The sequence below is a fragment of the Hirundo rustica genome, chromosome 2 (genome assembly GCF_015227805.2).
Source record: "Hirundo rustica isolate bHirRus1 chromosome 2, bHirRus1.pri.v3, whole genome shotgun sequence".
Classification (NCBI taxonomy): domain Eukaryota; kingdom Metazoa; phylum Chordata; class Aves; order Passeriformes; family Hirundinidae; genus Hirundo; species Hirundo rustica.
The window spans coordinates 102,273,822-102,394,528 of record NC_053451.1 but is presented as its reverse complement, the minus strand read 5'-3'; the positions used below and the strand labels follow the sequence as shown (position 1 = coordinate 102,394,528).

General features: G+C 39.3%; 2 protein-coding genes across 2 annotated transcripts; one reads left to right on the top strand and one right to left on the bottom strand.

Annotated features, from left to right (window-relative positions):
* Positions 1–6,259: 6,259 nt before the first annotated feature.
* SYAP1 (synapse associated protein 1) lies at positions 6,260–23,228 on the bottom strand. Its single transcript, XM_040056304.2, has 9 exons — positions 22,995–23,228; positions 19,643–19,761; positions 17,311–17,377; positions 15,904–15,977; positions 15,460–15,599; positions 13,752–13,897; positions 9,868–9,926; positions 8,752–8,899; positions 6,260–7,258 (listed from the first exon to the last, which is right to left on the bottom strand). The coding sequence occupies exons 1-9, from the start codon at positions 23,194–23,196 to the stop codon at positions 7,131–7,133; spliced, it is 1,083 nt and encodes a 360-aa protein (XP_039912238.1). The 5' UTR covers positions 23,197–23,228; the 3' UTR covers positions 6,260–7,130.
* A 123-nt stretch (positions 23,229–23,351) lies between these two features.
* CTPS2 (CTP synthase 2) lies at positions 23,352–85,288 on the top strand. Its single transcript, XM_040056030.2, has 19 exons — positions 23,352–23,607; positions 25,034–25,239; positions 27,368–27,538; positions 27,821–27,921; positions 30,112–30,228; positions 30,918–31,001; positions 33,530–33,610; positions 34,959–35,110; positions 35,369–35,501; positions 37,542–37,630; positions 38,403–38,497; positions 39,335–39,397; positions 40,018–40,061; positions 69,279–69,375; positions 71,151–71,206; positions 71,936–72,032; positions 73,354–73,498; positions 81,814–81,924; positions 83,659–85,288. Exons 2-18 carry the CDS (start codon positions 25,056–25,058, stop codon positions 81,881–81,883), a joined length of 1,779 nt encoding a protein of 592 aa, XP_039911964.1. The 5' UTR covers positions 23,352–23,607; positions 25,034–25,055; the 3' UTR covers positions 81,884–81,924; positions 83,659–85,288.
* The last annotated feature ends 35,419 nt before the right edge of the window (positions 85,289–120,707 follow it).

The window sequence follows — 120,707 nt, the reverse complement described above, 5'->3', positions numbered from 1 at the left end:
AAAATAATTACTTTGAATCTTTAAAATTACATTTAACATTCTTTCCGTGTGTCTCTTCTTGTGCTCCTGTGAACATGCTTTCCCGCAAAAATGCACTTACCAATAAAGTGCATGTCAACAGTATGGGAAATATATGTTCCATTCCTGCAAGTAAATGCACGTACTGCGTACATATTTTCAGCTGTGCCCTGCAAATGACCTTGCAGGAGATTGCTCGTGCAATCCTACGCACCAGGAGCAGCCAAGTAGCTGTTCCACCCAACTGGCGGTTGCCAAGAAGGTGTAGTGGTCTCAAATGTTGACAGGCAAGAAGCTGAAATTCTAGTAAAATTAGTTATTTTAAATTATTATTTAGGATACAACTACGTATCAATTGGTAGAGATCTTCAGTCATCAGCTTTTTTACAAATCTTTGGAGTACTCTGTTTTTATGAACTACAGCCAAGTTAGGTGGTTATCGCCCTGTTTAAGAGTAGTCTGACATCATGAACCTTCTACACTTACCAGCCAGGTTGACACATCTCTCAGGTAGTTCACTGCCCTCATTGCAGAGGCACTCCCAGACAACTGGCTGAAAAATTAGTTCCTTCATTATGTTTGAGACATCAGCCATATGACAACTAGAACAAGACGTTCAAATCCTTAACCAAAGACAATTGAGAAACTGAAATAAAGATACTATTTCTTTCCTTACAGCATTGTTACAACATACACTTTATGGAAACTATTTAATTTTTTCCTTTCCTCATGATGATTATGATAATTGCTTCCACTGGAACTTTGAAGGAGGTCAGGACTATCAGAATTTTTATTGGAACATTCCCCTCTCTGACACTGAGTAGGAGCAGTAATTCTTCCAATGTAACTTTTCACAGATTAACTAATCAGAAATTAAAATAAAGGAAAGTGGGAAACAGAAAAATACAAACAAACCAAAAATCCAACCCAAACCACCACACTTCACGGGATCCTAAAATTCAATGATGGCTAGGGAAGGTGCCTGGGGTCCACTGTGGACAACACCACAAACATGTACTGGCTGGACATACTATACAGCTATAGATAAAAAACAAGATGCTGGGGTACATGTGGAATGAGATGCGGAGAAATACAAAAAATAAAACCCAGGATGTGTCAGCTGGGTGGTGCTTTCTCACATGTGCTTGTTGCATGTCACACCTCCCTCCCAGAAAATGACCTCCAAGGTGAGTATTAAAGAAAGCCACTACACACTATTTGGTATATGGAAAACTGAAAATTTGAAAAGATTGAAGTTTGAAACGTCTTGCTTGGCTCAAGAAAGTAACTTGTGGAACAAGCCAAGAAGGCAAAGTCAAGTTCTTCTGTTCCCCTATGTCACACATTGCTCAGGTAAATTAAAAACCAATTAAAAGATTTTCCCCCTTCACACATCAATAAATTCTTATCCCACAATACTAGGAAAGTAATACATTAGTTTAAAAAAGCTGCTGTACTTTTTTATGACTAAGAACAATAGCCAGTTGCATGTTTGTGCAAAATACTTTGCAATAGACTTCAGATGTCAGCCACTGGGGTAGGAAGGGGAGCCGTGGCAGGCAGGTGGTTGGTGTGGGGCTTGGCTGAGCCTGGCACTGCTCTCTAACACTGCTCCTCTCCTGGGTGCCAGGACTGGGGGCCTGACACCCAAGCCAGAAGCTACTCTTGCACTTGTGACTTAAATACACTGGTTATTTTCTTCTTTCTTCCTTGCTTCTCCAGACCAAGGGGATGCAGACCATTCCCTAGGGTACCCCTTGGCACCTGGCCTCCAAAGCTGGGTGGGTTGCCATCTCCAGTGGGAGTAGCGTGGTGGCCAGGATGGAGAGACTGCTAGCTGACTCAGGGCAAACATTATTAGTGGGCTTTCTAATTGCTTATAACCATTCTGTTTTCAACATGTGCTCAGACATGTCAGCTGACTAATAAGTACATCCACAGCTGGGGAAACCCAGAGTGGGTTGGATAACAACACTTCTCCACCTGAAAGATCCTGTGCACCAGTATTTTCACCTGCTTAGGCAATGGTTCCTGCTCTTTCATGTACATGCCCACTAATTTTTTGACACTACATCCCACCAAGAGATTGTTTCCACATCCACAGCATATATCTGTGGAAGCTCCTCTCCACCCCAGTAACATCCTTACACCAGGACCTTTCATCCACCCAACACACGATGGGCTTGAAAATCTTGTTACACATGATACAGGATGAAAGGTGGTGATGATACAGCACAACCAAAACTGTTTGATGTTGAAATTGCTGGCATTGCAGGGCACAAGGCCGACATTAAAACATTTCTAAGTAAGTGGGACAAGAAGCTGGGTGTATCAATCCATTCTCTGGACATTATTTGACTGTGAGGTAAATGGGTTTAATTGGGAAAGAGAGGAAATGCAGAAAAGCAGCAGTTTTATCTGGCTCTTAAACCTTCACATTTGTGTATGGAAACCATAGCCACGAGAAGAAATAAATAAAAGCAACTGCAGAATTAAGGTTTTATGCAGACACAGATGTAAAAAAAACACCACTAAGCATGGTTTTCTTTAGAGCATCATATATCAAAGAAGATATCAAATATTTATTCTTCTAATTTTAGATAAAGCCCTTAAATAAAGGCATTTTTCTTGTCTTTCCCTACTTTGCCAGAATCACACTGAGACAAAGTAACCTCTCTGCCTATGTAGTTTTGGGTTAATTATACCTCCCAGGTTTATCTGGAGAGGTTTGTCATAGATTTGTGAATTCCTGAATTAGCAAAGGAAAATATCCCCAACCTGTCCATAATGAAAACCAGTCTTTTAGGAAACAAAGCAAGTGATTTCATTCTTAATTTCTACAGAGAGCCATCTCATTACAAATGATAGTGTAACAAGCAAATGCTAATTATCTTGGTTGCCCCTTTTCTCTCAATGGTATCTAGTTAAAAGTAACACCTGAAAAGTACATTATAATTTCTTTAATATATTTAGACGCTTTGATACATGTGGCTTTGCATTTATATGTATGCATGGTCTTGATCTATCTATCTATAGCAAATGCTGGGCTATACTGAAAATAAAGCCACACATGTCTTCTGATATTTTTGTAGGAATTGCTGTTTCCTCCAATAGTTAACAGCAATACATACAAAGAAAATATAGCAAGAAATTAGTTGACTTGCCATTTTGTTAAAAAAAGTTAGTACAATGATCTAACACAAACAAACACTTAAAAGAGAAAAACACTGAAAATTAGTATTTTGGAAGGAAAATCTACTAATGGGTTATTTATTTAAGGCTAGGCTACTGTACTGCTGTTACAGATCTATCAGTCAGCACTTACTGAGACATAAGTGTGTCAGGCCAGAGAATACATCTTGTAGACTTCTGCTGAATTGAAAGCCACACCATTATCACGGTGGTAAACGGTTTTGGTTTTTACCTTTTTTTCCTTTTATATATTGTCTGCAATATTTGTAGCTTTGTAGGTTATAATTGTAGCTTAGCTTCAGCATTTTCCTAGGCAGGAAGACAAAACACATTCCAGGACCCTTATTCTATCTTGGTTCTCCTTAGAAACCAAGGTTGAAACCAACTTTTTGAGACATATTTTTGTAGACAGAACCTGGCCCCCACTGAAGGGGGGGAGATTTTAGAAGTTACTAGAAGTGGGGGGGACTACTTCACCAGGCATGTTGCTACCTGTGGGGCTCCTGTAAGATATGCCAATTTGCAAAATCTGTAAGTTGTACATGCATCACACGAGGCGTGCATCTGGTGTTTTCCACCTAATGAGCTGTGCACCTGATGATCCTTATATAAAGGCACCCCTTTTTATCACCTTAACTGTGTCTGGCTCATATTTTTAGGACCAGAGAAAAAAGCACCAATGGTACAACCATATTCTTGACACAGCCCTGGGACTGAGGGCCCGATGGAGCTGCTACTGCTTGGCAGAGCACAGAGAAGTAAGCAGACACACTTTGCTCCTTTCTATGTAATAGATATTGCAAAGTAAAAGTCAATAATATGTGAGTGGCCAACAGTTCAAGGATGCATCTCTCAGTCTAGCAGTAGACTCCTGCACATGGGGTTATTCTTTAAATGCACAAGGTTAAAATTGATATCCTCCACTTCAGTACTACATACATCAATCACCCCACTGACCACCAAAATCGCCAAACAGCAAGGACAAAAAAATACTGAGGCAAAAAACTAAAAACAACTAAAACGTTACTAGAACAATTCAGGAAAATGAAAGCTTTGATTAACTTTGATAACAGATCACCTGTAAGCGATCAAATAAAAATGCAGGGGAACTTTTCACTACACTTTTCTTATTCCCAGATTTTACAATCTTTCTTTTTCCTCCAGACAGATGGAATTTTAAAAATTCCATATAGGTATTAACTAATACCAACTGGAATTATAAACTAATAGTTGAAGATGATTGCTCAGCGCACAGAGTAAGTGGAGATGTTGGTATCACAGAGCTATTCTAAGCTAACCTACATGATTCCTAGGTGATCTTTGCCCCATTTTCCAAAAGTTAATTAAAAAATCTGCAAGTTTATCTTATAAGAAAATTTGTTAACTATCTTTTGATTTGTTGCCAAACTGTACTTTCAGTCACACTATATCCACAGGATTATGTTATTTACATTAATTTCTGGTTTTGTCACTGATTTAGTTGCAGTTTTGCTGGATTTTAGCATCTCCACCATCCCAGTGCTTGGAACAATGTTAAGAAAATACCAGCACACTTGCTTATGTAATATACTATCATGACACATTTGGGTACAAAGGCATGCAAAATTCACCATGAACATGGAAAGGTCTACCTGTGCTCCTCTCACGAAGCAACTGGAATGCAGAAATTTTCACTCTTCCTATGCACAGTAAGAACCGCTAGGCACTTGTAGCACTTACCTAAATGAAAGGCATAGGCCAGGCCTGAAAATATTAATATGACTTTTGATAAGAGACTTTAAATATCATAGCTCAAGTCAGATTCAGCCTTACTCCATTATTGTCTTTTTAAAATGCAAATTTAAGCAGTGGGTTGGTTTCTTTTATTTTATAGATATACTTGATTTTCACAAAAAGGGAAAAATGAAAATTTTATATGAAGGAACCACTTTTTATGAGAAATGGAATTTAATATCTATGACCACTATATAGGTTAGGCTTACATAAAAAAAAAAAAAAAGAGGCTTAATGTACAAGCCCCATGCAAATAAGGCCATCATACACTTGAAAACATTAGGAGTGATCAGGCTTGTTTTTAAGAAAGCAGACTTTTGGAGCAGCTCTCAGTCATCCAGGGAATATTTGCCACTATCAGAACAGAACTACTCATCTTTTAAAAAGGCGTCATATCAACCTGTACAGTAGACAAATCCTGGTATCTCCAGCTTAAATCTACATCAGTTGTATTTATCAAGAGTAACCACTGAGTTGTGAATAGTCTTATTTTTATAAGCGTAACAGATTTAACTTTTTAATTAATCTTTAATTAATCCCAGATATAAAAAGCTCCTTAAGTACCTCTTATTAACCATGACTTACCTCGCATCTATTAACTGAAAAACACTACAAAAACACAAATTGTGCTTAAAATGGCTTGCAGTTAAGAAAGTGTATGGCAATAAACTAATTTGAGAAGCCAAATGTATGCAGGTTTAAAACAACTCCTTTTCCATAAAGAGAAATAAGAGGAGAACTTTCTGTCCAAGCTGCTAATGGAGACAATGTTAAATAGTCCTTTCTTACAGTAACAGCAGTGGAAACTACTTAGCTCTTTTCATTTCCCAGGAGATGAATATTGACTGAGTAATTACAGCTATAATCTCTTCAGTCTCTTTACAAAAGTTTTCTGCAGAATTATGTCATTAAGACAGAGCTTACTGTATGTAACATGCCTACAATTCAATTGTGCTTAATGGCTCCGACCTACTTAATTTTACCCATTTTCCTTTGTATTTGGAATTTCATGAATGCTTTGTCATTGAAGTTTATGAAATAGATGACAAACAGAACATTAAATTATCATTTATCTATATACAAAGGTACTGACTTCATGGTATAACCACAGGAAACATCCAGATGCCTATAAAGAATCAAAAACCTTGTAGAGAAAAATCCCCTATTTTTAAATTTAAATTCTGTCTTAAACACTGTGAAAAAGTGTATTTTAAAAATGTGTCTGAAGCATATTTGCTCCTCACTGCCCTCCCTCCAAATAAATGAGCCAATTTTATACATATTTACAGTATTTAATAAAGATGTCCAAACCAGTGAAATTTTTTACATACATGTTTCAGCACTTAAAATAAGGAGAAGCATTTAATTTGCTCTCAGCTCAGACAGTAAAATTAAATGGAAACTTAGAAGCCTTCCACAGAAAGAACGCATTAAACCATTTACCTCAGTATCTCAATATGATTAACAAAACCCAAATTTAATTCAAGCAGTTACTAACTCTATCCTAATTTAAATGCTTAGATGTTTGCTGCCTGACTGATAAATAATCAGCTTTTTTTGAAGTCTTCATTAGTGTGTTTTAACAAATCCTTGAAAGTTAATCCATAGGGTTTTCTATAAATTCTTTGGCTACATACAGTAAGGAAGTTAAATATATGTGAAATCTACCAACTACTAGTACCTTAAAAATAGTACACATTTACAGATTATACAGGGATCAGAGTGCAAATGTCAAGAGAGAATTGTTGTCAAGGACTGAGTTACTTACAACATCCGTTTTTACATCCCAAACAGAAGGCTGTAGACAAAAAAAATGGCGGTTCTTAGATTTAGAAATCTCTTTGAAGAGCTTCTTGATCACCTAAAAATGCCTCAGACTGAACCACTGCTTCATGTATTAATGTTATCACTTTTAATTATAACCTGAAGTATCTGTCTCCTCTTTTTTTTTTCTTTTGAAGAATATAGAAGTTCAGGAACTGCTCATATAAAGAACAGAAATACTGGTTGTATTCCCATATGGAATTATAATGACTTTAGATTCCTTTATGTCTTCTGAAGATATTTTTTTTAAGCAAAATATGAAAGCAGAAATCTACGTCAGTCCTCCGAAAGAGCTTTGGGCTATAGTGATTTTGTGAAAATGTTCAATTTTCTTCTTGCAGCATTTCTTCTATTTCTTTATCCCAGTTTTCATCACGCTTTTCTGATTCTGTCACCACCTCATACTCTTGAAGCTCTTGTTGTAATTCCTTTTCCCAATCAGCAGTTTCTTCTAAAAGAGACAAATGATGTGTAAGAATTAATGGATAATACTGAATGTTGCTTATTTATATAAAACTAGGTGAATTTGCACTGAACCTCTCTTATATCCCCTAAATTTTATGGACCATTCTCCTTAGAAAGAAAACAAACTTCCGAAATTTCACCTCCCTATTGATCACAAGTAGAAATTAATTAATATACAAGGCTATAATCCTAGATGCATACTATAATAAAGATATAAAGAGCAAATACACAGCAAAGTCATTATGAGTGTCCCTTTACAATATCATTTTCTACAGTCTTTCACTCTACTATCAACTGAATCTCCCTTTGCAATTTTAAATCTCTGTAAAAAAAATGAGGCTTGTAAAAAAGAAATCAAGACCAAATACTGTGGCTAGTTTAAAACAAAGAAGGTACTCTCCTCACTTGACATTCGTAGCTAGGCAAGCTCATTTAATCAGGGTTAAAGGTAATCATATTTCATACTTCAGGGCAAAAAATGAGTCAGAAGGCATTCCTGTGTTGTTAATCTCTGTTTTAATTAGCTCTACCTATCATAGGCAGGAGTGTGGGGGAGGAGATGGGCGTTTGATGTGTTACACGTTGGCTGGTACCTTCAGATAGGAAGGTACGCAATTCCAGAGTCCAAGTCAGTGCGGCCAGCTGAGATTACTCTGAACAAGTAACACATTAATGACCACTTTTCATCAAAGAACTAGATGCAAGAAACTGGCATTACTCATTACAATTCCTCAAGCTTGGCTATGTATTGGACAGGAAAAAATCAGAAAACAATGATTCAGCAAAATCCAATGCATATTGTAAGAAAATTTGGCAAATTTTGTGATAAACATCTATATATGCAAGTGCTGTCATAGCGAATTATGTATGGCCAGAGTCACATCATCACATACTGTTTTTATGCTCTTTAGACTGATACTAGTTCTGAATGATTTTACTTAATAAGCTCCACTTAATTTCTTATCATCATTCTCAGAGCTATTTGTTAAATTTTAACTGTTCCAAATGCCTGTAAATCTTTATAGGCAGAGGCCTATTCAAGCTCACAGTCTGTTGCAAATGTTGCCTTTTTAGCTGCTGCCACAAGAAGAAAACAGAGCCTGACTTTCAAATACTGTACTTTATCTACAAGGATGTCAATTAAAGAAAACAAATATTATGCAGAAGACCCTATGAAGAGAAAGGAGGAGATAAAAAGAAAAAAAAATATCCCACACTCACTATCATAAAAGAGCGACCTAAACCTCTTAGGTTCTTTGGATTTAAACCACTCACAGTTAACATTCTGTATAAGAGTTGTTTGACCATGGCAAAAATTATCATTACTTTCTGCAATATCTCATTGAAGCTTGTTTCATACACTTTGGAAAAAATGGTCACAGATCTTCTTTTCTAAATTGAATTACAACTTTTTTTATTTTTTAATCAATCTGTCTTAGAATTGCTCTATGTAAGAAACAGAGGTAATAGTAGCTTTACCTTCTACTACTGAAGTCTCTTCTTTCTTTTTGTCTAGCACTAGTTGTTCCATTTCTTTTCTTAGATCTTCCTGATTCAGATTACAGGTATCAAAAGCATCACTCACAAATTCTGATACACCCGGACTTGTGGAAATCTCTTCCTCATCCTGCAACAAGACACTTTAGTGTAAACTTATCCAGAAAAGGTAAAACAAGTCACCAATACATACTTCCACTCATGTGACTGCTTTTAAACAGAGTTGACAAAACCCAAATGCATTACTCTCAGAATTATTTTTCTTTATTGGCTACTTTTCCTTAAAAGTATTTTTGTACAAACAAAAGTGTTACATAGCTGCACTGAAAATTATCTGCTTTACATTCAAGGCTGTCTTTTTTGCTCTTTTAACAACTTTAATTCTTAGTTTGCAATCTTCAGAAACAACAATAAGCTTCTGAGTAGTTTAGAACAGGACCTAAATATTAAAAATTTGACCACACTTCAGTAATAGTTTTCTACACCCAAGTAAGATTACGAGAGGACTATTCTTTGGAAATCTTTGCCTGCTGCATATTATTGGCAAGTGAATGCACAGCTCTGCTTCTGCCAAGAATGCTCTCTGGCACCAATTTTACAATCCAGAAATGAACAAGGGTCATTATGTGTCTAAGGTAAAGGTTTTTGCAGTACCAAGCAAAAGTGAAATAAAACAGTGTTGCTATTGAAATGCGTAATTTAGATTTTTCTATGCTTCAGCCTGACCACAGCTTGAAGAGTTGGACAGAACATGGCACACAAATCTATTTTTATGAAGGTACTGCTAGTGTCTCAATGCAATGCTAACCTTCTTTCCAAACATTTTGGAAATTTCACTCTTGACAGTAAAATCACGTCATAATGTGCAGGATACTAAGGAAAACATTCTTCAGATAAACTACTGTTTCTGCTACTGAAAATGAGTTTCAAGATTATCTGCAAAAAATTAATATCATAGCAAAACAGCAGCAGGTTAGGACTGTCAGATATTCTAATATTATGGTTTCATAGCAGAACTTACTCAAAAAGATGCATAATTACTAATTAAGGAACAGCTTCATATATTAAATCCCAGACAAAATATAACAGCGTTCTTACCTCTTGTGATTTCATTTGAGGCTTTATTGTAACAGGTGGTGTTTTTGGCCGTACTGTTTCTATCAAGGGAAGGAAAAAAAAAAGGTAGATAGCATTTAAATATATAAAAATCTCATTTAATTTGCATACCTATTAAATATACAAGGAAATACTGTATTTTAAGGAATCCTTGCGATTAAAGGCTGAATTTAGCCACAGGTGAACCATTTTCAAAAACAAAGAGAAACAATTCTCTATTCTTAATTAAGACAAATTTAGCAAACCATTTCCTCATTATGGCTCCAAACTTAATAGATAGGACTCCTCCGACCCTCAGAATGACATCCCAAGATCTTTAAAGTTACAAACACATAGACTTGGTCATGAAATCCAGTCAGTGTTTATCACAGAAGTTCTCAGACTCCCCTGGCTGGGGACACGGCTGCCATGGGTGCCAGTTAGCTCTCGGGCAGACCAGACTGCACACGTACTATGCACACCCCTAAGGGCAAATGACAGCAGTGTTCTGCAGCCTCACCTTTCACACAGGCAAAGAAAGTCACTGAGAAATAAACCCTAGAAGCTGGTCTCAATTTCCTAAGAAAACTCACTGTGCATTCTGTATTTAAGAATGGTGCTAGGACGACAATGATAGTTTACAAGCAAGGCTAGATCTTTTCCCTGACAGGTAAAGGAACATCCCAGTTTTCTTCCTCATGCAGCTCTCAGGGGAGAGGACTTAAAATGAAGAGCCAGGTGGATGCAAAAACAATTAACATACAGGGGCTGTGGTAGTGGTGGAGTGCTTGCTTAGCAGTTCTCTTTGCTTAAACATGCAAAGCAGTTCTGAGCTTGCAGCTCTGATTCCTACAGGGTGCCCAGGTGGACTCTCCCTGCCAACTCAGCAATTTCTGGGGTTTTTTGTGCTTGATTTTTAAAATTAAGACCAGTTTTAATTAAAATCATTCTCTAAGTGGTAGCTGTCACTGCTTTTATAGCTCATCTACTCAATGCCCCCTGCTCTGTCCCATCTCTCTTCCTTCCACTTTCCTATCTCTAGAGGCTCTGTCACTGAACCCAGCACTGCAGCCAAAGAGGCCCCAGCCTTCCCTGCTTGGGGAAGCTGCAGGACACAGCAGTACCTCTTTGTTGCTCAAGAGAGGCTCCTCAGGCCCCAGCTGCAGCTCTCCTGCAGATGGGACACAGCTGCTCTGCACTGGGCCATGCCCCAGTCAGGTGTGACTGATGTACCATTAGCATCGTTCTTGACCTCCTGGCCTGGCATCATCTCCTTCACTGTGGTGTGCTCTCATCCCAAGGGGACTTAGTTCCCAACTACAGAGTTACTGATAGCTTGAGAAGGGCTAGAACTTGGTCTTTTGTTATAGATCTTGTATAGCCTTACACTAGAATGTGGAATGTCTTCCATTTGTCTCTTCTCTTTTCCTTTCACATCAGCCACACTCATTTAACTTTCTAAAAAGAGCAGCTAAGGAGGAGACGAGAAATGGAAGGCTAACAATTCAGAATAAACCCTAAACATTATGAAGAACTACCAACAGGCAATTACTTCTAGTTTTAGCTTCCAATTAGGGAATCCATCTTTCAAATAGGTTACTTAAACCAAAAATACATATGATTCAGAGCTTCCCAATTCTATGCAATTTCTGAGTCAAACAAAACACGCATTTACTACAGTCTGGTACATGTATCTTTGCCACTACAGAACATGCAGTCATTAGTAAATCTATGTGCATGTCCCACACTGGTGGTTTGAACTGTAGAAGAGCTGCAACAGGCCAAAAGGCAGTGAAGATGTGGGTTTTTTTTTTTTTTGGTGTGTGTGTGTGTGTGTGTGCGCATGTGTTTTCTTTGGTGTGTTTTTTTTTTTTTTATGAAGATACGTTTTGCTTTAGTCACAATGAGAATTTTGCTAGAATCCAGCAATTTCACTTTGACTGAATGGTACTTTCCAAGGGTTTGGATGACTCAAACATAACACTTTTGTTGGTCAATAGGATCAGATGCCACCTCCCCTGTAAAGTTGAGACACTTCCCAAAACAGCCGTAGTTTTGGGACAGCAAACAACTATCCTGAATAAAAGTAGCGAGAATTGGTGCCTCTTGGTCTACAGTATATTCTGGAGTAGCCTGTCCTGTCAGCATTGCTTGGATGGCAATGCTGAGAGGACAGGCTACTACAGAATCTACTGAGAGAAAACTACTTTTTCCACTCTGGATGGGGATCTTGCTTAGGCTGACACAAGCACACTCCAAACAAAACCTATGAGAAGCACGAGACAGTGACAACAAAGGCACATATGCAACATGGAAGCCTGGCTTTGGAATTCCATCTGTAGCCCCTCCTTCACCCCGAAGTTCAGCTGCCCATCCAAGGAGCAAAAGCCCAGCTGAGTAACCTTAGCTCAGACTGTGCAGAAGACTACTAAGCTGTGCAAAACACCTGTGATAAAGTCTGTAAAAAGAATAAAAGAAAGGTGTCTCAAGAGGACAAATACCTACAGGGAAAGATATTATATTCAAAAAGGAGGAAAAAGAATTTGGCAGTCGTCAGCTGACTGTCAGTCAGGTCAGCAGTGTCAACAGGACATAAGTATTAGTGGATTTCACAGATGGCAATTCATTGATTTGGGGATATGAGAACCATTCCAAGATGCAGGAAAGGCTTTCTCCTTCTGCCCAATGCCTAGCCAGCCTGCCAAGGTCCTTCAGGTGTCTTACCAGGGGTGGGGAGTGTACCAAGGTTAAGCTAAGATCTAATGGGCCACTGGTTATCTTTTGTGTTTCTGCCAGTAATTAACTGCTTTATACTCTTTAAGCCACAGATATTCCTGCTTGCAGAATCTGTTAACATGCAAAGAGGTGCAGTGGTTCATAAGAGGGTCAGCAAGAATCACCTGTAGAAAACAATCAATGTAATTGCAGACAACTTTGTTAAAGCAGCTTTTTCATCTCAAGGCTGAATCCCAGGTAGCCTCCTGCTGCCCAATTTTTCTGTTTCCACAATACATTATGGGCTTTTCCACACCCTGCACTCCACCACCACAGTAGTTCTACTACCATTCACTAATTTCTGTTTGGCATGAGAGCTGAGCAAAAGCCAAGAGCAAACCATATGCCAGCTGGCTGGGTTGGCTAGTACCTGTTGTCTGATCAAGTGCAACAAAGGTACCTCCTATTCTTTCTGACAAGTCAAAAATCACACCTAAGACCACTAATGGTAATGAGCTGTTAGAAGCCAAGTACAACACTTCTCCTCTTTAGATGTCCACCAAGTATGGTGAGAGAAGCCCTGATTTAATAGGCAATCCAGGATAAATATGTAATGGCACCTGATGCCTAAAGATTTTTAGCTTTTTTATTTATTTGTACCTTTGTAGATTTTTAATATATAGCTGTTTATATATATAGTTTCTAACACTTTCTCACACTTTAAAACAGTAATTACCCTTTCTCACATATTATCACACATTCTTGAAATTCTGTTTGGTCTTATTTTCAAGAAAAAGAGCTTCTAACAAGGACATCCTGTTTTGCACAAGCATCTGGGCTGAAATAATAGAATACTTCATAGATATAATAAGATATCGGGCTAAGAACCCTTGGAAGGGCTCCTTGGCAGATCCAAGGGTAGGTTACCAGGGCAACCGTTCCTCCACTGGATGTACTTGCTAGACATGCTAATTAATTAAACCTATAAAAGTTGTGAAAATGTGACACTGCACATGCATATAGATATTATATGTGCAACTGAAAGCTTTCATTAAAAGACTGCTCTTTATGGTATCAATTTTAATATTGTTTGGAAAGTTTTTTCTTCCAATTTTAGGCAACAGTGTGACACTAAGTTAATGAACTGTGCTCAAACAAATGTTTCCCCATACCTTTCAGTTCACTATCCTCTTCTCTGCCTTTGCTCTCTTCCTTTTCTGCTGCTTGCTGTTGAGCTGCAAGTGCAGTGAGTTGTGCAGACTGTTTAATTAGGGACACCCTGTAGAAATAATTTCTCCAGAACACCTCCTCCTTTACACTAGAGAAAACAAACAGATTTTGATTATGACATTTGGAATTTGGTTCCTTTTACCATCTAGCAGTGAAATAAAATTAAATATGCGGAGAAAAGGAGTAGACATAACTGCTATTTAAGTAAAAACTTAGAAATTTGTGACATTAACACATTCTAAAAAGTCCATTATTTTAGAAGTTCCTGATCTCCCACAAGACATTTGCAATTGACTTGAACTTACAATAGTAATGTTATAACACTAGAAAAAGATTAACAGATTGCAGCAACACATGGTATGGAAAAATATGATGCTTTCCATCTCTCCTGACAAACTATGTAAACAAACCCAACAAGCTAAATGAGCATATTCTCTTCCCCTCTAAGCCAAACACTCTATTATTGTCAAACTATAATTGTCTACATCTTCCCTAGACATCAGGTGAACCTGGAACATCTGTGGTGGCAGAAGCCATTCCTAGATTGCAGCAGTATTTTTCCACTATCTGTACATCTTTCAGCACATCCACAGAATCTTTAGTAACCAGAAACTGCCATCTTGGAAATGAGCAGCTCTGGTAGGTGGGAGACTATCCCCTACCTCAAGTAACATTTCCCTGTGAAATTCCTCCAGCGAGAAAGATAAGACCCAACTTTGACCTACAGGCAACAGAAGGCAGAAATGGCAAGATCTGTGGGGAGGAACTTGTGTAGGTTAAGAAAGAATGAATCTTCACATCTATTCAGGCCAACAGTGACCACTCAGACTAAGAACAGGTGAAAAATTAATAAGCAATGTGGCAGAAAAGGCAAGGATAGCATGACCAGAGGCTGAAGACAGAGCATCAGAGAATATGGGCAGATCTTCAGAACTGACAACAGAGAGAAGAAGGTAAATGGAATGAGGAGCTGGGAAGGTTTTTAAGAGGAGGAGATTTAAGACAGAAAATGTCACAAGGAAAGATTTATTTTCTGTTTTCATCCTTAGACAAGGAGACTAATGTTGGGAACTCCCACTTAAATATAAAGTTAAGTTGTGAAACAAGCATTAGGAACAGAGTCTGGGACTGGACAAGGAGTTAACAGCTCTGGAACAAAGCCTTGCAACACAGAGCTTTTCCCATTTCCTATCCAAATCCAGATTTTCTTGCTTGCATTGCTGCTTTTTTTGTGACACATTCCATCACCAGTTCTCCAGGGGTGGTCTCTGACTATCTGTAATCACCGTTTTGGGATGTCAGTTACACCAACAAATCCAAACGTTTTTACTGTTGCCTTTACCTTTCTTTGGAGAAAAAAAAAACCATTTAATTTAGCATACTGGAGATGGAAATACTGAGGGCCTCTCCCATACTTGAATCAGCAGGTCCTTATTAGTTCTGTCACAGAGATACACTTCTTTTCTTACCTCAAATTGCTAAACTGCAATGGACATGCAATACTCCAGGTGTTACACTAGCATAAAAATACACTTACACATCGGAAGAACATAAAGAACTGAAGGAAATGAAAGGAACAAGGAGTAATTTATGAGTATTTACAGACACATTAAAAGCATGATGATACAGTTACCAGCAGAAATTACTTACTGTTTGGGAACAAGGTCAAACCTCATCCTATTGAGAAGCTCATCTTCTTGTAACATGACCAGTGCAACAGGGTACATTTGGTCAAAGTCAAAATGAAACTGCACACCTGCTGGAGGGTCCCGCAGAAAATTCCGTTTATCCTGTGAAGAACATATTTGTGGCCATTAAATGATGTCAGAAAAAGGACAGCATTTTTCACACACAAAAGCAGCAAAGCAATCTGTAAAGCCTTTATAAAACTAAAAACTATATTGAGGATCTGCTTTAGTTCAAGCTGAAACTGACAGAACTACCTACTCTTGGATATGATTGGGGTGGTGACAGACATATTAAAAGTATCTTAAAACACATAATTTAATAAACTTACTTTAAAAAATAAAAAAGCCAGTAGTTTTAATCTCTCCAGGAGAAAATTTCAAATCTCACAGGAAGTGAAATACTTACTGCTGATAAGGCCAGTATTTGTTGCTGAATTGTCTCTTCTTCATTGCTGTCTACCCAGGGAGGCACTGCTGCTTCTAGTATTGAATGGAGGAAGATAATTGCATGTATATTACTTGAAAAAAACCCACTCCAAATAACAGACCTTACATAAGGTAACAAAGTGTCATAAAAGTTAAGCAGAGTTACCAGTAGGCCAAGTCGTGTCTTCTTCCCAAACAGTCCATGGCATAAGAGAAAAACCCTAGGAATGGATCTTTGCTTATCAGAGGTAAAAAAATAATAACTAAATAGTTGCTGATCTCTGTTATTATAAAAAGAAAACTGTGGGGATTTCTTTGCAGCATGCACCAGTCAGAATTTAGTTTAGCTACTGAAGTAATGCTGTATAACTGGTTAAGTTGCCTGCAAATAGTATTCCCAGATCCACTTTAAATGTGTAAATTTTGTCAAAATTAAGTTTGCAAAGTAGCTTACACCCAAAAGACACCAATTCTTTAACAATGGAGAAAAATTTTATACATTTGTTATGACTTACAACCCGTTACACACTGAGTAAGCTTGCTCCAGTTCAGCTGGTTTGTATCATTATGAAACCTTGAAAATAGTTCTTTGGGTCATACAGAGAGGAAAATGAACTAATGTAGATGTAAAGATATTTATCAATCTCTTCATTGTCAGTGCAAATTCAGCCTCCAGAGACAATATGAGGCATCTGTAGCAGATAAATAGTCCTTGTGCCCTTAAACTAACAGCACTTATTTGTGTGTGCAAGTGGTATCAGCAAGATCTTTCACCCACACGGATCCACATCAGATGCTGATGCTCCTTTCAGTCAGGCCATCTGTTACTCCTCATTTGGCCAATCTAGCTACCTATTTTCATGAAGCTTTTAGAAATATATTCAGAGAATTCCAAGATTACTAACAGACTAAGACAACACAATCCCATAAGCAATCTTGCAAGAAGAAACCAGACTAACATACCAACTACATACACCATGAAAATTTTTATCACAATCCATTTGAAACCAGCTCATTTTAAAGATTGTAACAGAGTCACTACATACCCAAACTGTCAGAAATTATTGCATTCAGGTAACACATTAAAAAAGATACAAGTCAATGATGAAACACAATGCGAGAAAACAACTTTGCTAGCATGGTGATCTTTGAGTTTATTTCACAAAGCAGAAATTGGTTAAAAAGCAAATCTAAACCAAGTACATAACACTAACCTCACTTAAAAATATAATCTTCCTATTCCACCATTGGCATTAAGTTCTGTCGTAACATATTTTATTAAACAGTATTTTGATAGATTAGTTTTAGATATAGCTCAATTATCCAGCTGTCAGCAAGGTTTAACTTATGTGATGTTAGGCATCATTAAAAAAAAAACATACGTTACCTGATTTTTTGGTTTGCTGCTCTTGGACAAATTTCTTCTGTTCCTTCTGGAAGTCTCCAATAATTGTCTAAAATAAAAATTAGGGAACCACAATTAAAAAAAAATTAAAATCTACTCTTCTTGCTTTATGTTCAGTCAGAAAGAGCTTTCAAATACAGTGCAAATTGTTATATCCATGGTGGCCCTTCCTGTAAGTTAAAGGTATTTCATGTCAATCATACACTTCCCTTTTACTGAAACATCTGATTTTGCATTTAAAACCATTGTGTATGTTTTCAAAATTATATTTATAGTTTTATCAAGTTCAGGGGACAAGGAAAAAAGATGGAAAATCTTAGCTGGTAATTTGAACGTTGGCATACTCTGCATATCCACCTACTGTCTCATTGTAATGAATACAGACAGTGCAGACTGTTTAGACCTATTTAGATATGTTTTTAAAGCACTAACACTGAGAGATACCCTTGGCCTTACAGAAGTTTCAAGAGTTGCCTAAGAAATATATCCATTGCAAGAAACTGGACTTTCAAAATCGTAAAGTTGGATTCCAGAACACCTGCTTAGCTGAAACAAAATCATTTCTCCACTTATGTCGTTGACAAATTTTCATGAAAAAAAATATTTAGTAATATTCTATATTGAATTTAGAATTTAAAAAATGGAGAATGGTCCCAGAATTTGGAATGCGATAATCTAGAAGTAAGAATGCAAATGTTCTGTGGTTGAAAGCAGAGGCAAAGAGATACTAGAAATGAACACTTAAGCCACTCACAAAATACAGCTTTTATGCGATGGGTTCTATGAATCAACAAGTTGCCAAAATACACAGAAGTCTTCAAGCTAAATGCTGATAAATTCCTATACTTTTTTTTCCCTTCAGTGACCTAGTATTTCAGTTTAAGATTACTGTCAGTGAGAGAACTACAGTTATAAAAAAAGATTATTGTGGTTCCTCTTCTGGTTTAAAGTTATGTTAATTTTTTTCTACTTATGGAATAAAACAATTTATGTGGTATAAGAAGAAAGCTTTAAGATGATAAAGTACAATCTTGTTTCTCCTTTATGTAATACTGATTAATCGGAACAGGGAATTCATATTACTGTAAGACATTTACAGAAAAAAGAAAATGGTATTTTAGGCATAAAATACGCCCTAGGCACTTAGCTACAGTTGCTTAGGAGCATTATTGTTAGTGTATTAAATTAACAAATAACCTTGTTACTTAATTTTTCCTCTCTGATGTAGATCAAAATTGTATTAGACTCTGATATTACTGTAGAAGGAAATAGATCTCAGCTATCATTATACAGACAACTGTCAATGAAATCTGAAGACAAAATGTAAAATGTGATCATAACAGAAATTAATTTGATGTCATTTGATGGTTCGTTTGGAAGACAACATGAATACTAATTATATCAAGAAGTAGAAGTCTATTGTATTAAAGAAATAAACAGGCAATGCTGGAGTTCCCCAGAAGGGCTGTCTGAGAGACAGGAGCAGGAAAAGGGGTTTGCTGTGTCTGACACTCCTGACAGTCCTACTACAGCTGGGTTGGCTTGGACCAGTTCCCTTTCCATTCCCTTCCAAGATACTCTCAATAGCAAACACAAAACACTTCATGGCACTTATTGCTGCCTTTTTCTTTTTTTCTTTTCCTTCTGCCAAGTTTGTGGCTTAAAGCACTGGAAGAACAACACTTGCTGGCTCAAGTGAAGCAACTGGAGCTGGCAGACAGGAACAGAGAGAGCAAGAAGTACGTGGCAGGGTCAGGGTGGGGAAAAGAACAGGACAGTAACAAGGTGTTTCATTATTCCACTGGTTCTTCTGAAACTGTACCTGCATACCCCTAGGGTCCTAGGATACAATACGTACAATGGCAAGCTAATTCTGACTTTTGCACAGAGATGCCTTTAAGATGCAAGCTACCTTTTGCCAACTAAATAAGCTGTGGGGAAAAAAGAAACCAGTCCACAAATCTCAGGACAGACATTCCCCAACTGCCTGTCTCAAATTCTTTGAGCCCCTCAACCCACATCAGCATTTTTCATATTTTCTTCTGGTCTTTCTCCAGCATATCAACATCCTGAGGGAACTGAACAAACACAGGTGCAGCACTGAGAAAAGCAGAGTGACCATTTTTTGGCAACTGTACCGTGAATAAACATTTCAGTAACATCATTCATCATGACAAGAGATGCACAGTATCTCTTGAAAGACAAAATATCTAATGACAGCTTAAAGAAATGTTATCAAATGCCAGATTTGCCACATGTTGTAACAATGGTAAGCAAACAGAACTTTCAGATCGAGTGTCCAGAAATAAATTACCTTATCGATGATACTGTCAATTTTTCCTTCTTCTACAGACTTCTTTATTGTCTGTGCTGTTTCAGCAACAGACTCAGATATCTTTTTTGTAGCAGCAGAGGCAAAATTGAAGAGGTAACCTTTCACAGACAAAAAAAGCAAGACCTAAGAATAGATTTCTTTACATCCAGTTCTGTTTATACATTTATTTTTCATTCTCTTTAGACATTTGGATACCTACTTAAAAGTTTCTTTCAAAATAACTTAACCTGGCTACTAGCCTACCAAAAACTCCTAACATTCTATTTATCCTTTTCTAGTTTATATCCTTTAATGATGATCACAACTTTCTGTAAATCAAACATTTATACATGAACCTTGTTTACTAAATCAACCTTGCTAACGGTCCTTGAAATACTCCTTTCCAATGAGTTTTCTGAAGCAAAGTGTCTTTCCTGATTTCATGTAAGTGTTCTGGAGACATTAAGCCATAAAATAACTTCACCACAGCATTAAAACAGACTTACTTTTTTTAATGAAAATCAACATGCACAATAAAGTCTCATAAACTAAGGCAACAAATCCATGAAAAATATCAGGCAGGTAACATCTCCTTCAAAAGTCTTAGCCTAGAAGCTTGTTCTTGATGTTTGCCCTTATCTATTTTGTATTATCTTCCTTCCTTTAGCTCCATGAAAAGCACCGTGGCCCTGTTGGCTCATTTTTCTGAGCTATACTTTCTGAAAATATTCAGTCAGAACAGCAATGAAGAATGTTCTCAAAGACTCACACTCTTTGTATTAGCATTGCTGAAGTGAAGAGAGGCAGCAGGGAAAGAACTACGTACACACAGCATGGCCACCTGCACTCTATTATTCTATTTTAATTAAGGAGAACAGACTTGCAAGAAGCAAGATGCATATCATAAACCTTCAGAAACATCAAGTATCAGCTTATAGACAAGTGATTTTAAAACATTGGTACTATTTCTCAGATGGCATGATGTCACAAGCACTTTATTATATCTGAACGGTTGCATTAGGACTGCAGTAGCTCAGTTCCAGAACATACATTGTGTCAGTGCCACAGCAAATAAAATAATCGGAGAGGGATCTAGATAGATTGGAACATTTGGGCAAACATCAATGGCATGAAGTGTAACAAACATAAATGCCAGATTCTGCACATGGGATGAATATAAATTGGGAGAGGGGTGTCTGGAGAGCAGCCCTGCAGAAAGGGATCTGGAAATGCTGCTTGGTAGTCAGTTCAACAGGAGTCAGGTATTTCAGTTATTACAGAAAATCACCTTTGACTTTCATACAGGGGGCTGTCAAAAAAACCAACCAATCAACCAACAAAAAAAACAACCCCAGACAAACCCAAAGAAACAAACAAACAAAAAAACCCCCCACCAAACCCCAGCACTTCTGTTTCAAACAAAAGACCACCTTCCTTCTCAAGGACTCTCAAAAAAAAAAAAAAATCCACTTTTCCTATGGGTTAGAAATGTAAAATATAGTCTTATAATAATAATAATAATAATAATAATAATAATAATAAAACAAGTTCCTTTAACACATGGCTGTCAGCCACTGGTAGAATGAGTTACTTTGGAACACTGATGTCACCTTTTGCAAAGCTAACTACTCTCTGTGGTGAATAAAATGTTCTCTTGTTATGATATCACCAAATCAATGCCAAAATATGCAGAGGCCTAGCCAAGCCTTAAATCAATTTTTCATATATAACTTTTGCTTACAAGTCACAGAATGGTGGTAACCAAATATCCTTCAAGTACTTACTAGCATCTTTTATATCCGTTATCAGGCTTTATAACCCATCACATGTTTCAGGTAAAAAAAAAAGGTTAAGTTCTACATTTTAGATATAGACACATACATTATTCTCCTTATGAGAGTAGAGGAACCAGCAACCAGCTGCTTACTCCCTACCAGCTTTTATTGGCTGTTTCATGTATCCCTGGAAACTCTCTCATACGCAATTGTTTTAGGCGCAAAATGTGCAAAGACATTTACTGTCTGGTGACATTCTGGCAATATTGCACAAAGTGGTTTTGCCTAGTCCTGGAACCAGGAAGAGCAAAATGTGTTTTATTTCCAATAAGGGCAAATACTGTTTTGAACTAAGGTACTTATAAAACTGCAGAAGGGCTGGTATTTATCCTTAGAAAAATAGGATTAGTGGTAGAAAATAACACTTTCAAATGACTAAGAAACTTATCTTCCAAGTGTATGCTTGTATTAAGAATATGTATCTAGCAATATTTCTATTATAAGTTCACACTGGCAAAATGCTCATAATTTCTGTAATGGCATGAAAATGAGCAAAAAGTAATGTCTATAAGGCTTTGGTTTTACCAGCAAAATTCTTTATCTGCCAGGGGATCCTTTTTTTACAGCTACCCAGGTTGCTGGCCATGCAGAGGTTTCTAGGATGATGTGTTATAATAGCAAGAAAGCCTTTTCACCTCAACCTACTCTGGTGTCACAGACAATGGACTCATTGACCACTTAACCAAATTTTCACTTACAAAGCAAGTTATGGGATGGATCTTTATATAGCTAATAGTCAATACTTATTCTTCCCCTGAAACTCAAAGTCCTTTTTCCTTCCTGAACAATCAGAGCAATTTGCCAATTAGAACAATCAGAGCGAGCAGCAGAGAAGAATCAATTTACCACAACTAGACAGGTATTTGACCAAACTACAGACTGAACCGCTGCAGCTCAGATTGCCCAAGACAACGCACATTAAAAAACCAGAGCAGATTAACCTCTCAGATGATACTGAGCCAGAATGTTAGAGCATCAATTTAAAAAAATCCAAAACCCCACTCTTGAAAAAACCTTTAGTAATGAGTTTAGGTCTCTACTTTAGATTACTTTTACCCAAGAATGCACAACAGTCAAACAGGAATTTTACTTATAGCAAATTACAGCTTTGCCGCATCCCTGGCAGCGTTCAAGGCCAGGCTGAAGGGGGCTTTAAGCCTGGTCTAGCAAAAGGTGCCCCTGCCCATGGCAGAGGGGTCGGAATGAGATTATCTGAACGTCCTTTCCAACCCAAACCATTCTGTCATTGTAAGACAGCGGACATGTTCAACAAAATCATCAAACCCCGTTATTATTTTCCCATGAAAAAACCACAACACATAGCAATCCATGAAGTACATTATTCCACGTAGACAGATCCATTCTCTCCACACACAGACCTCCTCCCACAGCGCCAACAGAACAGATACTTGAGAAACGCCGCTCCTCTAAAAACAGCTCTGAAAGAGGAGATAACCGAAAGGGACACTTGCAGCCTTGTTTCCTTAGCTCCCATCTGAAAGCCCCGGGACACTCACTGCCGAATCCCTTGGCCTGGCTGAGCAGCGCCTCCGAGTCCCCCTGCAGCTCGCCCTGCTCCTGCTCCTGCCCGGCCGGCCCTGCCTCCTCCTCCTCCTGGTCCTGCTCCCGCTCCGCGGGGCCGCTCCTCTTGCCGGCGGGCAGCAGCTGCTCCTCGCCCGCCCGCTCCAGCCCCAGCCAGCTGCCCAGGCCGCGCAACATGGCTCAGGGGCGGCGGCCGCGCTGGGGCCGTGCGGGCGCCGCTGCGCAAACCCGGGCGGCCGCTGCGCGCCGCTTCCGCCTGCGCCACTTCCGCCGGGGCCGCGGCGAGGGGGGGCGGCCGCGGGCGGGGCGGCGCGGCACCTGTCGCGCCGGGGGTGTGCTCAGCGGGGCTCTGTGTCACCTGCGGGCTGTGTGTCACCTGCGGGGGTGCGTCCGTCCCCAGCGGGGCTGTCCTCGGTCCCCGCAGCGCTCGGAGGCGCGTTACCTGCCGGGGCTGTGCTTCCCCCGTCCCGCCCGGGCAGGTGCAGCCCCAGCCCCGCCGGCGGTGCGCCCGGGCTCGGCTCTCCCGCGGCCGGCTCTCCTCGTCTGCGCTGCCGGGCTCTGGTCGGAGCAGCCGCCTTTAGCACCTGCGTAAGTCAGAGGCCTCTCCCTGCTCGGCCGCAGCGCCCCGAGCGCTCCCGCCCCGCGGCACGTTTGGGGTGCAGCGCCCACAAATCCCTGCCGGAGGCGGCGGCTCCTGGAGATAAGGCTGGGCAGAGTAATTCGTGTGCCACTTCCCAGCAAAATGATTTCTTCTAGTATTCGCTTTCAGCTCTCGCTTCCCTAACTCTGTTTCCTTCGTCCTTTACAAGCGACTTCCCAGACCACCTTCTCTGTACCTGTTTTCACGTAAAAGCGTTTCCTGAAGCTGTTGGGATATCGCAGTTTTTGCTACAATCACAGCAAACTTTTCGTTTTGGTTTCTGTAACCAAGATTTAAGGGTTCTAAAGTGGCATGTACTGAAGATTTATACCGTTGTTGAAATTGTCCTCCCTGTTTTCCTGAAAAGAGTTTTGAGAATGGCTTAGATGTTTATGATGTTAATGTCGTCATGTAAGTCAGATGAGTTCAGAAGGAATAGTCTGAAACAGAGGTAGTAGGGTACCAGTCTTAAAATCTTCGCTATTAAAAAGTAACATATTAAAATTAAATGGCAGGGAAAAGTTAATCCCTGACATTCCTTTTTCTCCTGAGTTAAATATGTTAAATGGTTATGGTTGTCCTTTCGATCATATTGGTAAGCAAATAGTTTATTAATTCCTATTACCAGAAGTGTAAGAGCATTGATAACAAGCATTTTTACGTTCCTGAAAACAGTTTCCTGAAGATCTAGGCCTTGTTTATGTTACTTTAGTATAATAAAAAGAAGAATTAAAATGTGCATTGACTATCTACTGCTTCACACCAGCAGCTGAAGAATCTCACAGCTTTGATTTATACTGGGGGCCATTAGATCATGTGCTGTTGCTTGTTGCTTTGGGTGAACTGGGTGTTTAAGTAAAGAAAGATTTTCTTGGCTCCAGAGTTCTTGCTCTATGGTGAGCCATGCTGTCACTGTTCAGAAATTGTTCAGTGATTAGCTTCCACAGCCACCTGAATGGAATGTGAATTTGTTTACAGATGAGATCCAAGTCATCCTGTCTCAGATGGGTGGAAAAATGAGCTTGTAGCTGATGAACACTGGTGCCTTTGCTTGGTAAAATGTATAAATAGTAAAAAGTTTTTGTAGTCCTTTTGTGGATTTGCCACCCAGCACCACTTTCTATGTAGAACTGTAAATTAATACCTTGGCTCTGTGTGTCAATCAGCCTCATCAGAACCTGTTTAGGGACAAGAGGGGTATTGTCTTACATATTGGTGTATAACCTGGGAGAGGTGACTCCTACTCCCAGATTCCAGAATGGTCATTTTTATTGTATGTTGCTGAAGGTAATTTCAATTTAGATTCTTTGCAGATTGAGTCTGTTATCTTCCCAGACAGTGATGTTCACTAGATGTGCATCTTTGGTTTTTTAGATTTCCATCTCAAGGTCTGTGCATGTGTGCTGATTTTCCAATGAAGTACATCCTGGTAACTGGTGGTGTCATCTCGGGCATTGGCAAAGGGATCATTGCAAGCAGCATTGGCACCATTCTGAAATCATGTGGTCTACGTGTCACTGCAATCAAAATTGATCCTTACATAAACATAGATGCTGGAACCTTTTCACCATATGAACATGGTATGAAGATTAGTGCTGTTCCCTTTCGCATAAACATTTGTATTTACAATAATGTGTTCTGGTTTTATTTTTAAAAAAACAATAGTATGGTGTTTACAAGTTGCTTTATCATTATTTTGGAAGTTCATTGCTTACTCTGTGTTCTCAAGGACACTGTCTGCTCTAAGTTAAGAAACAGAAGCTTGTTTTTTTTGAAGATACTGTTAGGAGCAGATGCTTCCTTTCTCTAAAGTACCACTATACTGGGAAAATCCTAGCTGTAAGCCTTGTTCACTTAATGCTGTCTTCAGTTCATCTTGATTAGAACCCCCTTTTTAATAGTGCTGTGGAACTTACTTGAAACTTAAATCCTTAACAGTTACTTAAGAATGCTGTTCTCTGGGTATCAGTGCCTTCTAATGTAAGTGCCTTCATGAGAATTAGCTGGAGTTCTCATTTTAGTAAAAAAAATCTGATCAAAAACATTAGTGAAGCTTAGAGAACCTGCTAATGATATGATTTTAAAGTAGATGCATAATTTGATTGGTTGCTTCTCTAAGCCACATTGGTTGTATTGACTGTTGCTGATGAGTTATGAGACATTTTATTCATAATGTTGCGTGTTCCTTGATCTGTGTGGCTGATTACTTGTACATTTATTAAAAACAATGGTTTTCAAAATTCCTTCAGCCAGTAGACATTTCTAATTATTTCTAATTATTTTTGTGTTTTGGATTTTATTTGCTTACTTTTAGTCCACACCAAAATTTTTGGAACTGAAGATAAATACGTGTATCTCCTTAACTGAAAAAACACTACTTTGTTTTTTAAGTAGTGGGAGAGCAGAGCACATCAGACCTGTCTTAAAAAGCAAAATTTACTGCACTTTAAGGAGCACATGTGCTGCTGCTTAAGCAGTTGAGTGGGTCATACAACTCCTGTGATGACTTGAGATTGTGAGGATATATTCTTTGCCTGGACCAGGTACAGGGGAGGGGGAACAACATGGCATGTAATTCTTTTTTTCACTGAAAATTTTCTTACTGCTTGTGAAGAAACACTGGCTTGCTGCATAGTAGGTGTAAGTTACATGAACTGGAATGGTGGGCCTCCTTTATTAACGTTTTGACAGAAATATGATTGATATGATTAATTTAGTGATTTCAAGTAAACTGTAGAGGTTTTTTAATAATTTTTTTTATTCTTATCTTCTAAGGCTTGCTTAAGAGAAATGTTGATTCTACTGTGGTTCTTGTCAGAAATGATGACTTAGTATAGAGGATGTATTAAGTGGCTCACAGAATCAGGCATAATTCTTCCACTCTGTTGTACACACTGGGGTGATTTGTTAGTTACTTGTTTTGCCATTGATTTATTGGGTCATGGCAAAATATTTACAGATTTTCTGAGGAGCTTTCCAGCCTTACCTCAAGATGTAGTCACTTGAGTTCTCTCAGAAGTTGACTAGATTCAGAATTTAGAGACTCCTTAGAGGGCTAAGAAAAGTGTGAACCTGAAGGGTATTTTAAGTGGATTTTTCAGGGTCAGATAAAACCTTTGCAGTGGACACAGTGAACCAAATATACTGGATGAAACAACTGACTCAGAAATGGTGATCACATTTGAAGCAGCAATTTTGTTCATCATAATTTTACTCCTGATCTAAGCCTCAGTCATTAAAATAGATCCAAACAACAAGAGTTTATAGTGAAACACTTAGAACATGCATAATAATTCATGTTTATAAAAGCATAGTTTTCTCTCCTGCAAGTAAATGAGTATTTTATTTGTTGCTGATTTATGATTCCTAGAGATTGTTTTCTTCCCGTGAAGGATTATTCTGTAGTTGAAATGCTGGTTGAATATTTATGTTGCTTAAATATTTTGGTGATATAGCTTACATTTTATTTGCAAAATTGTATGTGTCTGAGGAATGGACATTTGATATAAATCTAATAACTTGATTATTAAGTCATACAGAATGACAGTGCAGATTGAGTTGCAGTATGGGCTTTATTGATATGTTGTTGTCATATATGATTTGATTTTTTTTTCTTCTGTTTTAAGATGTCTGTGGTATTCTTGCTGTGTATTTAATAATTTCTGATTATTTTATTGTTTTTCTGTCTGTTTTCACTTTCCCTTTCAGGCGAAGTTTTTGTACTGAATGATGGTGGAGAAGTTGACTTAGATTTGGGAAATTATGAAAGATTTTTGGACATCAATCTCTATAAAGATAACAATATCACCACTGGAAAGATATATCAGCATGTCATTAATAAAGAAAGACATGGTGATTATCTGGGAAAAACCGTTCAAGGTAATATTTTTAATATGGATACTAGTCCATTCAGTCTTCACAAAAGAAGGGATCAGCTAGAACAGGCTGCTTCTTGTTCCACCACCTTACTCCTTTCTCCCTTCCAAAAGATATGGGCATATTCCTGTAATGTTTGGCTTCTGGGTTCAAGGAAAGGAGAACTAGAGAAAGGACCTAGTAGTTTCTTCTTGGCTTTCTGTTCACTTTACCCCTTTCTCATGCAAAAATTAGTATATAGGCCTAAAGTAAACTGTGCTTGCCTTCTTTGGTTTTGTTTTATAGTTGTTCCACACATTACCGATGCAGTTCAGGAATGGGTAATGAATCAGGCAAAAGTTCCAGTGGATGATGATAAAAAAGAACCACAAATCTGTGTTATTGAGGTAAGTATGGAAGTTTTTAGGTTGTATATCTACAGTGAACACAATGAGCTCGTTTGTTTTTGCTTTGCTTCTTGCTGTAAAAAGGTCAGACTGAGGTTTTATGGAGAGCAGAAATTCAAAGACACATTCTGTATTCTTTGGTTTGCTGTGAAAGGGATAGACATGATCTTATCTGTGCAGCTTCCATTTACTTGACTAAATCCACTCTAGAATATGGCTGAAATTGAGCTTCTTGAGAGTTTATTAACATAGACGTTAATTAATTAAAGCAGTTACTGTAATGTGAACTGTCTGTTCCAATATCCAGATGTTTGACTGAAACTTTATACTGTTAATAGTATTGAGAGAATTTGTGTAATACCTGAAATCTATGGTCAGTAGGAGAGCCTTTAAAATTCTAGCTTTCCATAGAACTTTGGATGTTCATCTTGTTGCTCATGGTCATGTGTAAAGGAATATATTTTTCGAACACATATAAATAATATATGCTCCTTTTCCGGGTTAAGTAAAGGTGGCCCGTCCACCTTGGACAAATCCGGTAAATTGGTCCAATTCGGGTGGTAATTGACGCGTTATGAAATAATAAATTCTATCCCTACCTACTATCAGCTACCTAACTGGCTTGTGGCTGCCCTACGCCCCAGCTACCGTCTATTTTATTGATAAATACATAAAAAAATAAGAACAATTAAAACATACAAAAATTACATAGAAAAATACTAACAAAAACTCGCCTACAATGCAATAAAGAAAATACAAAAAAATTAAAATGTTACATACAATGCAAACTAACATACATACTAATCTGAATTTCGTAACTGTCTAGCCCTACTGGCAAACATATGTACAATGTCCACAGATGATAAGAGCGCAGCTGTGGTTAAAGTCCTTGCTTTAAACAATGTGCAAGTTAGTTTCCCCACTTTCCGATGTTAAGATCTTTGAAGGCAACTTTGTAATTACTTAACCTGCTGATGTTCTGCACCATGGCTACAATGAGTTTTTACCCACCCTTAGGAGGGCATTGAGACAGCTGGATGAAAGCCAGTAATTGCCAGTAGTACTATTACAGCAGAAAAGAATGAAAAAAGATGGTACTTGAGAATTTGACAGAAGATGTAACAGATTTAATGCCAGAAGTGACCACTGCAATCAATAGTGCCATAAGCTTTGTGACCCATCAGCAGAATTACTGAGTGTTTCTTATGCAGAAGAATCTGCCTTGATTGAAATACTTAACAATATAGCTGTAGATCTTTTTATGATGTACACAGTGAGAGTCAAATAAATATGAATAAGTATATACAAAAGTTGCAAAAAAAAAAAAATAAGTAATGGTCATATCAGTCCTTTAACTACAGGTTGGGTTTTTTTGTTGTTGTTTGTTTTGTTTACTTGTAACTTATACCTCTAGCTTGATAAAATTATTTTTCTTCATTACTCTAAAAATAATTGTAACATTTTTTCTGTCATAAAATCCTGATGGAGTTAGACTAAACGTGTGTGATGTACAAATGTAGTTGGCAATTTTTCTGGTACTGGATGAACAGAAATATGTAATTCTGTCCAGAACCACGTGGTGGCACAAAAAGTTCATTCTGAAATACAACTGTTTAATCAGACTTGTGTGCAAAGCTGCTTTATTCAGTGCTTAGTCTGTTATAACTCACCGTGTCTTTGAAAGGCATCTGATTCCTATCTTCATAAATAAATTTCAGCATGGACTTAGTCTTGCATTTTGATTTGGTAATAAACAATTACTGATGTTGGAAAGCCGTGATAATACTGAGAAATGTCTCTTTCTAGTTAATCTCAAATATTTGTTAATCTGACAGGAAATAGAGTTTTTCTATACAAAAGTCTTCACATTAGCTTACCTATTGATTACTGGCTCACCACTTTGAAGGCAGCATGAAGCATGTATTATTCAGCAGCACCACACATCTTCCCGTGGGAAGCTTACGTATTTGGTGGAAAGTGAACATAACAAAACTGGAGAATTGTTTAATGTTTTCCACAAGAAACAATCTGCGCAGAGTAAATGAAAGCACTTTGTAGAGTTTCATTGCAAATTTCAATTACCAGGGTTTCTTTTGAGATAAACGTTTCAGAAAACATCTTGAAATGTATGAGACTTTTTTTCTTTTGTTTTTGCTTTCTGCCACTCTGACATATCCATTTCCTTTTCAGCTGGGTGGAACCATTGGAGATATTGAAGGAATGCCATTTATTGAAGCATTTAGACAGTTTCAGTTCAAAGCAAAAAGAGAGAACTTCTGTAATATCCATGTTAGCCTAGTACCACAGGTAAGTTATTAGAATTAATAAATTAAATTTTATTTGATATTGGCTTTATATTTGTTTACTTGTCTCATTAACCCTTTCATGGTGGAGTGAGATCAAGACCACTATAACCCCCTGTGCAGGACTAAAAGTATTTTTTCATTTGAGCTCTAAATTTTGCTTCACAACTCACTGGCGAGATTTTGGTAAGCAAAGGTTTGTGATTATGATAGATTTCACCTTTTACAGACAAAAAAGATAATTACCAGCTACACCTGTGAATTAGAGGATTGAACAGCAATTGCTAGGATTAATTCTGTGTATTTGAGAACAGAATTACTTACTACATCTGAATATTACAAGAACAGTCATTGAAGGTTTTGTGCTGTGTTGGACATTCTTCATTTTCTAGCCAAATCCAACTTTTGGAGTATTCTTCTTCTGTGTGAGCCAATTATTTGGAAATTTTCTCTGAAAACAAAAACAACTAAATAAACTTGACCTTGAATTGGAACCCTGTGGTTTCTTCACAGTATTTCATATACAAGTAATCACAGTGGTTCTATTTCTGTTTGTGGCATATTATGACTCTCTTTGGATATGTTTATTTCCTGCAAATATTATTACTTGCAGTAAATTTTCTCTTTTAATCAGCTACTGCTTTGTTAATAGATGTTAGTTGCTATTTGAGCTTTCAAAATGTGCCTTTCCAGCCTAATGCTACTGGTGAACAGAAGACAAAACCAACACAGAACAGTGTTCGAGCACTGAGGGGTCTAGGCTTGTCTCCAGATTTGGTGAGTCAATAAATACAGATTTTTATTTATAGGTATCTAGAAATATCCTTGCATAACCTGTGTTCAAAGAATGAGCCATAGTCTCTCAGGAGAGATGAGAATTTTAGAAGAAATGCAAAATATGTGCTGTATACCTCCATTAAAGCCACAGGAAATCAAATTACTCAAAACCACTCTAAGCTAGCTTAATTCAACTAACTTCTTGCAATATCTTGGGTCTGTAACTATGTTCTTCTAAATGCATCTTTTTACAAAAATAATTCTTCACTGCTAAAAATAATTGAAATCTCAATTCACTTTGTAGGAAGACCTAGAATGTTTCTTTTGTGTAACATTTGGAATTTTTTTATGTGTTATTAAGATGAAGCAATGTGTATATCCTCAAAAAAGGAAAATTATTCTTAAGAAGATAGTCACACAACCAAATTTTGTGTTGTGCTTCTTTCTGTTTTTTTTTTGAGCTCTTTCATTTTAAATTTATGAATGAGTGTGTTTTTAACTACAAACCCAATTGGTGTCAAATGGTTGTGACATGGTAATTGTAACCAGCTTGTGGAAGGAAAGACTTCTATTAATGTAATGCTGTACTGTGTTCCAAGTTTCAGAGCCTAATCTCCAAAATCCCTCTTGAGGTGCTGATAGCATAGGGAAACTTCCCTGTGCTTTTTGAAGGCCTTTAAGGCAATTGCCAGGGCCTGACTTCTCCTCCACCTCCTCCAAAAAAGAATTTTCTTTAAAAAGCCTGCTAAAAGTGGGTGTGTGTAATAAAAGGAGAACAGACAAACACAGTCACTGTCTTGCATCTTGGGTTCTTGCCGGGGGCAGTTCTGGGACTGCCAGGAGCACAGTACCATTTTTGGTTTTGACTGCTGCAGTTGACACCTGCAGCAGGGACAGATCTCACTCAGGGCCTCTTGGTGCCTTTAGAAAGTTCCTTGAGCGCTGCTTCAGGACGGTATTTAAATGGTGGCTGCCTTGGCCAGGGCAGCACATGGGGCAGCTCCTACAGCAGCAGCCAGGAAAGCTTCCTCCATGAGCTGTGCTGCCACGCTGCCCGAGCTGAGCCCGGCTCGTCCTGTTCTGAATCCCTGCTGCCTCCCTGCCTGCTCCTGGCCATCCCTGGGGCAGCTGCCCAGCTCTGTGTGCCCGAACCTCTCCTCTCCCCTGGGCGTTCTGAGTGCCAAATCACCAGGCTGTGGCTGCAGAGATCCTGTACTCTGATGCAGCACTTTGAGTGTGCACTTGTCAGAGCTGCCCTGTTGGATTGTGTGTGTTTGTCATCTTGTGTGTGTTACGTTCCTTTGCGGTGCATCTCTGCCGTTTTTATTGTAGTTTTGTTATTTTCGTGCTGATTCTGGTGTTTTTGATTTCTATGTCTGCATTAACTTTGAATTTGTTTCCACAAGACAGGCAGTAGATTTCAAAGTGGGTTTACTCATGTGCTGATACTATCAAGGTTTATGAATGTGCCTTCAGCTCCAAACCGTACCAAATTACACACATGAACTGTGCTTAAGTGAATAGACCGTACAAATTGTTTCCTGATTACATTTTGATTTAAAAGTGCACTAATTTTCCTTTATACTTGGCATTTTTTAATGTTTTTAGAATTACTTCGAAGGGTAGGTGTAAGTAAAGAAACCACTACAGTAGGGTAAGTTAATTAGACTCCATCAGTATCAGTGTAGCTAAGCTGCATTAGCAAGGTGATCAAAGGGCAGCTACAAGTTTCTGAGCAAAAAATCTTGATAAATAAAGTAGCTGCATTTGCTAGGAAGATGGGCGAAGTAGGTTTCAGGTTTCAAAGTAATTTAAGGGAGTAGATGGAGTAATCAGTAGGCACTTTACTAGAGCCATTCTGCATTTCGATCTAGTTGCCTGGAGTTACATAATGTGAAAAAAGACCTCTTCCAACAAACACCAAAGCATATAATTATTTTCTTTGTTGGTTAAAAATTATCAATATTTTCTAAAATTACTGGGGTTTAAATGTATCAGCAAAATACTATCACCAGTAAAAATTCCATACAATTATGAATTAGCTTTCTCTTCTTTGGCCTCCTTTTTGTCATGATGTGTAAATTAAAAAGATGCCAAAATACTGAAATACTCATGCATGTGAGCCAAGTATTATTGCTTTTAATTTAAATCTGACCTTACTGATAAGATTCCAATATTCTTTTTGATTAATCATATTCATAGTCATAGAGCTGCTAGACTTGAGGCAAAGAGTATTACAACAATAGCTACAAGAAAGAAGACTATGAGGCAGCAATATTAGAGAGAATGCCAATGAAAGATGAATGAAAATTGGTCAGTATGGGCAGGTGATTGATTTACTTCTTCCTTGCTAATACGTATTTGTGAGCTATGATATTTAGTAGAACTCCAAAAGAGGGGAAAGAGTTAAAAAAGGTACATTTGTTTGTGCTCTGCTTCCAAAGGAGATGAATTACTCTATGGAATATTGAGGATCTTCTATTGGTTTGTGTAGTAAATATTTGAAGTTTTTCCCTCTGTTATGACAGATTGTCTGCAGAAGCGCAAAACCTATAGAAATGGCTGTGAAGGAGAAGATTTCCATGTTTTGTCACGTGGAGCCTGAGCAGGTCTGTACTTCAATATTACATGTGGGAAAGTATACAAATATTTCTGTTTTCAGCTTCTGACTACTTCATTCATATGTAATTGTTTTTATAATTTTTTATCTTGCTGTTATACATGCTATAGCATTTTCAAAATATCGGGAGTATGTATGTTAAGTTTTATGTCAAACAGTTAATAATTTAAATGTATGTTATGTAAAAGCTAATAAAAATAGATTTTGAGTGCATGGTTAGTTGTTATACATAGCATGAAGCTACAATTTTCACAACTATGGCTGGTTTTATTCGTTATTCATTATTATGTATTTGTTGCCCATACATCATCTCAGGTGATTATAATAATGGATTAACAAAGTGTGGTTAAAGGTAGATAATTTGCTTATATCCACAGATAGTCAGCCACATGAACACTCTTACTGTGATAAAATGTAATAGGCTATTTATGTCCTTAAACATGCATCTACTGTGTAGTTATATATTCTATAATTCATGTGTTTTTTTCCCTTAATAGTTTGCAATTAATTGCTATTCAAATATTATTTTGATTAGTCGTCTGCTCTTTAATATTTTTGCAAGTGAGAGCATTTTACTTTTCAATGTACGGGGTAATGCTGAAGGTACAAGGGATGCAAGTGGTTGTGTGGCATTTCAGATTGAATGGGCACATAGGGAGGCATGGGGCAGCATGTACATGTCCAAAGTTTGTGATGAACAGACACAGCTCAAGGATATCAAAGAGAGTGTCCTTTACAGTTCATGTCTTCAGTGGAGAGATCACTTGGGCTCAGGATTCTGAGCTCTGTAATCTCAGGTAAACCAAGCACAATCAGCTTCATTGCTGGCAGCTTGGATGCAGTTTATAAATGTATTCTTAACAAAAAGGTCCTTAAATGGACTGTACTCAATAATTACATAGCCTAGTTCATTAACAAAATACTTCTAGGAGACTTTGTCATAATCAAATTGGGTCTGTTTTGTTACGGTTAAAATTGTTTTCTTGCTTTCATGGTTAGTAGTCTTCAAGTTTGTGAAAGGGGAGGAAGGAAGTGCTAGCAAGCAAGAGGCTTGTGAGGCTGGATGTTTGCATTAAAATTGATGCAATGATAAGCTTGACAAGCCTGTATGATGATGTTTAGGAGAAGTAAAACACATTTTTACTTTTTGAGTAACTTTTTTCTTGTAGATTTAATGGAACCTTAAATATTAGCTGTGCTGTCCTGCTCATTCAAAAGGAAGGTATTTAAAACCAGAATGTTTGAGAATAAGAAATGCATGTAGTATCCAAAAGCAGAATGAATGTTTCCTAGGAAAAAATTACATAAGTTTTGTATGTTCTACCTTTTTTTGTTAGGTAATATTTATTCATGATGTTTCTTCTACTTACCGAGTACCAATCCTATTGGAGGAGCAAGGCATCATTAAGTATTTTAAACAGAGGCTAAATTTACCTATTGATGACCAGCCAAGTGATCTTCTAATGAAGTGGAAGAAAATGGCTTGCAGGTATTCTATGTCCTGCTGCTTTCTCTAGAAGTGCTGTAATTCAAGTTAGGTTTTAACTGCTGTGAAGTCACCAAACTGGACTGACTGGGTGTGGTGTTGATTGATACCTGTGAATGATCTGGGTTTAAAACCATTGGCAGTTTGGAAATTTTAGGAGATATTTGGTGTAGTTAAAGAAAAAGCAAACACTGTTAAAATGTTTTGTTTTTTTCTTTTCGTGAAATTTGGTGTAGTAACTGAAGAACTTGTTTTTGTCAGATACGAAAGGTTGCTGAAGGTGTGTTCCATAGCTCTCGTCGGCAAGTACACAAAACTAAGTGACTGCTATGCGTCTGTTTTCAAAGCTCTGGAACACTCTGCCCTGGCAATTAATTACAAACTGGATTTAATGGTGAGGATATTTCTGGCTTTTGCTTTCAGGAATACTTTGATTCTGCTATTGTATCATTCTGTGGTAACCTGCTAGTTCCCATCATGAGACAGTTTTAATTCATGTGAAAATTAGACAATGAATCATGCAGATAAATACAGACTGGCCAAACATCTCATTTTTAAAAATAATTGTTTACAGATTTAATTATTTTATTTGGAACTAAACTTACCTGAAAGGAGCACTAGAGTTACCCAAAACTGGATCTGATGAAAAAGCAGACTTTATCTGCAAATTTATATTTACTATCATAGTTAGTTTTTCACTTGTTTTCATGACACATAGTTTTATGGTGAACTTGGGAGTCCTGGGTTAACAGTTGGATTCTATGATCTTAGAGATCCTTTCCAACCTAATTATTATATGACTAGAAAAAGACAAATGTACCAGTCTTAAAAAACAAAAGAAAAGGCAAAAATTAGGGTTTGGGGAAATGGCAGGTGGTCAGCCTTTTTTTGTTCCCTGGGAAGATTATTAGCTAATACTCTAAGAAATTGTTTCTGTGTGCATGAAGAAACAAGAAAGTGGGAACAGCCAGAACCGATCCCTGGAGATATTTGGATCCTCTCTGGTAATGATCTGAAGCAGCCTGCTCTATTTTGACTTGCTTTGAGCAGGGACTGAGGCTTGAGGCTTCCCCATGTCCTTTCTGACCTATGTGATTGTGTCACTGTAGTGTTTCCCACTAACAGCTGCAGAGTGGGAAATTTTTATGATATGAAAAATACCTTTGCTTTTAGCAAAAAAAGTGAAAGGTGCCCTGTCTGCAAATGCACAGCAAGCTTCATGTGCAGCTGGTCTTAATTTTGGTGGGGCTTCTGCATTAACAAGCATGAAAACTGATGGTTCCTGAGTTCAAGTGCAGTGTTGAAATGTTAACAGACACAGCTCCCACTGTATCCACTTCATGTCCAAACCTCCTTTTAGTGTTTATGCCCAAAGGCTCTCAGTAGAATCCCATGCTCTGAAGGAACTGCTTAATCTGAATGATGAAATGTTGGTGCTTCTTTAACTGATAAATGTTCCTTCTCAATATGTTTTGCAAGGAAAATACAATTAACTCCAACTGTCAATAGTTTCTCTTTCCAACCTTGCAGTATCATAGTGTCTTTGTAGTTGATTGTGTAGTATTCTTCTAGTATGGAGTAGCAGCATTCAAAAGTAGTAATTTTTCTGTTGTATTTTTGATGCCTTCTGGAATGTGGAAAAAGTAGAAAACATTTTTCTAGAAAGCAGTCTTGTCCTTGTCAGTTGCCTTTCTCTGTACAAAGGTGAGTTCTGCCATTTCAGATGATCTTATTTTTATGGAGGATGAACTCTACATCAGAATGTGGTTAATTATGTTAATCTGAGAAAAAGACTGACAAAACCCAGAATCAAACTCAGATCTTTTGTGTCCCCAGTGCAGTATGTTGTCCCCTCACTTCACTCTAGTGATGCATCAGCAGTTGTGCTTTTTAATGACACTAGAGATTCTAATGCAGTATTTCTAGTAGGTCATAGATAATGAGTTTTTCTCCCTTTCTACCTGAGTCCCAAGGAGCACCTTTCTCACAGACCATGCAGATTTTTCCAGACTTATAATAAGATTGGACAAGCTGTGGCACCCAAAACCCAGGAAGATAGAGATCCTGGCCACATCCTATTGGGGTGACAGGATAAGGTCAGCACCACTCCTTGGCTGGCCCTGGTTGCCATAGGAAGGCAACCTGGATTCAGAGTTACAATGCATTCTAGTTAGTCTGCTTACCTGGAGGGTGCCAAACAGGGCTGTAGGCAGCTCCTGAGCTATGTGCAAAGAAAAGGCCACAGATTTCTGCAACTGGAGCAAACACTCGGTCTTAAAAGCAAATACTGGGAGTTCTTCACTGAAGTTGTTACAGGTTTATTGGCAAATTCACTTGAAACTCTTAATATTTTCTCTTAATGCTTGATTATATACTGTCTGTTGCTCTTTCTGTGGAAGAAGAGACTATTTCATTGCATATTTTTCTTTATTAGTACATAGATTCAACAGAACTTGAACGTTCTACAGAAGCAGAGAACTCAGTGAAATATCACCAGGCATGGCACAAACTGTGCAAAGCAGAGTAAGTGACATTGGGCATTCTGTGTCCCAAATGCAGACCATGATATTTATTTCATGCGATGAAAAATGCTTCAATAAATCAAATAATTTCTCTATGCATTCATATTTCTGTTATGTGAAAGGATAAATTGCATGGGTGGGGAAAAGCTTCAGCAAATTGAAGTATCAGTGTATATTCTCAAAGTCTGCTTAATCTCTTTAGACAAATTGCAGGTTTTTGGTTGTTGGTTTAGGGTTTTGATTTTTTTTTTTTTTTGTTGCTGTTTTGCTTTTTTGGATATCTGGACTTTCTTTACAGTGCAGATCAGTTGTCAAAGTTTTTTTTTTGTCAACATGGAGCATAGTGATAGGTGCTCATAAATGCACACTGCAAATGTCTCTGTTAAGAATGATTGCTAGGATTTCAATTTGTATTTTTAAAGGGATGTTGTCTCTTGTGTAGATGCATTTAGTTTTTTCGGTATTAGAAGATCTAAACTTAGGTTGTTAGGATTTTAAGTAGTGAATATATAGTTAGTTTATGTGAACAAGATACTGTCTAAGCAGTGGGAATTTCACTGTGAAGTGTGATATTGGTCAGCCGAGAATTGGGGTGGGTAGATGAAACAGATCTCCAAATTTAGAGTTTCTTTGTATTCTGAATGGTCATATAAAACATGCCTTTCATGAGTTGTACTAGCTTAGTTGTAACCTCAAGAGTCTTCAAGTTGTGTGAATTCCTCTGCTGGCTTGATTCTACATGTTAATTCTTTTATATATGGTTGTCATTACAGTGGCATTCTGGTCCCAGGAGGTTTTGGAATTAGGGGAACAGAAGGCAAACTCCAAGCCATCTCCTGGGCAAGAACAAAGAAAAAACCTTTTCTTGGTAAGATTATTAAAGTGAGAAATTACCGTGTTTAGGAGATGTATAGAAAGATAATTTATTTGATTAAAAAAAAAAACCCAAAACCCCAAACCCCCACATTAGGAAAGGATCTTGTCTTAGGGAAGTATGTGTGATATTGTGACAATCTGCCATGTAAAGAATACCCAGGAGCATAGTCCTGTACCACATATGATGTATGAGGAAGGAAAAAAACACAATCCCTTCTGCAATGGTTTGATTTGCTTGTAAAAAATGGAGAGTCTTTTCTTCTCATTGTAATTATATCAGTATAATTCTCTTTCTTAAACAGTGTACAGAAAACATAGGTGTCTTTGGACCACTTCTGCTATATTAAATTTATTTTTTTTTTTTATTTACTGGTATATGTTATTACGGTAAAGTGCAAAGACATCATCTGGCCTATAAGCTAAGTGCTGTTTTTGTAAGTGCCTCTGAGGCTTTGCTTCCTACTCCGCATTTCTTACTTTTTTTTTTTTTAAAGTGTCTGAGTAGTTGCCAAAGCAAAGTTTGAATCTGGATATACCCAGGCTTTCAGCTTCTGTTTGTCTTTGCAGTAATCATTGGTAAAAGAGATGAGAGGAATAAAATATCTTTAAAAGGGCTTAAAGCACATAATTGTGTCACATGTATTTATAGTGTGCCAAGTTTGAAGTGTGAGTTTCACACTGAGCAGCCGCTTTTGGTTTAGCTTTTTGTAAGTCTGTGTATATGCAATGAATACCAAGATTTCAAAGCAGTCACGTGTAAGACAGAACAGCAAGTACTTAGTCCTACTCTTTGTCCTGGAAATTCTGGAGTTTTTGTTTTCTGTTCTAGGAGTTTGCCTGGGAATGCAGTTAGCAGTTGTGGAATTTGCAAGGAACTGTTTGAATTGGGAAGGTGAGCAGTCTGCTGGTGTGAATATGATTTGTTTAGAGGCATTTTTATTCTGTATGTGAAATGTATGTCTATTATTAGAACTGTTTACAGATCCTGTGATTGTTAGATGCTCAGCTCTTGCAGCAAGATCATTTTCAGCTAAGTACCTTGTGCTACCTCTCTGTGCAAGGGCATAAAAACTCTCTGTTATGCAGATTGTTTGAAACCTGGTTTTTGATCTGAAGAGTGTAGAAGAAATTGTGCTTAGAGTTCATCTCTGTAGTCTCTTTCTGAAGTTTGCTGGTGGTGAAAAGTAAAAACAGAGAATTGCTTCTCACTTGACTTCATTAGCCAGTGTCCAAACAAGAGCCACTGGAGTAGTAGTATGAAGAGATTTAATTTATCAATGAATTTCTAATGCTAAGAACTGAGAGGAAAGTGTTTTGGAAAGCAGGAAAGGGAACTTACGTGTCTGAGGTCACATGCTTCCTTATGATTGCTTCAAAAGCGGTGCGAGATGCGTTTCAACACGTGAGATTGTAAGATAAATGTAGACAAACCCTGAAATGCCACAGAGCTGTTATGAGTTTGTAGTGCATGTAGAGCAAATGTACGGTGTTTACTTTGAACTTCTGTTGCAGATGCAAATTCTACAGAATTTGACCCAGACACAAAAAACCCAGTTGTAAGTACTGTTTTTTTCCCTGCATGTGTTTTGTGAACATACATCTTTGTTAAAAAGGGAGTTAGCTCTGTGTTAGTTAAAATCTATGTTTTTATGTGGTAGGACATGAGGTGGTATCTGCTGTTCTTGCTCAGTATTGTTTAAAAAGGTATTTTCTCTTGATAGTTTTTTTGCCGTTGCCTGTTTGCTTCTGTGAATTGCCTTATCTTTATTTTTGTAATTTTTCTAATAGTTTCCTTGTGTGTAAACTCATGCTGGGAGTAGACAATAATGAAGTTGGCTTTACAAGGGAATAAAATATAAAAGGGAGCTGAAAGGTGTAGCACAAACTATTGCCAAAATAAAAATTTATATGACAAGATAAGGTTTAACTGGAAATGTGTTGAAAAATTCTTATATTTCCTATTTATATATAGTATAAATAACCACCACACTCCTTCTCCCCATGCGTCTTATGGTCCTCCTTTTGACAAAAATGTCAATGATCCAGATATGGCAGGGCTCTCTGCATCATAGCTGATGACAGGATTTTAGAGTGGATTTCATCACATTATTAATGTAGTAAAACTTAAAATGGTCAGGGAAAGGGTTTTTAAGAAAATGAAAAAGAACAGAAATAAGTATGAGAAATAAAGCAGTGTCTTGGTGTGTGATGTAAACATTTGCTCTAGTGATAAATCGGGTGGGGTGCTCACACTGACCTAGTGTTTCTGTGTGAATTTCCTTCAAAAGAATTTTGTTGAGATTTACAAGTAAGACATACTTCTTTCATGTCTACTTTGTCTGAAATGTGCAAATAAGAGGGGTTTTAGAGCATTTGCTCAGTTTGTCAAAGTTGCTTGTTTGCATAGGAAGGATAATCTAGTCTGAGCTTTTAGAGGTAAATTAAAGACCTTCAGAGTTTCAGGGTGAGACTTGCTGCTAGAACTTGGTGGTGTTTGGAGAAGTCCTTGGGTGAGTGAAGGTAAACTTTGCTGTTGGCATCAAATTTGTGGCCTTGCCATAGTTAGAGGTCTCTTCCTTTCTCCTTGACTGTGTGCAAAGATGTACTCTTTCACTGCAGGGGTCAATTTCATAGTAGCAATATGTCGTAAAATGTGGAAGATGTTGTAAGAAGGTAGAGCACAGAGGACTGATTCTGGGGCATCCTTATTTCTAGAGCTTTTTGAGTGCCAGTTTTTTTAATGGTATTTAGCCAGGTGATTTGTAGTTTAGATTCAAGGGCAAGTAAGATGGATATCTTGAAGAGAAAATTATGTGGACATAAAGTTAAGAAAATAATGGAGTGAATGTATGTGTCATAGAAGATTAATACATTGTTTACAATGGAAGTGTTATCATTGCAGTATGTGTAATAGATATTCTGTTTTTCTGAGCTGCATTAAGGTTCTGAAATTGGTTACTGACAGTCATATTTCAGCATCTTAATCTGATTTTTGACACCTGAGTTCTGGATAAGAAACAGGTGTAAATCATTCCAAGTGGGAGATTTGCACTACCAATAATTACAGCTGCTAAATAATCTGCCTTAGCAAAGTCCCTCTTGTGCTGAAAGCTGTTTAGATATTCTATATAATCAATAAAAACAATTGGAAGAGAAGCAGAGCTTTTGAACTATTGAACTGATGTAGATGTTTTATTATCTAAGAAAGTTAATTGGAGTGTATCAGCACTGATGATATCTTGTGATGCCACTCTGTGCTAACTTAGGACTGAAGCAGTGTACTTCTCTTTTGGTTTCCCTTCCTTCGAAAAATGAAGACTGAGAATAAAGGTACTAGTGAGGCAGTAGTTACATTTCCTTTTATTTTTTAAAAAGAGACAAAACTTGACACGTATTTTGGCAGGGGAACTGGGGGGCATCATAAAATATACAGTGACTTATATCACTTCTTCAGTTGCTAAGCATTCAGGTACTCAGAACTGTGCTACTGCAGTTTGATAGTTTCATCTAAAGAACTTTAAAAATATTTTGGTCTTTCGTGTTCCTCTTTGTTCTCTGCATCTATGGAAATTTGAACCTTTTTGCTGCAAATAAAAGTTACAATTATCAAGTACTCATGTGTCTTGGTTTAGAAAGACAGGTGTCCGCCAGGGAAAGCTGGAGCTTCCTTTGGAATGGAGAATGTAAACCCCCTCCCTCCAAATTATTATAATTTTGCAATTAGGGGCTTTGGCAAAGATATGGGAATAGGAATAACAGTTCTTTACTAAAATGTATAACAAAGCAAAACAAACAACTACAGCATTAATAACAAAACAGAACCAGGAACCTCGAGGGCTTTGCTTCACCAAACCCGGGCCAGTTGGGTCTCGGTGCCCCTGCAGGACTCTGGGAGCACCAAGCTGGAGCAGTGGAAAATCCCAGGCTGGTGGATGAGATCAATCTGAAGCTCCTGTCAGGGGGATGTTCCGGCAGGCAGGCAGGGCAGTGCGGGGCCACAGCGCAGCAAGAAGGGCAGTGCCGGAGAAGCCACCGCGGCAGGGCAGGCGGAGGAGCTCAGAATTCCCGGCACACGAGCAGATGATGGTAGGTTTCCCAGGACCGGACTTGGTGACAGTGAACTCTGCTCGCAGCAAGCAGCAGCCTGGCTGTCCTCTCCCCGATGCCGAGAGCAAGAGAACGAAGCTGCCTCCTGCCCCGTCCTTTACCTGCCCTAAAAACTCTTGTGATCTTCCCCCTCCCGACTTTTGGCCACCTCTTTGTTTTGGTCAAGCACCCATACGTACCCAGTAGTTAATCTCTTGGCAACTTACAGGGAAAAAAATACTATAAGTAAAAAACCAGACAAATCTAATCCCCAACATCATGTAACTCAGTATTACACAAAATCACAGAATCACTTAGTACTGTGTTCCTTTGCAAGACCAGACGACTGCTGATGGCAAAAGGAAAGAGCCTGCTCTTTGTCCGGGAGGGAAAATATTGCTTTATTCTTGAGTCCTGCCTTGCTTGGCTGGAGCTCTTTCCCGGTGGCTCACCGGTGCCAGAGAGCCCTAGGCCCTGCCCGTGCTGGGGCTTTTTTCCCAGGGGGCAGGGCCCAGAGGCAGGGACAAGCCACTGCCCAATCAGGGATAAAGTGGGAGTGGAACAGAGTTGGGTTACAGCTGAGCAAGGACAAACCGCGTGATACAGATTACAAATCCAATGAAACACAATATAAACCCAATTAATGCATGACAACAACTTAGGTTGGAAAATGCCTCCAAAATCATCAAGTCCAACCTTAAACCAAGTACCACCTTGTCAACTGGACCATGGCCCTAAGTACCATATACATTTGTTGAACATCTCCAGAGATGATGACCTTACCACGTCCCTGGGCAGCCCATTCCAATGCTTAAGAACCTTTCCAAAGAAGAAATTAGTCCTGGTTTCCAACCTGAACCTCTCATGGCACTCATGAGGCCATTTCCTCTCATCCTGTCGCTGGCTGCCTGGGAGAATAGCCTGATCCCCATCTGGCTACAGCCTCCTCTTAGGCAGCTGTAGAGATTGACAGGGTGACCCCTGGGCCGCCTTTTCTCCATGCTAAACCCCAGCTTCCTCAGCTGCTCCACGTCAGACTTGTGCTCCAGACCCTTCATCCTGTCTGTTGCTGTTTTCTGGACAAACTCCAGCACCTCAATGCCCTTTTCCAGGGCAGCTTTCCAACCCCTCTCCCCCAAGCTTGGAGCACTGCCCTAGTTCAGTAGGGAAGATGAGGGAGGTGCATGAGCTCTGAGCACAGCCCAAATTCTCAGTCTCATCTTGGTTGATTATTTGCAGGTGATGCCCCCATTATATACTTTTAAGCTTTCTGCTTTACTTCCTAGCCTTTTTGAAAAATAATGACAGGTAACTTTTTTGATATTTGCAGGAGGATGACTGTTCAGAAAGGTAGCACATTTGCTTGAGTGTAGAGCTTGGTATGACTTTTCTCATGCAAATGGTAATTTTAAAAATAACTCCTTTAAAGGGAAACTATGGTCTCAACAAACTGGATTCACTGGATGGATGAAGAGTTATTTGTTTTTTTCCATTCTCCTCATCTTCTTCTACTATTAGATTTTTTTTTTTTTTTATGATCCTTTTAATTATGTTATTTGTCAGTTTTATTGCAACTGCATCTAATACTGTTCCGGAAAAAGAAAAAGACTTTCTGGACATAATTTTCCTTTTTTTCCCTTTGATTTAAAAAAGTTAATTTTAATTGTGATCATTGTTCTTCATGAACAATTACGCCTTCTATAGGATCATAAGCCTGAACTTACTGTACTGGGTAAAATAACTGCATTTTCTATATACTCAAGAAATTGTGCAGAAGTGCGTTTTGCCAGTAGGTGACACTCTTAAAACATGTTGGTTCCTGGTGCCCATGTTTCCTATTTAGGATGTCAGTAACCTGATTGAATTCCAAAATTTTAAAGTTGTCTAAGAGATGAAAAGTAATATATGTCTCACACATGCAAAAACTTGTCCTAAAAATCTGTGACTGTACTTAGGTGTGTGTGTAAAGTTGCTAGTGCAGCTTAGTTAGCATAATTTGCGTGTAGTGTATTTACTTTCTAAATCAAAGCATATTGTTAATTGAGAATGTTTTTGTAAACCGGGAGAAAAAGTAATACTTATGATTTTCTTTTTTTCTAAGAAATAACACATTTCAACAACTAAAGGGGTTTTGTGAAAGAATGGCCTGGGAGCATGTTAGGAAAGTCATATAATGTTTAAACGTCATATTTTTTAAAGGCTTCTATTCCTGCATCACTGGTGTGGAGTACTTTATTCTTCATTTCATAGAGGGGAAATTGAGGGATAGGAACCGCAGTAGTATGGGATCTTGAATGCACTTCACAGGCTTTGCATTTAAGCTGAGTCTTTAAGTCCTTCAGTAACTCTGCAATCTAAGTGATTTATCAAGATAATGGATGATGCTGGTGTTAAAATTCAGTCCAAAATTCCAAGTTCTCTAGTAGGATTAGTGCCTAATCCACTGATTACTTGTCTTCAAAATACTTCCGTAAATATAATTTAAAATGAGCATGTCATGTTGCAGTTACCATACTTGGCATTGTTACATTGTTATTGAAAATAAGTACTTCATTTTCTAAAAATTGGAACTGCTTGTTTTATGTAGTGTCATCTTTTTTGAATGATGAAACTGAACTGTGAGGAGTATTGGATAGTATACTCTAGGAAACACTCCTCAAATGGAATGCTACACCTTTCTTTTTGTATGTTTTAAAAGCACACAAAATGTGGGATTTGAATTTCTCAAGAGGTCCATATAATAGCCCAGGTAAAGCAGGATTTGTTAAATAACACCTCAAATGTAGCATGAAATAGAAACAGTAGTTCTGAACTAAATGGAAGGCATTTTAGCTGGAATGTGTGGCTGGTGACTGTGGATGAAACACAACACAAACATACTTTCTTTTCTGTTAAATCTTTATTCCATATGCTTTAAAATAATAACAAATCAGTGGGTTTAAATGTACCCGTAATGTAAACAAATGCCAGGCTCTTCTTCAAAGTAGTGATAGTCATTCTTGCAGATGCCTCACTGTCCTGTACTAGTTAACTTTTTTACAATCATCATAAACTCATCAAAGCTGACAGATCCATCCTTATTTTTGTCCAACGATTTAATTATGTTATCAAGTGAGAATTGATCCTGTTTTTATAGGACAAGAATAAAAAAAAAAAAAAAAAAAAGAGAGAGAGAGAGAATGAAATAATGAAATCATTAGATCACTGTGAGCATTTTTCTATGAAGAATGTTGCCAAGAAATGATGCAGTCAATAACAGTCACTGTTACTTGAACGTGTTACTGGTGGTGTTGTATTTACTGCTTTGACTGGTTAAACTAGTAGGACAGTGTCTGCTGTTGCTTGCCAAAAATGTTAACAAAGATATATATATAACCATTTGAGAAATATGAAGTATTACTCAGATGGCTTACTTCAGTCTTCTGGGTAAATTTGGAATCTGGGAAATGGAGCAGGTGAAATAGCTGCAGCAAGTGCATAAACACCAGTAAAAATGAATATACATACGACCTACTCCTTTATTAGATACTAAATTGGGCCCTGCATGCATGTTTTGAAAACTTGTTGCTACTTTCTCTATGCTTTGGGCCAGCATCTGAGGGTCTCTCTCCCTCCCTTTTCTCCCTCTAGTAGAAATACTGTATTCACTGTTAAAAACATCTTGCTAATGTATTAAATTTAGTTTAGATTATTAGCGTCTTTTATTTGTCATGTCTGGTAAGAGTGCATGTAGCATCCTGATGCAGTGAATATTCTGATAACAACCCTAATCAGGCTAATTAAATAATATAAACTAAATTTGGAGTTCTAATTTAAATTCATAAAATGTTTTCTTTTGTTCGTACCATGTATCTCTGCATGTTTTGTAACAACCTGTTACACTTTGATATTGATTTATTATTGTGCCATAAATGTCTGTGAACAGACTTGTTGCTTGAAAATGTCTGAGGCCCAGAGAGAAAACATCAGTATTGCTTTTTCTGAACAGTTCCATTTCCACATATCTGGGAAAATGGGTATGATGCTGAATTGTCTTCAGTGTTACAAAAAGCATTATATTTCTGATTTTGCCACCACATTTCTATTAATTTTTGGCAATCAATTTCTAAGCTTTTAAGGAAAAGAAAAATTCCTTCGTGTTTTATTAGGATTTTTTGGCGAGTCTGTTGTTAATAAGCCATTTCTTGTTAATTGAAATGACTAAATTGGATTACTGTAGTTCTGAAAATACTGTGTTTTTCTACGGGAGTGCCACTTATTTCAGAGCTTTAGCAAAAATTGCTTCTGTGGAATATCCAAAACACAGTATTTTAAGATTTGTTTAGCAGAAGAATCTAAATCAAGTCCTAATGCAGTTCAGGAAAGATTTGTCAGAGAATTTATATAAAATCAGAACATAGATTTTTTTTTTTTTTTCATAGCTACAGGAAATGGGTATTTCTCTCTCTAGCTTGGTGGCCTCTCTTTTTTTTACTTGGCATCATTCTGGAATGGCAAAACACCTTTTATTTTGCGATGGTGATAATTTAACCTAGATAGAATTTGGTTGTTTCTTGCTTTTCGATGTGTTATACTGTTTTACTTGGTTTATATATTCTTTTCTGTATATTTTATAGATTCAAGATTAATTATTTAGATGGAAATGAAAAATATTTTATAAGATCCAGGTACAATATTTCAGGTGAAATTTGGCTTGCCTTAAAAAAAAAAACCGAACAGAACAGCCCTTACACTTTTTTTTTGCATTTGATTTCATCCGACTTTGTTGTTAACTCTCTGCTCAAATGTCTGCAATGTAAATGAAGTTTTATAAACCAAACCTTATTTAAGAATTATGGATTTAGTAAAACCTTTTGGGCACAGTAATCTGCCCTGAACATCATTGCCTGTATTTCCTTTTTCTTGTTCATTCCATGGAAGCACAGTGAATACAATGAGAGTGAAACTTACCTTCAGGTACTGTGCAAATTGATTCTGAAGGAGATTCTTCAGCCCATCAATGGACAGTGCACTGGTGCTGCCCTCCTGTAAAGCATACTGGGTAAAATACTTCAGAAGGTTTTCGTTGAGTAAATGTTCCATGTTTCTCAGATGTTTTATTGAAGAATAACTGCAAACAAACCAGACAATAACACTCACAATTTGAAATACATCTGACACTCTCTTCATTGTTTAATTAACCATTTAATGAGTAATACTTAACCTAGTTGAAAAAAGTTGGTTTTTTTTTTTTTTTTTTTTTTTTTTTTTTTTTTTTTGTTTTGTTTTTTTTTTTTTTCTTCTATAAAATTGATCAACTTTCCCAAGAAAGGAAATTATCTAAGTTTGGTTTAAGGATTTGAAAGACCCAGTATATTTAGGTTATGCTTACCTCACTCAGAACCTGGAACTTTCAGATGTATCCAGCTGTGAGAGTCTCAGGTGGGGCAACCTTTATAGTTGCTTGCATGCTCCACCCTACTTATGAAACTAGCATGTGTCGTTGAGTCAGTGCACTAGTTATAGTGTTTTCAGTAGTCCAAGGAATAGGCTACTTTAGCAGTAGAAATGTGTACTGTTTTTTTATCTCTGAAATGTGTCATCATCCTCCACTGCACTTGATGTATATTTACTTGGTCTTTATAGGTGATACTGGAGAGGTTTTCTTGCTTGAATTTGTGTATTCTTCACTTTAATGAACTATTCTCAGAGAGGCGTGAAAAAGACTCCTATGGTGATATGTACAGCATTTGTTATTATAGTGGCTTTTTGGAAAATGGCAAATACAAGAGTTTTTAAAAAATGTCCAAATAGGTAAATAATGTATTAAGAAGCTACTCGCTCTTTGTGTGAGTAGTTAATCACACTTCTCCACATTTTGTGCTATTTCTTAGCACAGGAAAGGGATGAAGCTCCTCTGGAATAAAATTTTGGTTGCTAGTGTTAAGAATCAAAACATTCCATGATGTGAATGGAAAAGAACTGAAATGTTCTAAATGAGAAAGTTGAATGTGAGGTTCTGAAAAACAGTTCCTGCTCAGGAACACCTTTATAACTGAGTATTGTGTTCTGCATGTTCCATTCTGATTGTTCAGTGGTTTTATTCATGTTCCATTGATGGTCTGTGGGACATCCTGGAGTTGATAATCAGCCTGTGGTTGATGCTTCATGACCCAACACTGTTAATTTTGCAAATGCTGAGTTGCTTGCTTTAGCTGTGGTTTCTGCTTGTGGTTTCTAATCTGCCTGCTGTCATTTTTTCTGTGCTTGGCTCCAGTCCCACTCACTAGATTTTTCACCCTGTCCATCACTTCTTCAGAAACAGTTGTCATTTCATCATTTATAACTCTAAACCAAGAGCTCTGTGGGTCTGTAGGAGATGGATGGGGCAGAAGGGATGTTTTTGGAACTGCAGATGTCTGGGTGTAGGATTCCATAACAGGTAAGTAGGAGGTTTCCTGAGATAACCAGGCAGACTTTGGTAGATGAATTATTTAGATACACACCTTGCATTGGCAGCCCATTTGAATGTGCTTGCACTCACTTTCAAGTGTCAGAAGAGTATTAGAAGAGTCCCTAGAGATCATATAATTAATTATTTCCTTTTCCCTGGAGTGGGGTCATCAATATTTATGCTGGATGCCTGCTGAACTTTTTCTTAAGTGCCTTAAATAATGTGGCATCCACAGCCTCCTTATCTGGTCTAGTCTTTGTGGCTTTTGTTAAAGGTGTGCTACTGTGTGTCTACAAGCCTTGCTGCACTTAAGCACTTTGTTTCTCCTGTCTCTGCAGATAGGCTTTTTTTTTTTTTTTTTTTTTTAATTCAGAAATCCTTGCTAGTTTAGTCTTCCTTTTTGAGTCCTGCTACTTAGAGCTAGTAATTTCTACTTGACTTTCTTCAGTTGTTTCCCATTCTTCTTCAGATGCCATGTCTAAAGTTATGCCATTTCATCTCTCTGGGTGCTCATGGTGTTGCAGATTTAAATAGTTCCAGAGGCACTTGGTTGATGAGGACAATCTCTGTTTTATTTTACAGGGAGGTGTCCAGCTACAGGTTTTTAACAGTGGAGGACTTTGTCAAGTTTCTTGACTCTTAATTTCTAGACTGTGGAGAGGACAAATACACTGATTTAAAATTCAGTGCAAAAGCTTGGCATTGGCTTAGAATTCACAGAACTGGGGCAAGGCATACCCCGGTATCTGTCCAGTCCAGCTGAGAAGTGCACTTTCTCCTGTGTTTGATTTTTGACTCTACAAACATTCAGGAGCTGCTGCTGTCTATGCTAACAGAACCTCTTCTGCTGCTGTGGGACATGGGAGTAGCAGTGCTAGTAGCAGGCTCATGGCCTGGAATGCATTGTATGGGTTAGGGTGAGTCCCACACACCAAACTGGGACATGAACTCTGTCGTTCATGGCAATAAGATAATCATAATTCCTTTTGTCTTCTTTTTCTTTCTGCCAACAAAATGAAAAATAAATATTTGTCTCTTTCTCCTTCCATCCCCTTTTCCACCTTTGCTAGGTGGTCAAATTTTAGTAGTATTGCATGGCTGGGTCATCTGCTAAGGCTCCTGTTCCCCACCTGCTAATTCCTCCCTGCAGCTCCTGCCTGGTAGCCTCACCTTCCTTACTGCTTTATCCCTTTTGGAAGCAGTGCCAGGAAGCTGGTGTGCCTGATCTGTATTGTTGACATTACAGTATTTGCAAGATTTGTTTTAAGTATTCAAATGACTTCTCTTTGTACCTAAGGCACCACCCTGAGTATAAAATGTAGTAGTAAGATGCTTAGTGGTATGGAAAAGCTGGATTTTGAGGGATCACAATTCAGAATGCAGCACATTAGCCTTGTTAATTTGCTAAGGGTTCATTAAAGAACAACTCCTAATTGCAAAATAGCATAACCAGTTTTACTGAAACATCTTCCCAGGAAAGTGAGAGACCAACATCGGGAAATCTGGGTGATTTCCTCAGGAGCTGTCTGCCATATCTGGGGATGAATCCAGGTCTTCAGATCAGCTCTGTTCACAAGGCACTGTAGTCTGTGAGGGTACTTGAATGAGAGACTGGCAGAACTGGGATTTGGAGTTTGATCTCCTGACTCTTTGTCCTCTTCATTCTCATTTAGCTTGCAGTGCCCTCCTCCAATAGTTTGTGTGGCATCTCTGAACTCTGTGTTGGAATCAGCCACAGAATTCAGTTTGACAGGCCTCGGTACATTGTCTTTTTCAGAAGATCTCTTTGTAGGACTTAAGTGCTATTCTGAAATACATCCATCTTATCCAGCACAGCCCAGAAATGGCAGAATGATAGCCAGGTGTAAGGAGTTCTGGTCGCTCACATAGAATTTGAATAAAAGTAGGGGAAGATATTACTGTTGCTGCCCTTAGATGATGTGTGACTAGCAGAAAGCAGGATTTATCTATGGTAAAGAACAGCACTTGGAGCTTTGATGTTTGTGCAAACTGACTTCCAGTGTAGAAACAGCAATCCAGCTTTAGTTCCAGTGTCTTGCTGCTCTTTCTTGCATGTATGAAAAGATATAATTCCTGCAGTTTATGATATAATTCAGTTAGGTTTGCCCTGCTCTAGAGAAATCATAGTAAGCACATTATCCCTTTGGAACTGACATTTTTATTTTAGCTTAGATACAAAGCCATTAGCAAAAAGAGGACTAAGTTGGTGATATCTTGTAAATTTTTTTAGGGATGCACATCACATGTCCCTGTGATGGTTCTCTGTAGTTTTCTTTCAGTGCTGGTGTGCAGATTCAGTATTCACTCCAAGCTGGCTATTGGTGAATATTTCCCTTGTAAAGTGATTTGTTGTCGTATTTGGAGCAAGCAGTTCCAGTCAAACTGGGGAGTAAGGGAACACAAGCTGCAGGGATGACTCAAGTTTGGGCACCACCACTAGTGGTAGGAGGGGTGAAGTTTATGGCATCACAGTCATGTGCATTTAATGATGAATTAAATGGGATGATAACCCAGGTGCTGTCTCTTTTGTCCTTGTCACATCCTTCCTGCCACCATTGATGGCTGAATGTTATGTGTATCTGTGCTCCTTGTTTACCTTAACATGCTGGACTATAAACTGGGTTGGTCTGGAACTGGATTTCTATGCCATTCATTGACATTGTTGGAAGGGACAGGGCACCCTCCACAGGGGTGGGGCTGTCAACTGAGGGCAGTGACTATCTCAAATCATCCTGTTTAATCCCATGGTGATGGGTTAACGCCTTAACCCTCCAGTATTTTTCCACCTTCTTTGGTATATTTTATTGTAGCAGCACTAGGCTCACATGTATGTAAACCCAGCTACTTTAAAGCAATTTCAGGAATCTCACTGAGGTTTATTTTACAGCCTAGCCACAGCATTGAAATGTCTGCTGTCAAAGTGAAATTTGCTGTAATGGAGAACATACCTTTGTGGATGCTGAGCACTCAAGAAGAAAGAGCAGGAAGCGGCTTTGTGTTTACTGTTCACTTATTCCTACTTATATAGTGCTTGTGCATCATCTCAAGCTTACAGACATCCACTGCTAGATCAAAGCCCTTTGTTAACTTTGCTTATTTTTTTGTAGCAGTGAAAGGTGGGAGATGTGGGAGAAAGATAATTGGACAATTAAAGTAAATTGGGCTGGACTGGGGACTCTGTGGAACATATGATTCCTGTCTGATTTGAAAAGAAATCTTGCACAGGTGACAATTTGGATTTCTTATCGAGTAAAAAAGCAGAGCAGAATTTCTATAGAACTAATGCTAGCATAAAGAATGTGCATATGTCTGTGCCTGTGTAAATTAGAATCCCCGTGCTGCATCTGAAGTTAAATATGGGATATATTGTACTGTAAATAATTTGCAAATAATGAAAGCCATGGAGATGCAGATGTCTGCTGCTACCACAATGTGTGTTCATTTCAGCTCTAAGGGCTTGGGGGAGTTTTGCAGAGAATCAGTTCCGCAACTGCAGGCTGTTGTCTTCAGTCATTCTTGACCTGTCTACAAAAAGGAACAGGTTTTAAAGGTGGGATACTGAGAGCCAGTCTAACCCATGGGTAACTTTTCCAAGATGTGTGGTGACTGGCAGTTGTGGGAACTAGCTCTGTCATGCAAATAGGGGAGTTGTGACAGAACATTTCAGCGTTGTCAGTTGGTCCTTACTGTTAGGCTAGGAGGAGACAAAGGACTGACGGAGAGAAAAGTGAAGAAACATTCTGAAAAAGATCGCATAATTATATGTGAGAAGTTCAGCAAACTGCACTAAAGCCATTGTAGAGAACATGACATTACTTTGAAGAATGGAACTGTTAGATGGAAGTCAGGGATGAGTTGTAAAATCCTTTATGTGTCACAGGTGATGCATTCCCTATGTTGAAATTGTCATTGTTTGTAAAACCTGTAGTGGTGACATGTCTCATCTCACAAATTAAACTTGAGCTATATGGGTTATCCTGACAAGAGTCTCTTGCAGGCCCTGCCTTATGACAGACATAATGAGATGTTGAAGGTGTCTCCCTAAACAGGACTGGGTGTGACTGCTACAGGGATGAATTATTTAATAAGATGCATTGTTTGTAGTCAGCTTTAAATTGGTGATGTGTTATTCATTGTAACTATATGTGTCAGCTGTTGCTGCCATGTGTACACATCTGGCAGACTAATTTATTGCTGAAACTCCCAGTGATTTAGATATTCTATATTGCACAAGATAGGAGGGAGAATGCGTTTCAATAAGAGGTTTTATCCTACCGTTTTGTGAACCTTGACTTGTGCAGCAGTGCAATATGGCTGTTACTGCCACAGCTGAAATTTACAGTTATGTAGTTGCTAAAACCCTAAACCTTTTTGTTCCATACTAAACTTGGATTATTTTTTTTTTTAATTATTTAGAGTGATCAAAAATGTGTAAATCTCCATTCCAGCAAAGCATATATGGATTTATGGAGGAGTGGCTTTGGTTGAGTTTCAGGTAGGGCAAAGTAAGTGTGAGTACAATAACGCTGTACAAGAGGCACTAGTGAGTTTATTTCTCTGGTGAGATTAGGTCTTTCCTCAGCTGTCCTTTGACACTGGAGATGCCTGGAGCCTCTAGATGTCACAGCTGTATCTGAAAGCCTTTCTTCATGCTGAAGAAAAAAATCGATGAGGAGAGTTGCAATCAAGTTTGTAATTCATTTTCAGAGCATTGTTGTTGCTCTCAGCAATGCAAACCTGATGGACTGTTCAAAAGAGGCCTAGAGGTACATCTAATAAGACACAGGGGCACGTAATTTAGGGATTACATGACACCAAGATGCCTGATCTCAAAAGGGGAAATGTACCACTAAGAAACTCCCTTGGCCAGCATATTTTTTTGCTAGAGATAGTTATAATCTGTTTTAATGCGAGTCCAGGACTACTGTCTGTCAATATAATAATCCTACTGGTGAGTCAGAAATATCATATCTGATTGTCTTGATCCTTGAAGGGTGTAATCTATTTTGAATTTATTTGAAATGATTTGACAGACAGGGGTCTGATACCTTATGAGTTTGTGTAGCTTTCTTATAAAGCCTACAGCTTGAGATGATGATGTGGTGACATGATAGGATCCTCTTGATTTGCTTTGTGTGCATGTGGGAAAGATGGGGACTCCTGGCTTCTGGGTTCTCTAAAACGGTTTTGGCTTTTCCATTAAACAGCAGAATCTGGGCAAATGAGTATTCTAGTGTTTAGGCCCCTCAGACCAGTGTGCACTCTTCTGTGGATGTACACTGGGTAGGGACAGGGGGCTCTCAGCACAGTTAACCGTGTTCAAGCCCCTAAAATCAGTGATTGAGGTCTTTTATCAGAATCGTCCTGCAGTGACCCTTTAGGTCCCTGTGACCCTGCTGGAGTTGTGCTGACTTTGCGGCTGAAGTGGAAAGGAATTGCTGAGATAGTGCCACAGTACTGAGCTGAAGGGGCTTGTGCTAGATAATGACCACCTACATTCCACCAGGAAAAGGTGAGTTTGGGGAAAACAGTAGCAACCTTGAGAGGTGCCCTTAGGCAGAAAGAAATGGAGCTCGTTTTTTGTAGAAACATCCGAGTCCCTTCAATTTCTTCACCTTCAGCACTGTGTATCTGGATGGTCATCTTTGCTAGCCTGATCAGACTCAGCAGTATAAAAATGCAGAGGCAGAGAAATAAATAGAGCAGTGACAAGGGCTTGGGAGCTCTCTCTTTGATTTGGAGAAAGAGGTGCTTATATGCACCAATAGAGCTCCAGAACTTACTGATTCTCAGTCAGAAGTCTGCACGTGAGCCATGCCATGTAAAATCAGATTATTAGTGGTATTCTGGGGTATGTTCCATTACCAATGGGAAACATAACAAAAATGATGCTACAAAGCAATGGCTTTACTTTTGGCATAGAAATTCCTCATCTTGTTTGCATTTTGATGTATTAGTATCTAGATATAATAGATGCTTGCTAAGTTATTTTCAAAGGAAAACTCTCAAAATTACCATTAATAACTTTCAGGTGTCTCTGTTAATGGGAATTCAAGGCAATGCAAGCAAGAATCTCCTAGAAAAGTCTCCCCCCATCCTCTCTTTTGACCAACTAAGAGTGGGATGTGAGGGAAAGTTGAAGAAATTAGAGGAACTAATGAGGCCTATGAGAAGAGTAGCAGTTTCCTAACTAACAATATAGAGCAATCAGTTTTCTAACTATTTTTATGTGATTATGGCCTATTGAAAGAAATTAAGATAATATTTCTACTTACAGAAATCGTAGTTAAGAAAGGATAGTGCTTTTGTGTACCTAACTTAATTTTAGATTTTTTGATTACCCAATTTGATTATTAAATCAAAACCAAATTATTGTAGGTTCAATAAGTGACAGGAATAGTAGTTTGGAATTTCTCAGTTTACACAAGTGCATCAAATGAGCAATTTAAACCAGAACTTTGAAGAAGTAGATTTGCATTTTGTTGTAAACTGAAATTAGCAAATTATCCACCTCAGCCATAACTCACTTCTTAGCTGTGCTAGTGAGGAAACAATCAAGTTGAATTTACCTTAAAACCAGTTTCATTTATTTTAGGTTAGTGACTAGTCTTCTCTTCAACACAAAAGGACTTTGCTTTTTTTTTTTTGGCTTTTTTCTTCCTGTTATGCACAGGAGTTCACAGCTAAGCTGTAACAAAATGTAGCTTTAAGTAATCTCTTAGGATTCAGAACCAGGAGTGGAGAGAACTTTATAAGAGAGTTTTAAGTGTCTTTAGCTGTTGAGGCAGTGCACCAGATGCCACATGGAGCTCAGCCTTAAGGCTGGCATCAGTTTGGAACAGAGCTGTGTAACCCCAAGATACCTGTGCATGTTATGCCGAAATGTCACAAAAGAAGAAACATTGGTTTTCCTCTGAGACTTCACTAAAGTCCATTTTTCCCAGCGCCTCTGCACTCAGTCACCTTCTATTGCCCATTGGATCCTAGTATTAAAAATATCTAGCTGTGAAGAATCTGGAATTTTAAATTTGAAAACAATGAAAGTATATGTCTAAAACCAGTTGGTGATTATTGCATTGCAGCTGAAAGATAATACAGATTTATTGCCTGTGCCTTCCGTTGGCATTGTCATTTAGCCTGGCTAATTAGGGAGAGCCTGTGTAGGCATCAGAGAGGTAACTCGCCACAAAACTGCTAACTTTGGTCTTCATTGATGAGAGGGAAGCCCAGCAGTTGCCCAAGAGCCTGGGAAAAACACCAAAACCTCACTATTGCTCAAACTGTAAAATGAAGAATTAGTTTTGACAAATCACAGCGGACACGCTGCGCCTGCAAACGACACAGATCAGCGACAGTACTTTCTTGCACAGCTTGACTTTGTGTGCAACTTTCTTGTCTTGTGGCAAAGAAATATTCTAATCTTTCTCAGAATAATCCATCTTAAGTAGCAATAAATAGAGTTCTTGCAAGGTTTGTGTTGTCTTGCTGTTTCTCTCACTGTGAATGTGGAATTTTAAGTGGGACTGTACAGAAACAGTAGGAATTAACTAATACAAAGTAAATTACCATTTTTGAGATTTAGTATCATTAACACCATTATGTGGTGAATATATTTATATTATCATCTTCTCACTCAACTTATTTTTACCTGCATTTTTTGAGCTGAAACTTAAGTAATGAGACATTTAATAATATCTGTCCGCTTGGAGAAATTAGAGAGCCAGTACTTAAGCAAACAACTGAAAATGTTTCTAAAAATTATTTTTTCAGTGAACTTGTTTTCTTATTTCCACCACATACTTGCACACTCAGGAAATCATGAAGGTCAAGTGACAAATAGCACTGAGGGGACCTTTATTTTAGGTAAGGAATTAAAAGGAGAGAACCATGCTTCCCTCTTGGAACCCAGACTGAGCTGATGAAATACATTTGCGAACTAAGCACGCCTGTGATTATATCACAGGAAGCAATGTGTGTGGTCTTCTACACTGCATATTATGGTATCACCTTTACTTTAAGAAGAGCAAACTGGGTCAGACCACAGCTCCATCTAGACCAAAGGCCAGCTTGGTCAGACTTGACCTGTCTCTCCCCTTACAAAACCTTTGTTGGTAGTGTCCCAGCCTGTTGTAGCTGCCCAGGTGCCCTGTACTTCTACGTTTTTGTTAAAGTATCAGCTACATTGCCTGGCATGGCCGTCAGGTGGGTCAGACTATGAGTCTCTGTGTCTCCACTGAGGCATTTGCCACATGGGTGGCTGTAGGTGACGAGGTTGATGGGCAGTTATTCACCGCAGGTACTGGATCAGCTGGTTTTCACCCTTCAGTTGCTTCAAAATTGAATGAGCACCATCTGTTTCCAATGGTTTTTTTTTACTGTCTATTTTGTCTGTTTTGTAACCACTTCTTTTAACACTTCAGTTTGAGATGGACACATTAGAGTTTCCCCTGTAGATGGATTTTAGCTTGCCAATGTCTTTTGACTTCTTGACACTGCACACAAGCAGAATGCTCATATTTTTTTCTGCCGTGGTTATAGTTCTGAGTATGACATTTATTTTATCTTTTAGTCCTGATAATTAATTAACTTCACAATGCCATTTTTCTCCTTAAATGGAAATGAATAAAAATAATTGACTCTCAGTTATTGATGCCTTTTACAAGTTTCTTCTTAAATATTTGGCAGATGGTACTAATGATTTGATATTTATATATATAAACTTAAAAGTTTTTGTGTTTTCTTCATTTGGACATTGAGTTTCTTTAAACATTAACATCCAGTAAACATTAACAGCCTTCTTGCTGTTAATAACCTCCCATCTTTTTCCTTTCTGAAAATTTTCTTCATAAAAAACCCATTTTTCTAAGTAGAAATGCATGTTGGATTAACAAAAAAGCTTTGCTCTTTCCAGTACTTGCAAAAGGAATTATGTGTAACTAATTGTAAATCAAATAGGGAAATTTATGCTGTGTACAAAACATTTTTCTGGATGAAGTGGGTGTCGGTGAGTGTCTGTCAGTGTTTGATTTAATAAGCCGAGAATATTTTATTTCATGGAAAACTGTATGCCTGAGTCTGTGTTGGTAACGCTGCAATATATTGTGTGTCACTTCAGAATGAACTGAGGATGCTCTGTGATGATGTATAGAGTGTGGACAGGGAATGGATGTTGAAGGGGCATTCACAAAAATGTTTTTGTACAGGTGTGTAGTACATATTAGTGCAGAACAGCGCTGCTTATCTCATGGCTTAGAGGAGCATTTCAAGCTTCCACTTGTTTTGGTGAGATTCTCCAGCTGGAATGTATTGGCCCCTGTCTGTGTTGTGGTCCCTACAGAGAGAAGCACTCAGGTGGTTCCCTTAAATAAATTATTTATCTAGAATCTATGCAGATGAAATTGTGTGAGATGATTCTCACACACAGAGGAAATGCTGTAACTAGTGAACTAGTTCCTTACCATTGTTCTGTTTGGCAAGGTAATAATCTAAAGAAAGGGGAATTGTCCAGATCCCTTAGGGCTGTGATTATATTGCTGTACATAACAGCTCCAAAACATCTTCTCCGCCCACTGGCCTTAAAACAAGCTTGGAAAAATTTTGTATTAACAAAACATCAGAAACTTAGGGAACATGAAATAGTTTGCCTGTTCACAGATTCCTGCATAACTCAATAGATTACTGAGGTTATATGTTGAAAACTACATGAAATCTCCGATTTTATGAATTCATTTATGAATTCTGTTTCTGAAGGTGTTTCTCCTGCTGAGATAAGGCACAAGTGACATTAAGGCACTGGCTTTGTTAGGAGGTCACCTGGGAATGCGTGGTTTCTGTATCCTTAGCTGCCTTGTTTCTAAAGTGGAGGAACAAGATTAGATATCACAGAAATCCTGGTTCTGCTACGTTAAAAAAATTGTTTAATCTACCTTATTTTTCCCATACCAAATGGAGGTAATGAAACACACTTGCCTTTGCAAAGTGGCTTGATACCTGCAGAGAAAGGTCTGTGCAGCAGCTGAGGACTTCCACACTTTTCCTAATAACCTTTTAGACACCCAGGAGTGAGAGCTGGAATTGAAAGTGTGCCTAGAAGTGCATGGGCAATGAAAAATAAAGGATTCAAATCAGCTGAATGGTTGTATTGGAGGGTGTATTTTATTAGATGTGAGTAGCCTGTTCATTATGTTGTGAAGTATTTAATTTTTATTTGAAATAAACAAAAAGCTGTTTGCTAAAGCTTCAGTTTTAGTAAATACTCTGCCCTCCCAACCCTCCCCGCCCCCCATGAAAATAATGTGATAGAAGAAAAATAATGTGAAGTATAAGAAAATTATGACAGTTCCCCAAAAGGAAGACCTTTTTATTAATGAGGGTTTTGGTTTCCTTAATTCTGGATTTATTTGCTTCCCATCCTTCATTGTATTTGATAATACAGTGTTCCATTCTGGACAACAGAACTGAATTTGCAATGGCTTTGACAGTGGTGCACTGTAGATCTGTGCTTTTAAATTAAAAGTTTTTCTTGTGCTCTCTGTCTCTTCGTTCTGCTGTTGGAGACTATTAGAGGTGCAAGTGAAGGATAACAATAATTTTTGTAGGGGCACCACTGGAAAACTTTGCCTTTGTGATGCTGTCTGTGCGGGGTGCCTGTTGTGTGCCACTGTGGTGACGCAGCCTGGAACTTTGGCTGTGTGGCAATGTCTTTTGGTTGCTCAGTAAACATTTGTAGCATTTGAGTAGATCACTGCATTATCTGTTGAATTAATCTGTGCCTGGACACCCACACATTTCACAGAGGGTGTCAGGAATTCTGCTGGGTGTGTTTGGCTGATATCATGCTAATTAAATGCCTGCTTGATCTGCACTAATATAAAGTTGATTTTATAAATGTTACTTTCTTAGAAACAATATTAGTAAAATTTTTCCTATAGGCTTTCGCCATCTTGTTGCTAAATAAGAAGTGATCTAAAGATCCATTTCCCCTCCTCTCTGACCTTTTTGCTAGTGGTTCTCCATATGCATACACACACACCCTCTCTGCTTCTCTCTTCTGACTTCCTCACAGGTAGCTCTTCCTGTTGGTTTATATTTTCAAAGCTTGTACCACGTCCATCCCTAAAAATGAATGTGAAGATTTGCAATCCTGGTTTGATGATCTGTTAGCAAGCAAGAACTGCACAGGCATGTCTGTACTGTCATGTTAACTCTGGACCTCGTTACATGAATCCAGGCATCCCAGTGGTGCTCACTGGTGCCTTTTCAGGAGAGGAAGCGAAGAGCGTTTGATGGACGTGGCGTGGGTGCAACTGGCCAAGCCACCTGTCCTTTTGAATGGTGCCTGAACTTGACCCCCTGATTATACCTTATAAACACAGTTCATAAACACAGGAAAGCAAATTCCAAAGAATTCTTGTCATTTCATGTTGAAGGGGATAGAGTTAATGTGTGGGGGGAGAAGATCAAAAGAGGTGCAGAATTAAATTATGATCTGAACAGTGATTATTTATTAGGTTTTTGGAGGAAGTAAGACAGACAAAATGAGACAGGAGGAGGGATCCTGCTCAGAAGGAAGACATCATGGTTTCTACCTGAAATAATAAAAACAAAAATGTATTGTAGGTCGTAAGTTTTTTATCAGAATAAAGAGTCTTCCAGACAAGATGGTCTTTTCTGAAGTGGAAGCAGGAAGCTATTAAATGTAATGTAGATCATGTGTCTCAAAGCATCCCTGAATTGCCTGGCAGAGGTAATCAAGGTAATTAATCTCTGCTATGATATTAATATATCTCATTCTTTCTGTTTTTCTGAAGCTGAAAAGATGTTTACTGTTGTTGGATAGACAGTAATGAAAATACCGAAGTACTTACAAGATAATCTGTTTACAGTTGTGTTGTTGTAATTATCTCCCTATGCTTTTTTTCTAATATAGTTTGCAATAGGAAACAAAAGGATTTCGAAAATCCTAAAATTACAAGTCAGTACCTTGACGACCACTATCCAGCTCTTGCTTCAGTTTTTCCAGAATGAGAAGAAAAACATTATAATGTATATGCAGGAGGGAGGATAAGGACTCACGGAAGTAATTTGCTGTTGAATTCATGGGGGAAAGAAAATTCCATTGCTTGTTGCTGGAGAGCTTTCCAGAAGAATAAATGTCAGTACTGTATGCCTAACAAGATACCCAGCATTCATGTTCTCTGTAATTTAGGAAAGGTTATAGATATGAAAGACCAGCTAAGTCAAAGTACACTTATTATTCTGGCCATGCAGTGGAAGACAAGAGTAATATTTAAAATTAGAGTGACTGAGCCAGAGGCTCTCTACCTAGATATTCCCTGTTATAATATGCCTGTTCTGCTCTTAATCCATAAGATTAACATTACTAGAATTTCTCAAATTAGTATATTAAGTGGGAGGACCGCTAAGTAATGAAGTGGTCAGCTTCAGTTCTAGAGGGCTTTTTATTTTGTATGCTTTGTTATGGGGTGTAGGTAGTAGAAGTGGGGGAACTGGCCTGACATGTAAACAGGAATTAAATCAAACCAGAAGCTTTCAAAGAGGAAGAGAGAAGGAGGACATTACAAAAATGCCTGTAATGTATTTCAAGATATCTACATGGTAGGTATGAATCAGTTTTAACAGTAAAAATGATCCTGCGTGCTTTCCAACACCAGTTACTTTAGGTTGCACAGTGTTCTTCCTGGTTGTGATACTTTGTGAGATGCTGTTTCAAAATGCAAAAATGTAAATGAAGAAGAGAATGGGGTGAAAGGTAGGAAGAAGTATGACTGTACTGTCAATTAGTAAGAGAGCTACTCTGGCCTTCACTATCTACATCTGCTTTCATTTCTACAAAGTTACAGCTTAGATGTAAAAGAATAGCTGAAAAGAAAATAGACTTGTGCATGAGAACAAATTGCTTCAATTAAAGGTTACAGTGGCTGGCATGAGCTGGCTGCTTTGTGTGGTTTTCCAGAGTGGACTCAGCTGAGCTGCTTGTTAAAGGAATCAGATTGGCACAAGATTTTGGCCCTAGATATAGATCAAGATTTACTTTCACAACTGTCTGCAGTTGTCTTTAGTGGGATTTTTTTCCTAAGGCATACAGCTTGCAAAATACTTTGTAGCAGTTTAACATGCTTGCTCAGTGGTGTCTTTAACACATTTCAAGGTATTTTCTCACTACTTTGCTTTTCCTTGGGACCTTGAATTGTACTATGGGGTTTTTGTTCTCTGAAGAGTTAAACATTAGCATTTTTTATTCTGAGTAAGTGCATTGTTCTTCCTTCTATTCAGCTGATTTTCATAGAATATTCATCTCTCAGAGATAGCAATTTAAGCCCAACTTGTAGAAAATTCTTTTTGATGCAGAAATCAGATTTTAAATTCTGGTGTCTGTTTCAAAAGGTGATCAATTAGCCATTAAAGTGATGGTCTGCCACTGATTTTTGGGCATAATATGAAGCATAATACCCTAAAGAAGGAGTGGTACTGGGCTGCTTCTTACATATCTGTAGCAGAGAAATCTCCTTATGGAGCTAGAATCCTTTCTTTCTGTTTCATTCATTTGCTCCAAATTTTAAGTAAGGAATTTTCTTGTGTCAGTATCAACCAGTGTGATTGTATGTTTTTGTCCTTCCATTTGAAACATCAATTTAATGATTGATATATCAATCAGATGCAACTAAACCTAGTTGGTGAAATCAACTGCTAGAAGTTAAGTTTCAGTCAAATGTGTGTTGTCAGATAATGTAAAAGTGAATTATCAGGCTGAATAAAAAAGAGAATAAAGCAATTTTGCTTAAAACAGAAGCAAACCCACAAAAAATACAGATGTTCAGGTTTGTGTTTTTAAAGCTGACCTGGATTTAATGCTCTAGGTAGCATGTCACCCTGGTTTTTCTGAGTTTTTTAAAGCCTTTTGATTGTTCATAAAATGGAGTCAGACTTTTTAGCTACTGTACAATATTAGGAGCAGTTTCTACCTTTTTCTCACAGATGTAACATAAACAAATCTTTTGTTTTTCATTCTCTGTCCTTTGTTTGCATATTTCTAACCTGAAAACAATTGTAACTGACGGTTGGTCTGGCCATTCGGCTAGGAGGTGATAACTCCAAAAGCCAATCTTCAGACAGACCCACAAATGTATAAAAAGTAAGAAATAAACAAGCAGGGGCTCTCCGCCTTGTTCTCTGCCTTGGCTCAGCCTTGAGCTCTCTTGGAGGAACCCTCTGCTCTGCGAAAATCTCTTGACTCTGTGTGATTGCTTTGCATATCCCGATCTCAGTAGCATTTGCACTTTTTTATTTCTTCCATGAGTAGAGCTCTTACTTGAAAATTTTCAGTCTCCTTTTTAACTTTTCAACTAAGGCATCTTGTCTTTTTTTTTCTATTCAAATAGCTATCCCTTCGATAGGATGCTTTTCCATATCCAGTATATAAAATAAATAGTCCACAGTTGTCTTTCAGCTGATCCAGGACCTCTTCCAGGGATTTCTTCTCAGCTCCACATATCGCTGGGAAGTTTTACACTACAACAAAAATGCTTTCCAACTAGAAAAAGAATGGGATCAATCTGTAATTTTCTACTTGCTGCCCATTCACTTCCTTTCTAAAAGAAATGCCTCAGTTTCTGTGTCCCTGGTTATCAAGTACCAAATCATCCCTGAACACATTTGGAAGGTGGACAGAACATCAGAATGGGTGGTGACACCGTTCTGTGAGAAGGACGAGTGGCTGGAATCCAGGCAGTCTCTCTTACAAGTCTGATGGTGCTCTGATTACTTTAGGGAAATGGGATGAAAAACAGTTGCTAGTTCTCCTCATCTTGCCTGTGAAGATATTGGCTTTTATGGCAGATGAACAGAATTTCTTCAAGAAGTACTAGGGTGGTGTAGGCCATGGCACAGAGCATTGCCTGAAAGCTGGTGTCAGTAAGACTCCTCAGTGAAGGTCTGGAGTAGTGACCACTTGAAACAAGCAGTTTTCCTGCTTACTTTCCTTGAAGTAAACAATTTTCCTTCTATCTTGTTTGCTGAATGCAGGGATAACTGGTAATGAAGTGGTTTGAACTAGCACAGGTATGTTAATGAATGAGAAACAACTGGAATGGACACTTGCTCAGGGGAGAGCAAGGAAGAGCAAGTATAGAACACTGGACAGTTTTGAGGGTAGAACATCTGCTGTGCTTTGTCTCTTCCAGGGACAGTCTCATGTTTCTGTGGCTACTTTGTGTAGTTTAGGTAATGGGGTTTGTCTGTGGCCCAGTCTTCTGTGGCAGTTTTCTGCAGGATATAATAATTCTCTGTGTCAGAGACTGTCCAAGCACATTGCTGTTCAAACAGGCTGTGTTTGATTTGTTCCTGTCTCCCCATTGTGGGTGGGGTGTTTGATGAAGAGATCACCAGACTCTGTCTCACTCTCTGGATTCTCCCCTCTGCTTTAGGATGCTCAGAGAGGCAGACTTGTTTCATGCCTTCCTCTTTCTGATATACCTGATACAGGTTTAAGGGCATTTGGTAAGGGCAAAATTTCACCTACTAGGAATTGCAACTGGAGAAGTCCTCTTCAAAGGCAGTGACAAAGTTCTGGTATTTTAAAGATGTATGTGATTGGATAAAGGATTTCTCCTAGCTACAGATTTGCTGATCTTACTGAAATTAAATTAGTATTTATTCATTAATTATGATGTGAGATGGACTATTCTGAAGTCTGAGAACACTCTTCCATATCCTTTTTATTTCAAGTCTGTTGCAAATCCTACCCTTCATGTTGTGGCATGATTGACACTCCAGTGTATTTCCATAGCCAGCACTATCCTACCCTGTGCCTTTCACTAATGCTAACAGTTTGAAACTTTCTGCTTGATTAAGTCTTTCAGCTGACTCTGGGACCTGTGTTTGGAATAACTTGAATGAGTTCTCAAAATGCTTTTAAGCAATGTCTTTATGGGCTTTCTGTATCAACATCTCCATTAACTTCCTCAGTTCATTGCACTCCGCTTACAAGTCAGTAAGCAGTGTTTGAAAAGAAGCCACACCCTTATGAAATGTAGAGAAAATGTTACAAAACATTCTGTAGCAGAATTTCTGGTTAGGCAGAATCCTTAGAGAGCTTTTAGGCTTCAATAAATAAATGCTCCATGGCAGTTACTTAATTCTAAAATAGGAAACAACAAATCTGTGGAGAAGAGGATCACCCAAACTGGAAAATAGTTGACAGTAGTATTCTATGGGATTTTAAGAGTTTTAAGAATTTTAAATTGACATTTGTTGGAGTGTTAGAATACTGTGCTGTAGTTTATTGAAGAGAGTAGAGGACAGGATTTTTTAAGATGGTTACTTATATCAGTATGTAATTGCATGAATCAGCTATTGATAATTTCTGCTTTGATCTTACACATGATGGTGTGATCCTTTTAAAAACAACGTTACTTCAGAGTAATGGAGCACTGAGTAGTCTGAAATCTGCAAGTGACTTTGTTGACAGTTAATTCAGTTCTAGGGCACTGAGTGCTTTAGATGAGTGGGCAGTGATGGGGTTTGTTTGGACCTAGGAAATCTGTGAGGAAAGGGAGCAAGGCATTCAGGCAGATGTAATATTTGCGCATTCTTCAGTAACTGAAAATGTAACCCTCCTTTTTAATGAGCAGGGAAAATCTGTCATTTTGGTTTCCTTGCCAAGTTGGAAGCTCTCAATGCAAGGGATTCAGGCAGATGTAATATTTGCACATTCTTTCAGTAACTGAAAATGTAACCCTCCTTTTTAATGAATAGGGAAGGTCTGTCATTTTGGTTTCCTTGCCAAGTTGCCCCTGATAGTGTTTCAATTGTCAACTTTTTCTTTAAAATATTTGTACTAAGTTTGTTTCTAGAACAGAATAGATGTTAGTAAAAACATCCCATTTGTAAGTGTCTGGGTTCGTTTACTGATGAAGTTGTGATTGATTGATCACATCAAATCTAGCAAGTACTGACTAATCCTGCAGAGAAATGACGGAGGAGTCAATAAAAGGATGAGTTCCTTAAGTTTGGGTTGAGTCCTTGTCAGTTTGTGCTGCTGGATTTTTTTCATAGCTGCAGGGATTAGTATTCATCAGTACCTGTCACTGCATTCCCTGCTCCTGTCAACTTTCCCTCTACACATCTCTTGTGTGCTGTGTTTAGAGCCTCTTTTCAGTGTTCAGGTAATCTCCAGAGCTCTGGCATCTCTTGATGCTTTGATCAGCACTTACATGTGTAGTAATTTATTTCAGCATTGATAAATCTTTTGCTAACCAGTTAAGGGCAGAGTAAAAAGACAAAAAAACCTAGACTCCAAACTTGTAAAGTCATGCTTCCAAAGCTGCCGAACAATCAGTCATTCAGATCAAGTAATGCTCATCTCCCTCCCCAACTCCTCAAAAACCAAGCCTGCAAACAAAACCCAGACAGACACCCCCAGCTCCCTCCCCTTCTCCTGCAAAGGTAACCAGAATAGAGGAAATTCTCAAAATGGCATTGCAGAACATGAGGCAAAACAAAGATAAAATGTAATGGTCCTGGCGTCATTACTAAAATGAAGGGTGTGGGGCTTTCAGGGCCTTGGCTGCTCTGTGTTCAGTGTCAGAGCTTGGAAGGTTTTCTTGGCTTTTGTATGTTTTCTATTAACAATGAAACAATTCAAGCAGTAGATATCTGAAAGAAGATTTCTGTTCATGGACAGTTGAACTCGCTATTCCATAGTACTGTGATTAAATAGTGATCAGACTGTTTTATATCTAGAATGTGCTTTTTATTGTGTTGCAGTGATTCATTCTTAATTTCATGTTGGCTGTCTGGTGTAATACATGTCCTCTATAAAATCCTTGTGTTGGCAGTTTTCAGAGATTTGGGTAAGAAAGACCTAATTGATGCCTTATATATTCTTGCATCCTCTCTACTGATACTTTTTTGGTGCCTGTTCTGTGCTGTTCTCTGCCCTTCAAAGAGCTAATACATAGGAAGAGAAAATTTATTCTGTGCCAGGAAGCTCTTTGAAGAATCTATTCAGTTGAACAGTTGTTCAAAATGACCACTATTTGAAAGCTCATCTTTTTCTGTTCAAATAAATTCTGTATAATATGGCAAGATAATTCATTAATGAGAGTTGCTTTTCTGAGTCTCATTGCTTTCTTTGGGCTGTAGGGCAGCAGTGCCACTTTGGTTTCAAAAGCTCCTTGCATAGAATTTGTTGCAGAGAAACTCAAGTAATGCATAAACATTGAGGGCTGTGCTGTTGTACTTGCTGGAGTTCATCCGAGCCACAGATCCAAAGGTATTAATTCATAAGTAGCTCCTTTTGTCACCTGACGACAAAAGTTAATATATCAAACCTTGTCCATTTCTTACTGTAAATCTAACAGTATTGGGAAAGATGGAGAGCTGAAAACACACACACACACATACACATACTTGGTGTTGAAACTCAGCTGAACTTTCCCTATGAGACCATTTCTCCAGCCAGGTTTTTGTAGGGCTTGCAGCACCATGTGGGGGTCTAACCCAGAGGATGGCAGAAGCCTTCAGCAGAGCAGACGCTCTACTTCTGAGACCCTCTTCTTTTTTTTGTGGCCACTACTTCAGGAAAAAAGTGAAATTAAATGAAATAAAATAAATTCAGTAAATTTCACACTTTTAAAATAGTAAGGATTAAATTAATGGGTTTTCTTTAATTTTTTGTGTTTGTGGAGGGGGGCTTAGCTCAATGTCTTGCACAGTCCTCACCTTTGTGATTTGAGAGGTAATTGAAGGATCTGTAATATCCCACTGGTTTGATCACAAGTCCTGCTCATGACATTTTATAATGAATATATAGCTTCTAAATAACATTTTGAAGGTATAAGGTTGTACAGAGATAATTACACAGCTGAAATGCATTGGGACAAGGCCAAAGGTTAAGCACTTTCCACCATCCCTCCTAAATTGAATAACTTCACTTTATGAAGTGTATCATCAGGTACTGTTTTCATTACTCGCAGAGGGCAAATTAAGGTTAATAAAAATCCATTCGAGATTACCCATATATGTGAATATTTGTATTTTTAGAACTTTTCTTTGTCAATTGCATTCCTCACTGGCTGTGTTGATGTGAATACAAGTATTTGGGTCAAAGCTTCAGCTCATGCTTCTACAATTTTAAACTGTTTTACCTCTCTTAGACAGATTTCCTCTGAACTGAACTGTGAGACCCTGCAGGATTTTTCAAACTGAGCAAAACTAAGCACACTCCTTCCACTAAGTTGTGGTTTCTCATGTGCCCTGAATCCTACCATCCTGGTTTCACTTGACCCACGTAGAAGCCCTTTGACCCATCTGTTTCAGTCCTCAAACCCAGTATTTGTATATCCTTGTCTCCAAATTTTATGTAAAATAGCATATTCTTCATACAAGGCAACCCAGTATTTTGTGAACTCTTCAGCAATCTGAGAAACCCTTTAATAGAGGTGAAGGGGGGAGGATGGTTTTCCATTTCCTGTGATAAATTAGTTGCATCTATAATCTGAAGGAGCACACACACTGGAGTCACCTCTTCTCATGCTCTGCTTTTACAACATTATCTTCTTGCTACAGGTGTCCTCTTTTCGCTCTGGTGCTGCATGCTCTTCCCCTCTTCTTCCTTCCCGAGAAAGAGATTGTCTTCTCGCCTGATAACACAGCTGTTTCTGCCTCTTAGCATAAGAAAGAGCAATATAAGAAATGGCCTAGTGTATGGGAATATTTACCCAGGATAATCTTCCAGCCTCTCTTCTGGGTTCAGGGACTCTGTTTTTCTGGAGATGGTGTCATTATCACTTGGTGGACTTCTTTTGGTCTATGGTTTTGAATTTGTAAAAATCTGTGTACTGTCTTAGCACAAAGAATAGCTTTGGGCAGAGTTATCCTATTGCTAAGAATTTGGTATAGTTTTTAAAAGAAAGGTGGGGTTTTTTTCACCCCCAAAAATGAAAATGAGAAATTAGTGAGTAGCTTTTTTAATCTTAACATTAATTGAAAACATTTGTCGTGAACTAATTAACATTGTCAGCCTATTGCAATGCAATATTGAAGAGCAAAGCATTAGAAAAACAAAAGACAAATAATGATTGGAAGTGGTTGGAGGTAAAATACATAAAAGTTGCCATTTATAAGTCTATGCAACTTGCTAGGCAATTGTTTGTTTTAGGATTTTTTTATTTGTTAAATGAAACAGTGTCAGAACAACTTTTTTTTACAGGTTATTGACATGCCAGAACACAATCCTGGAGATATGGGAGGAACAATGAGACTGGGAAAGAGGAGGACTGTTTTTAAAACTGAAAATTCTGTTTTAAGTAAGTTATTTTTCTGCTCTTATGGCTTTGCCTCTTGGATGGGAGCTTTGTAACATGGACAATCAAAAATGCTGTAATCTTAAGCAGTTAGATGGCAGCTTCCCTGAGCTCATTCACTCTGATCCTGTTATTTACATTTACTGAGAATCGGAGCGTAGAAAAGAAATAAGAGACATCTGCAGCTCCCAGTGAAACTGTCATTGAGGGTTCAATGCTTTTTTAAAAACAGTGAGTAATATGTTGAGAAAACTGAAATTCATTTCATGTAAGTTTAATTCATTATGTTCTTGGGAAGGTCAAAGTTCTTTCTTCCTATTTTCTAGCCTGGCCCTGGAAACAGTCTTGTTTTGGGAAAGCAAAGTATCTGTTGCAGGAAAGGAAAATTATTTGCTGTAACAGGATGTTTCAGATGACAAAATAAAAGCAAACAGAATACAGAAAAAAAGATTTAATTTGATCTATGTGTATTTTAAAATTGAAGTAATACTTGTCTCCTATTAATCAGCCCATCATACAGTAGTAATATAGATGATGCTGCAAAGGGGTAAAAAGTAGTTGCTTCTCCATTGACTAAATATCTGTGCGTTTCTTATATTGCCCTGCCCCTGATATTGATCTACACCTGTATTCTCTATTTAGCTATGTTAAACTTAAGGAATGTATACTTGTGAATATTAAAAAATGACATCTGCACCAGCAGAGACCAAAGTGTAATGCCATATGCACAATTAATGAAAAATCTGCAATTTTAGATATGCCCATACTAGTGATCTAACTAGTCTGGAGATACTTTGCCTATGTATGACACAGATATGCATATCACAATGTACAAGTGTGACCTAAACACTTTTTGGAAGAGTTAATAAAAATTAACATGTGTTGTAACTCTTGACCAATATCTTGTTTATATCTGTTTAGATCTTCAGAAAGAATCATAAAAAGCTACGGTAGTTTAATCAGGAAATCTGATTTCTTCTTCTTAGGCTTTACAAATTGGATGGAAATAATGGTTTTGAAAAGGTGGTCCCTTAAAATTAAGACATACACCATTTTTTGTAAAATGGCAGTACTATTATTCTACAATTTTTGAAGATGTTCTTGGCAGTTTATTTCATGTACCAACCCCCTAGCAAGATAGTAATTCTCATGACCTTGGTGAAAATTGAGAGCAAAGTTTGAGCCATGATTATAAGTAAGAGATATGATTAAAATCTGGTTTACTGAATACCTCTAACTCGCTCCTTGTTGCTGTGAAATGTGGAGTGTTCAAGATGACGCACAGAAGACTGCAAGAGTCATTTGGGTAATGAGATCAGGAAAACAGAAAAGTAATATTCTCTGTTTGTTCTTTGGAGGTACTATGCCAGGTGCCATGCATAATCTATTAAAATGGAACAGATGCTACTAAAAGGCATCTTCTGTGTGCAACTGTTGTAAAACCCCGAAGGGATTTTACTTTGCTGGTTCACTCAGACTTTTTTTATTTTTTTGAGCTTTACAATTTAAATTAGCTAAAGTGTGTTTAGATTATAGTCTGCCTAAGCTATTTCTAGTCAAGGAATGTTGAATATGAATCCTAAATAAACTCAGGTAACAGTCAATTAAAAGAAACTAGTCATCACTCAGGAAGAACAAAAAACACAGAGAGATTTATAATGTCTTGTTATGTTTAACATGTCAAATGCAACTTTTTTGAGGTTTAAATTACAAGGAATAATTACAGCAACTATTAAAGCAACACATTGGCTTTAATTTCTCTTTTGTTGTATATTCAGGGAAGCTTTATGGTGATGAAATGTTTGTAGAGGAGCGACACAGGCATCGATATGAGGTAAGTACTGTCCTTTGTATGGGTCCACTCCTCTGTGTGCAAACATCTGAGATGAGGTGCCTGAATGCTTTCAAAATACTGTCATTCAAGGAAGCACACACGAGGTGCACTCCTGGAGTTATCTCTGAGGTAGTTCCAAAGGGATCTGACTCTATCAGTGTCTCTAAAGGGGCCTGAACTATGAGATATGTGCATGCTGTAACTGATTCAGTCAATATTAACCTTCCTTAAAAGGAAGGAGAATGTGATGGTGGTAAACCTCCTCAGAGTTTGGATATTAGCTGAGTGGTTAAAACATCATCAAGGAAATGAGACAGCTCACTGCAGAGCTCCTCAGTTTGAAGAAAGAGCTGCATCACAGCTTTTGTCATAACCACTGAAATGCAGTGTTCAAAGGGGAGGTCAGTCTACATCTAGTGGGCCATTTAAAAAAGGGGGAATGCAGGCTGCTTGGATTCAGGAAGGCAGCAAGCAGAAGTGACCCTGGCTGTAATTTTTGAATGTTGCTTAGTAACTTTTAAAATTACTGATTAATCTCTTTATTTAATAAACATATCCACTTCTACAAATTTATGCCAGAGTTGTTAAAACAAGGAAGCAAATATTCCCAACAATTATCTGATTCTCTTGATTCTTGTATGCATGTAAAAACCATTATAATTAATTGCTACTGTTTGTTAAATCAAAAAATAAACAGAACTACAATAATTACTGCTTTCAATGTTTCAGGTGAACCCAGAATTGACTCACTGCTTTGAAGAGAAAGGTTTGAAATTTGTTGGCCATGATACAGAAGGGAACAGGATGGAAATTATTGAACTAGAGAGTGAGTGTCTTACTTGTTTGTAATACTTATTGCATTTATTAAAACTGTATAAAGTATAGATTGTTGAACGACATGTAGGCACAATATTTAGCTGTCATTTTGGGGGATGCTGCTAACTCCAGCAGTGTACTACAATGGGTGAAAATTCAGAGTAGGTTAGGAAAAAGTCTTAAACTTTGCCAAGACTGTGCATGTATTTGATTATGTGGGACAAATGTGCTTCTTTTCCAAAAGGTCCTAAATCTAGCTCAGGGGGATTTGGCTATGTAGAATCATTGTATGATTTGGGAGGTCATATACGCCAACCTTTTGCTTCAGCACAGGGCTACCTTCAAATATAGGTCAGGTTCTCCAGAGTTATATCAGTCAAGTTTTGAGTATCTCCAAGTATGCTGTTGCTTGGACTTCAAACCATTCAGCACTGTTCTTTGAATCCAGAAGTCTGGCTGTTTTTTAACACAGTTTGTGGTCTACCCATAACTTAAAGGGTAGGAAACGGTATGAAAAGCTTTGCTAAAGTCAAAATTAAGGAAAGACTGCCTGCATCCAAAAACGGATTCTTCTCAGGCTTGTTGTACCAGTCTTCCTGACCTTCATGTTTTGAAGGTCAGGAATGTTCTGTGGTTCCTTTGGTCCTTTTTTTTTTGCCTTGAAGAAGGGCATGATGACATTTTCTAGTCATCAGGAACCTCTGGCCTTTCATAGATTTTTATCTGTATGCCAGTTTCACAGTGATATGCCCTGCTTCCTAAGCACCCTCAAATATTCTTGGTCAGGTCCCAATATGTGTTCATTTTGCTTGAGTATATGAAATGTGTATACATCCAGTATAGCTGAAGTGTATGACATTATATGACATTACATTCATCCTTGCAGCAGAGACCTTCAGAACTTGACTAGACAAAGCTGTCAGCAACCTGATTTAACTTGAGTTTGTCCCTGCTTTGAGCATATTGTTCTGGACCGACATGCATAAATACATACTGGAAACCAAAATACTATAAAAATAACATGATAAATGTAAACTGTGACTTTTCCAATTGTGCCCCTGTTCCCCCACTCTTACATGTTGGTGCAGGTTTATAATGCAGTTTTTATGAATCATAGGATGATTTTTCTTTAGTTTGCCCTACTAACCTTCTGACTCGGTTGTCAGTTGCTTTTTGTGGAAAGAAGTTTTCTGCTGCCTCACCCTTAAATTCACATGTGCTGTTCTGGCTTCTGGACACTAATCTGAAGTCTGCAATAAGTTTTTTTCCTGAAAAATTTTCTACTATCTTCTTCCTGCATTGTGTAATTTTCTTTGATGTGTATCTTGTAGATCACCCATATTTTGTGGGAGTTCAGTTCCACCCAGAATTTTCCTCAAGACCTATGAAACCTTCACCTCCATACCTTGGGTTGTTGCTAGCAGCAACTGGGACACTGAATGCATACCTGCAGCGTGGATGTAAATTGTCTCCAAGGTAATCTTTCTTTGTTGCTTGCCTGCAGTTTGATAGTCACATTTTTGAAGGGACTATCTCATCCTTCAAATCAGAAGCCCAGAAGAGGAAAAGAAGTTCTTCATGTATTGATTTACTTGTGGCTGTGTGTGCCTGACATATACCTGAGTGTAAGATAACCTGTAAGCAAGAGCCACAATTCCTCACTTCTTCCTTTTCAGGGGCTATTAAGGCTAAAGCCAGAACTTCACATTATAATTGGAAAAAAAGTAAAAAACTTAATAAATTCAAATGAAGATAGCGGCCTCCTGTGTTAACTTCTGTTGACAGTAACTTCATAGGGAATGAGATTTGCTAGAGTATCAAGCAATGAAGTGAAATTCATACCTAGTTGTACTGAAAGATGATAGCAACAACAAAGAAAACACAGATTTTATTTTGCAGTAGTTAAATAATAAATACTATCTTTCAGAGACAGGCCGGAAATAAAACAGTTGGGATACCTTTAAACTTATAGAAGGATTTGGATCTAGGTCAGAACTGGATGGTTCTGCCAAAACTCTGTCCTTGCTCTCTTGGACACAGAGGCTTTGGTTTATTGAATGTACCAATGTTTCTTTAGCTGGGGTAAATAATCCTTGTTTACTTCAGTGATATTAATAACAGTTAAAATTTCCTTATAATAGCAATAATAAAGAAGTCAGAGGCAAGTCTTGGTTACAATAACAAAAAATTGAAAAAAAATCATAAAATTACTGCATAATAACATTGAACAGATCCAACTTTGGCATGTTGTCTTTTCCTTTAAACAAGACACCAAACTTATTAATTCTGTGGGTTGAGCCTTTATTTTTTCCCCTGAGTCTTGTGTTCTATTAAAATAAGATCTGTTTGTTATGTTTGTTAAGAGAGAAATAGAAATTTTATTCAAGTTTGAATAATAATGGGAACACAGCTGGGCCAGACCAGACCGATCTGTTTTGGTTCCCTACTCCTTTATGGGTATCAGTTTTTATCCACTGCTGGGTTGTGCAATGACGTAATACAAACAGAATGAATTTCTGGTCTGCAAACTACAGCTTGGTTGAAACACTCCTATTACTTAGCCTGTTATTGTTAGAAGTGGTTGTAATGCTAGCTGCCTTTTAAAAGGTGTGCTGGTGCAATACACAGATCAAATTTTTGTGGTGCTTGGCAAGGCAGAGTCTTCCATCACAGTGATCTTCAGTCTTACCCTCTTGGTGGACACTGACTCACACCTCGTCTTTCTTCACAGGCCCCAATATCCTTTCTTACTCTGCTTTGTTCCATAAATAACCCTATTTATTTCTCTGAGATAAAGAAAAATTACTTTTTTTAGTGAGTAATCTGCATGTGTCCTGCTAATTTACATCCCTTAGCATTATAACAACTATGCTATAACCCTGAACTAAAGTTTCAGCCATTACTGAATTTGCCCCACTTATACTTACTTGAATTAACCATTCAAAATGTATACCCAACTCTTTTTCTTCATGTTCATAGAATAAACTCCTACTAAATCTTAAACATTTAGCAAAGACAAAAATCCATGCCCCAAAACTTGATATATAAAATTGCAGATTTTACTATTTACTCAGTTACACAGCAGTCAAGCAATACCCCTATGTCCTGGGAAAGAACACTGGAATAGGAAGGCATTTTGAGGTTAAAAGAAGAAGATTTTGTACAGAAGAATGTTCAGGAGGGAATTGCAGTGTTAATTACAGCACATGCACTCACTCATATTAACATACCTACCTGCTGAGTGGAAAGATTTCCAGTGTAAACCTTTAAACCCCAGAATGCTGGTGATTTCATTGAGTTGTAAAGCTAAGGCATGTCCTAGCAAGGCTGAAAGAAATCTGAGGAGAGGATCTTCTGCACACCTCATCCAGCACCACCCACATGAGTTGTATTTGTGCTGTTGACTAGAGCAAAGTAGGCTGCAAGAGAATTTCTGGAGACCAGCAAGCTGAGCAGATTATCTATGCAAGGCTACCATAAGCACTAAAAAGAGTGAATGATGGAGTCCTGAGACAAAAGGAATTACGTATTTCAGCATGAGAATCTTAACAGGAAACTATTACTCCAGAACATTTAACAGCCCCATAATTAGGGTGCAATTTTAGAATATTTGAAACCTGGACAGAAGCCCTAGCTTGTAAGCAAAGCTAATAATAAATTAAAGGGTGCATTACAACTTCCAGGAGACTGCCCTAAAATAAATGAAAGTGGATAAGCTGTCTCTTAAATTTTTGTGAGACCTAGTCTGGTACAGACATAGGTCCACATAGGCATGAGCACACCCAGTTTGAGATTGGAATCCGTCCTGTGGAGGAAATGTAGTTCCTGGAAACTTCGGTGTATCCACCAAGAGACGTTCAAGAACTGACAAAGGATCAGAGTAACTCAGTGATTAATTGTTACTTATATAGCTGCAGTACTAGTTGGGCACCCTAGCTGCCTTTGTGGTTTCAGCCTGTTGTGCTTTATGGCATGAGTGCCCAACCATCAAAGCTCTGCACTTCATTTCCTTGTGAATGGTTTTAGATCATGACCTTTTCCAAACCTTTCCATGGAAATACTGAAGTCACCATTTCATAGAGAAGTGAGGGATGTGGTGGGAGGCTGCCAGTTTACATTTTCATTTTCAAGGACAGAGAAAACCAAAATTACGTGAGACTCAAAGTGTACAGTACCCACAAATACACTGCTTTATAAGAGAAAACATAGGGTTTTAATAGTGAATGAGCAGGGGAACTTCACATGTAATGTTGTTGGCTTTTACTGATGCCTATGTAGTTTCATTTGGAAAAATTAATAAAAACTGACTTATCATTGGGAACAGTATGATATGGGTTGCAAAACCACTGGTGTACAGTAAAGCCATGTTGCTAATTTTGTTTTGGTTTATTTTTCCCCTTATTCAGTTTAGCATTAGCAGGCTTTATTTTTTCTTTGTCTACAACCAGCACCTTTATTAATGGCTGTCAAGAGTAAGCCTGAGCGCATTAATTATATTTGCAAATAATGTCATCTGAATAAGAGCTGAAAGTGCTATTCAGAACAAAGAAGTGACAAAAAATATGTAAGGAATTTAGTAATCTCTGCTGAATATAATGACATCTTTGGAGGACAAGGATAAGAAGCTAAAAATAAATAATTTAAACACAAATATCCAGTACAAGGGAGGGAGTGTAGGAAAGGAGGGGTGTTCCTAGGTGAGTAAGTAGAGGCAACCCTGACTACTGCAAAAAAAAGACTTTTGCAAAGCATTAGTGAATATGCTAATGTGAGGCACCAATCCAATGCCATCAAGTCACATAGTACTCTTTTGAGTTCTGGGCAAATTATTAATGAAAGATGACAAATGAGCTGTGTTCAGAGACAAGGAACAAAAGTGCCAGAGAACAGAAGGAATGGTGCATTAAATAAAACACAAAAAAATCCCAGAAAATTTGCCCGTGCAGTGTTTACTGCATTAGCGTGGTCCAGCTATCTCTCAAATCAGCTGTGGAGGAAAGCACCTATGAACAGAACAGAAAACAACCTGTGTGACACGTTCTGGTGCCTGATGTCCCCTGTATGTTGTCCCCAGTCAAGGACACATTTGGCACAGCATTGCTTCTGCCATTGGCCGAATCCAGACATATGATTTGAAGGAAATGTGATTTGAAGATTGTCAAGAGAGTAGCAAGAGAGGGGCTGCTTCATGAAAGATGACACTCCAGGAGCCAGGGGAGGGAGCTGTCCTGGTAGGGATGGTGTCCTCACCTGCAGGAGTCAGTGCCACAGTTGCCAAAGAAGGCAAGTGCTCTGGCTCCAGTGACCTTCCAGTGGTGCAGATTCCAGGTGGGGATGGTTGGGGCAGCAAAGACCCTGTTACTCTCAGAGCTCTTACAGAAAACTACGGAAAAGTTTTAAAGGAAATCCTTTCTTAAACATACTGGTACTTAGTAATGGCTAGTTATGTCAGTTAACTTTGTCATTTAAATGTTAGATGTTTGCAGTGAAAACCCTTCTGAGCTAGTCACCTCAAATCTTTTTCTGTAGTTGCTAAGTGAAAATGCATTTTAAGGAACCAAATAACTCATTATAACTGTTGTGTGGGTTATGCCTTACACACCACCAGAGCCGGTTTCTCTCTAATGGCTGTAGGGAACTGCTGGTGCCTATCCCAGATGAAGATAACCCTAGGTCCAGTTATGTGAGTGCAGGTGGCTGGCAGGTCAGAACTGGGGAGTTTTGGGTTTGTGCTGAGGGATTCTCAAATGAAATCATGCTTTATGGAAGCATAGGATTGTAAAATGATGGCCATCATTTGAAATGATAGATAAAATTTTTATGAGAATAAATGATATCTATGATTTTTATGACCATATAATGATCATAAAAATATGTACTAAGAATATGTATGACTACAATTATAACCATTGTGCAAATATGCATTTATTCAAAATAATGTTTGAATTACATAATAATTTTAATAATTCAGCTTTTGGGGGTGGGGAAATAAATTATAATAATTAACAGATTTCCTTTTGCTGAGTCCTTAAAAGCTAAACAACTTAAACAACTGCAGCCTGTACTTAATTTATCTGTACTTCATGTATCTTTAATTTTCACTGAGGAAGAAATGCACTTAGCTTGGCTCCTTGCTGGGCATAGCATTACTGTAGTAACAGTTTTAATTCCTTACATTCCTGGAAAGGGAGTTTTTTTGTCAATTGTACATGAAAAAATGAATGAAAGAAAGGCTCCCCTGAAACTGCCAAATACTTTTTTCTAAAGCACATTGATCTGTATTTTACAAATGAAGAACAGAATGTTCACAGAGTACCCATTTTACAGGAGTGTAGTGACCCAAATGCATCGTAATGACTGAAGTGACTGACTACATGAGTGACACTGCATAGAGTTTTGTTATGTTTTTCTTCCCTGGCCACCACTTTATACCCGAGATCCCACCAACCCTCCCCACCCCCCAAAAAACCAACAACAATCAAAAAAACCAAAAAGCAAACAAAAAACCAAAACCCCGAACACCAACAAAACCACTGAACTGTTGGAGTTAGGTCTTAGAATTGGTGGCCTCAGATGGGCTCAGTTGCTCCTTTTTGTTGGAGTTCACTGTTGTAAGAATTGTTACAAACAGGATGAAGTGGGGTCAGGCTCCTGCCCAAGATAATTACTAAGTAATTTCAGCACAAACTGAGAGAAAACTTGCTGAAGCAAATGTAAGCGTTATTTTTTCAGTGGTTGGCTCAGTGTGAAAAAGAATTTCATTAAGGAAAGCTGGGCTGATTTAATTTCTCATCACCACCACTTTCACAGCCAGCAGATTTAAGTAAGGTTACTTACTATTACCAGCTGTGAGCAGGAAGCATCCATTTGGGTTTTGTGTTTAGTATCTGTGTACAGATATTTGGAGCAAAGTACATGTTTATTCCAAAGAGAAAAGATGGCTTGGTTATGGTTAATGCCACCTACAGTTTTCCTTCAGATTACACATGATACTAATATGTTTGACGTCAGAGTGAATCTTAGAAACCTGACACTAGTGCTGGTTTGAAGCTGGAACACGTAGGTGTAGACATGTCAAGTTTCACGAGTCCCTGTTTGCTTTCAAGTCCACTGGCAGCCTGACTCTTGAAGTTCAAGAGTTGAAGTTCCTTAGGGCCCAAGTTGTTATTTTTAAGATGATGCCACAGGTTCTGCGTGTGCTTAGACATATCATTCAAGCAGCTGAAACTGAGAGAGTGACAGCTACCTGAGTGTGAAGCCCCAGGGCTGACTCTTACCTGGGTATTTCCCCTACCTTTCTTGCCCTGTGGCCTGCTTGTGTGACACAAAACTGACTTACACCCCATAGAGCAGCCCTAAAGTAGAGGAGACTAAGAGGTGCTGCTGCAGGAGTCAAGAATGTGAGGATGACAGCCCTCCTCTGGGATGTGGTGTCAAATCTTGTACTGAAATTGGGCACTGTGGGAACAGGAAAAAAAATTGTCATCAGCTGAGTAAATGTTTTAGCCTCTGCAATAGCAGCCAAGTGAGCCTCAGCTTTGGCAAACTGAAAACAGGCTTAAGAAGTTTGGGTGGTAAGTCAGTGAAATCCCAGAAGCATCCAGGCTGTGTGATTACTTCTCTGGGCAAATCCCTCTAAAACCTGAGTCATTGAGCAAGGTAGGACCTGTGATGAGAGTGCTGGGTGGGGATCAGCCCCTGACTGCCTCCAAGAGCTGAAGCTGGGCAGTTCCCCACTCACCTCAGTGGTCGGTGAGCACTTTTACTTAAGCATCTGACTCCCATGTGTTGTTTACAGAGCTGTGGCAACTTTTTTGGCTGTGATTGCTGCTGGCAGCAGAGCTAATTAAAAAATAATAATTTTAAAAAAAAGTTCTCTGAAGACTTTGGACTTAAATCAGGGCTGTCATAAGATTATGCAGTTTTCTACAATCAGTTTTACTCTCTGTTCTGTGGACAGTATTTGCTATTTTGCTGTGATGTGAAAATGCAAAACTGTTTTAATAATACTGAATTTTTGTTCCATGTTTCCATGGGTTCTTTCAGAAAAAAGTAAGTACAATGTTGGTGATGTTGTGTTTGTCTGTGTGCATCTGGCATGCTCAATTGTACTGTTAACAACACTTTCCTCACTTGAACTGTGTAATTGATCACCAGCTGATGAAATTATCAAATTGAGCATTTCACACTAGCCTGATATGACACATCCTTTATAAGAACCGCATCAGCAGTGTGTGTGTCGCTCATAGAAAGGGCAGAACACTGTAGACAAAGTCTTAATGTTAGCACAGGCAGAATATCTATGTTGTTTTACACAAATTTGGTATGGTGACTTGCTGTAACTGTAGGAGACTTTCCTAACAGCAGTAAAAATTGAAGGAGGTGCCTGTTGGTGCTATTCCTCCTGTCCCACTCTGTTTAAGTGTCTGGCTTTTTACCGGTTCTTTCTTTGGTTTTCCTTTTCTCTCAAAGAGAGGGTGAAATTCAGGCTACAAAGCAGTGCACAGTAACAATCACCGGAGTAGCTGAGTGCAGTTTGTTCACTGTTCCTCGGTGCAGTCTCATCGAAGATCTCCAGCTGTGGGGCTGCATGGCTCCCTTGAAGCGTTACCCAGCAGGCAGTCACTGGCATCCACTGCTGAGGCTGTGTCTGGGTGCGTCATGTGATTGATGTCGCAGCAGGAGATCATGCCCAGAGATGGGGAACATGACATGAGTGAGGTCCTGCTGTCTGGAGGATGAAGGGCTGTGTGGTAGAGGGGAGATGTGACAAGACAGCTGTGCACTCAGTGGCTTGCACAGAGTTGGTAACCAAGGCTGTCATGATGTTCCCACCCGTAAATGAGGTGTGAGATTCCCACCTGAACTGTGCTAACCATGGCCTGTGCTCTGAAGGGTCACAGGACTGACCAGAATTACTGCTGCTCAAAAGTACTTAACAGTTCCCTGGGCTCCCTTTGCTGGCTTCTCATCTGGGGAAATTAAATATCGGGAAAACAGACTGTAGAAGTGAAGTATAGTAGGGAGAGGTTGAGGCTGGAAGCACTTCTGAAGCACACTTAGATTCAAGATAAACTTGGAGACCCAACAGACATCACACTGACTGAAAATGTGGTTTGTGGGCACTTCTTTCTCTCAGTCACTGTGGTGATTCGTGTTTTTCACCGTTCCCTTGTTCTTGCCATTTATAAAGCAACCACTGGCATGGCAGTTTGGTCTCTGAAAAACCAGTCTGCTTCTTTCAGGACACAGCAAAAGGGGGTAAAACTTCTAGAAAATCTGTCAGGATTTCATTGCTTGGTGCAATGAAAATTATTTGTGCTCTAACTAGAAGAGCAAGATATGTAATTTAAGTATAGATTCAAGAATTGTGAGCTAATAAAGTTGTCTTAACTTTTTTTGTTGTTGAAACAATGATTTTCTTTACCATAAGGGAGAAATTCCTTTTATTTTATCTCTGAATACCTTTTATTATCTATCTTGTTAACCATGATCATAGACACACAGCACCAGCAAAATGCAGAATGAATGTACAGGAGTCAAGCAAAAAGAAATTGAACATACATTTATCAGGTAGAGCATTATTTTGCTTCAGGTCTTAAACTCCAAACTTCAGCCCATTCCTTTAGAGGAAGGTGTTCTAAAGTACCATGTTTTTAGTATGAGCCTAAAGAGGTTTTCTGAAAATGTGTTGCATTTGAGGAAAGTGTTGATCACATGCATCATGGGTTGGAGGGCTTGAAATAAAATATTTGGTTTAGCTCTTTCTGAATTCTTATTGGTTCCAACAGTGACAGCTACAGTGACTTAAGTGATGACAGCTCTCCAGAAAAAGAGTTTCCTTATTCTGACCCAAGCTGAAATGATTATATGAGAGCACAGAAATGGATGATGCTATTGAGGTAAACTGAAATGTTTTGATACTGCTTTATGACACTGATTTATTCTAGACTTAAAACAGGAGATAAAGTTAACTTAATTCTCCCATTTGTTTCAAGTCCCATCTGAGAACTTATGTCTTCTTTCTTGTCTGTAGCATTTAATTGTTTTCCTTTTTAGCTGCTTAACTCTGAAACTGAGATGTTAAAGTCTGCTAAGTATTTTGGATACATCTTTTTTGTAGGATGATGTACAAACCAAGTTGTGTTAGTGTTTGAAGATATATTAAAAATACATTTTTAAATTACATTTTATTTTTTTGTGTCTTAAGTTTACAATTTGGAATCACTTCATTACTTTTTATTTTGCCTTAATACTCACCTGTAATTGCATCTAATGCATTGATACGACAAAGATAATGTTGGGGGTTAAGTTTTCCTGTGGAATTTTCCCCCCCATAAGTTGCTAGGAGACTAAATAATGATAGTTAAAGGGTGCTTAACCCATACAAAAGGAGTGGATCCCCAACATAAATACTTGTATTTAATCTGCAGAGTGATAGAGATACAAAGAGGTTTTATAAAAGTGTAGCTTTGTTTGCCATAGGCTTTGCCAGAGTGATGTTGGACTGGTTGTTTATTCACCTGTAAAACATGGTAGTCATAGATTTCCTTTTAGTTTGGAGGTTGTATTTCCTTCGAGACACCTGATCTCTGCCGGATCTGGGCTTGAAACTTGGTCTTGCTTTATTTTTCCTATGCAGATTTTTCTCATTCAGCTTCTCAGTATTTCTGAGCACTTTCGCAAGGAGGGCACAACTTTCCCTTATGCCTCACATAGTGTTGATGCTAAGCAGGTGTGCCAAGCAGACAATTAAAGCTACATATGAACGATGCATTTCTGCCTGATGGTCTCCTGATCAAAGTAGTGGCAGGTGATATTAGAAGTTGGAGTTCAGTCCTTAGATGCATGGGTTTCTTCTGTGATTTTCAGTTGAATTATTTTTGCTCTCCTGTACCACATGTTAAAGATAATGATCCATCCCCAAATCATGAGAGCGAAGAACAGGATGTTAAGTGATTTAATGACCTGGTACATGTGCACACAGTACTGATACCTGTCCTAAAATAACCAAAAAGTAAGTAGACAAAATGTTCCTTTTCACTCTTGCCTGGATCCTTCCCACCTCCAAACATCACAATGGTTCTGTTTCTTGAGACCAACGCAAGGTACAGGACAGTCCCCCTGGAAAACTCCTTCCTTTCCTCAATGGAATTTATGAATGGTAGTTCTCTGTTTACTGTTGCAGCATGACTTGTTCAGTGATTGGATAAATGTACTTTTGTGATGCCTTTAAGCTGCTATCAGTAGCCAAGCTGATTTTGTTTGAACATGTCACTAGTGGATACCAATTGTTATCCAACAGAATTACTCTAGAAAATATTAAATTACTAAATCCAGGTATAAAAGAATGAAAAGGATTAGCTTATTTATTTTTATCTCATAGTTAATTCTACCCATTAGTCAGAGCTGGATACACATGTAGATTATATTTACCTTTGTGGTTTCACTTTAGGCTTTTGATGCAGATAAAATGCATCTCCTTGTAGAATTTAGATAGGACTACTTTGAAATGAGTCAACAAATTAGAGTGAAAATTACATAAGCGTGAAATAAACTGACTTACAGATTAAATATTTTTAATAATTGATTTTTTTACATTTATTCTTCCTTCCTCTCCCTCTTTTATGTTACAGAAACTTGGGAACAGAACAATATTGAATGGAAGAAAGTAGAAGAGTAAGCTGCTTGCAGTTCTCATACTGTTTCTTCCTCTGCTGTGTTCAATAATTCTCATTACAGATGACAGTTTTACTGTTCTGTAGCAAAAACTTCTGTGTAAATGCTGTTTCTCTTCAAAAGTTACTAAACGGTTGTGCACCTTACCTGTTAATCATTATTATCTTGTCCTATATTTCAGAGTGATCTCAGGTGAATATGTATCAGTTCACTAGTTCACAGCTTTCTTGGTTTGAAGGAAGGTTTGACTGGTTTCAGTTTGCCTTGGAACAGAAGAAAAAACACTTTAGTTCTTGGGAATGAGGTGGGGAATGCACTAAAACATTTAAGGGAAAATTGTTTTACTCTTGAGCAGAAGAAAACTGTTTCAGGTTTTTTTCCCTATTAAGCTTGTATATATATATTTTTTTTTACTTTTTTTGCTGTTCAATAAGTACAAATGAAAAATGGTTGCTGTATCTCAGCTCTATGTGATTATAGTAATTAATGTGGGACACGAGTTTTTTCACTTTGCTTTTATAAGTGATATGATTTCACATAAATTCCTTTGCTCTATTTCCCTTGGAAGTCTGATAATACTAAGCATAATTCTGACCTACAAAATTACAGAAGTGATATTAGAAGGTAGTTTCATATTTGTATTTTGTGAGAAAGAAAGTAAATAGGTTTATATGTTAAACTCCAGTTCTAACACTTGTTGAGTTGTAGAAAAACCAATCATAAACCTGGAGTGTTATCTGGGCTCCAGCTGTGCCACACTCAGTTAATTGCAGTAAATAATTATGAAGCAAATTAAGTAAGGTTCACCCTTGTTTTTCTGCATCCTGTGACTGCTCCATCATCATGGCACTTATTCCTGAGTAGAATGGAATGGTGTGTTTTAATTTAGAAATCACAGGTTATTCCACTGCATCACAACTGCAGGCAGCCCTGCAAAGCCAGGGCTGGAGCCTGAACCACCAGGACAGGAGAGGAAGGTGAGAGGTGCTGTTCTGGGTGTAGGGGGTGTAAGGATCCCATTAGCAGTGGGGCATCATCAAACCTGTCACAGAAGCTGAACCTGAACTGTGTATAACTGATGGGCTCCAGATGCTTGGAACACACTTTCCTATAAAGAAAAATTCTGAATTTTGAGCATCGTGTTTCATTTTGGTTTTGGGCAAAATGTCTTCTTTAATTCATCAAAAGTCAGTATCTGCACAAAAATAAGAAGCACCGTGTTCCTTTTTACAGCTTTGTAAAAACAGCAAGTTTGAGAGCTGTGCATTGCTCTAGAAAATCTCAGGTTACACAGCAAATTTTTCTCTTCACTAAAAGAAGCTTTAATGGTAATGAAACATAAAATGTATTTTTATGGCTGCACTTTCCTAAAGTAGTTTGTGAATATGTGCCTTAGAAATACTGACAATAGAATTGGTGTCACTGTATGTCTTCCCCTATGAGAGACACTGGCCACTGCTTTATGAAAAGTGAAGAATTTCCTAAGATTGTCTGTAATGTGCAAATGTATTTTCAAAACATTTTCAATAAATGGTGTTATTTGGAAGCGTTTGGGTACCTATTAAAGAATCATGGTGCCAACTGTGAGCTGTGGTGTTAAGGAAAGAATTTGTCATTTAATCATGTCCCAGTTGTATTGTCTGTGAGAAACTGATTTATAAAAAAAAAACGAGTGGTCAAAAAGACATCCAACCTGGACTGTAGCTGGAAGAGCACCCTTGCCAGTGCTCTTCCATGTGAAAGCACATGTGGCACATGTTGTGCCACAAGGGATCCATCTCATACTTGAGCAGCCCGAAGTAGCAGCATGCTGAAATGGAAGAAAGCAAACAAGCCTTTTCCAGCCAGATCCTGGGCTTCCTAATGAGTGTTATCAGCAAGCCAAAGAAGGCAATCCTTCCCCCCTGTTTAGTCCTGGTGAGGTCACACACAGAGTGCTGTGTCCAGTTCTGGACTGCCCAGTACAAGAGACACATGGTCCAGCTGGAGGGAGGGCAGTGAAGGGCCACAGAAGGTTTGGTGGCTTGGTTGAGTTGGACCAGAAGCTGTGCTTGTTTGTAAAGAAGGGGAGCAGCATCCAAATTTGGATGAGACTGCAGGGTAGGTATTGCACTCCACTGATTCTGTGGGCAGAACTGTATCTTACTGAGTGTCTCCAGTCCAAGTATTGCATCTCGGCAGCGTGGGTTCCTGTTTCACTGTCGGCTTTACAGGTGAGGTCCTTTAGCACCTGCCTAACATACCTAATGTGTACTGCCTTGAAGCTGAGGTTTCTTCCCCTTATTTAACTGCTTGGAGACATAACCTTCATGTGCTAGTATGTAATGCCTGCAGAGGGATCTAATAAGGAGGATTTGCTTGACCAAACAGACTATTCCTCATCAGGGAGTTCTTGTGGGAGGGTGGGCCAGATGCTGCATTAGGTTGCTGTTTTTCTGAAGCTATATTAATATATCAGAGAGTGTGACTGTTGATTCAGAGTAGTACCAAAAAAGGTTTGCTGTGACCTGAAATTCATGGGACTCTGGCATACTTCTGAAATCCTCTAGAGGCATCTAAGCCCTGGCTTGCCAGGAAGCCACTGGAAGTTTTGAGCAATACTTTAACGTTAGAGGTTGAGTTCTCTCCAAGAACCTGTGTAAGCAGGAATTACAGCCTGAAGCTAAACTAAGTTTTCAGGAAAGAAAAGGCAGATTGTCAACATTCACAAGGACAGGTGCTTGCTGCCCAAAATGATGTGGAGGAGATAAGGGAGAGTCAAGTGTAAAAGCAACAGATGATTTACCAACCTGAGCTAACCTCCTCGTGAGAAGTGTTACAGCTGCCATGGCAGTGCAAATGGAAGTTTCTCCCCAGCCTCTGTGTGTATCAATGACAGTAGGGAGTGTGATTACAGCCCAAAGGACTTCTGAGCTGGCAGCGAAGCCAGATCAGCACAAGTGAGCAGGGGCTGTGGAAACCTTTGTGGGACTGGCTGAAGCTCATTTCCTACAACTTTGCTGTTTGCATACGTGAGGTGACCAAAATCTGCTGAGAAAGGGAGCGAGGTGGAGCAAGGGGCAATCAGAATAACATTGCCCTTGGGAGAGCACGTGGCCTATTCCAGCATTCTGCAGAAACTCACTCAGCATGACAGGGAAGTAAACAAATGATAGAGTTGTTTCTGTATCTAGGACTGAATAACACCTCATCCTTGCACACAAGTAGGAAGCTTCTTCCCTGGGACATCTGCGTGAGAATTGTGGTGTATTTCTGTGCCTCAGCATTTTATTCCATACAGTGCTTAGTTTTTCCTTGCTAGCAAAGCGGATTGGTAAAGTGGATTGGTAGCTGTTATCTCTGTGATAACTTGCAGATATACTCTTCCTCTTATCACTTCATCCTCTCCCTTCTGTTGACATGGTTGGTACTCTGTTCAAGGGTTTGTCACATTTCCTCGGGTAGCAGCCTTTGCATTTTTGATGAAAATGAACTTAGTATGTCAGATATTTCTCCCTTTATTGGGTATCTGAGGTAAATATCTGTCTAGATTTTTCAGATATTCAGTTGTGTCTGAATTGGTAACTACCATGTGCTAACAGGGTGAAATTAATTGAGAGCTCCTCTAAAATAATTACATTAAAAGAGGCTGCATATGTTCCACTATGCAGCAGGCTCATATTTGTGTAGCTCCCCTAAAATGGCTCAGAATATTTACATCAGCATCTATTAGATGTCCAAAGAAAATGTCTATGTTGTGTCACTTGGAAATTCCCTCTGAACAGCAATTCCAGAAATTTTGATTTTCCGGTCTCTGGCTGATTGTCTTGATTTTATCTGTAAACATTTCTTTAACTTTTTCTCCTTTTTTTTTTTTTTTTTTTTTTAAATGTGAATTAACTTTTCATGGAACACAGGAGTGGACCAATTCTACTGTTCTTTATTCACATAAAAGTAAGTCATCTTGAATACTGTCTGCTTTCTTGCTCTTTAGAATAACTCATGGATTGCATGATTTAACATCTTGCTGTGACCTAGCTGACCTACTGCTGGAATAAAGTCTATTAAAATGTCTTTCATCTTGAAAAAATTGTGTACTTTAATCTTTAGACTTTGATATTTGTTTGTATATGGAATATTTGCCCTGCTTGTAACATCCTAATTCATTTGAAGAAATTGGTTGCCTTATTGGACTCCTGGTCTCCCAAATTTGGATCAGAGCCTGGAAAACCAGCTTTTCCTGAAGTATGGACAGCATTCTGTATTTCAGGAGTGCTCCTGGAAAGGTAAGCCTATATTTTCTACTTTTATGGACACTCAGTTAATAATTTAAGAAACTTAAAAGTTGGGAGATGCTAGTGAAGTTCACAGAGGCATCGTTTGGATAACCTAAGAATGGACCCAAGTCTTGGATTAAAGCATAATCCAAAACTCCATATATTTAAAGGAATAGTTAGGATAGTCTGCTCTGAGATTCTGCATAACATATCCTCATCCAATAGCAGCTTCAGTAAAACCTGATTTCACAGAGTTAATCTGAGCAATAAAAATATGACCCCAGGTGTCTTTTTGTTTGAATATTGCTTTTTCTACCTTTGGAACATGGTCCTCATTGCCTAAGTACAGGTTTGCAATTTGGAGAAATAATGCAGTTTTAAACCTTCTTACTACATGTGATTGATTTTCCACAGCAGCTGTTGTGCACCAGACCTCGGATCCTTCTGAGGAAATAAAATTCAAAGATTCATTCCAAAACCTGGTGTAATTTAGTTCTGAACCCCCTCGGGGAAGAACACTGCCATAGAATGCCTCTGACGTGCATCCAGTGAGTGTGTGCCAACAGAAAGCTTTCAAACCATGGAGATACCCTGTGATACCCAAAAATGTTAGCTATCCTATATGGGTGTTGTATTCACCTTCCTGTCAGCCTTTTTTTTTTTTTTTTTTTTTTTTTTTTTTTTTTTTTTTTTTTTTTAATTATTATTTTTTTAATTGTTGAAATCTTCCTCGAGATACCATGCTCTGAGTTGCTGGGGATGTGTTCTCACGTAAGACCAGAAACCAAACTCCAGCAGAGTTCTGGAGTCGCCTGACCTGAGTCTTTGAGTTTGGTAAGTGTCCTATTTGAGTGAAGGGACACTGCGAAATTCAGCATCACAGACAGTCCTTGTAGGCCTTGTGGGCCATGCCTGTATGAGCATCTGCATGGCTAAATATTGACGCCTAAATGTGAGCGACTCACCACAGGCTCCTTTTGTACTCAGCAGGCAAACCAGGAAATTTTCAGTCAGCCTTAGCAGATCAGAAGAATTACCTGTGGGTATTGTTTCTTTCTTGGCATGAACCTTAAAAAAGAGGTTGGCCCCAATGGCTAAAATACATATGTTTGGTCGATGATTCTATTCCTGATAGGTCCTGATAGGTGGAGGTGCTGAACTGGGAATCAGTCATTACCATCTACTCATTGTTACTAATCAGCTAGATGAATCTGGCTCCCTTGTATTTGGGGACTCAGTTGAACAGTCTCACCCCTGGACAGCCTGAACTTCCCCAGAATACAAAATTCATTCTTCTCTTGGGCCTCAAACCTATTTTTGTGTTAGTCAAAGCCTTGAATTTAGCAACCCTTTCTTACTGAAACCTAGCTAGGAGCCTGTCCCTGTGTGTCCCCAGTGTGGGTGCTTGGGTAAACATCTCTGATGCCCTTGCTGGGACCAGCTCCACACAAGACGCAGCAGCAGCAGCAGAATCTGTTGTCATGAGTTATCATGTAGTGCTCCCTCCATGGAAAAATAACAATCTGTTTCCCAGAGCACTCCCCCAGGGTGTAGGAGACATGACCAATTTCCTCCTGAGTTTCAGAAGCAGCCAGGCCCCCTCTCCTCTAGGGGTTGCCCATTCCTCAAGGTTAAAGCCAGTTCTCAGTACCAATGTTCATGGCTCTCATAATATCAGAGCCATCTGCCAAAATCCCCACTGGTACTTGCTGGAAAAACAGCAAGGATATGATTCTGCAGGTGAGGCAACCAACAAGAGGTTGCTTGGAAGGGAGGGAGGGAGGACACCTGAGCCCATGTCTTTAGACCATGTATGAATTTTAAATAGATAACAAAAGACAGCAACTGTCATTCAGAAAGGGAGCCAGAGCACAGGACTCCCATTTGTTAAACCAGTTCCATAAAAAAGAGGCTTTCTGGTTTTGGGCGAGTGAGTCTTGAACCCTTTTCTCTGGGGTGGCACAGACTGAACAGGAAGGAGTGACAGCACCTTCCCTCTTTTTTCTCTCCTATGGATGGCAGTTGCTGCATCGTTGCTTCATCCATCCAGTTTTTGTACCTGCTGGCTTGTAAGAGCCTGTGCCAGTTTATGCTTCTCCTAGTGCCAGCCTCAGGCACGAGCTTACTATCTTTTCCTCTGCTGGGTATGCTACTCATCATCTGTTCCACCCAGGATTTTAATTTTGTTTATCCCAAGAAGGGATACATATATACATTGCCTGTACACATAAAAGAAAACTGTTCTCTTCATAGTTCCAATGCCTGGAAGAGCTTGAACTCTTCTGAACATACCTGCCTAATAATATGCCTTGGTTGAGTCTCTAGATTTGAGAAATTGAAAAGGCATCCAAAATTTGAACAGTCAAAAAGTTGACTTCTGAGGCTTTTGGCTGGCTAATGTACTGCCCCTGTGTTTAGTCTTGGGAGCATAATGTGCCATCTTTTACAAAGTTTGGACAGTGCTGGTGTATAGTTGTGTTTGAAGCAGGTTAACAATTTAAAGATTTTTCTGTGTATGTTATCTTCCTGCCAGACTGTTTTTGACAAACTTACAGGGATACCACTCTTAGGAGTATCTCCTTTCAATTTTACACGAGTTTTAAGAAAAAAAGATTTTGACCAACAAAGATTTCTCCAACTCACTGAAGATACAAAGCTCTCCTGGCCACACAAAGTTAGATAGCAGCGTAATATTGTGAGCAGGAGAGAATCAGACCTCCTGAGGGGCATGAACTGGGAGATTTGCTGCTCACATAAGTAAGTGAATTAGGGATGACACTATACAAGTAATGATCTGCTCTTTACTCAGGGTAATGCAGCTCTGACTTCACTGGGGAATAAAGACATGATCGCCTAGTAATTTGAGAAGCGTGTAGGGATCCTGGGATTGTTTTATTTGAGACTTTTGACAGAAAGCTTACCAGGGTGGGTTAGAGGAATTACACAAAGGTCATGCTTGTGTGCTTTTTATATTGTTGCAGTGCTGCAAATGTAAAAATTCAGTGAACATCATAGCTTAAAATATGACTGTATAAAGTAAAAATATAGGTAGAAATTAAAATGTGCCAGTGGCAGTCCTCTGAAACGACTTTTTCCAGGATGATTTGTTCAACATCTGTTGGCTATCTCCTTGTGTGAGAAGAATATGTGAGTGTGAAAAAGCTGAAAGACTGTTACCCAGTCTGTTTATTTTGTTCTTTAACAGTAAGGAACCTTAATTTACAAGGCTGCTAATTTACGTAATTTTTGTTTCTACTGCACAGGCTTAAAAAATTCTGGTAATATTTCCTGAAGTGTTCAGGAACATCAACTTGGTAAAAGAATGAGTGTCTGCTGTTTTCTGAACTAATATTCTCTGCTTTGCTGTCTTTTTTGCACATGGTTTAACACTTTGACTGTGAAGTTAGAGGAGAAGGAAATTTGATGGCAGATTGTGGCTGTGCCTCTCCACGCCGGGCGGGCGCGGGCCCCTGGCTGGCCCAGATCTGCACAGCGGCCAAAGCGTTCCGGTCCAGGTTTGCAAGCAGACTATCTTTACCTGCTGGACTCGGCTTCTCACCAGTGGCTGGCCCAAACTGTGCTGTGACTGCAGCAGTAGATAAAAGGATCGGCTCTCAGCTAAGCAGGTTTAAAGATGGTTTATTCAGGCCAAGCTGCAGGAGCTCCGTAGCTCATCCAAACTGCCAGCCAGAGAGACCCTTTGAATTTCCCTCCCCGATCTTATAAGCGGGGGAGAATTCAGGGGAGGTCACAACCGGATAGCAAATCAGGGAATTCGGGGGGATAACGGGGGGTGTCCACTTTTAAGCCTCTGACAACTGACGAAAGGGGAAAAGGGGATTTCCCCAGCACCAGCCTATCACTCGACGCCCCTCTGGGTATTTCCCAAGCAGAGGAGTGTCACCGAGACACACAAAGCAATCACACGCAGACAAGAGATTTTCGCAGAGGTTCTTCTGATCCAGCTCCCAGCTGAAAGAGCGGAGAGAAGAGAGCCCCTTTGTTTATTTTTTACTTTTTATACATTTGTGGGTCTAGCAGAAGATTGGCTTTTTGGGGTTTCCACCCCTCAGCTTCAGTGGCCAGATGAATTGTCAGTTACAATTGTTTTCAGGTTAGAAATATGCAAACAAAGGACAGAGAATGAAAAACAAAGGATTTGTTTATGTTACATCTGTAGGAAAAGTAGAAAACTGCTCTTAAGATTGTACAATAGCTAAAAAGATCTGACTCTATTTAAGAAAATCAAAAGGCTCAGAAAAACCAGGGTAACAGGGGAGGGGTCCTGAAGTGACAGACCGGATGCCCCAGAGCAGGGGGGAGAGGGGATTGACAGTGATAGGTGGGGGGTGGGATGATTGACATAAAATAACTTGTTATACAGAAAACTCAAAGGGGATGTTACAGAACTAGGGGCACAGTGGAATGAACCATAACATAAAATTTCTTATAAAACTTGATAAAACAATTCTTGCACCGCCACAGCAGATGTAACTGTCTTCATGAAATAGAAATATGTATTTAGAAGGGTTTTGACAAGCTTTTGGGTAATCTGAAGGAGAGCTTGCATACTTGAAATTTAGTTTGTTTTTCCCAGCAATATATCTTGATCAAAACACCACTTCACCCCAAAAATCCATATCCCTCTGCAGAGCTTTCCTATACTCCAGCAGATCAACACTCCCTCCTGCACAACTTGGTGTCATCTACAAGCTGACTGAAGGTGCACTTGATTTCCTTGTCTAGATCATTGATTTGTCCTGATTTAGGGCAAATTTGGGAGAAAACCCCTGAATGGGGTCCCTCTGGGTAGCAAACCCAAACGGCCCCTGTTGTCCTATTCTTTTCAGCCTTTTGATCGTTTGCATTTTTGTAGTGGAGTTTCTCACACACGTAACATAAACAAAGTGATTGTTTTCGCATTCTTCCTTGGAGGAGGGACAATTGATGGACTTCTAGTCTGACCAGTGGGGTCGGAGAGGTGGCACCCTCATTCTCCAATCTCTGGTCATTGTCCAGGAACTATATAAATTGAGGTCGAAAATAAACTTCCCTTTTTGCTCTGAACTTGATGGTGTGAGTATCATTCTTTTTGTGTCCTCTAGCGACAGGCCCCTCCTCCCCCAATCGGTCTGGGAAAAAAGCTCCTTGGAGAAAAGTGGAATAAAAACTATTTTACTTAGCAAACAAAGTGCCCACGAGTACAAAGAATGAATAATATGAAACCTCTCATTTTGAAGTGAGATGGCAAATTGAGAAAGTTCGTGCTGTGGATGTAGCTCAGTCTCTCTCAGTCTCTCCTCAGTCCCAGTCTCTCTGGTGCTGCTGGAAAATGCCGAGGTCCAGGCCCCACTGAGCTGCGGGTGCAGTCCCTGGTGCTCCCCTGGGTTTTCAGTCCAGAGCAGGTTTAAACAGTCTCAAGAAAAAGGAAAAAAAAACCCAAAAAAACAGTCCAGGGAACTTCTCTGCCCTGTCTAGCTAAAACGAATTAAAAGCAAAAAGATCTCTGTTCTGCAGTCTCTCCAAGACTCTGCCAAACACTCCAGCCAGAGAAGAATGTGGAAGAGTCAGGCAGTTTTCTCAAAACAAAACTCTGTGTTTCTCCTTGCTCTTAGAACCAGTCTTAAAGGCACAGAACTTAATATACAGCACAAACAGAACAGACGACTGGGGATGCAAGCATCATAAGTCACCCTAGGACAGTATTAAATAGGGCTGGCCCCAATGATGAGCCTTGAGCCCACCAGTGACCAGCCACCAGCTGGATTTTTCCGCATTCACCACCACTCCCGGGGCCCAGCCATCAGCCAGTTCTTAATCCAGTGAGGAGTCCACCTGCCCAAACCACGGCCTGCCAGCTTCTCCAGAGAAATCCTGTGAGAGATGTATAAAAGCGTTACTGAGGTCCAGGTGGACACCTCCCCAGCCTTTCCCTCGCCCACCAGGCAGGTCACCTTGTCAGAAGGAGGTTGGGTCGGTCACGCAGGCCTCGCCTTTTCCCAGTGCTGGCTGCGTTTGCTGGCTGCTGGCTGGGCCTGATCCCCTGGTTGACCTGTATGTGCCACAGGATGGCACTCAAGATGAGCGGCTCCACCACCTCTCCTGGCACCGAGGACAGGCTGGCAGGCCTCTGGTTCCCCGGATCCCATCTGTCCCCATAGACCTGGGAGCAGCTAAGTGGCACAGCAGGTCACTAACTACTTCCTCTGGATTGCAGGGTGTCTGTTCTGCTCCCCATCCTTCTCTACCAGCTCACAGGGCCCATTGTCTGGAGGAAGACCCATCTTTCTGTTGAAAATTAAGGCAAAGAAAGCATTTTCCAGCCTTTCCAACTCAGCCTTTTTCTCACCCTTGGTTACAATGTTTGCATCCACATCTCCACAAAAGATGCAGATTTTCCTTAGCCCTCCTTTTGTTGTTAATGTATTTATAAAACCACTTTTTAAATTATCTTTCACAGCGGTCGCCAGATTCAGTTCTAGCTGAGCTTTTGCCTAATTCTCTCTCTACATGACCTAATGACATCCTTGTACTCTTCCTGAATTATCTGCCCCTTCTTTCAAATGCTATAAACTCCCTTTTTCCCCCCCTGAGTTCAAGGGAAAGCTTCCTGTTTAGTGAGACTGGTTTTCCCCACAGGTTTCTTTTTTGGCACATAGGGATGAGCTGCTCCTGTGCCATCAAGATTTCTTTATTTAAAATATGTCCAGCCTCCATGGACCCCTAAGGGCTGAGAGACTTTCCTGAGAGACTCTCTGAAACAGCGTCCTGAACAGACCAAAGTCCAGCCTCCGGAAATCCAAGGCAGAGGTTTTGTTCCCTGTTCCTTACTTCCAGCTTCAGGTGCCCAAAGGCAACATTTGGCCTCCTCCTTTCAGCTAAGCTGAAAATGGTAGGAAAAATTTATGCTACAGTGGCATTAAGAACTTAATTGCTTTAAAGCTGAATTACCACAAAGGACCTTCTACGGTCAACTTACAATTAAAGATTGTGAATGTGTAACAGAGGACTGAGGTGCTATCACAGGATAACCATTTTAGTTGCCTGAATTAATAACTATTTAATAATGCTTTTGTTTATTAAGGAATGAATTCCAGAACATAATCCAGAATTTCCCCTCCCCTTCTGAGATGAACTACCATTATTTGCTTCCTAGTTTTAATTTCTTCTACTAAATTTAAAAAAAAAAAAAAAATCTTATTTCAAGTGAGATTTTAAAAAAATTATGTGTGTCAGTCATATTCTTTGTAGGGCAATTTCTTATTAGGGGGAATCTGGAATATTTTTGCTTTCACACAGTCTGGTTGTCCCTACTGCCAACTGGGGATTTTGCTATTTATTCACAGGAGAATCCAGTCTGAAAGTAAAATATATTATTCTGCTCTTTTATATGCTGTTTTCTCTAGTCATCTAGAAATGGGCAATATAATGACACATTCTTCTGAATTTCCATTTGATTTCAGTCACTGCCTCTAGGCAACATATTTTGGCTTCATTTTATTTCCCACAGCCAAGGAGACTAGAATCTCAGTTTGGCTTAATTGAAATAAAAATGCCATGGAAACTGTGAAAAGGCATTCCCTAGATGTAAAATCTTAGCCTTGCTGAATTCAAACACTGCCTACACCTACTCCACAGTTGCCTTGGTCTACTTCTAGTGTAATCTTCAATAAACATGGTGTCTGTACTGAGCGTCTTTCCCATGCTACCAATGGCGATTCTGCAGTTGAGGTGTTATTTTTATTTGTCCCCAGTGTTCTAGACAGCTGTGGAAGATGTGTGCTTTGGAGCACATTAAATACCCTTTTCAAGCATTCTCGTTGCCATCAGAGATGAGGGGTGAGCCCCAGAGCAGTTGCATGTGACTTCAGGCCAGAAGTGCTCCTACAAAGGCTTGCTTTGGTAGCAGTGTAGCCAATGCACTTGCCCAACTCTGGTATATTTTGGCAGTAATAACTGCCTTTTACCTAGGCTTTTCTAGCCTATTTCCATGATGTTTGGAGGGAATCAGCATTTCTGACACCCATGTTTCTTTTTTGCACTTGTTTGAAAATTTCCTGAAAGTTATGAGAGCTGACAGACTGAGGAACAGATAGGGAAAAATACTGCCGTCACAGAAATATTTTTTTCTTATGAAAACAGGACAAAAATTATCATAATAATTGTATTTTTTTAATGTCCCAAATCTCTTACTGTAATCACAGCCTTATGGCATGTCAATGTGACAGAGCTCTTATCATAAAGATCCTATAATCTGTTTTAAAAAGATAGACAGTAGAGATGAGCAATTCTGAAGTGTTTAATATATCACTCAAGAAACAATTATGTTTTTGAATTGGAGTCCAGAAGCAGCCTACTGTCATGTATGCTTGTTGTCATTTCCACTTAGTGCAGATTTGAAAATCCAAATATTGAATTTGGTTATGTGTAAGATATTTTGGGGAAAGAATATTAAAAAAAAATTTGCAAGTGCTAGTCTACCCTATGTAAAACTATATCCCAAAGGCCAAATTACACTATAATGTTACTTAACAATGCAATGAGCTGTAAAATAGGCAATTTTTATGCAGCTGAGCCCCCAGGCTTATTCTTTCTTCTAAGGCACTGCTTTCTTACTGTGGAAAGAAACAAGTGAATAATATACATTGCCTTTTTTAATGTTCATTTTACTGCTATCATTTTTGAACAGGGAGGACAATGAGATAATCTAAATGATATAGATCACTTGTTTTCTTCCCTAATAGGAAAGATAATGAATGGCTTTGTTTTGATGGCTTTATTGCCTGCAAGATAATGAAATATCCCAGCATGGATTTCATTAGACTTTCTCTAGTCTCACTATGATACACCCATTAAGAGGCCAGATCTCCTCTTCGATATAAATGGAACAGAGATTACAAAGATTTTAGCACACTGTGAATATCTGGGTATGAGTGTTACCAAAACTGGTGGGTCTTTAGATCAAGGCTGGCCTTGACCGTGAGAGACACAGGAGCACTAAGGCAATTTATCAAAGTGAAATAGTTCAAGATGACAAAGGTATGAAGCTATGAGAGCTTTGGCATTTAAATGTTGTCATTATTCACAGGGCTCAGGGTTAAGAGCGTGTGCTGCTTAAACCTCCAAATCCTCGCTCTGGTTTCATTTGGTGGCTTTCCAGGGTGGGGCACGGAGCACACAGGTCTGTCCTGCCACCAGCAAACCAGCCCTATGGAGAGAGTCAAGCATCTGTGCATCAAGACAGCTGCAAGGAAGAGCTCCCTGTGGCATTAATCAGAGAGAATTTTAGCTTCTTGGGGTTGGAAAAGATAAGATTATATTGTCCTGCAAACAACCATACTGTCTGTATTCTCATCCCAAGGAGGAAAGGAAGAGACTAGGACTAGAGGGAGCAGAGACATATGAAACCCATGAGGGTTTTTTCTGCTGAACATTCATGTTCTTATCATGAACAGCTGCATTTTTTATTTCTACAAGGATGACAGCAAATGCATGTTGGAATAAGACCAAGAAGACACACCATATGAAAAGAAAAATATTCCCTATTTGATTCTTATGTGAATAGGAGATGTTTGGAGCTGGAAGTAAGATAAGCCAGAGGTTAGGGTGTTGCAGTGACTTTAAAAAGTTGTCAATTTTTTGTATTTCTCTCTCTCTCTCTCTCTCTTTTTTTTTTTTTTTTTTTTTTTTTTTTTTTTTTTTTTTTTTTTTGACAATTGTTCATTGGGAAAAAGCCTGATACAATTCTGAGGTTTAATACATGCCTTTTGGATGGAAGGGATCAAGAACCACAGGAGGCCACACAGAGATGGGTAGCAGTAACTAAATAAAAAGAGATGAAAGCTGAGGAGAATTTGAAGGCATTAAGTTAATGGACTATGCTACAGCTGATGTTTTATCAATTCTTTCTTTTCTTCCTGTGATCTCTGCTATGGATAATTACTAGCTCCCATCAGTGATTATTTTCTTGTATCAAAGTGTTATAACAATATTCCAAATAAAAAAATTGGCAGGAAATCTAAAATGAACTAGCACAGGGAAAAAAGTTATTCCCACTGCTTGCTGCAGTTTCCTTAAGGTGACTTTTGCACTCCCTAAAGCCAGATGTGCCTGCCAAGGGAAGAGAGTCACAGGTGTGATGCCTGCCTGGGCTTTTATCTCCTGAGTTTCCTTCTTTGCCATGGAACCACTTACGTGAGGTGTTCTCAGCCAGACTTGACCACTGCACTACTGACACCATTAAATGCTGCAATTTCAGATGGAGAGAGGAAAGTCAGTTTCTGTTCTCCCCTCCCTCTCATACTTGTCAGAAATGGGATTAGTCCTTTGCTATATCTGAAACCACAGCAGCAGTTTCCTAAAGGTGGCTGTGGAACAGTCCTTGCACTATGGCTTTTCCCCAAGATGTCAGTCAGCTAAAAACCTGCCCTGAAAAAAATCAGTTTATCTGACAGCTAGCATAGATTGAAACAAGATTCCATGTTTTCAACCTATTTTGTGAAGAATGAATTGAGATTCTAAGACTTAAGTGTTTCATGGCCTCTTTCCCACCAGTGCAGATAGGGAAGCTGAAGGGAGATAGTGTAGTACTGATGATGCCTGCCTTCATGACTGCTACAGACTAGCAGCAGACACACCAGGAGCTCTGTCTGGTGAAGTAAAATAGCAGGGATGCCAGGCTGGACTGCTGGCTGAGCTTCTCATCAGTCACAGCTCTGCAAGCCTGATTCAGTATTGTACAATGAAACCTACTTTTTAAGAACACTAAAGCTAAATGATTTTGAGATGAAACTAAGAGAGTTGCCTGTGTGCTGCATTCCTGTGTGCTGCTTTCCCTGTGTCTGCCCTTTTTGTCCATGCAAATTTATGTTACTTTTTTTGCAAAGCATGACTTAATTCATGTTTGAATTGCTTTTGCTGGTTTGTTGTTTTTTGTGTTTTTTTTTTTTTTTTCCCCCACGCTTTTTCAGAATTCAGATTCACAGGAGAGGAGACACAGGGAATTGGCTGAGTTTGTCCCATTACAGACAGATATTACAGGGAACCCTAGTATGAATAAAGACTGGCAATTACTCTCTTCATCTCTCAGTGTTTGTATGCCACCCAACACTTCCAGCCCAAATGTTTGACGACTACTGAAATACAGCAGCACACCTGTTGTGTTTGCCTCATTTCTCTCTCTCTCTCTCTCTCTCTCTCTTTTTATTTTATTTTTGAATTACTAGGACTGAATTTCGGCAGCAGGCAGATGCTCTTAGCACAAACTTGTGCTAAGAATTTGCACAGCATAAATTGAGGCTGAAGACAGATCACTCCTGCTGGAACACCAGTGATGCTTTCAGAGGTGATTGCTCCCCCAGGTGGAGCAAATATGAGCTCTTGTTGTCCACCTCAGGGTAAAGTAAGCCAGAGCAGGTTAAATTGTCTTCTAGTGAATATTAAATCAACATAACAGCTGGTACTGTACTGGTTAAGAAGAACTCCTATCAGTTCTCCTCCTTGGGATGGAGAAGTGTTCCTCTCCAGCAGGGAAGTGATAAAAAAAATGATCCAATTGTCATTTTTGTAGACAAGTATGATCATGGTTAAATTTATCTCTGAAGACCCCACCCAAGGAAATGAGTAGAAATATTTTGAAGACAGTCCTTGAAAGGCTGTATTTCTCAAATAAGAAATGAAAAAAAAAAAAAAAAACAACCCCAAACCCACAGCAAGTGAGATAATAAAATGTTCAATTTTATTTCTTCCCCAGTGGCCTGAAAAGATCATCAAGGTCTGTTCTGACAGCTACTCCTAAGATCACTGGGACTTAAATGGGTTAGGAGAGAATTCCCTTAGGCATAGTGGTGACAGGGTTATTGATGGCTTCGTTGCCTGGTTAGATAAAGCTTGGTTGCCTCTTCTGTTGTGGGCCAGGAATAGTCAGCACACATGCTAGAAGAGAAGAGGATTAATAAAATTGTGTTTATTTTGCCTTACTGACATTTTAATATGTATTGATTAGAATTCTGCTTTTATAAGAAATATTAATCTTTTTTCTGTCACTCACAGCAGTATTTTCTCCTGCCTAGTGATGTGTCATATCCTCTGCTTCCTTCCAGTCCCAGTTCTTCCCCTTGTCCTGGAGTTCCTCATTGCACTGCATTGAAGTGTCTGTCTGGCTTTCACTGAGGGAATTCTGTCTATATGGAAGCCACCTTGGAAGGGACACTGATATGTGTGAGAACCTCCACAGAATATGGACTAGAGCCACCACCTGAGTGCCTGTCTCAAGATAAAATCAGACTGGTTTGAGTTAAGAGGGACCTTTAAAGATCATCTAGACCAAACCCCTCTGCAGTGAGCAAGGACATCTTCAACTAAACCAGGCTGCTCAGAACCCTGTTCAGCCTGACCTGGAATGTTTCCAGGGTGGGGCACCCACCATCTCTCTGGCCAGTCTGTTCCAGTGCCTCACCACCTTCACAGTCAAGAATTTCTTCCTAATATTTAATCAAAACCTACTTTCATTCAGTTGAAAGCCACTTCTCCTTGTCCTATCACTACATGTCTTTGTAAAAAGTTCCTCCCCCAGCTCTCTTGTAGCCCCCTCTAGGTACCCTCCCCTTTAGGAAGATGCTTGAATGTCACCCCAAAGTCTTCTCTCCAGGCTAAACAACTCCAACTCTCCAAACCTGTCTCCATGGGAGAGGTGCTGCTGCCCCCTGATAATTTTCATGGCCTCCTCTGGCCTCACTCCAGCAAGCTGGTTGCAGGTAGGGGCTCATGAGTGCAGAGCAGAGGGCCAGAAGCCCCTTCCTCATCCTGCTGGCCACACTGGTTTTGATGCAGCCCAGGCTACAGGTGGCTTTCTGGGCTGCAAGTGCACTTTGCCAACTGGTGTCCAGCTTTTCTTTGGATACTGGTGATTGCCCTGACCGAGGTGCAGCACTTTGCACTTGGCCCTGTTTAACCTCATGAGGTTCCCATGGGCACAGTTCTTGAGCCTTTGGTCCTTTGACTCCTCTGCCTCTTGTCCCAGGCCCAAGTCTGAATCTGCTGTACCTGGCCAGTGTTTTTATTTCTTGTTATTTTGATTTGCATCCCTTATTCTTAAAGAACTGGTTCCCCCCTTGGGTTGCTTGAGTGCCACCTAAGGTACAATTAAGCACAAATTCTTTGTTTATCCCAGGTAGGTCCCAAATGACTCACAGCAGCTGTTCAGGGGAGTTTCCCGGTTTTCCTGCATGTTGAGAGGTTTTCTGGATTGTGTCAGTGAGGGAAATGAGAGCAGTGGGGAGGGCTGCACCTCCGGGCATTTCAGCTGTCAAACACTTCAGAGCATCTGTGGAGTGCCTGAGGACTGTGAAGCTTAGCTGAGTTTAGCTGGACCCTATGGGAAGGACAGTTCCAGTTCCTGGGGCTAGCTTCCACTTTCTACTGCATTTTAAGTACCCCCCTTTGAAGCAAAAGGGAAGAAGTTGGAAATAATTGTCCTGAAAATTTACATGGCTAAGCAGTATCCTGTTCACTGCTTTGATTCTTGGAAATGGTCATACTCTTTTTGCTAAAATTTTCTGGAAAAATTAGTCAAAATTAGGTATCACATATGGACAATTTAAGTTCAAACAGATGAAGCTGTGCAAGGAATATTTAGCTCAAATGCAGGTTTCTAATAAGAAATGTCCAGCCACTTTCCTAACAGGCAGCACTACTAAATTTGTTATGACTAATCCTTGGTATTGATTTTGTTGGCTGGTTGTAGAAAGACAGTTTGTCTGACTCCGGTAATTACATTTAGTTAATTAGAATAAGTGGCTATGCCATTTGTCAGGATCATGGCTTACTTGCCTGTTTTCTTGTTTCAAGCATGGGTTCTCTTAGGCTGCCCCAAAGACTATCAGACCATGGAATAAAGTTCCCACAAACTGATACTTTCTTTTTATATCTGAAGTTGTCTCTATTCAGTAGCTAAGCCAAGCATTTAAGTAACCATTTTGCATGATTTTCAGGACTTCTAATAGGAAATGCTTGCAAAAATATCTTTATTGTCTAGCAGACATACGTTGTGTCTATCCAGCTGGGGTATTTTAGCTATGGTACTACTCCTGCTGTCATACAGTACTAGACCTTCATTTCAAGAAGACAATCTCTCTTCAGTGACTGTTTGCAGCTACTTAGTGAGTCCAAGACTATGGAGATAAACTTCAGAACAAATGAGATGGAGGGGCCTAAGTTTTGTAACCTTGTCACACTGCATCTTAAGTAACTCTCTGCCTGGACATGCCTCTGTTCTGATGCTGGGCTTAAGAGCTGTCCATTAAAGGGCTTTTAAAGTGGTGACAGCATAGATTTTATGCTATTCCTGATTGTCCCATTTTTCAGTTCTGAAGGCAGTGAGCTAGATTTTTTTCTGAGTATTGTCAATAAGGCTGCACTAAACAGCTCCTAGTGTAGGGACAGAGAAGGAAGAAGGTCTTTCTCCCTCTGTTTCTCTACAGGAAGGAGGTGAAAGCAAGGCATTATTTTGATGTATTTAGAAAATGGGAAACTTTCTGTGTTGCTCACAAAGGCTGATGCTGATTAGGAGAGAATTGGAACATTGAGTGCTCAGCTGGAACAGGAACAAAGGAGAGGTGACGAGCCTGTGATGTGTCTCCCCAGTGAACACTGCAAATGAGTTCTCCTGCCCCAGCTCTTAACTCCAGCATAATCTTTGACCTCATCTCCTCCTCCAGGGATTCAGAAACCCTCCCCTATGTCCCATGGAACCCTGCTCCATAATAAGGCAGGGCTGGGAACAAGGAGAGCTGCCTCTAGGGGCAGGTGGTGAATGCAGAAGTTCTGCCCTTCTGCTCTGCTGCTGAGCACTAGGAGTTGCTTGTGGAGTCAGGAATCCAGAGGCTCTGGGGCCAGGCTGTGCAAAAGGCAGCTGGGCTGGGCTGTATGCCATGATGCAAGGTGAGGCCTAATGCCTCTGTTCAGAACACTGCATTTCATTTGGATGTACATACCTGAATAGCACTGGACTGTTGGGATTACATTTGTATAACACCACAATACGGTCACTGGCAGACTGCCTGTAGCAGGCTGAACCCATTTCTGTCCCCTTTCTCTGTGAGCCATTCAAAACTTAAAGTGTGCTGGGAAGTGCACTAACTTTTCTCACAAAAAAAGCTAAGACATGCTCGAATAATGTTAACCCTTTGCTTAGGTATGTGTTCATAATAAAAATACAACACATGAGATCATTCTGGTCTCAACCTTACTAGTGGGTCTAACAGGTCTTTTGGTTCTGGCTATGTGGGCCTCAGACAAACCACATCTCTGGCTTTCTTTAATGATTTTTTTTTTTTTTTAAATGTTGCTTGATGCCAAAAGCAACCTATCCTGACAGCTTTCTGCATCCATCAATGGGATAATTAATGACTGGCCAAGAAAAACAAAGCAAAGACCAGAACTAGAAGCACAGTCTGAGGAAAGGGATGCTTTATGGGGCACCCATGGAAACTGAGGTTAGTTTCTGACACCCTGTGGTGTGCTAACAGCTGTAGCGATTAGTATCCAGAGACCTGCTCGCATGTTTCTGAGATGAAATCAAGCTTCATATACTGCTGGTTTCTCCTGGGCCCCCTAGATGCCCAGGGAAGCTCAGAGGCATGATTGGTAGCTGCTATGGTATAGTGGTTGTAATATGGCAAGAGAAGCACCTTCCCAGGCAGAATAAACCTTTCCACGGGCTTTCAAGGCTAACTACTGCATATGCTTCCAAAATTCTTCTTTCCCAAAGGACAATCCAACAGATAAGCTGTGTCAGGCTCCTGACAGACTGTGCCAAGTTGGATTGATCCCCAACCTGGAAAATCAGAGCTGTCTAGAAGAGTGAAAGAGAGAGGAAGGCTCATTCTCACACAGCTCCCACAGGACTTGAGCTCTCTTTGCACAGAGTTGTCATCCCTTGGTGCCTTTGGAGCTCGGGTTTAGTTTGCCCTTTGCAATGGGCACTATCCCACAGGGTCTGAGTAGGGGTGCGTTGGTGGCAGTGGCAGGAGGCACCAACAGCCCTAGAGGAAGCAAGGTAGTGAGTCATGTCCAGAATCCATCTGGCAGCAGCAGAGAAACTGCTGCAATGTGAGTCTGAGGTTCACACAAGAAGCAGGGGCAGGCAGGGGACTGGGACCTCTGGCATAAGCCCAGACAGGGCCAGGGAAGCTCCACATGGTTCAAATCTTAACATCTGTCTTACTCCAAAGGAGTTTCACAGTGTACTCTTTTATAACAAATATTTTATTTTGATCGGATACTGATAAGGTGAAATATGAATGAACACACACTTAAAAAGTAGGTTTACTTTTCTGCAACTCTTCAATACTACCATGAAGTACAGTATGAAATATTAAGACGCTGCTCAAACGATGTCTTTCTGGAAATAGTACCAAAATATCTTGACCACCTGAATAGCTCCCTCAAACCAAGATCACCTTTTCTTTTGACATAGAATATTTGGGTTGATAAGGAATAAGGAATAAGATGACCTGCAAACAGTGTTGAACACAGCATCTTGTATTTCTCCTTGTCTAGAAATGACATTCTCATGACTTTGGTGCATGCACTTATTTCAGCGTGCAGGCGCACAAAGCAGTTCTGGAGGAGTTCAAGTGTGGTGGAGAGGATTGCATGAGCAAATTCCTGTAACCCTGGCAACATCCTGTCCTGAAAACCTCCAGCTTCTTCCTTTGTATGTCTTGTTTCCCTTAAATCTAGCAACTAGGTCATATCCTCTAGTTCTGTGATGTGTGAAGCTAAACGCTTCAGGTGATTATAGAGACACTTCTAAGAATGGCAGTGAGAAAGGCTTTTTTTTTTGCTATTTTTTAAAAAACAAATGTACTGTTGTACTGTGTGGTTCACAATTAATTCACATACATTTTTGGCTGTTTCTTTCCCCCTAGTGTTAATATCTGTGCTTGCTTGTGTGGATGCATTTGAGTACTTCTCCAGGTTAAAACATTTTGAGAACTGCAATATGAATGAGAAAACTCCCGTCTCAGATGTAGAATGAAAAACCAAGGGTAAAACAGTGAGGCTCAATTTTCCTGGATTTTCTCTGTATATTTCTCTTTATAGAGAAGCAGGCATTCTTTAGACTGATCAGATAAAAATGAAAGAGCAGATCGACAACAAAAAAATGTCATTTGAAAATCAAGGGAGTTATGACAGTGGAAAAATGGCACTCATTTAGACTTTGTAATGTACTTTAAACAATAAGTTTATTCAGCAGAATAGGTGCTCAAATAGACATATTCCATCACAGAAAGCCTTACAAATAATTAAACACTATTGTGTTTTCAAGTGAACCCAGAAATTCTTAACTTGATTATAAAAAATGCCATAAACAAATTTGAATTCAAAATGCTGAATGCAGTCAAATTAGAAAGCAATATTAGGCAATATTCATCCCATAATTCTAAAAGAATAATTGAAGGCAAGGAACTAGGTGAGGAATGGTATAGAACATAACATAGATTTGTCATCTCCTGACAGTAGATTGTGTCAGTCTAACTTAATACTTAGCCCTCATGATTCAATTAATTTTTGATAAAAGGGGAATGAAATAGCTTCAATCTGCCTGGACTTAGATAAAACATTTCCTCTCTGGGAATGATTAACAGGGCTGGATTTTTTTGTGTTAATTTGGATATGATAATTAAGGAAATGTCTGATAAACAAAATGCAAGGGGCGAGGGGAACTAATCAGTAGTAGAAAAAAGAAGATTTGGGTACTGGATATGGGACTCAGAAATTTCTTAGAGTTTGGCAGAAAAAGTAGAAACAAGCTCATGAGTTCTTGCTGGTAACAGCTGGGAGGGAGGAACAGCACAGGAACAAAAGGATGACTTTAAATCTTGACATAATAAAGAAATAATGACATTATAGAAGTCAACATTACAAGGTCGTTAAATAGCTAAAATTCCTGCTGTGAGCTGGAGTTCATCAGCTGGAAAAAAAGGACGAAGGAACAAGACTTTGTTATTCTAAGCAGCTGCAGGGCGAGCAGGTTGAGATGCAGCTGTGGGAAGGCAAACACTGAGCTTGTGACTGGATCAGGCAGAGTACTTTCAGCAGACACTGGAAAAGTCTTATTCACCCTCTGTGAACCACTGATAAGGTCCCACCCAAAACACAGCACAGGGTTGTGGTGATTTTTTCTTTCTGAAGAGGAGTAAGAACAAGGCTAAGAAGGAGATGAGAATCAGAAGAAAGGAAACCCTGTTCTCTGGCGGCTAAGCAAAGGGCCTCACTGCATTTAACTGACCTTAATGCTGGTACGAGAGCAACTGGAAATAAACCAGGACAAGAATAATATCCAAGTGGAAATGTGCCCAATGTACCTAAACAGTAGATGATCACTGATATGAGTGAAAAATAAACACAGATACTTCTCTCTTTATGGAAAAATATGTGTGACGTGGCTCATAGAGAAAACAGAAAGCTAGATCTGGTGATCTGAGAAAATCCTTTCTCTCTTAATCCCCTCACATGGTCTTATCCTCAGGAAAACAAGAATTTGGGCAAAAATCCACCAAGTTATCTTGTCTTTCAAATGGGCATGAAATGGGAAAAGGGGACATGGTTAATGTCTTTCTGAGTATTGATCTGATCAGATGTCCAGTAGAGTGCTTTATACTGAAATATTTTCCTATTAGAATAAACAGAACAGTTTGTTCAAAATACAGTTTCTCAGTACCAAGTAGTGAGTAGTGAAGAAATATTCTCACTTATTTAATCACCATTATTAATACCCTTACTAATACTCATCTAAAAACAACGTGTAAAGCACTGAAGGGTCTATAGAGGAGTATTATGATGTATAGACCTGTGCAGAGGAATAAAAATACAGAATAGAAACAGGTTGTATAAATTCAGCAATTGTTTAGATAATTCCAACTACGTGTTCTAGATGAAGGGAAAGTCTACAAATGTCTGCTAAATTGTTGAATCTCTTCTGAGACATCTTATACTCTATATCAGATACAGGATATCCAAAACAGAGCATACAAGACTGAGAGGGCCAAATAGTAAAATGGAAGATGATGCTAGCAGAAACTTTTGCCTACTGCAAGGGGTCTGCTGAAAAAGGAAAAGCACTGGAGGAGATGGATATGAGGTTTGCATATGACAAAATTATCCCTGAAATCCAGCTTGTTTATGAATCTGTTGCTTGTATTTTAAAAGGTCTCTGTGTAGTTTGCAAAGTGAGATAGTGGTATGATGAAAAGAAATGACATTTCATTTATTGAGATCTACAAGTAGCACAAACATTGCCTGTTATTGCTGCAGTTTTCAGAGACTAAGCTAAGACTCAGTTTTCAGAGACTCTGCTTTTAGGTATTTTTTCCATGCATTTGGAAACAAACCCAAAAGCTGCTTTATGTGACTGAACATAACTTAAATAATTGTCCTTTTGTATTTATTTTTTCTCTTTAATGTAGAAAACATTGCAAAATCATTGATGCAATTATTTTCTTCCTTTGTACCTATGTAATGTCTTCCACTTGACTATGAGGGTGTCATTATGGTAAAAGCTTTTCTTTCACAAGTAAAAACAAAAGTATTGATGTTACTTCTGGGAATGATGATAAAACTGTTCAGTTGTGGGGGGTCATATGTGCTGGTAATTACTTTTATATTTAGAATCGGAAATGACAATCAGAAATCAGAATGTCTCATTAGTAGTAATGCATGTTAATTTCTGACAAGTGAAGTATTCCCAAGGAAATAACAGATGTTGGAACTACAGTGAATTACCTATGGCTTAAGATACTTCAAAAAGTGGCAAAACGTTATAAAAATTCCTTAATTGCCTAGAGTAATAGTGTGAATCTCCCTTTGCTACTGTCCCAAATTTTTACTAGGTGAAAAAAATTTGAAAGGTCTGGCAGACTACTAAAGAAACTCTGGTTTAGCACATTTTGATCTCTTCCCTAACCGCAGCTTTTTCTCCATAGTTTTTTAAGTTTAAGAAGAAAAATATATGTTTTAGATTCAAGAGATTAGCAATCATTTCAGTTCAGATCAAGGCAGATGCATTGGCACAGGTCTGTATCCAAAGAGGCCTTTTGCTTATTGGAAAGTTCAAAACCAGCCTTACCAAGAACTTATTTGTAACTAGGGTGAGTTTGAAGTCCTTGCTTGGGACAAAAGCTAAGCTTTGCTAGATCTGACTCCATAATTATTTTTTGAGACAAAGCTGAGCTGAAACCAAATCTAAACTATTATAGTGACTACACCTTCTGGGCCATTATCTGTATATGGACATGAAGGAATAATGCATTATCTATTCTAGGTGACTGAAATGAAGTGGAGTCTGGAGTGGCAAGGGGAATCCTCGATCACCAGCCAAAGGCTGGTCAAGGAGATCTTTGTTTGATGGCACCTCCAGTCATGTTTTATGTAAAGGCCTTTGAACCTGTGAGGATGAAACTTCCCTCAGGCTCTCTGCTTTTATTCCAGACATGAAACAATGAGTAAGCAGTTTTCAGGACACAACCTCCCTGCAGAACTGACTGCCAAAATATTTGCTCAACAGCAAGGTGATGTGTGATGCCCAGGTCAATGGTGTTGCACCATTTTTCTGGAGACCCTTTCACTGGGGGTGATCACATGTCTTGCTGGCAGGGGGCTGTCCCATCTGGTCCTCTTGCTTCCTCATCCATGCTGCATTCTCCCACATTTCTCCCTCTCTTCAGGGTGTTTGGATTGTTATATCCCTATGTAAGGGATTTTGATGTTTTTCTCAAGAATCAAGAGACATATGCTGTAGTTTGCCATGCTTTTAAACACCGGTGATTTTCTGAGAAACAGGTTGTGGATGCCAACTCCAGATTTGAGTGAGAAGTGTCTCTGAGGGCCTCAGAAGTGATGGCTGCTGAATCCTTCTTTCCACCACCAAGACGTGGGACAAGTGTTGTGTCACCCCATGCTAGAACCATCACACCCCAGATTTTTTTGCTACTGCCTCATTTCAGAAAGTTTAATGTACTATATTTCCCCAACCTGATATCAATGGCTTATCCTGAAAGAGATGGAGTAAGGTGAAGCGGATCTAAAGAGCTGAGGAATAAACACTCTCCAGTCTCTCATGAGGGAAAATACATCTTTATTGCCAGAAAAATGCCTAAAAATATGAAATAGAGAGCACGTCAAATCACTATGAAATGCACTAACAAAACTCTTCAAGAGAATCAGGGTGGAGATGTTACTATTATGTCTGCACTCAAAACATAGGAGGAATGCACTTGAAACTCTTGGAATTACCAGAACCCCTGAGTGTGCTGTGAAAGACATTTGGTGAAGGCAGTGCACAGGGAGAGATCAAACCCCTCAGAACAGAGAGGGGAAAGGAGCTCTTGAGAGTGTTTGTGGCAGAATCCTGTTTCTATTTCAAATACTGTTTTGTCAATATGTTTTTGTTGCTGATGTGCTTGGAAGTGCTTGCTCAGAGAAAGATCCCTGCATGCTGGGCCCTGACCAAAGGCCAGCCTTGCCCCCCACAACAGCTGACAAGCTTCCCTGGGCAGGCATGGATGGGGTGGTAGACAGCGATTGCAGAATCAGCAGGTGCCCTTTTCCATGTCAAAGCTTCAACAGCCATGCTGCAAAAGGCAGCTTGAAGAGAACAGTGGAGTAGGCACAGAATGGGAAAGCTGAGGAGGGCTTTTGTAGAAATAATTATGCACCAAAGCACTTAGAGATGCTTTAAAAACTCCATCAAAACAGTGTTGCCTGGCTTCTGTGCAGTGACAGATGATGAAACATCCAGTTGTGTTAGGTCAGGTATGGCAGAAAACAGGGAGAAAGCAGACTCCGTACAGTCTGGCTCCTGGGAGCTGGGGCTCTGAAGCCATGAAGCAGGTGATGGGCAGAGACTCCTGGACTTCCCTGCCACGCAGCCTTGCAGAAAAAAAATCTCCTACTTAAAATCCAATAGAAAATTTAAAGACTACAGTTTTACCACGGGTTCTGTTTCAGTCTTTGTCATTCAGATATCTGTTTTTCTAGGCAAACAGTCAGGAAACACATCTGTATTTCAAAGAGGATTCAGTCTCTAGGTATGATCAGTGACAGAAACACACAGGAATAAGCCATTCCCTGTCATTGTTCCCTGCATCCTACCAGTATTTGGGAAGCCATCAGCAGTGGTACAAAAGTATTTTTTCCAGTAAGAAAAGACTATTTCAAATCAGGAGAAAAGTGGTAAATCCAGCAAGCTGACAGACCCTGTGTGCAAGTGTGTGTGTGCATGTGTGTAGGCAAAATGCAATCAGTGCACAAGGGAGGGAAAAAGACAATACCTTTACCTCACAGCAACATTTTGAGGGCTGTAGAGAGTGTGGTATTTAATTATACTTTGCCAGCACAAATGTTTTATCCCCATATAATCAAATAAATTTAATTTTCTTTTAAGATGTCTAGCCACTCTACCAGCAGTATCATTTTTCATCAAACATACTGGTGCAGATGGAGTGGAAACTATTTTTCAAAAGCAGATCACAGTCAATTGTGAGATCATTTTCTGGCCATGTGCCCCAGCTTCTCTTTCTGACCTGCAGACCACCTTCCTTCTTGTCGCTGCTTTATTTGCTCTCTAAAAGCTTGAACAACTGCTTATTTAGAAAATAGTTTATGCTTTATTTGAATGTGGTTTGTCAAGTTAGCAGTGCCAGGTGCTGTCTGCTCTGAAGGCAGATTGACAGCTGCCACTGGCTTGGGCTGGGATCAGTCTAATGCACAGTGTCCATCTCCTGTGCAATAAACCAAATATTTTCACCCCTTAGGCATGGACAGGAGCTACCACAGGTGCATGTGGACGACATAGTGGAAAGGCATTTAATGACCCTGTTTTTTCAGTATATCTTGTGCTAGCACTTTTTCATCCATTCCCAAGGTGCTCTGCCTTGACTGTTGTCCCTTATGCATGCAGCTTTGACATTCACCTTCTGCAAATTAACAGTGTAAAAAGCCCCTTTCTCTCCCTGTTTACAACAAGCAAATACAAAAAATACTGTGGAAAAAAAGTAAAATTTAAAAAAATCCACTCCCCCTCTGCTGCAGGCAACATCATCTCACAATCCTTTTCAGAAACACACCAGGTTCCAGCTTAAGGATGACTTATTTTGTTGTTCCCACAACTCTGACAAGAAGGTTGTTTTAAAACCTCGTTGCTTTGATGTCTTGAAGCCATTATCAGACACTGATTACACGGTTACATGCCATCAAGGATGTGACAATCTATACACATCCTGTGGTCAATTCGTTCTCGAGTGTATACTGTGAAAGTCTTATCATTCTATGATTGTCCCCAGCTTAGGCTTCTTCTATCATCTATCATTTGAGCTGTAAGCTTGTTAGAGGAAAGACTATTGTTGCATTTGTTGGAAGTACTACGTGTACCTCAAGAATTAAATGAATAATGTGTTGCACTTGTAAAGACTGAACATGGGCTTTGAAAGGCAAAGCAAAATAAAATTATTAAGTAGCACAACTGGTGAATTAAAAGGAAGCAAATAAAAAACTAAAGCTTAACAAAAACATGGGTGATCATATATTTACGTAAGAAACACCTCAGCAGAAGAGAGAGAAAATAAGGGGTATCAGATATGGAGACTATCAGAGTAAATAGTCAGAGAAGGACTTTTGAAAAACAGTAAATATAAAAGTGAATGTGTTGGGCTTACCTTGGGTAGCTTCCAGGTGCCCACCAACCCCCTCCATCAACAGGACAGGATGACAAAATGTGAAGAAAACTTGATGTGAAAGGTGACGATAATTGAAATGTATATCTTAATTACCCTGGTTCCTAAAGAAGCTAAGCACAATCTCTTTTGCTGCAGTGATATGTCCACCATCAGCTCCCTTATCAATAATTTTCAAACTTGCTGTTTAGTTTTAAACAGATTTGCCAAAATCCTGAAGGTCTCAAAGACACTGTGTTTCCACTCATTTTCTTACTCCAAGTCGAGCTCAGAATGTGCCACTTGCCACGTGAAGAGCCAAGGGATGCTCTGTGTCTTCAAGGCCTCCTGTGAGTTGTGTTTCCTGGCTGACTTTCAGCTGCACAATGCACAGGGCCAAGAGAAGAGTCCTCTCCTCTGTCAAAGGTTGTCTCCTAAGGAGATTATCTGGCATTAATTACTACTAATGAAAAAAACCCCAACCGGCTAATAGCAGTTTTCAAAATTAATATTATTACTTTCTCCCTGCAGTGTTCTGTTGTGTTTACTGACAAGGTGAGTTCATGCTGCAACCTTCACGCAATTCAGCTGCCTATGGAAATCCATTGGAAACTGGGCTCTGCCACTTCTGGAACTAATTCTTGAATTTTTTTTTTGTCAAAGTAATACTTTCTCTACAGCGGTTAGCAAGCACAGTTTTAGTGTGTACTAGACATCACAACACTTATTCCCACCACCGCTGCTTTATCTGATGGGAAATTTATCCATTGCAACCCAGCAGAAATGTCCCCTTCTTATTTTCTATGGCACAATTTGCTTATGAAAGGGAAAAACAAACAAACAAAAAAACCCCAAACCCAAACCTGACAGGAGAATTCATTGCTATAATTTAGGGAGGTTTCAGCAAAATTAATGAGGTGCCATTACCAAGGGAACATGGGCTGATTTCTGCATAATTACTACTATTTGTATAACCATCAGATCCAATGTATTATTTCCACAGGCTTGAAGCAAGAACGAGGCTCCTTTGGGCTGGTGTGCATGCATAATACATTTTGGTGTCCAAGCACACCCCAGCAGGAAATGAATAGGGACCAGTTCAAAGTCACAGTGCAGCTGCCTGTTGGTTTTCTCAAGAGCGAGGCATGAAAATAAACCAGGATGTGAACTAATAGGCTGTTCATTTTACTATAATATCCCGTTGTTATTAATTGACAACAGCTGTGTAGCAAGTTGTGTGACACCCACTGCTGGAAGAAAATAGCTCCAAGTGAATTGAATGTATAGGATCCTAAAACGAGGCAGATACCACATAGAAAGAAAAATCACATCCCCGTCTGCTCCTACAAGGGGAGTTTCTCGCTTCACTTTTACAATATCAGTGCCTGTTCTTGTGTAATGCCAGCACAGTTCCCTGTGCTGGGAGAGCTCACCAGGCTACTTTCAGTAATGTGCCAGCAGTCCTGGCTGACTGGGGAGGTGCCAGTTGACTGGGGGTTGGTAGATGTGACAGGTCTGCAAGAAGGGCCAGAAGCAGGGTCCAGGGAGTGAGAGGCCTGTCAGCCTGACAGGGAAGCAGACATGGAGCAGACCACCTTCAGCGCCATCACATGCTAACCAGGGGATCAGGCTGAGCTAGCACGGCTTGAGGAAAAGCAGATCCTGCTAGACCAACCCGATGTCACCCTTCCTTCCTTCCTTCCTTCCTTCCTTCCTTCCTTCCTTCCTTCCTTCCTTCCTTCCTTCCTTCCTTCCTTCCTTCCTTCCTTCCTTCCTTCCTTCCTTCCTTCCTTCCTTCCTTCCTTCCTTCCTTCCTTCCTTCCTTCCTTCCTTCCTTCCTTCCCCACAATTCTATAATGTTAATGTATTTTCACTATTCAGAATAAATCTCACTGCAGATGAAAACTTCTGCTCTCATTGATACAATCATCAGTACCTCCCTCCACCAAATCAAAGCCAAGTCATTGCTGAAGTTTGTTCCTATGCTTTTGAGAACATGTTCACATTTTTTACATTGCTACTAGTGCAGAACAACTCCCAGATGTTTTTTAAGCCAGTGGGAATGAGAAAAATGTAAAATCTTAAAGATGAGTAATGACAGGAGGCTTTCTACCACCTTTGTCTGTTAGGAGCCAGGGTGAGAGCAAACACTGCTTGGAAAGATCAAGTGGAGACCACTGAAGCTTAATGAACATGGGTCTGATCCATGATGCTGTGAAATCACCAGTTCCCTGTGACCTTAATGGATTTTCCCTTGGCTAATACAGAGCTATTTCTTTAAACTACACTAGTCAGGCCAAACTATGACAAGACAGGTAAAGTGATGCTTTCTGACCCCCTTGATGTCCTCTTTGCCTGCCTCAAGAAAAGTGACTCCTAAGTGTCACTCACAACTCCTAAGTGGTGTGGGGTGTCTTACCTGACTTTCCCTCTCCCCATTTGATTCAAATTGAATCAGTTTTTCCATGAAAGGACTGCCCCTGGCCCATGTCACACCCTGTGCACAGAAAAGAAAATATGCTTTTCCCCTGTATGACTACTGACAACAGTGCTGAAGTACAAACAAATACAAACCCTGATTTGTGAGTGAGAATTTCTGTGTTGCCCTGTAGTAGCTAAATTTCAGTCTCCCTAGGAGAGTGTCCTGGGTTGACTTTTTGGTGCTTCTACCCCCAGTTGTCTCTTCTGTTTATGCTGTATGTTGAGTTCTGTACCTTTAAGACTAAGTAACCCCTGATAAGTAACAGCTGTGTTAATTAACCAATTCAGCCTTGCCCCTGATGAGTAACAGCTCTATCCAATAAGGATGAGTGAGATAAAAGAGGGGGTTAGGTAGTAAGGGGAGGATCATCATGGGGGAGGCAACCTTGAGGAGCATGAAGGACAGACCCATGAAGCAGGATCCTGGAGAGAGAGAATCACTGCTGTGAGACTAGTTCTGAGCTTGTTTTGAAAACAGCATTCACTCTTCTGCGTTCCTGCTCCTGGACTGTGTTTGTCTGAGGCACGGACAGGCAGAGGCACAAAGATCTGCTTTACTCTTAGTTTTAGATAGCTGAGACAGAGAAGCTCTCTGGAATGTTTTTTAATTTTTCTTGTGACTATTCAAACCTATCTTGGACTGAAAAAAAACCAGAGAGACACTCGGATCTCATGCCTGTGCCCCCCAGGACAGAATTTTTCCAGCACTGGAGGAACTGATAAGAGACTGAGTGAGCTGAGCTACTCACAGCAAGGACTTTCTGGATTTACCATCCCACTTCAGAGCAATGAGAGGTTTTATTGTTTCATATTATTCATTCCTTATGTTTGTGGGCACTTTGTTTGTTAAATAAATAGTTTTTTTCCACTTTTCTCTGAGGAAGTTCTTTCCCATACCAGCTGGGGAGTGGGGCTGTTTGGGTTTGCTCCCCAGAGGGACCCCATTCAGGGGTTCTCTCACAAATTTGCTCTAAACCAGGACAGAGAGGAACTGGAAAAGAAATTGAAAAGGGGGTTGCTGATGTTAGGAAAGTGTTTCTAAGGTGCTATTTAAAGGTCTCTTCAGTGGAATTTAAATCCACAGTCATGGCCTTGATTTCTACAGGAGATATCTGGCAGTGCAGTCAGTCATAGTGTGCTAACAACAACTGGCTTATGGGTTCAATCCCTGCATGGGCCATTCACTTCAGATTTGGACTTGATGATCCTTGTGGGTCCCTTCTAACTCAGAATATTCTGTGGTTCTGTGAAATTTCACTTTATTTTTTTTTCTCTAGGCCATCTCTCTCTGCCATTGTACATAAAAACAAATCCAGACAGGATCTGTCTGTTGAAAAATACTTTCCTTTATAGCTTTGGTCAGTGGAGTTGGAAATGTCTCAGATCACTGTTCTCTCTTCCTACTCTGAGATGGGAAGGACGGAGAATTTTTGACTACAGCCATCCCTAGACAAGCCCCTGAATTTCTCTCTTTGTGTGAAGCCAAGCATGGTGGAAACTCTGTGCATCCCTGCCCTGTCCTGCTGCCTGAGGGCCGCTGTGGACAGGCAATAGCTCAGCACGTGCTCTGGTGACATTTCACTAAAAAACACTCCAGTCAGGCTGGTCCAGCTATTTGACTCAAAAACATCTGTAATACAGAGCTCATCAATTGTATATCAAGGTATAATCTAAATCCATTCCCTTTGGTTTCTTAAAAATTAATGAATTAATTGGTATGAACTGGCAGGAGCTTGACACTAATGAATGATATCTTGAAGATGTAGAAAATAAGTAGATTTCTACATTTATTTAGAACAAATTGTGTGTATTAATATGCTTACTTTTATTTGTCAAAAGAAATATTTAAAAAACATTTGGTAGACAAAATAACTTCTTCATCCCCTCCAATGGATTGTTTGACCTGGGAAGCCTGTGTAATATGAGTTATTACACTTGGATTCACACCTGTAAAATAACCATATTTGGTGTTTATGCAATTGACATTTCTGTCCATATTAATTTTTCAGGTTGCTGCTCAATAATATTCATAGAAAATTAGAATATTTGAAAATAATTTTTGAGCCAATTTTTCTCTTTAGAAGAAAGACAAGCTGTAACTATAGAATTCTGGGGCTTTTATTTTAAAACTACGGGGAACACAAGGTTCAACAAAAACTAGAATAAATCATACAGAATTTAATAAAGTACAAAAAATCTTTCCCTAGGCCCCTTGTAGCTTTTTTCAAGTGAAAGGTGTTCAGACTTTTCTAAAGCATGGCTCTCTTATCAAGATGATACCTGTTGTCATTAAGATTTTTCATATCTGGAAGGTATGAAAACCCATTGGCTCTCAGATGTTCTTGGTCCTGCACTTCTCCCTTCACACCTCAGAGCTGTGGACAGTCCCTCCCCACAGGCTGCTCCTCTTTCTCTCCACAGGTTTGTCATGTATAAAGTAACACTCTCTTTCCTATGGTCAAGTTTTTATAAAAGAGCTAAGTGATTTTTTCTCAAGTGGGGATTCCTGGTCATCCTTGCTGATGCAGCATTTCAGTGAGGCTGCCCCAAGCCCATCTCTCCCCACGTCGCCAGCTCAGGGGCTGCTCTTCCACTCTCTGCAGGCCCTGGCTCTGCTGCTCAAGGAGCATTCAGATACTGGGTTTGGGTATCTGTTTTTGTTGCTTGAAATAATTGGAAAACAGAAAAGAGGAGGCACTTATCTGTCAGCAACAACCAGACACTCGGGTGATTGATTGCCTTTGGACCTCAGCATGAGAGCAAGCACAGGGTTGTCTTTGCCAGCTCATCCAGCCACTGCCTGGGAAAATGGGCTGTTTCAGGGGAACAGAGACTGAGGAGAGATAAACAAGAACTTTAGCCTGAAGCGGGACCATGGAGGAGAAATCCTGGAAGCTTATGTCACTATTAGCTCAGAGCTGCAAGAAGGACACCTTCTCCTTGCTCATCTAATGGATGATTTGTGACTGTAGGGTTTGGGGGAGCAGGTCAAGAATCATCAGCAAGGGTTATGCTGGTTTGGGAGGGAGAGCTATGGGGACAGCTACAGCTTGATGAAGGCACTGTTACCTCTCACACTGAACTCATTTGGGAAAATGCCTCAGTCCCTCCAGAGCAGTCTGGGAGATAGCCCCCAGCACATATTGTGTCTGTGGTCCAGGTAGCTAATGGTAGTTGCAAACTGGGAAAACCTTTCTGGTTCAGAGGAAAAAGTACTAGGACAGCCTGTACTGCTGCAGAGACAAGGGCTCAGCTGGGCTGGTAGCATCACTACTCAGCATGTCTTTATCTCAGAGGCTGGTCACCTTTCGCAGCAGTTCTGCCCAAAGTGCTTGGGGTCCCACAGCAGCCCCCCTTGGGATTACTCACTTTTGCAGTTCTGCATAGCACATAGAAGCATAGACTCCTTGGCTGGAAAAGGCTGCTGAGATCATCTTGTCTAACCATTAACCCAGCACTGCCAAGTCCACCACTAAACCATGTCCCTCAGCATCACATCCACACATCTTTTAAACACCTCCAGAGATGGTGACTCAATCACTTCCCTGGGCAGCCTGTTCCACTTTGGAAAGAAATCCACTCATTTTACATTAAGACTCATCTTCAGATTTGAAAGTTAATATGGGAATGATTCCATATGTTTCCTTACTGATTATGTGCTGCTTTGCGAGTGCTCCTTGCAGCTTTTTCCTCTAGAAGCAGTCCTGAGACTTGGGGAGGAAGAAAGATGAAACATAAAAAAGCAGTTGAAAAAGTTCATCCAGAAGGAAAGTAAACCCCTCAAGAGCAAATTCCCTTTGTCCAGTACCTCTTCTCCACCCTGAAAAAATATTTTCTCTATGCAACTCTGATAGATGAACAGGCAAACCTGCAAGAAGGTCAGCCTTTCCCAGAGTTTTGTTTAGGAGTGCCTTTACAGCAGCCACTTAGAAAACTCCCTTGCCTTCCTCTTCATGCTGTTTGCATTCAAATCCATAAAATGCAGCAACAGCTTGAGTTTAAAAAGCAGGCAAGGACATCCCAGTAAGGAGAGAGAGCAAAGCAGCAGTTTATTTTCAGCATATATTTGTGTTTGGACTTCGGAAGAGTACATGAGACATAGTATTCTGCTGATAAAACTTGGAACACTGTGAACTAAAAATGAGGTTATTTATATGTGTTAAAAGGGATTTAGAAAAGTTTACGCATAGCAAACTGCTTGAGCATAGGACCCATATACTTGGAAAAGAAAACCGAACATGTTTGGATCCATAGGCATTCAATCCTTTTCTTTCAGAGACATGCTATATAAATTAAAACCTGTAAAGAGCAAAACTCTTTTTCTGAACTGTACAATAAATACAAATTCATTCAGCATTGTGAGGATTTAGGATGTTGTCTGGGGACATCAAGTTTCATTGTTGAAACCAATGAAGTAGGCCATGGAGAGCTTCACTTTACGAACATTTATACTCTTACTGTGTTGCTGTATAGGGCAGGAAATATTGCTAGCAAAAATGCAGCTTAGTCCTTACTTCCAGCTCAAGACAAAGTCATGATAAGTTGCTTGAAGAACCAACTAATTTCCTGATGCAAAGATTCTGCGTTGGCAGCTCATGAAGAGTTGGTGGAGCTCTGGTCAGCAGACAGAGGACATGGGCAGCAGTCCTGATGGACACACTCGGGGTGACTGCGCTGCCACAGAGAAAGCAACTTGTTTCTAGCCAGAGTGCTGTGACTCTGCAGAGGCAGGTGAACTCCTGGGAGGTCCTGGCAGCTTCTGCCACTGTTGGGTAGATGTTCAGGCTCAGTTTAGCTGCAAAAAAAAGTGGGTTTTTTTTCCTCTTGCTTTTTGGAATTTCTTAAATTAAGGTTCAGTAGCTTTTAATTGATTGTTTATTAGTGTCTTCAACCTCCATCAGGACTGAGCTCAACTGAGGTACCGGAACACAGACCTGTGCCGGAGACCTTGACAGTTTGTATTTTCTTTTTGAGGTTCAAGAGGCAGACACATCACCTATTGAAAAATAAATGCGGTTGGACCTCCAAGGTTTTCCTAGAAGATTTCTTGATGGAGTGACAGCCTGATAGGCTTTGCTCTCAGTTGAGAAGATGACTGTTTTTGTGGCTCCCAAGTAACTAGTGTAACTAGTTAGCTATATTTATGTAACTATCAATAGATACAGAGGGCAGCACACCAGTGTTAAAGAATTCTCTGTAGTATTTATTTACTCTGTGTTTATTGTCTTGGTGACCTTGGCTTTTCTTGATTTGGTTGCATCACACTCTGTATGTACGTGAATTTAATGTAAATACATAAGAAAGTCAGAAAAATGGCTCTGCAGTCAGTGGGGTGAGGGAAGAAATTACTGGGCTTATGCCCTCACAAAATCTAATTTTCATGTATTTTGTGGTAGTCCCAACACAGTGCAAAAATAGGGGCCTGCCTGTGAACAGGGATAAAAGTAAGTTGGGTTCCCATCTAGAAATGAGAATAAGTAAGAAGAATAGGAAACGTGTCATGCCTTAGGCATATTATTCTAGTTTACTACCTTAAAATGCTGGCTACTTCAACCAACACATCAGCAATTCCAGATGTCAATATAGTTAGATGAGAAACATCTTAGCAGGATTCATCTGACAAGCATTTACCACTCCTACCCTATCTACTAGCTCCAAAAATTTGAACCTGTTTCATACCACGTTTTAAACCTATTCTAGACTTGCTGGCTTTTGTATCATTTTGCACAGTCCACTCCTGCAATGTGGACTTTCTTTTTATTTGAAAGCCTGCCCTCCCATTCCATTTGGTTTGTTAATGTTCATACCGCCTGTTGCCATAGCACTTAAAAACAAAGATATTGGGAAGGTGCCCTAATTAGATAAACACATAGTCTCTGCAGAAGGGGTTGGCTTTTGAGATGCTTTGTTCTGCTGGTCAGTGATGGGTTCTGTTTTCACACTGAGTTGGTAAGGAGAAAAGGAAAAGGATATCCAGAACTTCCTCATGGCTGGGCTGCTCGAGCATCCTGGGAGGGCTGCTGAACCAGAATGATGGTGCTTTTTCCTTAGGCATGGAGGAGCAATGTGACCTCCCACCGTCCCACCGGGTGCTCAAGGCCAAGACTTCACACAGGACACCAGGAAATGAGGGATTAAACATCTCCCCATTTTCAGGTCTGGATTTTTCAGCAGGCAGGTGGGGGTCTGCAGGGTGCAGGCATCCCTGGCAAGGAACATGAATGAACATAGCTGACCCTTGTCCTTTTTTCCGGTCTTTTTTCCACTGCTGTGAGCCTGTTCAGCCTCACCCTGAGTCCAGGGCTTGCTTAGGCAGATTGCACCCAGCCCAAGGCAACAGGCTCCACTCTACTTTCTGTCTTTGTTACACAGCATTTTGGGTGTTGTTACCTGACTGGGGAGGAAACCTGCTGAACTGGGGACTAGTGTCGTGCTACTAGATTTGAAGGAACAGATAAAATGTTTGAAATTTTGTGATAAATCACAGCTCTGGCCGAACTGGTGGTGGAAATGCATAGCAGAAACATGAAAGTTATGTAAAATGACCTGCTTTGC

Bases quoted from the DNA above. Each gene is read 5' to 3' on its own strand.
- SYAP1 (XM_040056304.2), bottom strand. From the start codon at position 23,196: ATGTTGCGCGGCCTGGGCAGCTGGCTGGGGCTGGAGCGGGCGGGCGAG. The intron at 8,900-9,867 runs GTAAGAACGCTG...GTCTTGTTGCAG, and splicing joins CTCAAATGAAATCACAAGAG to GATGAGGAAGAGATTTCCAC. The intron at 7,259-8,751 runs GTAAAGCTACTA...TGTCTCTTTTAG, and splicing joins AGAGACTTCAGTAGTAGAAG to AAGAAACTGCTGATTGGGAA.
- CTPS2 (XM_040056030.2), top strand. From the start codon at position 25,056: ATGTGTGCTGATTTTCCAATGAAGTACATCCTGGTAACTGGTGGTGTC. The intron at 30,229-30,917 runs GTAAGTTATTAG...GTGCCTTTCCAG, and splicing joins ATGTTAGCCTAGTACCACAG to CCTAATGCTACTGGTGAACA. The intron at 35,502-37,541 runs GTGAGGATATTT...TTTCTTTATTAG, and splicing joins ATTACAAACTGGATTTAATG to TACATAGATTCAACAGAACT.